At 42.7% G+C, this 139,328-nt stretch overlaps 1 protein-coding gene, 1 long non-coding RNA gene and 2 pseudogenes across 14 annotated transcripts in view; 2 read left to right on the forward strand and 2 right to left on the reverse strand.

Annotated features, from left to right (window-relative positions):
* LOC120098272 (uncharacterized) overlaps nucleotides 1-6,050 on the forward strand; it is a 15,741-nt gene extending 9,691 nt beyond the window's left edge. For 2 of the 4 annotated variants that reach the window (XR_005496424.2, XR_005496425.2), the window contains 2 exons: nucleotides 1,324-1,458; nucleotides 2,569-6,048. This is a non-coding gene — a long non-coding RNA (uncharacterized LOC120098272). Of the gene's footprint in view, nucleotides 1-897; nucleotides 976-1,323; nucleotides 1,459-2,568 lie in introns of all 4 variants that reach the window. The other 2 variants (XR_005496427.2, XR_005496423.2) reach the window with 2 other exon arrangements.
* A 7,274-nt stretch (nucleotides 6,051-13,324) lies between these two features.
* On the reverse strand, nucleotides 13,325-89,864 carry Trappc8 (trafficking protein particle complex subunit 8). Of its 10 annotated transcripts, none has more exons than XM_063277260.1 (30): nucleotides 89,366-89,857; nucleotides 77,098-77,292; nucleotides 68,018-68,107; nucleotides 67,385-67,559; nucleotides 64,631-64,784; nucleotides 62,551-62,587; nucleotides 60,374-60,630; nucleotides 59,474-59,589; nucleotides 57,862-58,012; nucleotides 56,492-56,592; nucleotides 54,190-54,295; nucleotides 49,449-49,580; nucleotides 46,082-46,306; nucleotides 44,200-44,308; nucleotides 41,998-42,030; nucleotides 40,567-40,761; nucleotides 39,937-40,061; nucleotides 39,066-39,140; nucleotides 37,611-37,737; nucleotides 35,290-35,444; nucleotides 30,648-31,090; nucleotides 28,955-29,102; nucleotides 28,066-28,162; nucleotides 26,495-26,563; nucleotides 26,323-26,381; nucleotides 22,845-23,018; nucleotides 19,651-19,752; nucleotides 16,887-17,032; nucleotides 15,263-15,352; nucleotides 13,325-14,393 (listed from the first exon to the last, which is right to left on the reverse strand). In XM_063277260.1, exons 1-30 carry the CDS (start codon nucleotides 89,520-89,522, stop codon nucleotides 14,159-14,161), a joined length of 4,278 nt encoding a protein of 1,425 aa, XP_063133330.1. In that variant the 5' UTR covers nucleotides 89,523-89,857; the 3' UTR covers nucleotides 13,325-14,158. The 10 variants fall into 10 exon arrangements, with proteins under 10 accessions (XP_063133330.1, XP_063133329.1, XP_063133328.1 ...); XM_063277259.1 differs by having other exon boundaries at nucleotides 60,374-60,633; nucleotides 89,366-89,856; XM_063277258.1 differs by having other exon boundaries at nucleotides 62,494-62,587; nucleotides 89,366-89,856.
* Nucleotides 46,332-48,770, reverse strand: LOC134482915 (small ribosomal subunit protein eS26-like; annotated as a pseudogene).
* LOC134483084 (histone-lysine N-methyltransferase EZH2-like) lies at nucleotides 89,521-109,583 on the forward strand (annotated as a pseudogene).
* The last annotated feature ends 29,745 nt before the right edge of the window (nucleotides 109,584-139,328 follow it).

Below are 139,328 nucleotides of genomic sequence, written 5' to 3' on the forward strand. Positions count from 1 at the left end.
CATCTGTACTGTTAAAAGTATAAACAAGGGGATGGAGAGACAGCTCAGGGGTTATGAGCACTGCTCTTCTAGGGCTCCTGAGTTCAAATCCCAGACACCACATGGTGTCTCACAACCATCTGTAATGGGATCGGATTCCCTCTTCTGGTGTGTCTGAAGACAACTACAGTGTGCTCGTATACATTAAATACTATTTTTTAAAAAGTGTAAACAAATGAAAAAGGTCTTCAAATAAACTCCCATCGGGGTGGGGGACAGCTGTCATTCCCCTGGAGTCTTATGCCTCATGACTTGGTTAGTTTTAACCTTTAACTCCTCTTCAGCTTGGCACTTTGAAAGCAAACGATGGGGATGCTTAGTTCCTGAGCTCAGCCATCCCTGGATGTGTCTGTCTGAAGTGAGTGCAGTGAATGGCTCTCGCTACTCTTGTTGAGCAGGGCAGTTGAACAACCTGCCTGCTGTGTTGCTGCTGCCTCCCTCCTCTCTCTCTCCTCTCCCCACTCCAGCGCCTTCCCTTCCTCTCTTCTCACCCTGTCTTCTCTAAAGCACCAGATTCCCCAGACTCTATTTCAGAAGCATTTCTTCTGAGAGTCTTTGCATTTCCATAGTGTGACGTTTTTTCTCTTCCATTCCAAACACCCCTTCTCTCACACGCTCACAGAGCAGAACTGGATAATTATTTTTTTTAATATTTTTCTTTCTTTTTAAATACACACACACACACACACACACACACACACACACACACACATTCTAAACGCTCTCAGTTGAGACCACCCAAAAAGTTTCCAGACATTGTTAAAAGTCCCCTGGTTAAAACCAGAGCTGTGTGTGGGGTAGGGCTACAAACACAGGCAATGCCCTCTGTGAATCCTAACCACATCTCCACCTCTACAGCAATTCTCTGGGCTGCTCCATGTCCGGGCTACATGATGTATCTGTTCCTGTGAAGGCACTGGGATTGATAGGGATAAAGTAAGTTTTGGGTATTTCCACATCTCGAAAGGGTTAATGAGAAGAATTTGAAGGCAGGAAGTATCTGGGAAAAAAAAAACAAAAAACAAACAGGTTCAGAACACGGAGCAAGATTTCTATCAAGCCACATAGAGAAATTTACCTGAGATAAGAAAAAAGAGCATTTCTCCTTCTGGGCTTGGAGGAATAGAAGTTGATCTTATGTTAGAGTTAAGTGGATCAAGAAAACAATGTTTTCCAGTCTTGTCAGGGCTACAAAGTGAGGCCAGGTCTCAATCAATCAATCGATCGACCAACCAACCAATAGGGAGATAACTGTGTTTATGATTTCACTCTTCTTCTAAAAAGGTATGAAGCTTGGTCAAGGCCCCGGTGTTGAGGAAGTGGCCAGATGAGATCACACGGTGTTGAGAGGTCCCACAGACAGGCTGGCTGTGGTGGCTCAAGTTCAGAATCTCAACATTTGGAAGCTGGAGAGTAGAGGTGAGGAGTTCAAAGCCAGCTTTCAGCTCAGCTGTCTAGTGAGTCTGAGCCCACATTGGAGCACCTGGGACTTATTTCTCTCCAAAGAGATATCTACAGAGTGGGTTTGAGGACAGCTTGGTCTACCCGTCTTTGAAAAAGAAAACGAAGAAAGGCCTGAGAGATGGCTTGCTGTAAGAGCACTGCTGCTCCCTCAGAGGACTGGGGCTTGGGTCCATGCATGCACATGGTAGTTCATGACCCTGTAACTCCAGTTCCAGAGGATCTAAGGCCCTCTTCTGGCCTTCATAGGTGCATACATGCATGCAACACACACACATAATTAAAAATAAATCAATCTTTTTAAAACATACCCCATCACGCCACAAGGGCACATGCTTCGCCATGTTCATAGCGGTCTTATGTGTGGTAGCCAGAAGCTGGAACAACCTAGATGTCCCACAGCAGAAGAATGGATACAGGAAATGTGGTTCATTTACACCATGGAATACTATTGGCTATTAAGAATGAGGACATCATGAGTTTTGCAGGCAAATGGATGGAACTAGAAAATATCATCCCGAGTAAGGTGACTCAGACCCAAAAGGGCATCATGATATGTACTCACTAATAAGTGGATATTAGCCAAAAATAAATAAATTAATAAATAAATAAATAAATAAATAAATAAAGCACAGAATACCCAGGAGACAATCCACAGATTAACGAGCCATAGGACTGAAGTGAGGAAACTTCAATTCCACTAGAAAGGGAGAAGAAACCAGAGAGCAGAGGGAGAGAGAGAATTGGGTGGGAGAGGGGAGCAGGAGGAGCAAGGGAAAAAGGGAACAGGATCAGGTATTGGGCAGGGGGCAGGAGTGAAGCCCCATGGGCCAGCAGAATGAATGGAAATACATAACCTCAGGAGGTGGGAGGTGGCGGGGGGGGGGGACCCTGCAGAATGTACCAGAGGTAAAAGAGTATCAGGACTCAAAGGGAGGGACCTGAGACGAAACGCCCAACAGTGGGGAGAGGAAACTTGTCCAGTAGAAAGACAGGGCATCAAGTGGAGGGATGGGGTTGCCATGCCAAAGTCAAAAACTCTGACTAAGAATTGTCTCTGTTTAAAAGAACCACAGGGACAAGAATGAAGAAGAAACTGAGGGAAAGGAGGTCCTGTGACAGGTCCAAATTGGGACCCATCTCATGGGGAGGCTCCAAGGCCTGACACTATTACCGATGCTGTGGTGTTCTTACAGACAGGAGCCTAGCATAGCTGCCCTCTAAGGGGCCCAACAAGCTGAGACAGAAACAGATACTTACACCCAAACAGGGGACAGAAGTCGGGAACCCCTGTGGGTGAATTAGGAAAAAGCTGGAAGAAGCTGAGGAGAAGGGCAGCCCCAGAGGAAGACCAGCAGTCTCAACTGACCTGGACCCCAGAGGTCTCTCAGATACTGAGCCACCAACCAGGAAGCAGACACCAGCTGATATGAGGCCCCCGACACATATACAGCAGAGGACTGCCTGGTCTGGCCTCAATGAGAGAAGATGCACCTAACCCTCGAGGGACTTGAGGCCCCAGGGAGTGGGGAGGCCTGGTGGGGTATGCGGGATGTGGGAGTGTGAGAACATCTTCTTGGAGTCAGGGGAGGAGGAATGGGATGAGGAACTGTGGGAGGGCAGAACGGGAGGGGGATAATGATGGGACTGTAAAAAAAAAGGATTAAAGATAATATTTTAAAAAGTGAAAAGAATTCTTTACAAAAAAAAAGAAGCAAAATGAGGTGATTCTGAAATATCCAGAAAATCTCTTTCCTTCTCTCTTTCTTCATTCTTTCTTTCAAGAAAGACTATGTTGTCCTGGGTGGTCTAGAACTCAAAATGCATGCTGAGCTGTCCTCAAACTCTCAGAGAGACACCTGCTTCTGGTTCTAAGTGCTGGTATTAAATGCTGACACCATTACACTCCTCTCTCTCTCTCTCTCTCTCTCTCTCTCTCTCTCTCTCTCTCTCTTTCTCCCTCTCTCTCTCTCTTTTATCTGTACCTTGAAGCAGATTGAGAAATTGATTGTCAAGCCAAATCTCCCTCTTCTTTATGGGTTTGCTGGCAAAATGAAATTAAAAAAAAAAAAAGTCATGCTTAACTTTTGCGACAATGATGCCGTTCTCCACAACTTGCTACATTGCTGATGATTTTAAGTTTTCGAGTGGTCCATCCCGGCATCACCTCATCCCCTCATCCCCGCATCCCCTCATCCCCGCATCCCCCCAGTCAGCCCAAGCTCTGTCCCTGCTGCCCAGGAGCTGCCCTCAGACTGCTAGCAGGAGTTCATCTGTGGTAATCGGTGAGTCACAAGTGGGAGAAAAATCACTGTTGTTCTGAGAAGTTTCCCTTAAATTAACATTATCATGTTTTGCATTTTATTGTCTAAAATGAACTCCTAGAGGATTTTAAGTTTCTGCAAGCATTTTCTTTCATAAGTGAGATGGACACAAACAAAAACTTTCTAGGAACAAGACTTGATGCATTAGCCTTCTTTGAGAACTTGAAAACTGTTTACCCTGTCCTCTATTTATTCCATAAATGAAAACATGTAGGTCGGCTAGCACAGTTCCTGGTTTATAATTCATCTGGTGGCCATTTCTCCCTCTTCTAACTAGATAATTCTCCCTGGAGGTACAAGTGTCTAAAGTGAGTCCCAAGCTGGGGTAGTGATTTGCCCTTTCTGCTTTATAACCTGCCTAGTAGTGTACCAAATACGTCACCTGGAATCCGACTGGGTTTCTTCTTTAGAGTCCATGTTCCGGGGGCAGGAGAGATGGCTCAGTGGTTAAGAGCACTGGCTGCTGCTCTTCCAGAGATCCTGAGTTCAATTCCCAGCAATCACATGGTGGCTCACAACCATCTGTAATGAGATCCGATGCTCTCTTCTGGTGTGTCTGAAGACAGCTACAGTGCACTCACATACATAAAATAAATAAACAAACAAACATTTAGAGTCCATGTTCCAAACTTGTCGGTGAGTGGTAAATTCTCAAGCGTAAATGGGATTGGGGGTTCAGATTTGTTCAGAAAGTAGAAACCCCAATGGGGGCAGTGCAAGCGTTCTGAAACGTTTATCAGGGACAATGAAAGCTAGTAGGGAAAGCCATTGTGCAGATGCGGGGTCATTAACTGTCTGTAGGTTCACATGGACAGATGCCAGGCCTGCACTGGAAGGAGAGAGGGCCATGGTGTTTTGCTTTGGCACAAGTCACTGATTTTGTCCTGGCTGCATTTCATTAAACCAGGCCAGAACATTGGCTGAGCAGCCGAGACAAGGACGTCCCTTTTCAGGGACATTCAGCTTGTGTTCAGGTCCATTCCTCTGGTTTGTAGTCTTGGGATGTAGTGAGGAACATACTGACTGCCCAGACCTTATAGAGTTACAGACATGCATAGACTACTTTCTAGAGCCTTCTAGGTAGAGTCATGTAGAAATGCTATCATGAAAGATGTTTGGTTACCAAAAGAATGATTTTTATTTTATGAAATCTTGTTTTTTTGTTTTTTTTTTTTTTGTTTTTTTCTAGACAGGGTTTCTCACTGTAACAGCCCTGGCTGTCCTGGAATTCCCTCTAAACCAGGCTGGCCTTGAACTCATAGAGATCCTTCTGTCTGTGCATTCTGAGTGCTGGGACTAAAGGTGTATACTAAGAGTGCCTGCTTGAAAACTTTTTAAACAGATGTAGTTTTACTAGGGGAAAAAAGAGGTTTGGGGATTGAGTAACTAGGTTTTCTCCCTTTCAAACAGAAGAATGAATGAATGCATTCTTCATACAATGCTAAATTCCATCGGACACAAAGGTGCGTGACTATAGCATTACCACATAGTAGACTCCGGCAGGAGGCTTCCTGGAACCCAGAGCTCTGAGGGCGACCTAGGAAATGTACTGAGATTCAGTTTCCTTAAAAAAGAAATAACCCTACAAATTAAAAAAAAAAAATTCAGGTCAGTAGTTCCCACTTACAATCTCAGCATCTATGAGGCTAAGGCAGGAGCTCTCCCGTTCCAGGCAGCAAGGGCTTCGTGTGAGACTCTCTTCTCAAAATTAAAACAAACTCTAACAAGATGGTTCAGTGGGTAAGGTGCTGCCAAGCCGGATGATCAGACATGATCACATGGTGGTGGAAGAGGACTCCTGTGAACTGCCCTCTTAACTCCACAATTGCCTGGGGTATGTGTGCACGTGTGTGCGTACGCAAGCACACATAATAAATACACAAATGTGATTAAACGGACAAATAAAAACCACTGCGGGGGGGGGGGGGGTTGGGTTGGGGATTTAGCTCAGTGGTAGAGCGCTTGCCTAGCAAGCGCAAGGCCCTGGGTTCGGTCCCCACCTCTGGAAAAAAAAAAAACAAAACACCGCAGGGCGGTGCTGGCACACGCCTTTACTCCCAGAACAAGGGAGGCAGAGGCAGGTAGATCTGAATTTGAGGCCAGCCTGGTCTACAGAGTAAGGCCCAGGACAGGCAGGGATACATAGTGAGAACTTGTCTCTAAAACAAACAAACAAACAAACAAACAAACAAACCCAAATCCCGTTTCTTCTAAGAGTCCATTAGGCACTAGACACCACGCAGAGAACCTTGCTTCCCGCCTGGCACACAGGAGCAGCCGCCCGTGGCCTATGCTAGGTACCTCGCAAACTGACCTTTCACAGTGCAGGGATGGGTCTTTCATTCCTCCTCCAAACCCTTCAACAGCCTGTGGGAATCACCAAGCCCCACCCCACCCCAAAAACCACCGTGGAAGTGAGTTATCTTCTCTACCTCCCAAGGATCTCAGTGAATATATGGCGAATACCTCATATTCGATATGTTTTGGAGATGTTTCATGTAGCACAGGTTGGCCTCAAACTGGCTAAGTAACCAAGGCTGACCTTGATCTTCATCCTCTAGCTTCTCAACCTCCCAAATGCTGGGATTACAACATGCTTGCCCAGTTCTATGTGTAAGATTTTTTTAAAAGGCCTGGCTGGTTTTGTTCAGTCTTCCTCTGTCTGTGGGTGTGCCTTACATAGGGCTGACCCTTGTGAGCATACAGTGTAGCTAGCTCTGGACCCAGCAGTGGCAGACAAGCAGCTTCTCCACAGCAAACCACAGACGAGCTTAGTGGCTCATTTGCCCGAGTGTCAAAACGCAACAAATAAGGCAAACGTTCATGCTCTGCAAGTCAACTCCAACATGTAGCTCCTCCCCCCGCCCCCTGCCCATCAAATGCACCATCTGTTTCTGACACGGTGTCTGGGAAGACAAAGCCATGTGGGGCCCAAGGACTGCACCGCCCTCTTAGAGCAGCTGCCAAATAATTCTACCTCATTCCTTGGGTGGCTGACTCTGCAGTCCAAACATAACTGATTAGACCTGAAATGCATGCCTGCCTGGCCCCAACACAGCCATCTAAAGCAGGACTGCAGAGTCACCTAGATGTTTCTTATAAACAAATCCTAGAGGAACCAGCCCAGACCTAATGGCTCAAATTCCTTAAGAAGGCATGGTTCCTACAGTGTATTTTTAATCAAGAGACCTAGCAATGCAATACTCTAAAAATATCTTTTACATTCTAAGAGACTGGAAGTTTTGCCGGACCTCACAGGCAGAGTTAATGATATACCCTGTGGTTATTTAAGATGGTTAGCCTACTGTATGTGTGCTCAAACTGTTTAACCTGCCTCTCAGAGAAGAACATCGAACTACCAACCTCGCACGCCTTGGTTTTCCTACGAGGTCAACTTTATAACCTAAGCTAATGCATAGCTGTAATATTAAGTTATACACTCTTCCATGTCCCTGACCCAGGCAATGTCCATGTGTCATTTGCTGGAAGCAGAAAATACAAAAGTTGGAAGTAACTTCCTAAAATCCACCATGAAAGTTTGAAAACAACCATTTACAGCGATTGGCTAACAGGGATGTCTGTTATCTGGGTCAGTTGGGAACAGTTGGAGCCAGTGACTTAATCCCTTGTAAAACTCTGTTCAAGATTGCTGTGAAGTATCCCACTCCTTCCCCATCTGGTGCTTCTCTGCTGTTTAATAAACAGAGCAAATCCTCTGTTAGGGACAGACACAGACAGACATATACAATCACTCAGAGACACACACAGAGAAACAGCAGACACATGATGGACCCACACAGTCACCCAACGGACACACACAGGGACAGAGAGACACGATGGACCCACACAGTCACCCAACGGACACACACAGGGACAGAGAGACACAATGGACCCACACAGTCACCCAACAGACAGACACAGGGACAGAGAGACACAATGGACCCACACAGTCACCCAACGGACACACACAGGGACAGAGAGACACGATGGACCCACACAGTCACCCAACGGACACACACAGGGACAGAGAGACACAATGGACCCACACAGTCACCCAACAGACAGACACAGGGACAGAGAGACACAGGTTCAGACTCATACAATAGAATATAAGAATATGAAGTAGAGAAGAGACACTCAGGAGGCAGAGGCAAGCAGATCTCGAGTATGAGGTCGGCCTGGTCTACAGAGTGAGTTCTAGGACAGCCTGGGCTACACAGAGAAACCCTGTCTAGAAAGAAAAACAGCAAGCAGACAAACAAAAAGAAACTTCTGCTAGCCATGGTGATACATGCCGGTAATGCCAATACTTAGGAGGCCAAGGGATTGCTATGAGATCCAAGTTAGTCAAGGCTTACAGTGAGACCCTGTATTTAAAAGGGACGGGGGAATAAAACAAATCCTCATTAGAGGATTCCATAATGTGGCAGGAGAACAGGGCATCAAGTCAGAAATCAATGGCAGAGGAAGACCTACCCCTACACTTTGAACTACATGTAATGAAACAGATTGTGTGCAGAAAAAGCCTGAGATTCCCAACAGGAAAACTTGGGTGCTGTGCAAATGACCGACATGGGCTCCCCTTACTGCATGCTGGAGGTCACCACAGCTCCTCCATGTCTCGGCTCTCCAGCCTGCTTCTGTTCTTGGCTTGCCTGAACTATCTCTATTTCTAAAACTACCCACATGGCTCTGGTCCAACTCTTTGTTCTAAGATACAAGAACCTGGATATCTGAGCAGATGCCCTTTGGACTTAGAACCACGCCTTACACATCTATACAATAAACTCATTTCCTCTTTGTTTTTCGATTAAAGAATCTCATTTCTGGGCAAGGCTTTGGAATTGTCTACTATGAGCAGGGAATGTTGGGAGGTAAATACCACATTCTGAAAGCAGAAAGGAGCAGCAAATCTTCTGGCCATGGTCAGCCTTCTCCACCAGCTGGGGCCTAATAAAATGACCCCAGCAACTGATTCTGTGCATTTCGAGTTTAACAAGTGAAAATTTGAATTTAATTTAAATAAAACTGCAGAACTTCATTTGCATAAACCTCCTAACCAGTTCCAAACGAGTTAATTTAGATTGCAGTTTTAATTTTCAAAACAACTATTTCCAATGAAACCCATTTCCTTTGTACATTAGCCAAAATTTTAATTTAGAGTTATTGCTGCAGCTAGAGAGCTGGTTCCGTGATTTAGAACACTTGCTGCTCTTGAAGACAACCTGGTTTAGTTCCCAGCACCCAGATATACATAGCAGCTTTCTATTTGGGAAGCGGACACCTGGTTCACAGATTGTTATTTCCTTCTTTTTATACACCACTTGGCTTCGCGTGCTTTATCAAAACGTTCTATACACAGCGTGGCTCCTCCTTCCCTGTGAGAGACTGGGCGGCATTACTGCAAACTCTTGCCAGATGAACTAGCATTGCCTTTAGCCTCTTATCTATGACAGGAGGGTCACGGCTCTTTCGTAGTTGTTGGGTGTGGCCGGGGTATTGAGGATAAGACCCGAAGTCTTGCACCTGCTCTGCACACACCCTAGCACGGAGCAACACTCCCACAGCTTCTAGTTCACTTGCGTTTATGTGCATGCGGCTTCTCCTGCAAGTCTATCCGTGCACCGCGTGCATTCCTCATACCCAGAGATCAGAAGAGAGTGTCCTGTTATAGACAGCTGTAAGCCACTGAGTGCGTGCTGGCAAATTAAATGCAGATCCCCGGAAAAGCAGCCGGTAGTCTTAACTCCTCAGCCATCTAGACAGTCCATTTCGTAGTATTTTAAACCTTTAAAAAAATGACTTAGAAAGTGCCATGTACATGTGTATATGAGACATCTTTTTTTAAAAAACGATTTACTTATTATACATAAGTACACTGTAGCTGCCTTCAGACACACCAGAGGAGGGCATCAGATCTCAGATATCATTACAGATGGCTGTGAGCCACCATGTGGTTGCTGGGAATTGAACTCAGGACCTCTGGAAGAGCAGTCAGTGCTCTTAACCACTGAGCTATCTCTCCAACCCGAGACATCGTTTATATCTATAAATTTATTCTCTGATCCATAGAAATAACTACTTTTTAAAGATTTAAAAGTATGTTTTTGTGTGTGCCTGTATGAATTCATATGTACTGCAGTGCCTGGAGAGGGCTTCTGATGGCCCTAGACCTGAAGTTACAATGGGTAGGACATCTGGAATTGCTTTGTCACTCACTGAGAACATAGACTGCAGAGCAATCTTCTCTATCTGCAGAGACCTTCTGATGATTGTCAGGTGTGGAGCACCAACAAATCCCACCAGACCTGCTCCAACCTGCTCGTGATGTTACACCAGAGTGGTCCAAGTCTGCCCACCTACCTCAGCACTTGTCAGCAATCCTGACAATTTCTTCACATCTTCACATTTGTCTTCGCTTTCTTCCTTCTTCCTCCTCAACCTTTTTTTCACAGCACTCTGTGCACCTCTGGCTGTCCTGGAACTCACTCTGTAGCCCAGGCTGGCCTCAAACTCAGAGACCTGCCTGCCTTGCCTCCCAAGTGCTGGGATCAAAGGCGAGCGCCACCACTGCTCAGGCTCCATCACTTGTGAGATGTAGGAGTCATTTTCCGGAAGTATGTTCTCAAACCGCTTTTGCTATTCTTGATAGTCCTCAAGACAGTTTTCTAAATGTCCAAGAGTAGGGGAGACGATTCTCCTTGGGTCCCTAGTACTCCTGTTGGCAGAATCACCCATCCTTCAATTTCCAAGAGCCTGCAGGAACAGAGATGCCTCCTGTCTGGTGTCACAAAGCTGGCATACTGATGTGCAGGGAGGCCTGCAGGTCGCTTGCAGCCTTGTATGCTACAAACACTTTGTAATACATAGGTCAAATTGTTGATACTTCGTGTTCAACTGGTGAAAGCCCGTTGGGACAAATAGCTCTACAGAAATGGCTAATTTAAACTTGGAAATGGTATTATTCCAGTTGTTTCATTTCCTTTGGAACAGTCTCACAGCTAGTTTTTCTTAACAAGCTTTCATTTAGTTCTGATTCACTGCCAAAGATTGGCTGTCTGTGGGATCTTAAAGTGAACTGGGTTTGCTAAAGGCTGGTGCAAAGTATCATGGGTAAAGCTGCAGAAGATAAGCCTGTTGCCTGCCCCATGATCACAGGCAGCCTCAGAAGCCAGAAACTGTCGTAAGGACAGCCAGATAGGTAGGATTAGCATCCTTGGATGGAGGAGAAAGGAAGCTGGTTAAAGACTATACACTGTGAAAAAGAAATGAGGGATAGGGCTGGAGAGGAGGCTCGGCAATTAAGGGTGTTTGCTGCCATGTCCAACAACCTAAGTGTGACCCCAGGACCCATATGATGGGAATAGAGCAACATTCACATGTTATACTAACTTCTACACAGTACACACACACACACACACACACACACACACACACACACACACACACACACGGTACACACACACACACACGCACACATACATACACACAGACACACACACATACACACACACAGACACACACACACAGGATTTAGTAAGAATCTTTAAAGAGCAAGAGCTATTCACCTCTCCCCTCAGCCAAGTGTCACTTCTTACAACACCAATTTCAGCTTGAAAGACACCTTCCTGGCAGGCCGATTGAAAGCTGTGCCTCTAGCGCCCTCCTGTGGCCATGGCTTCACAAACCCCTTGCTATGGTGAAACCTTGGAGAGGGACTCCTGGTCCTACAGTCTTCTCTCCCTGGAGTCCCCCAAACGCACCAGCATCACTTCTCCAGTGACTCCAGCTCAGCCTTTGCCTCTCTCCTTTCCAATCTGTCTGCACGCCCGTTGTCTCCACTTCCAGTCTCTACAAGGCTCCAAGTACAAGCTCGCTGGAGTTGTGCGCTGAATTCCCACGAGTGTAAACTTTGGAGCTGGGAGCATCCTCTTCCTAGCTATACTGAAATTAAGAATTAGGTTTGGCCCCACTGCTCTCACTGTGGGATCATACACATATCTGGAGAATGAATGGGAAGATTTGGGCAGCTGCCATTAGCTAACAGCCACCTGAATTGAACGTTCCGGGTTGGTCTGAAGATATTATTCACTCCCTTTCTGCAAGGGTATCTTTTTGCTAAGTTTAAATCTGCGGCTTAGGGGTTGGGGGTGTAGCTCAGTTTTGGCTTCGCATGGTTCCTCATCACGTGCTATATTTAGCCTAACTCTTTCCCTGTGAAAGAGTGGGAGAGCACCGAGAATTTTAAACCCCTGCCTGATAAATCCGCTTTTCTTTTAGCCTCTTATTTATGGCAGGAATGACAGAATCACTGCTCTGGTACCAGCCCCAACACTGCAGATAAATGGCTGTAATATTAGCTAGCACTTGGAAGGAAGAGACGGGATCAAAAATTAAAGGCCACTCAAAACTTAGAGTAATTTCTTTAAATTAAAAATTAAGGTGAAGCACAGTAATGTAGTAAAAATTAAAGTAAGTTCTGTAGTAGTAAAGTTCAGGACCAATCTGAACTTCAGAGTAAAACTACGGCTGCTCTTCTGGCCCTGGGCTGACTTGTCTAAGTGCATGAGATCCCAGCAGGCAGGCCCGGTCTGCGGGCAGGCCCCCCGGTCTGTGGGCAGGCCCCCCGTCTGTGGGCAGCCCCCCCCCGTCTGCGGGCAGCCCCCCGTCTGCGGGCAGCCCCCCCCCGTCTGCGGGCAGCCCCCCCGTCTGCGGGCAGACCCCCCGTCTGCGGGCAGGCGCCCGGTCTTCGGGCAGGCCCCCCGTCTGGGGGCAGGTCCCCCGTCTGGGGGCAGGCCCCCCCCCCCGTCTGCGGGCAGGCCCCCCGTCTGCGGGCAGGCCCTGCAGGGAGGGAACGCAAGTGCTCTGGCCTTCAGGGCTTGCCTTCCTCCACCTTGAGCGGTTTTTCCTGGACACATGCAGACAGAAGTGACATGATGTGACAATCATCTGGACATCTGTGAGGCTCTCTCCTCACTGCCTGTGTTTCTCTTCTTCCCGGACTCCACCATGTCAGCGTTCTCTTACCTCTTCCCACTAGCTCAACCTCCCCCTTCCCCTGCTTCAAGTCACACGTTTCTCCTGACTTACACATCGTCTCCTCCACGCACACAAAGCCTATGCCTGTCTCTGCGTTGCTTCTTGGAAGGGACTAGATCCTGAGAGCAGTCTCCACGATGCCAGCGTCCTGGCTCTGTGCTTTGTTCTAGATTTTTCCCACCGGAAGAGAATGGCTGGCTACTGCTCGAGGAGCTGCTTCCTGTTCAGCTCAGCTGTACCTTCTTCCCACAGGAAGTCTGAGTAACCAGCACCAGCGCCTGGGATGGCAGGTGTGCAAGTGCTGATCCCTTCTCACCAGCGCAAAGCCAGACCGTGCAGACTGAGTGCAGCACCAGACAGGACATGTGCAAATAAAAACTCCATCGCTCTTCAAGAACAAAGGCCATGCCTCATTTCTGAACAACGGCAATGAAGCCTCCACAGAAAACTAGGCCGGGGCCTACTGTACACGTCTGACTTTATTTTAAATAAAGAATATATGAAGTCCTCACAAAGCAGGTTTTAAAAAAGGCATCTAATAAATTTATACAGTGAATAGTATGTCTTTATTCTATTTACAGTAAATTTGTTATAAATATAATACATTTTTGAAAAGCTTATTTTTAACTGGAGTAGATTTATATTTTAAACAGATCAACTTAATTGTTAGTTATAATAAAGAATATGATTTAATGACAAAAATCTTATTGTGAAATAGTGTGACAGTAAGAGATGAGCAAGGGAATAAAGTCAAACTCCTTCCAAAACTATGTTCAAAGCATCAGAAAAGCTTTTTTACAGTTATGTATAAGCCAGAGGACACCACACTGAAGTATGAGTGTCCACAACCGAAGTTCAAAACCCATCTCACAGGACTGTCTGGGGCAAGGCAGGACAATCTGTATTTAACACTCTCTAGAATTTCACAGTAAAGGTAAGTGGTAAATGGCTTAACAGGAGTATTACCAGCAAGGCCTTTCATTCCTCAAAACCACTCCTAAGAGTCACAACCATCCGTTAAGTTGCAACAGACTTGGACGTTTTTTTAAGACTTAAGGCTTAAGGTGTATGGATACATTGAATTCTGTATTATAAGCATGTAAATTATTACCAGGTTTAAAAGGGGAAAAAAAAAGGGGGAGTCTAAGCATTCTCAGCCCAGCATACTGTGTCAGCTAAGTGCCAAGCCCCTGTGTTTTGCAGTGATCAGAGAACTTCCTGAACAAGTTGGGTATTTCAAACGCTGTTGTAAAACCAACTCCACAAAGTCAGACTGAGTCTGTGACTCTCGGCTGTCACGCGTTATTGATGATAATCAAAGCAGGCATGGAGTTCTGCTGACTTGTTTCAAATACTGTCACCTGGTCCGATAACTTGGCGAATACCCTTGGAGTTCCAAGGTTATAAACGCCTGTATGAACAAAGCATGCCTTCAGCTGCAAACTGTGCGTCTCTTGGCTTTTCAGCTGGAGTTTATACTGTGTCTGTCCAAGCCATGTGAATGATCCGTGAGTTTCCAATGCCTCTGGACTAAAGGAGGAAGGAAATGGTAAAAATGTAAACTTTTTCCTTTGAAGTGTTACATCTTTCTTTCATCAAATCCTTTTATGCCTAGGAATTCTTATGAAATTAATAACAATAACATTATCACTGAAATAATCAACCATGTGTTAATGGTTATTGCTGTTCTCTAAGAATAATACTAAGGTAGAGTATTTCATTTAATGCCTATATAATGGTATTTAGTAAACAATGGAGCATGATTTGAAACTGAGCTCTTAACCTCTTGGTGGTACACATATAAAAGCTGTGTGTAAAAGAATGTCCATGATATTAAACTTTATAAAACCACACAGTGAAAACAACGCAGTGCCTAACAACACAGCGTAATCTGGTGTGTGACACACAGACCGTCTACTGTGCTTGGACCTTAAGGATCACTGAGGTATACATGACAACCTACAGAGTATTCTTCAGGTGACTCGGTACCTGCACAGCCAGCAGGTATGATTCCCTGGACCTTGGCTGTAAGTCACCATACAGGGAACCGAACACAGAGCCCTCTACGAGAGCAGCAAGGGCTCTTAACCACTGAGACGTTTTTCCAACCCCAGATTTATTTCTAAAACAAAAATGTCTGAGACAAACCTACTGGCAGCTCTTGCAGTATAATGTAGACTCCCTTGTAAAGTATTATTTTCAAATCAGGGGGAAAAAACTTTCCATATTTAATAGCTCTGTAAACATTTCTTTGATGCCATATAAGCAAATCTCAAGCATGTTTGAGTTAACTTTATCCACATTAGGCAAGGATTTGCATAATTTCAAAACACTGAATTGCTTTAAAGGATACTGAAACTTTGGGCTACAAAATAACCATTCACAAAATAAATTCTTACCTTGTTGTTTTATGCCGGAGATCAACTATTACATCTACCTCAGCCTTAGAACAGTTAGAAAGTAAAAGGGTGACTGGCACTAAGCAAAGGCTGTGGAAGACAACAAACAAGGCCATTAGCCATACACACACTTTCCTGTCAGAAACAGGCTTCTTAAAATAACCCAAGGAGACTTAACAGAACACAGGTCTAAATAAAACTCAAGTAAGGGGGGAAAAAAGCTCAGTCACAAAATCATTCTAGGTAACTTATTTTGTAAATAAAACTCACTAGTAAACTCTCTCCATGATAAGTATCAGAACGTGCACGTCTATAAGCAGTTCTGCTAAGCTGAAGCGCTGTGTCTAGAGACACGCACGGCCCAGGGTGTGCTGGTGCTGTGCGCAGCCTGCATCAGCTCTTCCATTTCCACTACAGATGTGTAGATCACAGGAAAGCAGAAGCCCTGGAACTTACACTATGCCAGTCCAACCTGACCCTCTAATGCTCTAAGACTCAGACATCTGCGAGCCTCCTGCACCAGTGTGCAGCACCCCCTCTCCTCCTGCTGCCGTCCAACCTGCAGACTCTGCTGACATTATGGCCCACCAATATCAGACCTCTCTGGGGCATTTTAGACTGCTAGCCTTTTCTCTCCTAACTGTCCACGCCTGAGACATCACCTTCATCTGGTCTTCCTGCCTGCTTTTCTGCTCTTTTTCAACCTTCCCAGCAGTCCTCTCTTGTGGCTCATCGCTCTCTGCTTCCCTTCTGTCTCATCACATCCCTCCCTCCCCGCTCTACCAAGGACTTCCCCCAAATCCTGAACATCAGTTGTCACACATACACTAGTTCTAAGAAAATCCCACTCTATCTCATACCTGCAAATAAATGGACAACCTTTTCAAGTGTCATCAGATTTAGAACTTTTTATTTTAAACTTTGTTTATACATTAAAGTCGTTTATCAAAATTACAAATAAGTCATTCCTTATCAATATTTAGTTGGGGGTGTTAGTTTGCAAGACGGCTTACTAGGGAAAGGAGATTGCTGCCAAGCCTGACAGCCTGAGTTTGCTCCCTGAACCCCACATAGTAGAAGGGAAAAACTAACTCCTGAAGGCTGTCCTTTGACTTCCACATGAATGTCACGTAATGCATTCATACATACATACATACATACACACACACACGAACAATACACATAGATGAGAAAAGTGTTTAAAGGAATGATACAGTCTATCTGAGCTCTACTGTTAGTCATGCTGTAGGTTTGATCTGTGTCTAAACCAAAATGATACACATTTCTCCCTAGTTTTTGACTTTATGAAACACCTTACAACTCAAAGAGAAAACCTATGATACCTGAGAAGTGGCTGGGACAATGTCCATCCTCAGTAACACTCAAGGTGACAATGGGCGTGAGTGTGTGTGCAACACACCAATTATATAGTAAACACTATATACATGTGTGTGTGTGTGTGTGTGTGTGTATCTCACACATATAAAAGCTAAATCACTTAAGACTATTATTTTACATTTCTTTTGATGTGTGGGTTAATGCTGTTATCAAAACAATATGAATTTTTCAGAACAGGCATCTTGTATATGTACACAGGAACTGTTAACAGAAGTAACCCGCAAACCTTTTCTGATGAAATGGATGATGAAATGACTCCGGGTAGTGGAGACTTGTTTTAATGAGATTAGAAAGCTGCTCTACTGATGGTCTTGCAGAAACTGTAGTGTTTTCTGGCCTAAAAAACTTTAATAGTTCCATTTCTGGTGGCTCCTGAGAATAGACAAAAAGAGGATTAATAATGAAATGGTGTTTCAGTACAGTTACAGCATATGGACTTTTAAAAAAACAATGAAGACTGACAGCCTAATTTTGAAGGTTTCTTCTTTGCTATTATTTAAACGAACACCTGCTGTCCTTTGCAATATAACCTGGAATAAACATTAATTTCCACTTATCTACAATGCTACACATTAGCTCTATGATCTTATATGTAAATTCAGATTCCATAACTGATCATTTCAGTGGTTGCTATGATTCTTACCCAATAAAACTGCATAGTACTTAGGCTGTGGATATTCTATTATATTGCACCAGTTTTAATAGCTGAAGATTAAGAATAGACCCCCCCCCAAAAAAAAATCCCACTTTGAAAATATACCGCTTTATTTCATAGATTTAGTGTTTCAAATATGTTTCAGGATATTTGATCACACGGTGATCCCTAAGATTGTGTTATTTACTGGAAAAACCTGTTTCTAGTTGTAGTGTGTCTCAGTCCTAGCACACACCTTTAATCCAAGAGCTGTCTGTAAACAGGATTTCTGTAATCCAAGAGTTTATTGTAAACAGGATCATATTGTATCATATTGTAAAATTGATCATATTGTAAATAAAGTCAACCATAGGTCAAGGGGCAGAACAAGCAACCAGTTGATAGAAGTGAACAGAGAAAATGCCATACAGAGTAAGAGGGGGTCAGGAGAACAGAGAGAAAGATGCACAGTACAAGGGACTGGAGACGGTGTGGGGAAGGAGAGCTTGCTTTTTCCGGTTGGAATACCAGCGAGGAGGAAGGTCAGCTGTGTGTCCTCTGCCTCTCTGAGCTAGCCAGCCTTCACCCCAGCACTCGGCTCCCCAGTCTTTATTGGTAAATTCAAACGTTTGACATTTTGTTAAAATATATTAATATATAGACATATATAAATAAATATATACACAACTATATTCCTTAAAGGCTACCATGTCCTGGGGAGACAGCTCAGCTGGCACACTGTCTGCCTGGTGTGCACGGGTTCAAGAACCTGCACTCCATAAACCAGGCACAGTGGCACCGTCGTAACCCAGCCCTTGGATGGTGGAGGCAGGAGAATCAGGAACTCAAGGTCAAGCTCAGCTACACAGCAGCAAGTCTGAGGCCAACCTAGGCTGACTGAATATGGGACTGAAGATTTCCTCCCTTCCTCCCTCCCTCCCTCCCTCCCTGGTTTTTGAGACAGGAAACTTTTCTTAAAGGAAGAAACTGAACGACAGCATCAAAATTACCTCACACCGGTCACAACCACAGCTCTACCTACTTCAGAGCACAGCTGATTCTCCCTGAACGGTGCACAGAGTGCATATGAGGGCTAATGGAGAGTAACAGCAACACTGTCGCATACAAGCAACACAAGCCAGCATGCTCTCCTAAGCTGTGGACCTCACACTCGGTCCTGCAAGGCCTTGCAGCTCACCTTGCTTTCCTCCTCCCTCAGTCTTGGAACCAGTCAGTGTTCCAGTACTCACTGTTCTTTTGGTTGGAAAACAACCACAATGAGCTGAAACGGCCATGGACAATTGCAGAGCTGTCTATCATATGGACAGGTCTCACAAACGCAGCCCACCCTGACAGTAAACCCTGCAGGACACCGGCACACACTGGAGCCCGAAGCTCTGCTTTCCACTCCTAAGACTGCAGTTTAAATCAGAAGATGAAGAGCTGAGGAGGACTGGAGGAGCTGCTGTAGAGCAGCTAGGATCTTTTTCTTCACCCCAGGCTTTGGTTACAATGTAAAAAACTGTTTGTGACTACCTTTGATTTTAAAAGTTTAAAAAATGTATTATTAGGATAAAGAGATGCCTCAGGGATTAAGAACACTGCTCTTGGGGCTGGGGATTTAGCTCAGTGGTAGAGTGCTTACCTAGGAAGCACAAGGCCCTGGGTTCAGTCCCCAGCTCCGAAAAAAAAAGAACCAAAAAAAAAAAAAAAAAAAAAAAAGAACACTGCTCTTCTAAAGGACCTGGTTCACAACCATCTATAACTCCACTTCCAGGATTCAATACCCTCTTCCTAAGTCTGTGGGCACTGTGTGCACATGGTGTTCATACATAGTCTATGAACATCAAGCATGCACACAGTACACAATCATACACGCAGGCAAAACATTTACCTTTAAAGTAAAACAGTACATATAACGAAATACTTTTACATGTATTACTAATTCAAGTCATCTGAAACGTATGACTTCTAAATTATACTGACAGCTTAGTGGTAGAGTGCGGACGGATCATGTGTGAGGCTCAGAGTTCAATCTTGAGCATAAAATAAATAAGTAACACTGAATGAATTTCTACATCTCACCCGTTAGGAGAAAAGATGTAGACAGGAGCCACAGAAGGATATCTAGACAAACATCTAAATAAGATGCACGTCTCTCACTCCGCACCAGACACCAGAGCAGAGACTGCACTCTGAGGCCAGCCAGAGCCATGGAACTCTCTCCTGTCTCAGAACATGGACGACAGAGGCAGAGGGGATGAGAGGTGAAGCACAGAGAGATCATGCGCATGAGGGAAGAACAACGATGTGCATACATGAAATCGTCACGACAGCTTCCCACAGCTGTCCTTACCTGTTTCTGAGAGTGTGAACAGGCTTCTTTGCCAACAGTGCGAACGACAACATGATGCTGGCCTTCTAAAATAAGCTGCTTGTTATCTTCCACAACGTATGCCTAGAAACGCAACCAACAGAATGTCACCTTTCAGTCACCCTAGAAACCTCAACCATCTCAATATCTGGAGCAAAGGAAAACGACACCTGGTATCTATCAATTATCAATAACCCCATGTCAGCATTTCAACCTTTATTTATCCACACCATAAAGAACCATCTGCTCCCCCTTCTCAATCTGTTTGGGCTTGTCTATAACTCAAGTGATCCAAGTATTTCAAATAGACAATTCTTGAGTATTTTTTCCTTGTTTTCAATAGACTTTCAAGAAACAACCCCAAAGAAGTGTGCCACAACATAGGCCTCTTTTGTGTGTGAACATGTACATGTGTGTGTGTGTGTGTGTGTGGGTGCCCCTGAGAGCCAGAGCTCCTCAGCCACCTCTGAGCCCAGAGCTGCCTGACAGGCTGCCCTCAGGGAAATGCAGGGACCCACCTCTCTGCCTTGCCCTACTATTGCAGATGCAGGCCAGTGCCAGCTTTTACCTGGGCTCTGGAATCTGAACTCAGGTCCTATGTTGCCCAGCACCTTCACCCTCCTGAGCCATCACCACAGGCCCAGGAAGGCTGCTTTCTAATGGCAGTATCAGTTAAAGACCAAGAAGTGACATATAAGCTTCTTTACTCTACTGCCAAAATGCAGGTGACTATACCTAAATCCTGTGGCCATGCCTTGTCAGACTGTGTAGGCCACGGTGGCCTCAAACCTGTGATTCGGTCTACACTGAGTGCTAGCGTAGGTGTGTGCCAGCATAGGTGTGTGCCAGCATGCCCACTTTAATCCACACACTTTCTTTTGTTTTCAGTCACTTTTTCCAAGATAGGGTCCTACTGCATATTACACAGGGGAGTGGAATCTACTATGTAGCTCAGGCTGGAATCAAACTTAAGCCTTCTGAATGCTAGAGTGACTGGCGCATGGTGCATGGCACCATATCTGGCTACACTACACCTTTTAAAAAAGGCCTTTTTCCTACTGGTAAATAGTAAATTGAATTAATCTACTTTAAAATATCTGCTCCAACTTAAAATTTTTCTGTCTCTTTAATCGACTCTGTTCTAGAGAAATACTTGTCAATAAATGTATCAGAGCCAATCAGTGTATGGCTCTGATTTACCATATTGCCACATTATATAATATACGAGATTTATCTGTATGTCTCTGCACTGTATGCATGACTGGTAACTGAGGAAGCTGGAAGAGAATGTTGGATGCCCTGGGTCTGGAGCTAGTAGGCACCCTGTGGTTTGTGGGAATTAAACCTGGGTCCTCTGCAGAACAGCCCAATACTCTTAACTGCTGAGCCATCTCTCCAGCCCTGACTTACTTATTTTTAATAAGCCCAATTTTCTCTAGACTGCATCAGAATGCTCCAAGAATCTCAATGCTTGAGTAGGCTCCATCTCTGTACTCACTGACCGGTGACAGCTTGTCATGTGGGGGTCACACTGAGTACTCCTATCCTAAGTCAGCTCAGAACTCGGAAGTCAGTCAGCTGAACGGCTGCTGGCTTAACCTTACAGAGTTCACTGACTGAGCCTTGGACAATGTTTGACTTCTTTTACGTAGAGACTTCCAGGCCAATCTGAGTTATACATGGAGTCCCTGTCTCAAAACCAAACCAAACAATTTGAGTTTGGTGCTGAACAGTGTTTGCTTCACAAACCCTCCTGTTCCTAAGCATGGTAAGATTCCCACAATGAAGGTGACCTCACGAGCTCTGGGTAGCTAGGCAGGTGTGATCACACATTCCTGGAATCCCAGAAGGTGGGGGTGTGAAAGGATCAGGAGGGCAAGGGCCAACACTGATTACATAAGATCCTGAGAGAAAAGTAAAAACCAAAAACAGAAGGGGATGAAAAATTTTAAATTCTCTTTACTTTATAAACATTTTCTCAACTCAGTGTAAATGCGGCTCCAGGTACAAACTACCACCAAGCTCTATACACTCAACCTCTACTTTGCAACAGGGATCGCACATCTTCCTTTACATGTGATCAGTGGGCCGTTTTGGGAAAAGTAAAAATCTCTTCTCAACCAAGGTCACTGTGGACTACAGTTGAGTACAGATTATAGCATGTATTACTCAAAATCTTACTTTAAATGCACCAAGGGGCACTCAAGAGCTTATGATTTCAAGCTAATACATAACAACACGCAAGTAGTTGTTTTTAACATAAAACATGTTCTGCATGCAATTAATATATGCAACTTATTTAAGCAATGTCTCATATGAAATGTGTGCAAAGTCAGCATGTTTGCAAAAAGATAAACTATTTCCAAGTACCAATAAGTTAATAAAGAAAAAAAGATGAAAAGGGGGAAAGGCACACAAAAAGATGGGAGCACAGGCAGCAACCAGTGTGTGGCTGCTGGAACCAGGAACCTGAGCGCCCACAGACTCCGAGCAATGCCCTTCACAGTGCCTGGAAATGCTCACGGCAGAGAGACGAGAGGCCCTGCTCTTAGACTGCATGTCCACAGTATTCTTGGTGACACAAAGAAACCACACTGACCGAGAGGAGAGAGCCGTTTGCTCTTACTCAGTTGTTTTCTTTAGACAAACACATTAAAAAGTCATTGTAGAGCTACTAAAAGTTACAAAATAATTTGAATAATGAAAGTGAAAATTTTAATTAAAAAATATGAGTACAGAGTTGCTCTCCAGTTTGAAAATATCTAGACCTGAATGTAGTAATGCAATCTTTAATCCCAGAAAGATCTATTTCTGTAAATTCAAGTCCAGCCTGGTCTATATAACAAGTTCTAGGCTATCGGAGCTACATATTGAATCCCTGTCTCAAAAACAACGGAGGAAGAGAGGGAGGGAGGAAAAGGGAGAAAAGGGAGGAAGGGAGGGAAGGAGGGAGAGAGGGAGGGCGAGGAAGGGAGGGAGGATGGGTGGGTGGGTGACTATCCAGCCTCGGTGTGATGAAATACACCTATATTTCCAGCACTCACTAAGTTAAAACAAGAGTACAGGGTTTGAAGCCCATCTGTGCTAGACAGAAAGCCCTGGTCTCAAAATGTAAAATGGAAATAAAGAAGACGTAAACGTCTTTAAGCTGGCCTACTGCCAACACAGTGTACCACCTTCCACAGGACGACAATGCTCAGGTCCACCTCACTGCACTTCTCAATCAGCCTGACAGCACCCTCTGAGGCATTTTTCTCGGGATAGGCGGGAAGCTGGTCTTGTGTTCTTCTCAACTCTGAGGATAAACTTCGGTAAAAGAAATCTGCACATGGACTTGCTGAACTTATTATCTGTTGAAAGAAAAAAAATCACTTGTCTACATTAATGTTTTAACGAAATGCACTGTCAAAACTTACCGTCACGCATTCATGTACTCTGCCAAAATTTACAATTCTAAAATTCATATATACTCCAAGTTCATTTATTAATTTCTTGTCTGTGCAGCTGAATAGGGAAGGCCATTTAGTGCCAATTACTCAGATGGTAATTGCTTAAAAGGTGTTATACCAAAACCGTCTATGCTCCCTTGATTTTCCAGGTGTCCAGGGAAGATAAAGAAAATTTTACAATTTTACACAACAAAACGTGCTCTTCATTCTATTTAATACCTAGAAACACCAGTCACATTCTTGAATTGCACCAAAACTCATTTTCATTGTTTTTGTTGCTAAATACTTTTGTGCATGAGTACTCTTTGAGGTGTTTGGCTGAATTAAGGAGAAACTTATGAGGATACTCTTTGGGAACATGTAATGAAACAATACAGATAACCATTGGCATCAACTTGCCCTCTGTTTTCACTTGAATGAGATAATGTGAGAAAATATTCTGATCTATATGATTTCTCTTAACAGAACACCCTCTCGTAGTAAAATCTCTACGTTACAGTTTTATGAATTACTATGCATATATCACTTAGATTAAAGTTTCACAATACAAAATAAGTATTAAATGTTAACAAATCCATACTGAGTTGGAGAGATGGCTCAACTGTTAAAGGGTAGGCACACAGCCAAAAATACAAGTCAGTTCCTAGCACCTGCTCCACTTACAAAACCAACCAACCAAACCAACCAAAAAGGCATGAATTTTTTTTTCCCCTTCTGATGAATTTTTTTCTGGTAAAATATCACCATCATAGTTTTCTCCTTAATCTGTAGTACTTGGTGTTATTTAATCAAATACTTCAAAAAAGAGTCTGTTTCTGCTTTCTTCACTGATCATATACAGTATTAGTTAACAACAAATGCAATAAAAGTTGTAACTTTAATGTAATTTAAGGCTCCTACTGATGCTTCTAGAAACTTGAATTCTTTTAAACTAAAGAGTGACCACCCGGTGTGGTGGTCTGGGCCAGTAATCCCAGCACAAGCAACTCAGCGAGACCCTTCTCAAAGAAAGAGTGGGCTGGAGATGTGGCTCAGTGATGGCTTAGTTTAGCATATAGAATGCCCTGGGTTCAACCCCCAGAATCACAAAAAACAAAAACAAATTAAAAAAGAAAAAGAAAAGAGGAAAGCATACAAGTGTAAACCTGAAACAGTGCTAATTCTAACATTTCAAGTCACTCATGATCTTGGGCCTTTGTAGCTTTGAGACACTCCTTAAACAGCTGCTTTCTCAAATACTGTCACAGAAGGTGAGTTACGTGATAACTCTTCATCAGAGAAATGGAATACTTTAGAGGTGTATGGAATTGTTAAAGAGCATCAAGAAGCATTTCATAAACAGCACTGCCATTTATGGTGACAGTGTGGCTCACTAGACATCCACTCCAGATAACAGCAGGGCTGGTTAAAAATGCATAGGACCAGTAGATGGTTCAACAGTAAAAACACTTGTCACACAAGCTAGATGACCTGAAGTGGCTCTCTAGAGCCCATCTTAATCCCAGCATCCTTATGGAAAATAAAGGTCCAGAAAGGAGCTGTCCAAACCCTGTAGGCCCCCTAGTCTAGGAACATACAGAGTGCAGCAGACACAAGGGAGAGCCTGTCTCAACAAAGGGAAAGAGAACTGACTCCTAAAAGTGGTCCAGTCTCTGACCTCCACACATCCACACATGCACACAAGCCTGTGTATGTGATCACACACGAAATTAAAATAAACAAAATGTTAATGCAGTTTGTCCAGGCTAGGGATATAGCTCAGCTGGTAGAGTGAGGACCTAGCACACCCAAAGCTCTGGGTTCAAGCCCCAGCTCCACATGGAAAGTCAGAGAAGATCGCACAGGACTGCAGCCCCACCTGGCACGGTCACATAGTTGTGCTTGTTTGAATATGCATGGCCCAGTGAGTGGCACTATTAGGTGTGGCCTTATTAGAGGAAATGTGTCGCCGTGAGGGTAAACTTTGAGAGACCTTTCTCCTGGAAAGCCAGTCTTCTCCTGTTTGCCTTTGGAACAAGATGTACAAGTCTCAGCTCCTCTAGCACCATGGCTGCCTACATGCTGCCATGCTCCTGCCATGATGACTACGGACTGTATCTTTGAACCTGTAAGCCAGCTCCATTAAATGTTGTCCCTTGGAAGAGTTGCCTTGGTCATGGTGTCTCTTCACAGCAATGAAGCCCTAATTAATAAGCATGGGGCTGCATGGTGACGTCAGCCTGCAATCTCACCAGACATGGTTACATAAACCTGCACGCCCAGCACTCAGGAGTAGAGAGTTGAGGATGAGGTCAAGGCCATCCCTGGCTGTATCAGGAGTGGGAAGCCAGGCTGGACTACAGGACACGGTGTCTTCAAGAAAAATTTTAAAAACTAGTTTCAAACTCTATCGCAGACCATAATCATAAAGGAGCTTCAGAAGTAGAGAAGAACAGTCTTTATCCTAAAAATAATTCTCTATATCTTGATGTTCAAACCTAAGGTCTAAACATGGAGCCACCACAGCTATCACTCAGGAACTGACAACCACATAGAACCTGAGCTTCCACGACAGTCCTGACAGCATAATGGCGTCCCCAGTGCATACTTCTTAACGTTTGAAAAGCACTATTCCAGGTGACCCATACACATTACATGTTCAAGTGTTATGAAAACCTTTCCAACGCCAAGACAGCCTATGCACCCAATGTTTCCAGGTCCTGGAACCATGTGATATGCCCAAAATTGAAGGTGACAGCATGAGAAAAGAATTTTTTTTTTTTTGGTTCTTTTTTTCGGAGCTGGGGACCGAACCCAGGGCCTTGTGCTTCCTAGGTAAGCGCTCTACCACTGAGCTAAATCCCCAGCCCCGAGAAAAGAATTTTAAGTAGATTTAAAAACAAGGGTTCTAGTCAATAAGCTGTACTATGGCCACTTTCCTAAACACAACAGTTTCCTCAAGTAATTACAGCTTTTCTAAAATCTCGATTACTGTGCCTATCTTGTTGGATATTTCCTAAAGAAGTGAACTTATGTAAGTAGAGTGGTGTAGTTCATCCACACAACATGCTTAGATTATCTCATGGATTAAAGGTGGGTGTAAAACTCAATAAAGTTCAGATGCTCACTTTTCAGACACAGTTCTTAGTGATGCTACAGTTTTTTCAAAATAGATACGTGAAAACTAAATTCTTTATATCAACTATTACTGTGCATCATTGCATACCTGTTCATTTCCAAAGATGATATCTGCAAAAGTGTATTTTTCTGAGGACTGTTTATCACCTTAAAAAAAAAACACACACACACACACACACAGAGGAAAGACAATTAATCACATCACTGCGGTAAGATATAAAATGGACATTTAAGAAAGCCTAAGAGTAAAACCACCTCACCTTCCTTTTGTTTACATCTTACTGCCTTGAAGCAAAACTTTCCCTTCTCTCTACTGGCAAGTTTGGCATCTGGGAATAAAAATGTTTCTCGGGTTAAAACACATGCAAAGCCCAATTCATTATTCAGACTTCCTTGGTCAAAACAGAAAGCAAACAATAAATATAAAAACCGTCTCATTTGGCTCAGTGTAGTGATGTATGCCTTTAATCTTACCACCCAAGAAGCAGAAATTTAAAAAGAAAAAAAGAAAAGAATAAGAAATAGTCAGATCTCTGAATTTGAGGCTAACCTAATTTACAGGCTATGTTCCAAGAGAGCCAGGGCAATAAAGAGAAGCTTTGTCTCCAAAAACAAACAAACAAACAAACAAACAAACAAACGGATCATTAACCACTTGGAAAGGTTAAAAGGTTGAAATTTAGAATCTAAGGACACACAGGCATATGTGACTGATTGTCTGTACGTTTGACATTTGACATCCTAAGCAGAAGGTCAAAAGGTTAGAACTTAGGCTCTGGGCCCACGATCTTACCAGTAGACCATATATATCCTTTCAGTATTTTTCAGTCACTTCCTTTTGGTAGTTGTCCACATCTATGACTTATACAAATTATATTCTGTCATGGTTTATTTTCCACCACTGTATCTGTCCTTTAAAAGATGCTCATATAGGGCCAGAGAGATGGGGTTCAATGGGTAAGGTGCTTGCTACCAAGCTGATGACCTGAGTTTAAACTGGCATCCCACATGGCGGAAGAGACTGATTCCCTTCAGTTGTCCTTTGACCTCCATATGTCTGTGTACTGTGGAAAATGCATGTGCACATGAACACAGACATAAACACAAAAATAAGTAAAAAAAAATGCTGATCTATTTTACCATCATGAAAATCTGTACGAGTGGCAGCATAAGTTACACTGAAGCCACAATAATTTTTCTGCAGTAAACATGAATATGTTGTGTACTCAGAATGTACAGATTTTCCCATTTGTTGAGTTAATTCCTACTCTTCAATGTGAAATGTCTCCACGGCTAGTGTGTCTGAACAAGTGGTCCACAGCTAGTGGTGCCTTGCTGGTGGAAGAGGTCACTGAGGGCAAGCTTTGAGAGCTCATGCCTAGCCACATTTCCTATGTGCTCTCTTCACTTCCTGATGAGACAGGCAATGTGACCACTTGTCATGCTCCTGTCACATGCCTTCACTGAAAGGAAGCTGTATCCAAAACAAACCCTTCTTCCCTCAAGTGACTTCTTCACATATCTGATCACAGCAACAAGAAGGCAACTGACACTGACATTTCCCCTAATAAAACTCAGTGTGGGGCTGGAGAGGTGGCTCAGTGGTTATGAGCACTGACTTCTCTTCTGGAGGTCATGGGTTCAAATCCCAGCAACCACATGGTGGCTCACAACCATCTGTAATGAGATCTGATGCCCTCTTCTGGTGGGTCTGAAGACAGCTACACTGTACTCATACATAATAAATAAATAAAATCTTTAAGAAAAAGAATTGCTGGAGGAAATTTAGAAAGAAATAAACACCCTCAAGTGTGAGGCTCGGGGCACAGACCTCTGTTTTCGGAGATGTTCACGGATCTGTGTAGCTGCCAGTGCTTGCTGCTACTTGACACCTGCACCATGTGGAACTCCTTAACTCCCGCTTCACTCTGTCAAAGACACACAGTCACTGAAGGGTAAGAGCACTGAGTTAAAATACTCCACTGAGGACAAAAGCTGATGCTTCTCAAATCGACCAACAGTAACATTAGAGGGCAGTTCCTGTATAAGGCCCCCCAGTACAGGAGGAAAAAAAAAAAAAAAGAGCAAACCCCTTGGATTCAGGGGCTGGAGGGATGGATCGATGGTGAAGAGCTTCCAGAAGACCTGTTTCTAGTAGTACTTAATAATCAAATTATCAGAGCGATAATCTGACATTAGAAATTACCAACATTTTCTTATTCAAATAGTGAACATAATCTCATAAAATCACCAACATTTCAACAAAATAAATCTCAATGTTTCTTAAAATGTGGTTTTACAGATTTATGAAACTAAAAGCCAGCATTACAGAACGTGTAACATTTGATAAGTATCTGAACTGATCGGCTTGAGACGCCGTCAGCTTTATAATCGCATCTTTTTGATATTTAGAGTATACAGACAGAAATGTCTGAAGGGACTGGTGCTGTCAGAACATGTGAGCACAGTATTAGGTAATATGGAAAATGAAATCCACACAGATCCACACACTCCATTACCTCTGTGACTACCTCACAGACCACCACACCTGACATTAATGTATCATACTATTACCATAAAATCCCTTCGCAAAAGCCACTCAAGAATTTTAAGATGTTTTCATATTAGCACATGTGTACAGTTCTAAATTCATACTTATGCCAAACCCCAAACATTTCTAAATAGACTTTAAAACAAAATTCAGGTTTAAAATAACTTACAGTATTGGTATTTTCTACATCCACGAAGACTAGCATATTGCCGCCCCTGCCTTCTTCGTCTTCAAGGGAATTACTTCTACAAACAGTCGCTCGCACGTTCAAAGACCGGCTAGTGCAAATAACTGCAGTGTGTCTTAATATTCTGTGTCTGAAGATTAAAAACACAGCAAACTGCCTCTAAGATTCTCTCCTTATGTTACAAATCTCTAATTTTAAATAAAGACCAGAAACACAATAATTTCCAGGATTGCATATAACCAGAAAAACAAAGAATACAATGAGGTAAAACTATAGTTAGACTTTAGTTTAGTTTAGTTGTTTATTCTCAATTTGGAAGAAACTCACAGTATTTCTGGCTCTAGGCTTTTCTCCGGCTAGTCAAATTCAACCATATCAACAATTACATTTTCTCTCTTAAAAGGGGTCCCAAAGATGTCCCCGAAGATCTCTGAATGTTTGAGGCCAACCTGGTCTACAGTGAGTTCCAGGCTAGCCAAGGCAACACAGTGAGATCCTGTCTCAGAATAAATATATAGGTCTCAAAATTAAAACTACCAAACCGAATCACATTTTTTTAAAAATTTGTGTGTGCATACCACATATGTACATATGAATATCCACAGAGGACAGAAGAAGGCATCAGATCACCTAGAACTTGACTGCACACAGTTGGGATGCACACCCAATTAGATGCTGAGAACAAAATATGAGTCCTCTGGAAGACCATCAAGAGCTCTTAACCACCCAGCCTCAACTCCCCCGGCCTCAAACCTCAAATTTTAACTTGGTACTCAAAGCTGTACATTTCAAATATAATTTTTGTTTTATGCCAAAGTCAGGGAAGCCTACAGTCCTGATCTTGCCTTCACCCTGATTATAGGCACGTGCTACCACACTGAAACTACTTGACTTCTTTCCCACAATTTAGTTCCTGTTCTCTAACTGGTGAGCTGTTGTTCATAGACAAAGCTGATTCCTATCTACTTGGTACCATGCTGTGAAACCTTCCTGCCCTCTGAAGCTCCTGTCACTACCACAGAATTAAAGCTTCTTTGGCCAGAGGACTCGGCCTGTGTCTGTCATCTTAAGGAGTGTTCACATCACTAATGACCTAAAAATGTACCATCACTTCAAGTATTTTCCTGTTTTTGTCCTTATGCTATTACACAACATTTAGATATTCTACAGCATAAAAATGTTAATTTTATAAAGATGGCAGTGGCATTAGAATTCTGCTGTGCAACATGCAGGCCTGATGCACCAATCAGGGAGGCTGCACTCTTGAAGTGATCATTCACTAGACGCCAATGTTCATACATTTCTCATATATGCCAAAATCAAGTTCTTACAAAAGAACAGCCGTATGGGAGGGGGCTTCGTATACAAATGATACAGCACTTAAGTCTATCAAAGAATCAGTAAGCTTATAAACTAAAAATTGTTTTTTCATTTTCTGTATTGAAAAATTTCATGTAGTTATTTTTTTACATTCTTATCTACCTAGAATTAAGTTATAATTATAACAAGTTTAGATATAGACATCATGAATAATTTAGAAGATGATTACTTCTTAGTACCCAATGATATATATATGTACCAAATATGTAATAATTATAACAAGTATCAAATATGTACTCTAATGTATATACTAACTATTAAGGATCTTACACTTTAAAAGTTTTAAATTACCTACCGTTTTTTGGGCTGCTTTTTAACACTTTCATAGTAAAATAAAAAGTTAATTTCATGGACACCTTCTTCGTCTGGCCCACGAAGCCACATTGGCAGCTGGACAGAAGCTCCAGGGAGTAGCACAGAGTCAGGAAGGGGGACAGGAATGGCCTCCAGCTGCTGTCCTGTGCCAGTTCCGAAGTCCACAGATGATGCTGTTGACACAAATGCTGTCCCCAAGGAGGGGGACGCTGTCACAACCGTCTTATAGGCACTGCAGTTCTCAGATGTGGAGGGGCTCAGCGGTGTTAGAGCAGCAGTATTGCCACCAAAAGTGAAGAACTCGGGACGTTTAGATACCACTTTCAATGCAGTCAGAGGACACTGGCTGACATTGACAAACTCTACATATGCTTTTCGGATTTCTCCACAGAGGAGACCTGTAGGAAAATGTATAAAGAACACCTGCATTGGAGGAAAAACATTATTACACTGTTAAAAATTCTGAGCTCCAATGAGCAACGCTGTAAGACACTGCGTTTCATTCTAAAAGAACAAGTCATTTCACAGCTTTCCTTTGGACAAGCATCTAATGTTAGTTTGCTACTTAAATTTTAAATTCTGAATTTTAAATACAAGAATGAGATGATTTTTCAAACTGGCAGAACTATGTATATATGGACAAGTAATAAACTATTTAAAATAGCTGTAAAAACTAGATCAAAATTAGACGTGTAACCTTTACCACTGTCAAGGTAAAAGGGCTAATGCAGCAGTAAAAACCCACGGCTCATAGGGAACCATAGTTCCATAGTAACAACTTTATATCCAAAACACCCCACACAACCCAGGCTTTTAGTAACTCATGGGGCAAGATCAGAGGTAACCAATGGAGGATTTTCAACCTGTGAATAAAAGCTAGGCATATTTCAAACCACTCAACAACTGTCTTTAGATTCATACACTGAACAGAAATGCTAAGAAATTAAAACTAGAAACTTACTGACTTCTCAGTGATTTGGCACACAAAAGACAAAATAAAACTCTCAGAAAACACACCTCAGCACTCACAAAGTCTCTAGCAACGCCAAGTACATATAAATGCTCATTCTTTACAACTTTTTGTTTAGTCAGCCCAAACACTAGGTGTTTCTATGTAGAGCGAGAAGCCACCCCACACCTTGTGCAGATGTAGCTATAACACAAGCAGTGCCAGACACAGAACAGAAAGGAGCCAATGCCAGTGCCTGGCTCAGGTAACGTGTAGTGAGACAGGTACACAGTGCCTGGTCCAGGTAACGTGTAGTGAACCAGGTACACAGTGCCTGGCTCAGGTAACTTGTAGTGAGTCAGGTACACAGTGCCTGGTCCAGGTAACGTGTAGTGAGTCAGGTACACAGTGCCTGATCCAGGTAACGTGTAGTGAGTCAGGTACACAGTGCCTGGTCCAGGTAACATGTAGGTAACGTGTAGGTAACGTGTAGTGAGTCAGGTACATTGTCACGAACACAGTACTTGCTGCAACCTCTACCCCTAAAGCCTAGGAAACATCGAGGAAGAGGGGGTGGAAGACCGTGAGAGTCAGAAGACCAAGGCATCTGCTGTTAGTATTTTCTATATATGACAAGGAAGACACACCCATTGACTTCCAACAATATGGTCTCCAGAACAAAACCAGTATAATGATAGCATCAGCTAATGTGAAATTGCTGATAGGGGAGATTCCACTTGGTCGCACCCCAAATGAAGAGCTACAGGTGCCTATGCCCAATAAGAAACAAGTTCACACACAGACCACACAATCCCCAATAGTCAGCCTGGACATGCACATGTAAGCAAAACTGAATGACTCGGGTTTACACAGACACGCTCATGCACCATAATAATTTAAAAAGAGACTGGGATGGAGGACATAGAAGGAGTTAGAGGAATCGGTGTGATACAGATGTGGGGCTCACATATAAAGTTCTCAAAAAAGGCAAAATTATTAAATTAAAGAAATATAAAAAGTTATACTTTTTTGTGATAGGGTTTCTCTGTGTATAGCCCTAGCTGTCCTGGAACTCGCTCTATAGACCAGGCTGGCCTCAAACTCAGCAATCTCCCTGCCTCTGTCTTCTGAGTGCTGGAATTAAAGGTGCGCACCACTACCACCTGGCTAGTTAAATTTTTAACAGCTTTAATAACTAAAGAGCATTTCAATTATATGGCTTAACAAAAACTGTGTGCTAGAATTGACTATGTTTTGGTGACCTGTACTAATTTATTCTGAAAACTTACTATAGTGATGGGAATGCCTGCTTTTGAAAGTAAGTCCTGATAAATTCTTACCTGTTAATTCTAGACAAAAATCTATGACCTGACTTTAAAATATAAAAGAGAGCAGACCTAACATGACAGTTACACTCTAATCTGTCTCAATTCATTCAGGCACTAATCTTACCTACAGCTACAGAGCATTAATGAATTATCATTGTAAGAACTTGACAAGCTGGAATATGAAGTGAGAGATTAGACCAGGCTTGCCATGCTAAACACAGGACACAGAGAGACCAGGAAATACTACTGAGTCAAACAGACAGTACCCAACGAAACAGCCACACATGGTGGCCCACGTCTTTAATCTCAATGCTCAAATGACAGAAATAGGCTGGTTTCGGGTCATCCTGGTCTACAGATTAAGGTCCTTGGCCATACAGCAGGACCCTATCTCTCAACAACAACAAAAACCAAATAAACAAGAAAAGAATGTTTTCAGAGCATCAGTAAATAGCACAATGACCATCTTACTGAGAGTTCTGGGACTAGAAAAAAACTTTGGCCATACTATCTTGACATTCAGGTGAATACATTCCTTCAATTTATTACACACAAATTGTTGCTTCTTTGTTCTATATTGACTTTTCTAGTAAAAACTTTTCTGTTACATTTTATTGCTTGATCAACTGATTGTGATGCTGCAGTTCAAACCCAGGGCCTCACGTGTGCTCACATGCATTCTGCCACTGAGCACTGACAGGAAGGCCTAAGATACAGGCCCTTGGTAGACAGGTGGGAAGACCAACGGTCCCGGAATCCATGAACAGGTGGGGAGACATCAGGTGATGTGCATCAGCTGGAGTTCTAGTCTCAAACTCACGTGGCAAGAGAGGAACAACTGTTTGTCTTCTGACCTCTCACACACACATATGCTAGTATGTGCACCCATACATACATGCAAAATGTGAAGAAAAACAACAAAAATAAATGGAAAGAATACGTTTTTTAAAGCATACAGACATTAGTAAAGACAACATAGCTGGCTGAATGGCAGAATGCATGTCTAGTACACGTGAGGCCCTGTGTTTGAACCTAGGCATCACAATCAACCAATCAAACTGAACTGAAAAGTTCTGACTAGAAGAATCAGTACAGAACAAGAAACAATGACATCAGCTAGACATGACTTCAGATAGGTAAAAGCTCAACATGGACGAGGATACCAGATAAAGTTAAAACATACACAAAATGGCACTTGGGCCTGTGTCCTTTTTTTCCTTTTCCCCTTTGCTTTTAAATTCATTAGATCTGAGAATACATGCAACTCAACAATGGTCTCCCTTTAATACACACCACTACCACCACCCAATCATGAGACTCAATGCTATTTATAACTAACTACTCATATTATATTTAGGATTACAAGGTCTAAAAGCATAAAGACCATTTTGGATCATATGACAGGCACCTTTTGGAGAAAGGTGGACACACCTACCAAGTTCTCTACTAGGGAGACTGGAAACTAGCACGTGCCGTATGGATCTCCTGTGGCACTTAGAAATAAAGCTTTCCTTGACTCTGCCATCTTTGCCCCCATCCGCTAACACAGCCTACCCTTCTGCGTGTCACAGCCTATTGCTTTCCCTCCTCTCCTGCAGACCCCTCTTCTCCACTCGTCTACCCACACAGATACTGGAGATCACTTGGTCTGAGTTACTTCTCTATATGCACTCATCCCCACATACATGGACACTGCTTAGATTATCTATAAGCATTCACTCACATATTATTTCTATAAATTGCAAAAGGGGCATTGAGTTTAATAACCAAAGTGCTGAGTTACAAATATTTCCCAATGACTTAATAATATTTTGAGGATTATACCTTACAGCATGGCCGTGATGGAATGTCATTTTGCACACAGTCTGACCCCTTGTCAATGAGATCTATTTAGCTAGATTAACAATAGTTTAAAAGTGCAATTCAGAGATAGAGAGATGGTTCGGGGGTTAAAAGCACTGACTGCTTTTCCAGAGCTCCTGAGTTCAATTCCCGCAACCATGTGGTGGCTCACAACCATCTGTAGTAGAATCTGATGCCCTCTTCTAGTGTGTCTTAGGAAAGTGACAATATTCTAACATAATCAATCAATCAATCTTTTTTGAAAACAATGCGATTGAAATCCCAGCAACTGAGGATGCAGAAGCAGGTGGGATCTCTATAAGTTCAAGAACAACCAAGGCTCTACATAGAGTCTCAAAACAAAACAAAAACCACCACTACCACCACCACCTCCAAGACGTTATCACCAGCAAGTGTAGCACCAACAGCCTCAGCCTACAACTACTGTCTGAAGCAGCGTCTGTCTGTAACTGTGAGGCTTTGACGTGGGAGAAGTGTGATACCTCCAGGAGCGGCATCTCTTCCGTGACTATGGGGTCCAAACGTCGGTCAGGGCCATACTTAACAGACGTCTTCTCCTCCTTGGTGTTGTTAAGTCGAGGGCCTTGAATTTCTAAATCCTGTCTCCCTCGGACGGACATACCCAGAGAATGTTTTCCTGCAATTATAAAAATCAATAACTAAAATGATATAATGTGTTTGAAGATTTAACTTTTTTAAGTTTTTTTCATAAATACCAGGTAATTGCTGAGTAACACACATAATCACAACAGTAAATACATTTTAATTCCATGTTTAATATCATCTATGGCATGCTATTCAATTTCTCATTGGATTTAACTAGGGTTACATAAAAGTTACTTATCATTGAACCAAAGTCTTTAAAACCAGTATTTTATAAGCCATAATCCTTATTCACCAAAAAGACCCAAGAACAACATTTTAGGGCCATGAGAAAATATTAATATATAATACCAGTGAGCTTTTTACTTTTATCCATATCGAATATGGCACTAATTTGATGATATATAACTACATCTTCTCAAAAGGCTGAACGATGAAAATTATAATACAGACAGATTTCTTTTAACTTCTTCAATATCTACGTGAGGTTTCACCAAAGGCTTCATAAAGTACTCACACGCATGCAAGGGCTAGGGCAGTGCTCAGCCCCATCGTCCTGAAGGCTACTCAGGGCCTTGGATTGCAAAGGTCCAGATTAGACAGACACATAATGTACTGTCCCTATGAGTTACTGTACTCAGGTCCCTATGAATATTCTGAATGAAAAGAATCAACACTAATATGTCATGAAAACCCTGTTTATATGATGGGACTTAGTTTAATGTTAACTCAAGGTCATAAATTATAACCTCTAATGTATCCATTTTAGCTCTCTAATTCTTAGCTACATTTTATGGACTACCATAATTCTGTGGTATTCAATTAAGAGTTAAGTACCAGTGAGAAAATAAAGTAAAACAATTCTCAATACATATTCACGCTGCTTTAAAAACACAATATAGCAAGACTACTTCCAAATAACCTGTCTAGCAAACTTATCAAAACAGGAAGCAGAAATACAGTACTAAAATGCAGAAGACCATACTCAAATTTTGTGCATTTGTGTTTGTAGTTTTTTTTTTTTTGTTCCTACTGATTTGTCCTTTCTATTTAAGTCTCTCTTACGTCCAAAAGCAATGTTAACTCCAGGTGCAAAGGTCAGTTTGTGTCCAGGACAGTCCCGCTGTTAGCTTTTATGAATGTGAAGGTCACACGCAGCAGTGCCAGTCAATTTCAATTTGCTTTAAGATCTATCTGCTGAAACAAAGCTTTGGAACTACAACATCTTATTCCCTTCTTAGCATCTTTTCAACCTAAACTCAGCCAACTATAAATTAATTTTAAGGTAATATTAGGATCTTGTAGAGTTCTCTATGTTAAAAAATAAAAAGCCCCTGAGCCATGTTAAATAAAGTACATGTACTTTATAGTTTTCTTCAAAGTTTGCAGAGAATACTAGTTAGGGCACCAAGAATAAAGCTTAAAATTAACTGCTCCTTTTGGGGATGGATAACGGTATTTCAACTGATTTCTTTCCCTGCTGTTTTTGGGTTCTGTCTTTACTGGAGACTGAACCTGGGACTTCTTGATAGCCAGGTGCACTATCAATGAGGAGCACCAGCAGGCCTAAGTCTCCTCACTTTAACTCTGCAACAGTTTCCAGCTAAAGTGCTCAGACTACTTGAACTCTCCTGTCTTAGCCTCCCAAGGGGCTGGAATTACAGGCATCTACTGCCACAGGGAGCTCTGACTATTTAATATCCAATGAGAAAACAGTGGCTTTTGTATGTTGTTTTATAGAAAGGAAATGTTAAAAACAAAATATACTAAGGTAGTTTTGTATTGGCTGCAGACATTTCAACAAATTTTTTTTTAATTAGAATTTACTAAATTCAGATCGGTAACAAAAATACTATCAGTAAGGGAATCAAATCTCTTACTTTTGCCAGAAGTTAGAATGATCTAAATTACATATGCTTACTCACACTTAGATGTCATTATATAACAGCCCAACACAAAATCATATGCTTACTTAAAGCATCATGAGACTTTTTTCTTGGTGATAATTTTTTGTAACTTGACTACAGTTCTCAAACTGGAACTCTGTAGAAGACAACATAACATGGGCAATGTCAAAAGGCTGGACATGCTCAACAGGCACATTAGACCTAGTTAGGAAAAGCCTCTGTTCATTCTTGTGTTCTCCACAGGATGGTGTAAGTGTTACTCTTCTAACTGCTTAGCGACGCTATAGCTTTACCTGTGTGACATCCAGGAAGAGCACCAATGCCATCTACTGTCACGGAGCCCTGAATAGTGCCAAGATTATACACAACTCCCAGGATGTGCAGCTCCCCTATGTGATGGGGAAAGAGCTTCAGTCTTGCCTATGGAAACATTGAAGTTATTCTTATTATGTTTTCAGAGGAACTTAATAGCACAGCACCTCAACTTTGGAATGCTGCAAAATTAACTCATGATCTAAACTTTTCAAATACCTTTTTTTTTTTCTTATGGAAAAGTATTTTCTTCCATCCTTCCTTTCTTCCTTCTTTCCTTCCTTCCTTCCTTCCTTCCTTTTTTATTTTATCACAGAATCTGCAGTGGCATTTTCCTCATTTAAGAAAATCACAGGGATCAGCAAATCCCAAGTGTAATGGAAGAGCCTTCCCCTGAGAAGATCACTTTCTTAATCATGGTATATCCCTGTCAGGTTAAGCATGGAAATCCACTTTTCTTAAAAGAAGATCTGTAAATTCAATAATTGTTTTGACTTTTTTCTTTTTCTTTTTCCTTTTTTTTGGGGGGGTGGGGGTGGGGGAGATGTTTTATTATTGACCTAGGGTCTCACTATGTAGCTTTGGCTAGTCTGATACTTGCTGGCCTCAAACTCATATAGACCTATCTGCCTCTGCTTTCTGAGTGCTGGGACAAAAGGTATGCACCACCAAACCATGAAAAAAAAAAAAAAAAAAAACCCAAAACTAAAAATGTTGTCTTGATCCTCAAAAATACTATTTCTTTTTCTCTTGTAACATTGGGACTCAAACATATGGCCTTACACACAATAAATAAATGCCAGTCCTAAAAGAATTCTTTTAATTAAAAACAAAAAGTCTGGGCTGGGTGTGGTGGCACATAGTTTTAATCCCAGCACTAAGAAGAAAGGCAGGCAAGCTCTGTGAGTTCCAGGCCAGGCTGGTCTACAGAGTGAGTTCTAGACCAGCCAAAGATACAGTGAGCCTTCAAAAGAGAAAGAAATCTGCACACCTAAGTGCCTGTACCTTTGCCAAGCTAACACTGAGAAGTGGTGAAAAGTGGTTCCGTCCCTCTCCCTCTCTGCAAACGAAATCAAAGACAAACTACTACATTCCTACGGATTTCTTAGGACCAATTCCAATTTTCTAATCTTACCAATTTTAGACTTAAAAAAGCTAGAATGAGCAGGAATAGTGGCACACACCTTTAATCTCAGCACTCGGGAGGTAGAGGAAGGTGGATCTCTGTGAGTTCCAGGCCAGCCTGCTCTACAGAGTGAGTCCAGGACAGTCAGAGCTACACAGAGAAAGCCTGTCTCAAACAAAACAAAACAAAACAAAACAAACAAAAAGCTAGAATACAGCATGGCTACAGGAATTACGCTGATCTTTTAAAGTTTGTTTTCAGTTTACAAGCTTAGAAAGGCAAAAGACAGAAAAATGATTAAAACAATTACCACTTTAGATTCTTCACTGTTAATTAAAAATTCTGAAATAACTTCAGTTCCAATCATTTCAGGTTCACCTGTAACCTAAGGAACAAATTATGTATGTTTTAAATAAAACATCTAATGAGTAAAATAACAAATTATTAACATTTTATTGGCCAAATTCACAAACACCAACTAAAGTTAGCCCCTCCAGATGCTTTTATAAGTTTTCTACACCCACAGTAGAGCCAACCATGGAAGGTCCCTAATATGCACGTCTCATTTCGTTCAGCCTGTCATCTAAAGCTGGTAAGTCATCTACTCAAGATGCAGTCATCAACAGGACAAGGCCCAAAGAGAAGTTGAAATGCTCACAGCTAATAATGGCCAAAATAATTACTTAAAAGCTACGCACAAAAATATCACAAAATACATGGCATTCTACCCAAATTGACCCAAAATTCTACCACAATTTAAATGTAAAAATTCACCATAGAATTATTGTGATAGTAAACATGGAAACCTTCAAACCAACTAGTAAATGACAGTGAAACAGTCTATGAATAATCCATAAAACATGTTATAAGAAAATAAAGTATTAAATATTTTGATAATAGATACATACTAAGCAACATAAATGAACACAGCAATATGAATGGAAGGAAATCCAAAACATGAGCAAAAACATATAAATGAAAAAAGTCAATGTAAAGATACACAGGCAAACATTATGTGGTTTTCTAAACAGCAGGAAGGGAGTTTTAAGTCTGTGTTTCTCTGTACTCTTACGTTTCAAGAATAAGCTCATGTGGTTATACCTAAGGTGAACTAAGGGAGGGACAGTGATGCAGCACCAGGCACAGCTGCAACGCGCATCATGATACCTGTAGTGACTTACTCGTTCTTTTTCAGTGTCTTTCCCACTGGTGTCTTTAGGCTGAAACTTCCAGAGCAATGACAAATCAGACAGCAAAAGCGGAACTTTTAAAGGGTTTCTAAAAGCCACTTCCACAGTAATTGGCTCTATAAAAGAAAAAGACCACATTTAATAAGTTTCATAAACCCAATACTACCTCTCAACATACCTTTTGTGGTGTTTTTTGTTTGTTTGTTTGTTTGTTTGCCTAGACTGTCTTTTGTCACATTATAGAACTCAGTTTGGAAGGGACTTGATGTCCTAATGTCACTTTCTCGGTACTCTAGCAATTAGAGTACCCACCACTTGTTTATAAATGCAGTTCAGTACACAGGGCCCAGGACCTCCAGTATCTTGAATTTGCTTTAAGTAGAACAAAAAGCCACAAGTATATACTCAAGTACTGGACTGGTGAGATGACTCAATGGTTAAGATCACTTGCTGGTCTCACAGAGAACCCCCAGGGTATCTCCAAACCATCTAAGTCCAATTCCAGGAGATCCACCATCCTCTTCTGCCTTCCAGGGCACTAGGCGTGCATATGGTGCACATACATACATACATGGGGGAAAACATTCATACACATAATTCTTTTAAGTTCAATTGTATCACCTTCTACAACTGCCAGTGGAAATCTGGAGTTATCGGAGTAACTGTTCAAGCAATACTGTGTAGGATAGAAACTGGATGGGATTACTCCTTTATTAGCCACAGCCACAACATGCTCCTCAAGTTCTCGCCACTGCTGGGACGACTCAGCGTCATACTCTTGATCAAGACTCACATGAGTAGCCGCTTGCTTTTCACCTTTACAAACAAGAAAGAACAAATTTTACCTGTAAATACACATGAACTTCTGCATAATATAAAATATATTTCAAAGAAGATCCAGATGTATCCAAATGACATATATACACTTTCAGGACTCCTAATTTTCTTATCTATAGTAAAAAATTAAAAACTCCCGGCCCAGAGCTTCTGCCCCGCCTTGATCATGGAGTTCTCGGATGAAAGACACATTCACAGCCTTTTACAGTTTTAGTAAGTCTTAAGCAGCACAATAGCTGGGCCGCTGCCTGCCCTCCGCGCTGCTAGCATCTACTTTCCTATCGATAACCTCGAGTTATTACTTCCTGTGTTCCATCTGGTCTGCTCCTAGCCCCAACTGGACAGCCTTGTTTTATGGCTTAGCTAACCTATGGAGGCTTCTCCTTTCTTCTCTCCTGCATGTTCTGCCTTTATTTCATGGCGTCATCTTCTTCCTCCTTCCCTCCTTGTGGTCCTCTCTGTCACAAACCCGCAAAACCTCAACCCCACCTATGTCTCTTCTGCCCAACTATTGGCATCTTTACTCACCAATCACAATTAACTGGGGGCAGGGCTGCCCAGTGTCTTGTGTGTAGACTCTGGGATAACCAGTCTTGGGAACCCCAAATTAACATTAAAATACAAGAAACATTAGGCCAACAACGCACTGCACTGATCACAAAATATCTACTTGTTAGTCCTAGCCTAACTGCAACTTTGTTTCTAATACTGATACTTTTTTTCTTCCTGACTCAAATAGTTATTTTGCCCAACTTCCACAATTTTTACATAAAATAGCTCAACATACAGAGATTGCATAAAACATCACTTATAGATGAAAATTCTATTTTTGATTCAGCATCTCATGTAACTCAGACTAGCCTTAAACTAGCTAATTAACATAATTATGACATGAAACTCATTCATCTTCCTGTCTCCACCTCCCAAGTGCTGGGATTAAAGGTATGGACCACCACTCCTAGCTTGTATCTTCATTTCTTATTTATTTTGGGTTTTCAGGAGAGGGTATCTCTGTGTAGCCCCGGGTGTCCTGGAACTTGCTCAGTAGGCTGGCCTCCAAGTCAGAGACGCACCTGCTTTTGCCTCTGCGGCGCTGGGATTAAAGGTGTGCACTACCACTGCCTGCTTTTGTTGTTTAATTTAAATTTATTTATTTATTTAATATGTCTATAGGTACTTTGCCTGCATGTATGTTTGTGTACCATTTACATTTACCTGGTATCCAGGGAGGCAAGAAGGTTTTGGATCCTGGAATTACAGAAGGTTATGAGTACAATTAATTTAACTTGGGTCCTCTCGAAGAGCAGCCTCAAGCTCTTAACCACTGAGCCATCTCTCTACTCCCTTTGCTTATATTATATCTTTATTAAGTTACTTCATTTATTTATTTATTTATCTACTTATCTATTTATTTGTGCTAGGGGGGTGCATGCTTAGACAAACGAAGAGGTCAGAGGACAACTTTTGGGTATCAGTTCTCCCCTCCCACCATGTGGCTTCTTGGGTCTGAACAGAGGTCACCAAGTATGGATTTCACCAAGTATCATTCATAAGTCTTAAGCCATTAAGTCAAATTCATATCTTGAAAAATTTTAAAGTTAGCTTTCATTTCATGATCCTGATTTTTTTTTTTTAACAGAAAGAGCATTATAGCCAGAGTCAAAGCCCTCTTCAAACTCTTCCCAATCCTAACATCCTATCACCTCCATTGTACCACTTCTCCTGGCAAGTAAATCCTAGCATCTCTGGCATATCTGCATACTTCTTGTAAATTTTATCAGAAGTATGCACATAAACAATATATAGAAATGGTTTCTGTATTTCAAATGTAAGTCTAAATGACTGTTTTCACTCAACACTATGTTCTATTATCTAAAGTAAACATGTAAAAACAGTTCATTCAGGCCTTGCAGCATATGTAAATTATGTAAGTATATCAACGTCTTTTTGCTATTAAAAACAATCATGATGTAAAGCTGTGGGGCCAGAAGACTCTGGAAGATGGAGCAAGTCCTGAGCAAGAGTGAGGTCGGGACCACCGGCAGAAGTAGGACTGCTTCCTCCGTGCTCTTGGCCTGCATGTTCTGGAGCAAGTAGCCTTGTGACGACCCCACCTATGCCACCCTGAGGTGGTCACATAGCAAGTGGCCGGGTTACAGGTTAAACTTCTCTCACCTTATAAGGACATGTCTAGTAAGTACCTGGAATGTTTCTTCATGTTAATGAAGCCTTCCCGGAATACCCCAGCTAATGATGTACACTCACCCTAAAAGCTCCCACCTACTCCCCAAGGTCTACATAGCCCTTGTTCTAACTAATAAAGAGAGCCTCTTCTCTGCATATCACTGAAAACCATCTCTGGAGAAGGCTGTTTCATCCTGAACTAACCAAGATCTTGCCTAACACACCTACTCCTACTCCACTTAAGCTTCACTCCCTCCAGTCCAGCCTGGTGTGCAACATGCCCAGGAGAAGAAGCAGACCAGGGGCAGCATAAAGTTAATTTTGATTTGAAGCTGAAATATGAAAACATCTAGGATGAAAAAGTACAGTTCATCACTCATCAAGCACACAAACACATCGAAGAGTGAAGACCTCTTCAGGCCTCACCCCTGAGGAGAGACTGTATTTAAAGGGAGTGGTGATGGGGCTTTGTTGGAGGGTGCTTCCCTAGCACATACAAAGCCCTAAATTCAATACCCAGACTGCACAAATTAAACATGGTGACATATGACCAGTAATCCCAGCACTGGCGGGAAGAGGCCAGAGGACTAGTTTAAGGACATCTTCAGGTACAAAGTTTGTAGTGTGGACAACTTGGAACTCAGTCTACATCTTTTTTACCTTAAAAGTAAAATCTTACAAGTAGGGGAGTAAACCATGTTTGCTGCTTCTATATATATTTTCACAATAAAACGTTAACTGCGGCTGGATGTGGTGCTCGCAACTATAACCCACACTTGAGAGACAGAGGCAAAAAGCTTGCTCCAAGTTCAAGGACGGCATGGTCTACGCAGTGTGCCACCTAGCTTGGAGACCTTATCAGAACAACAACAACAACAACAACAAAAATCAACTAAAAGTTAAGTTGTATACATGTTTATTACAATATGATTTTACAAACTAAACTCAGTAATTGCACAAAGAGAATGAATGCTGTATTTAAAGGTGTTTTATACCCATGCACTGAACGTAGTATACAATACACATTGAAGATGCTTGCCAAGGGGACAAGACCAATGAGCACCTCTTATGTGAGAAAAGCATAGAATGAACCACACAACCTTTGGGTTTTGTTGTTTTTACTTTTTGAACTAGAAAGAAAAGCAATAAAATAGTGACTATAATTTCTAACTAGAGAAAGAACACTTTGAAGAAACAGTCATGAGGTAACTAGGCCAAGGGAAAGTTACTAACCATCTGCTGGTCGTCTGTCATGGCCAAAGAAAACCCGTGTTGCTGAACTGTTAATGTATGGTAAGGGAAGCTGTGGTAAAGGGCCATCTGGTGACAGCTGATTTACATTCTGGGAGAAATACAAAAGAAGGAAAAAATAGTTTTTAGGAAAACTACATTTTTTTCACGTTCCCTAATTTTTAATACACAAGGTATCAAAGCAATACAAGAACATTTAGAAATACGAGTACTAGTTTATATACCAGTCTTAAAACTTACAACTGAAAGCTTTAGACATCATGGACTCTACCTCTAGAGAGCCATGATGGTTCAGACCTGTAACTAAATCCACTACTCAGGAGCCTCAGCAAATCTAAAACCAGCCTGAGCAACTTAGCAAGACCCTACCTCAAAACACAAAGAGGACTGTGGAGACAGCTCAGGGGTGGAGTGCTGTCCAATAGGCAGACGCTGCCTAGAACCTTTCTGAAGAGCACTCAACTGAGTAGGATTTTTGTTTTGTTGCGTTTTAAACTTTCAAATGGTACTTTACTGAATTTTGTTTCTTGTTAACTTACCTTGTTATCTTGTTGGCATCCTATCTGCCAGATTTTAACTGGTCTGATTTTAAATTATGTCTAAATGAAGTTATTTCCCGTGAGGAAGATAAAACATTCAACCTTACAAGTGTTGAGAAGGGGAGGGTTTAAACATCTTAAGTTTCCTATCCAGCAATGGATATCTACCTAGATTACAGTATAACAGTTGCAATAAATCAACACCTCATCTTTTATCAGGAAAGAAAGGAGCACATCCATCTAAGGATGGTAGGAGGAGCCGTTATTTTGTGAAATCAGCTGCAACACAGCACTTGCGAGGTAAGAGGCCGGAGAATCAGGAGACCAAATGCATCCTCAGATAGACAAAGAACTCTAGGCTATCCTGGGCTACAGGACCCTGCCTCCTAAGTAAAAACCTAATCAACAAAACTAGAACTCTTCAAGTATTTCTTGTAAAGATTCCAGAAACAGTTTCAAGTTAAAGGCATGTGTGGCTGTTGTGGCTGTTGTACACCTGTAATACCAGTACTTGGAAACCTAGGGCAGGGGGTGAAGAGTCTGAGGCCAGCCTGGCTACAGACAGACCTATTTCAAAAAGAGAAAAGGGGCTAGAGAGACAGTTCAGAAGCAAAGAGCACTGGCTGCTCTTCCAGAGCCTATGGTTTAACTCCTAGCACCGCTGGCTCACAACCATCTGTATCTTCAGTCCCAGGGGATTCAACAACTTCTTATGGCCTCTGTAGGCATCAGACACAAATGTAATACACAGACACATAAGTAAAACATCCAAATGACTAAATAAATTTAAAAAATTATCAGAGGGCTGGAGAGATGGCTTAGTGGTTAGACGCACTGACTGCTCTTCCAGAGGTCCTGAGTTCAATTCCCAGCAACCACATGGTGACTCACAACCATCTGTAATGGGATCTGATGCCCTGGAGTGTCTAAAGATATTGACTGTGTACTCAAATAAATAAATCTTTAAAAAAAATTATCAAAGAAAAAGAGGCTATAAATTTGAGAGGAGAGGTTATGGGAGGGAATCAAAAGAAAGGGGGAAATTAATACAATTCTATTTTAATTAAAAACCTATTTTTTAAAAAATGAAAAAGAAAAGCTAGAAAATTGTTTACTAAAACATTAAAATTCTCTTTTAAAAACTGTATAAGGGTCATGCAGTACAGATCTATAACCAAGAAACTTTTGATGGACTTTTTTATGACAGGTACATATTCTGCATTAAAGCCATTTTATTATACTGTAAAGGTCCACATATAAGCATGTGCTTTCCTGTAAAGATAGTAATTGACAGTTGAAATGTTCATCCTGGAGAGCAGAGATACCTTATAAACATAGAGATATTCTCTGAGGAAGGCTCCCTGCTGAGCGGCAGACTGCTTGCTTTCATTGATTAAAATATGTCTGAAAGCGGAAACAGCGTTGTCCAGCTGCCTCAGAGTATAGGACTGGCGCCCGATGGTGAAGTTGATATGATCCTCTGCCAGAGACCAGCCTTTTCCTTTGTAAACTTGCATGGCTTGACAATAGCAGCGCAAAGCGTGCTTTTTCTGTAAGAAAATAAGTGAACATGTATTATATTATAGTTAAACCACATGCAGAGACAAACACAAATATAAACAGGAAACTCGCTCAGTCACTGAAAGAGAATGTGCTAAAGAAAATGAACGACTGGGATGATCTCACCATCACACAATTCTATGTAGAACCGTAGGTTAGGTCTCCTCAGCCATCCTCAGTATGAGTGTGCATGTGTTTGTCTGTTCTGACACCTGCCCTGTATTTCTCTGAGATCAGTTTCTAAGGAAAATATTCACTGCTCGATTTGTCTTTATTTTAAATTCTTTCTGGGAACAGATAAGTATAATGGTTGATTGTCAGTGCCAATGTGACTGGATTTAGATTTACAATGAAAACATGTCTCTGAGAGTGTCTATGAGAGTTTCCAGAAATATTTAACTGAGGAGGGAAGACCTATCCTGAATATAGGGGTACCAACCTACAGGGCATGAGCACCTATACTAAATAGACAGAGGGGCCAGTGAGACAGCTCAACGAAGAGACATGTTTGCATGCAGGCTGAAAGGTCTGAATTCAATCCCTGAACCCCACAAAGTGACAGGAGAAAACGGACTTCAGAGTTGTCCTCTGACTTCCACGTACAATACTACAATACCATGTGACCTCATACACACACAAGACTAATAACAGTAAATGAAAAAACCTAAGTAACAGAAAAGCTAGGTAACCAAATTCAAACGTTATGCATCAGGATTTAAGCCTGAATCCATCTCAACCCAAGTCTCATGGTTTCCTCTATTTTATTACCTGAAAGCTAAATATTTCAACTTTCAGGAATAAATCATAAGTTGGCAAGCAGGTGAGAGTGAGTAGAGTTCCCAGAAGGTAACGGCTTGCCAGCCAGCCTGACAACCAGAGTTTGATTACAGAGGAGTCGCACTGTTGAAGGATGACAACCACGCCTGTAAGTTGTCTGACTTCACACAAGGGTATGCACAAACATGAGCACACATCCGCACACTTGCGCACATACACACACACACACACATGCACAGGCACACACACGCATGCACACAGAAACAAACATAAAGTGTGACAAGAAATCCACCACTTGGGAGGCAGAGGCAGGTAGATCTCTGACTTAGAGGCCAGCCTGGTCTACAGAGTGAGTTCCGGGCTAGCCAGGGCTACACAGAGAAATCCTATCTTGAAAAACCAAAAGCAAGGGGGCTGGAGAGACTGCTCCGTGGTTAAGGGCACCAACTGCCATTCCAGATGACCTGGGTTCAATTCCCAGCAACCACACAGCATCTCACAAGTGTCTGTGTAACTGCAGTGTCTAACAGCTTCACAGAGAAACATATGCAAGCAAAGCATCAGTGCAAGTAAAACTTTTTAAAGAATTAAAGAGGAATACTCAATAAATGATGAAAATGAAAACAGAAACAACATTTTAAAAGGATTTGTTTTTACATGTAATTATGCATACACATGTGGGTTTGTGTTCCCAGGCAAGTGCAAGCAGTTGTGAAAAAACTCAACGTGGGTGCTAGGATCCCCAGCTCAGGTTCTCTGGAACAGCTCTTAGCTGAGCATCTTTCCAGATGCTACAACGTTTTATTAACTTTTATTTTCATACTTACATTTCAAATGTTATCCCCTTTCCTGGTTTCCTGGCCATAAGCCCCCTATTCCCATTTCCTCTCCCCCTTCTTCTATGAGGCTGTTCCCCACCCATCCATCCACCCCTTCTTGCCTCACCGCCCTGACATTCCCCCACTAAGGCATCAAGCCTTGGCAGGACCAAGGGCTTCTCCTCCCACTGGTGCCCAACAAGGCCATCCTCTGCTACATATGCAGCTGAAGCCATGGGTGTGTCCATGTGTACTCTTTGGATGGTGGTTTAGTCCCTGGGAGCGCTGGTTGGTTGGTATTGTTGTTCTTTTTTTTTTGCCACATAAAGTATAACTTCAGTTTTATTTTTCCATGGTATTTTTCTTTCTGCCTTCATGAAATCACCTCTTTACATGGGCTTTGGTGGAGGTCGTGGTGCAGCACCAGCAGGTCTGAATCGTGGTGGGGGTGTTCAGTCCTTCTGGGCCTCACGAGATCGATGCCTCACGAGATCGATTCCTGACGACCTCGCTATGAATGGCACAGCTCATGCAGTAGTGCAGCTTGACATAGAGCTTGGGAAGCACATAAGCGTTGAAGACACTTGCTTCAGATATGTCCCTGACTGCAGCGGTTTCTACAATGTTCTGAATGACAAACTTCTTAATGGCCTTATCCTTGGGCACGCACCATGCGCAGTTCGTGCAGCAAATTGGCTGCACATGGCCACGGCCCTTTTTGGTACGACCGTTGTTTCTCCTTTTTTTGGTCATATTGGAGCCAAGACTTGAAAGGGTGGTATTGTTGTTCTTATGGGGTTGCAAATCCCTTCAGCTCCTTCAGTCTTTTCTCTAACTCCTCCATCGGGGGCCCTGTTCTCAGTTCAATGGTTGGCTGCAAGCATTCGCTTCTGTATTTGTCAGGCTCTGTCAGGAGACAGTTATAATCAGGCTCCTGTCAGCATGCACTTCTTGGCATCAGCAATATTGTCTGGGTTTGGTGGCTATATGTATATGGGCTGGATCCCCAGGTGGGGCAGTCTCTGGATGGCCTTTTCTTCAGTCTCTGTTCCAAACTTTGTCTCCACATCTCCTCCTATGAATATTTTTGTTCCCCTTTCTAAGAAGGTCTGAAGCATCCACAATTTAGTTGTCCTCCTTCTTGAGCTTCATGTGGTCTATAAATTATATCTTAGGTATTCTGAGCTTTTGAGCTAATATCCACTTATCAGTGAGTGCAGACCATGGGTGTTTTTTTGTGACTGGATTACCTCACTCAGGATAATATTTTCTAGTTCCATCCATTTGCCTATGAATTTCACAAAGCCATTATTTTTGATAGCTGAGTAGTACTCCACTGTGTACATGTACCACATTTTCTGTATCTATTGCTCTGCTGATTGACATCTGGGTTCTTTCCAGCTTCTGACTATTATAAATAAGGCTGCTATGAACATAGTGGAGCATGTCTTTGTTGTACGTTGGAATATGCCCAGAGTGGTATAGCTGAGTCCTTACGTAGGTCCTAGCAACAACATTTTAAAGACAATGTGCTTACCTGCCCTGCTTTACTAAAACGGTGGCCTGCCAGGATCATGTGAAATGCGTATTTTCTAACCATGGGGTTCTTCATGTTTATGAAACAATGTGCAGCCTGTTCCAAAAGAAGTGCACTTCGGAGATCAGAATCCTGTGAATATGCAAAAGAAAGAACGGTTAGCACCAAAAGTGAAAGCAAAGGAGTCTTTGCTTCCTAGCACATGACACTGTGTCACTCGGCACAGAGGAGGACAGAGTTGTAAGTGCAAACTAATCTCAATTCTTCCTCCAAATAGCACGCTATTTATTTAAAAAGACTTCCAAAAAATGACCTTTTTTGTTTCTTTTAATAAAATCCAAATACCCAATTATGATGTACACTGTGTAGTAAATCTCTGAAAATCCGCAGTCCCTCGGAGCAGTTAAAAGTGGGCAGCAGAGTAAAACTGAGAGTTGAATACAGACACCCTAACAAAAGATGAATGAACTCAAAACACAAAACAGAAAAATAATTCTATCAACTTAGTTTCTCCTGGATATTACCTGGTAACTAATAGCATATTTAATGTACACCTCTCCCCAAAGAGTACAGGCTAGACCATGATGCAAGCTAATTTATGACTTCACCCTTTTAAAAGAATATTTGCTTAAATGAACCTTCATTTTTACTACGATACTGAAGGCTCCTGAGGACCTCTTCACAGGCTCTTCATGAATCAGGACAGGAGGACTGCGAGTAGTTCCTTCCCATTTCCTGACCCTGCCCGCCCAGAAGCTGTAACAACTCATCCTCACTGCTTCCCCTCCTGGTAAGCCATCGCTTCAGAGATTAGGGAGAAAGTGATGAAGTTTGCTGATTAAGAATCAACAACTTTTCCCCAACTTTCTCTAGGTCCTTAGCCTCAAGCTGAACTTACCAGGCCCTTCCATGTGTTCTGCTGCCATTATTTTCCCCAGGGAAAGTTGAAAACAGAAAACATTGACTTTTAAATGCAATTATTTTAACAAATTACTCACATCAAACAGACCACTATTATAAACTATCTTTGTAACAGTTTTAAAGTCTTAGAGCTATGCTTCCTTCTCCTCATAAAAATAAATTCATTTAGTTAGTTAGTTTAAGTAACTACAAAAAAGCAAACCTCTTTGCCAACCCAAGCTATTCATTTGCAGAGGACTGTTTCCAGTTTGGTGCTGCCTTTTCAGTTTCTCTTTTCATATATGAGTGCTTATGTGCCTAACATGCATGTATGAAAGCAAACGTACGTTTTTATATACAAGTGGTAGCATATTCAATATCTTGCTTTTTAATAACCCATTTATATATTTCACTTCTCAATAAAGATTATATTCTAATATGCAAAGACTTCATAAGTTATAGTCACCAATTAATTAATCACACGTTGGTTTCTGCTACTATAAAAAGATTCAGTAAGTGTATTTATTATGCGTGTGAACTGGGAACTGAACCTAGGCAAGTGTCCCGGACTGAGCCACAATCCCTGCTCTTACTTCCTGAGACAAGAGCTCACTATGTAGCTTACGGCTGGTCTAGAGCTCTATATGTCCCTGGCTGCATATGTCAGTCAGCATACTCAGTCATTAAAAAAAAGAAAGAAAACCTCAGTAATTACTCAGATATTTTTATTATACAAATTTCTAAAAGTAAAAACAAGAAACTAAAGAAAATTAAGCCATCTCAAATTCTAATCGCTGCAGACAAATTGCTGCCAAAATTAGACTACAAATAAACCTTCTCGCCAAAGGAGATTAGACGCCTACCAGTGGGGAGCAGTGGGGAGCAGTGGGGAGTACCGATCCTGAAGTGGCCACTTCCTGCAGGCAGGCAGGACTCTCAGTGGAGGGAAGAGGACAGCAAACCACCCATAAACTTCTGACCCAAACGTGCACTGCATACAAGATGTGCAGAGACAAAGACAGAGCAGAGACAGAGGGAACGGCAACCAATGACTGGCTTAAACTGAGACCTGTCCCATAGGCAAGAAGCAGCCTGTGATGCTAACAATGCTCTGCTGTGCTTGAACTTAACAGTTCTCTGAGAGGCTCTGCCCAGTAGCCAATAGAAACAGATGCAGAAACCCACAGCCAAACATTAGATGGAGCTCTTGGGGAGTCTTATGGAAGAGTTGGGGGAAAGACTGAGGAACTCAGAGGTGATAGGTACTCCACATGAAGACCAACAGAGTGAACTAACCTGAAATCTTGGGGAGCTCCTAGAGACTAAACTATCAACCAAAAGGTGAGCATGGGCTCTCTGCTCCAAATGAGCAAGGTGCCCAAAGGGAAGAAGGCCGAGGGGAAGAAGGTGACCCTGGCAAGAAACAGGAGGCCAAAAAGTGGTCAATCCTCTGTTTGAGAAAAGGCCCAAGAACTTCAGCAATGGGCAGGATATCCAGCCCAAAAGAGATCTAACACACTTTGTCAAATGGCCCCCCTACATCAGGCTGCAGCGGCAAAGAGCCATCCTCTATAAGCGGCTCACAGTACCTCCTGCCATTAACCAGTTCACCCAGGCCCTGGACAGGTAAACACCTACTCAGCTGCTTAAACTCACCCACAAGTACAGGCCAGAGACAAAGCAGAAAAAGAAGCAAAGGCTGCTGGCCTGCGCTGAGAAGAAAGCTGCTGAGAAGGGGACATCACCTGTCCTCCAAGCAGGGGTCAATACAGTCACCACCTTGGTGGAGAACAAGAAGGTTCAGCTGGTGGTGATTGCCCATGATGTAGACCCCATTGAGCTGGTGGTTTTCCTGCCTGCCTTGTGTTGAAAGATGGGGGTGCCCTACTGCATCATCAAGGGAAAGGCCAGGCAGGGGCGTCTGGTCCACAGGAAGATGTGCACCACTGTTGTCTTCACACAGGTTAACTCAGAAGACAAGGGTGCTCTGGTTAAGCTGGTGGAAACTATTAGGACTAATTACAATGGCAATAAGACTGTGGGGGCAACATTCTGGGTCCTAAGTCTGTGGCTCACATTGCCAAGCTGGAAAAGGCAAAGGCTACAGAACTCACCACTAAACTGGGTTAAATGTACACTAAGTTTTCTGTACATAAATATAATTACAAAATTAAAAAGAAAAGAGTGAGCATGGGTCAGACCCAGACCTCCATCCCTTTGCATACAAAGCAGAAGTGCAGCTTGGTCTTCATGCAGGTCCCCCAATAGCTGGAGTGGGGACTGTCCCTGAACCTGTTGCCTGCCTATGGATCCGGTACCCTTAAGTAGGCTGTCTTGTCTGGCTTCACTGGGAGAGGATGTCTAGTCCTGCAGTGACCTGATGAGCCAAGTGGAGGGCAGGAATGGGGAAAAGTTCTGAGTGAGGGGTTACTAGAAGGAAAGGGGTAGGTGGTATTGGGACATAAAGTAAATTAATGAGAAAAAAATTCTGGTTTCTGAAGCTAGAGAGATGGTTCGGCAATAGCAGAGGATTGCCTTAGTGGGTATCACTGGGAGGGGAGTCCCTTGGTCCTGTGGAGGCTCGACGACCAGGATAGGGGAATGCCAGGGTGTTGAGGCAGGAGTGGGTGGGCAGATGAGTTAGCACCCTTTATGAGAGGAGGGGGGTTTATGGAGGGGAAATTGGGAAGGGGGATAACATTTGAAATGTAAATAAATAAAATAGCCAATAAAAAAATGAAAGAAAAAAAAAAGACTTCTTACAGAGAACCCTTGCACCTATGTCAGGAAGTTCATAGGCTTCATTGAAGCCTATACCTCAAGCTCCAGGGGAATCCAAAAATTCTGGCCTCTATGAAAACACACACACACACACACACACACACACACACACACACACACACACACACACACATGCACGCACTCAGTTTCATTAAACAGCAAAACTCATATAGGTACTAATCCTGAATATGCTACTTAAAGGATGGTTTCTAAAACTCTGTAATGGTTTTCCAATAACTCAATGTACAGTCCAGTTAAACCCACATAATAAACTCAGCATTCTCAAACTCACCATAGGACTGAGTGATTCAAGAAAGAGCTTATGAATTATATAAGCTAAAACAAAATTAGACAGACTAGTGGTTTCCATTACAGATGATTGTGAGCCACCATGTGGTTGCTGGGAACTGAACTCAGGACCTCTGGAAGAGCAGTCAGTGCTCTTAACCGCTGAGCCATCTCTCCAGCATGACTACTATGACTCAAACATACTATGTATGTATCTCTCAAACATACTATGACTCTCAAATCTTGACTATCAAGTTACTGCAAACAGGCTTGGTGACATCACTTGTAAGATAAAAACACTTATCACAACCATCCACTAACTCCAGTTTCAGGGATCTGACACCTTTTGACCTCTGTGGGCAATAAGCACACATATGAAAGCACAGACATTCATGTTGGCAAAACACTCATAAATACACTTTAAAACATAATCTTCAATAAATAGATTCAAATGATAGAAGAAGATACAGTAGCTGAGTGCAGTATTCATGGCTGAAATCCTCAGTACTCAGACAGCGAGGCCAGAAAACTGGAAGAATTTAAGACCAGCATGAACTACAAAAACTGTCTCAAGCTTCTACCAAAGAAAAAATATAGAGCACCCCCCTCAAAAAAACAAACAAACAAACAAACAAACAAACCCCCAACACTTTAAAATGAAGATAACCAGCAACTAGCAGGGTTTAAAATCCTAAGGAAAGTCCCTCCTTGCTCTAGCCTCATATAGCCCTCGTCACAGACTACTGAAGTCAAACACTGCACCGTTCAGTACCTCGCTTGTCAACCGTATTAGAAGAGCTGCAGCCTCTGCGTACTTGCTTTGACTTTTTAAAATTTCGGCACTAAGCAACACACATCTTTCAGCCAGCACCATATTCCTAAACAAAAACAAACAAGGAAAAGTAATCAGCATCGTGATAATTCTTTAGCACACTGACGTTATAATGCAGAGTCAACTAGCAGATTTTGAGCAAGAAGTATGTCTTGCGGAAGTCTGATATTCACAGCTAAACCTGCTCCCTTTCCCTCTTTCTAGCCCCTTTTTGGATATGCAGCAAAGTCCTCGGCATGCTGGCTCCAACACACAGTGTCTCTTTAAGCATCGACCCTATCCCCACCCAGGACCCATCCGCTGCTGTCACTCTCCACAACTGAACCTGCCTGCTCTTTTGGACCCTAACTCAAAAGGCAAGGCCATCCCTTTTGCGCCTCCTTCTAGGAGCTTCCAATTTGCTCCCTTTCTGTCACTGTTCTCAAATTCCAATAAAATAATCAAGATTTAGGAAAGAGTCTGTCCTTTTCTACCTTTTTAAAAGAGCAGCAATCCTCATATCTATCTTAATTCTCTTTAGAGGTGCTGGGGATCAAACTGAGAGCCTGGCAAATGATCAACTACAGGCCCAGCCAACATGCTTGTCATCAGACAATTCTAAAGAGCGAGCCGTAATGCGAGGGTGCACGTTTGAGAGGTGTGCACCTATCATCCTGGAAGGAAAGAAGCTGGAAGTCAACTGTCCTTGACTTCTGTATGCATATCATGTGGCGTGTCCACACCTACATACTCTGACACACACACACAAATTAAAAATGTGTGGGGGGATATTATTCTCAACAAGTATTGTAGGTTCGACATAATATCACACACCTTTAATCCCAGGATATGGAAGGCAGAGGCAGGTGGATCTTTAAGTAGGAGAGCAGCTTGGTCTACATGGTGAGTTCCAGACTAGCCTGGGCTACATAGTGAGATCCTGTCTTTTTTTAAAAAAAAAAAAAGTAAGCTTACACATGTGGGTCTAGGACTCCAGAAGTGGAAACAGAAGATCAGGAACTTAAGATCACTCTTGGCTACATAGCAAATTCATCCAGCCTGAATTACATTAAGACCCACACCCTCCAAATCAAACAACTGCTTTGATGTCATACTTTCCACAAATTACATTTTCAAACAGGTATTCCTGAATACCTAAATCTGCCTTAGTGATTTAGCTCAAAGATAAAGCTCTAATATTCACCACACGTATACTCATAGAAGTTCTTAAATCCTACAGTGTTAATTTTTAACAAATTATTATTTTTATTTGTGTTATATTTTTATATTTATTTGTGTGTATTCACATGTGGGGGCACAACTGCACTTTCATTACAGCACTCATGTGGAGGTCAGGACAACTTTTAGGAGTCACTGCTCTCCCCTATCACACGGGTCCCAGGGATCAACTCAAGTTGTCAGTCTTGGCAGCAACCACCTTTACCCTCTGGTACCCTGCCAGCCCTATGGGTGCTGTTCCACTGTAAGCACTGCTATTACTATTACCACTGTACGAACAATAGAGGCCGCAGAGTGACTTTCTATCTCTGTCTGCCATGTATCCAGTCCACAACAGAAACATCCGGGAGCTAGGCACGTAACTCAGTCGGCAAAGCTCTGGGTTCAATTTAGCACCATTAAAAAGAAGTCTGATGGACGAATTTACTAAAAAATAAGTACAGCGTGAATAATGATTAAGGTCTACTCGAATGTGCAGCAATTTCATTCACTGCAACCTAGGTCTTAACCCCAGTAGGGAGAATTTCTCCCTACGCCCTTCTAATCTCTGCAACACTCTCAGTCCTTGTGTGCTCCTCCAGTCTGTGCTGGCTGTAGAGCCTGGCACACTGCACGACTTCATCTACCTACTGAATTCACAGCCTACTCCAGGTGCCTCTGGCCCGGCTAGTTCTCCTTATAAGAGTCCAACAGTACTCACTGCTTCTCATTTTCCCTAAGGCGTGATTACTTCACTCTGTGTTTCTGCCTAATTAACAACAAAAAATTCAAAATGGCTAATTTCTGTAGGTAAAAATCAAAAAAGTCACAGAACCAAAATGTTCCCCAATATAATACAGAACCTCCATATATATATATATATATATCCACAAATACAGCCCAGCTAAAAACTGAGAAGTACTATTTTCTCTTCAACTTGTCTCTCAATCAACTTTAAGAACCTAAGGTATGAAAAAGCAAAGTACTACTTATAAATACCAAATCAGTCTCAAAATGGGCAAAGTATAATACTACAGCCACCTACTTGCAGATATCCCTATATGTCTGAATTGCTGTGTCCATGTAATGAGCAGGGTACGGCCTGGGAGCTCCAGGCTGAAGAAAGGCTGACACTGCTGCCATTTCCTAAGGAGGTAAAAATACCATGATTTCAGGAGAAACATTCTCATATTTAACACTCAATAAACAAATACTGGAGGTTTCAGAGCACGTATGTATAAATTTCAGTTTAATGCTTACTTAAAATCATAATTTGTTTTGGCTTCAAACCCTGGTCTTTGCTGAGTGTGGCTGCCACACTTTACTCCCAGCCTTTGGGAGGCAGAGGCAGGAGGATGCCTATACATCTGAGGTCAGCCTGCTCCACAGAGTAAGTTCTAGGCTAGGTAGGCTACACAGAGACCCTGTCTTCCAAAAACAAAGAACACAAAGTCATGTGTGATTTAAAGGCACATCCTGACATATCCACAACAAAGGTAAATCCTAAAAAATTTGTTGTGAGGTGATTTTTGTTGTGCAGACATCAACATATACTTATTTAAATCAAAATGACTGTGACATCAGTAGATGAGAATGTTTTAAGCAATAATTTTGTTTTCTTTTGTTTTTTGAGACAGGGTTTTTCCATGTAGCCCTGGCTATTCTGGAATTTTCTCTATAGACCAGGCTGTCCTTGAACTCAGAGATCTATCTGCCTCTGCTTCCTAAGAAACGGGGTTAAAGATGTGCGCCACCACTACCCAAGCAATAATCTTATTAGAACACCACCATATATTCAGTCTATTGTTACACACAAAAACTATGCTACATGGCTGTACACTTTTTCTATTTTTATCTGTATGTGATAAATACTGCATTTAAGCTATTTAAGCAAAGGTGGCAGCTATATGAAAAAAGAATTTAATATTGAAAAATAAGGTGTATTTATTATAACATTATACTTCCATAACTGAAAATACCTGTAGCTTATAAAAGGTACTGTAAAAGTAATAAACATGAGAGAACAGTTTGGCATAGTCCTCTTGAAACCTACCATTTGCATAATCTAAGCACAAATAAAACCGTGGCTGGTAACTTGGAAGATGACCTACACACCTTGTTGGACAGCTTAGCATAGCTGGCGATGCAATCTAAATACCAAATGCCTCCTCCTGGTGGGGCGGAGACAAAAGCAGCTTCTAACGGAGGATGAAGGAAGTGAAGCCTGCTTTGAGCCTAGAACTGTACAGAGAGGGAGAGAAGGAAGCCTTCTCTGGAGAGGAAGCCCATGTGCACACAAGTGTGGACTGTCAGCTTTCATTTTTAAAAATGCATCAAAAGCTTAGGATACAGCTCAGCAAGCAAGCAGGCCTCAGGCTTGATTCCCAACACCACAAAGAAATAAACAGTACCAACCAAGGCACCTGCTGCATAAAGCATGGCTTGATCATTAAGAAAGTCCTTCTTTGCAGTGTGATAGCAACTGTAGGCCAAATCATAGTGTTGCACCAAAAAGCACAAGTCCGCCATCTTCCTGATCTGAAGCTCAGGTGCTTCTGGTGGATACCTAGAACATAGAGAAACAATTTATGATAGAGCCCATCACACCGTCACATGCAAAATGTAGAGAAAGTTGTTCAACTACCCAGGACATGAATTCTATACATTTTAAAATTCTATCTTCAAAAAAGAATATTAATTTTTAAAACTACTTGAAGTCAAAAGTTTATCTTATAGTACTAGAAACTTCTCAACTGCAGATAAGCATTTGTCCCATGGACAAGTTGTAAAGTAAATAGATGGTTAATACCAGGTAACTTACTTATATCCAACTCAGAAAAAAAAAATTTAAATCCAAAAGACCAGTCATTTTCCATTAAAGCAAGGTTTTGTAAGAAACAAAACGTGCTAACTTTATTCCTTGTTTCAGAATGGCAAGGAGGAGCCCAGCATGGTGACTGATGTACAGTACTTGGGAGCCTGCAGCAGGACAGCTCCAAGCTCAAGAACAAATGGGGCAATTCAGCAAAATGTTGCCTTTAAAAAAATATGTACCACGGGCTGGGGAGATGGCTCAGTGGTTAAGACTGACTGCTCTTCCACAGGTCCTGAGTTCAATTCCCAACAACCCATATGGTGGCTCACAACCATCTATAATGGGAACTGACGCCCTCTTCTGGTGTGTATGAAGACAGCTACACTATACTCATACATAAATATTAAAAAAAAAAGGATGTACCAAAGCACTTCAGACAAAAAAGTACTGAACATCCAATCTAACTAATCTAACTCCATCTTCATAAACAAACAGGTGAGTTATGAGTTTCGTTTGCTTTTGCTTTCACCACTCTAACTATGAACTGTTGACAAATTCACCATATCAGACCTGAATTCACTCCTGGTACAGGTCTCAAATCCAACCTAAAAGCAATTGGTTACCCACCTAACTGTCATGGCTCTACTGTACCAGTACATGTGACCTGGCAGGTGGGTACTCTGACACTCCCAACATCCTCTGCCGAGAAAGATTGCTGATGACTTTTTCCTAGTAATTTATATATCACCTTCTGGTATCATGAAAGCTCAGCACCAGGGAGGAAACTGTCCTAGTCAGTTTACTTCCTCAGTGTTCTGTAATCATACCACGTGGAGTCTTCAGCAAAAGGGTCTTAGTTAGGTGAGCAACTGAGAGCAATGGTGAGAACCTGTGCTACTTTGGCTGAAGAGGTTTTCAAATACCCACTTAGCCAATGGTAGCAGTTCACACCTGTGACACCAGTACATGGGAGCTGAAGTGAGGTCATTACAAGTCCCAAGCTAGCCTGGGCTCCCAGTCAAGACTCCATCTTAAAGAATAAATCCATTTAAAAGTCCAGTAACAGGTTTTTAAACGGAATTTAAACAGTCTCTTTTTAAGTATCTGAGGTTTGACCAGTATGAAAATAAACTAAAAGACAATCGCTGTCTTATACACAAACACTAGACAAAGTCAAACACAGCAGAGTTAAAGACAGTGAGATTTACTCACAACAACCCCGACGTGCTCTTCAGCTCACTGATGCTCTTTTCTGGAACTTTACTGCCACTGAACCACTTCTTAGTGGCAGAAAACAGAGATCGACTCAAACCTTTCCTTGATATTAGCTAGAAAAAAAGTAACATGTTGACAAATATAAAGCTTAAAATAGCTTGAAATATTTTCTACAAACAAAAAATTTTAAGCTATAATTTATAGTGAGTGAACAATTACTTTATTAACGCTAATTTTAGAACCATTTAGGGGCTGCTCATAGAATTTGCTGTCCTTGCAGAGAATCTGGGTTCAGCTCTCAGCATCCATGTAGCTGTCACAATCAACTGTATCTCCAGTTCTGGGGAGGGGGACTAGGCACACATGGGCTACACATACTTATGTGTAGGCAAAACACTGGTACCTATAAAACAAAACTAGAACAGTTCTGTTCTGTTTAATACCCAATATAAATATAGGCTGTGTGGTTAGGAGCCCTTGCTGCTTTTATAGAGGACTAAAGTTCAGTTCCCTGCTCTTACATGGTGGCTAACAACTACCTGTCACTCCAGTTCTAGTACTCCAATGCTCTCTTCTGTCCTCTGTGGTTACCAAATATGAAAAATGGTACACATACACACATTCAGGCAAAACATTCATACACATAAAATGAAATTTGATAAACAAATCTTAAAAAAAAATCCTGTCCAATAAACTAAAGAAATTCCAAATGAAAATGAATATGGTTTATCTACGGTTCAGGAAGACTTCATCACTGATAGTAATTTCAGTTAGTTTTCATAATTTATCACAAAACAAAAATCAAAACAAAACTTTAAATACAAATCAAACCTTTAATAGTCTTAAACACATTGACTTAATCTGAAGATTAATAGCCTAAAAAAACTAAAGTCTTACCTGATCATTTAACTGACGAATTGTTTTCTCTACGTGTGGCAAAAGGCCACGGAATGTAAATTCTTGTATAAACTGTCGAATTCTATCATGATCAGTAAGTGTTAAACAGGCACCACGAATCAGTCCAGTGCTTGCTTTCTTTGTCTCATGTACTGAAGAAGCAGACTTTGCATGATCCGAGCCATCGGTGTTATGAGGAGTGTCACCGCACTGGTCTATTTGAAGTGGATGAACTCTGCAGTTATCTGGAAGGCCATCTACTGAGAAATAAATCTCTCTTACTTTCAGAATGCAACAGAAAACAACAAAACTATCACACTATCAAAGAAAAGACGATCCCTTCTCTCTGTGTATTGAACTGAGATGAAATACCATTAACATTTTCCCATACCAAGTTAAAGGTCTGAACTGCTGAGATGGCTCAGAAAAAGCTGCCTGACAGCTGAGTCTGGCCCTGGAATCCACAGGTGAAGGGAAGAATTGGCCCACTACAAGTTGTTCACTGGCCTCCATGTATATGACACTGAGCCCATATGCACAGGCACACATATATGTGTAATAAAAGTTTTTAATTAAACTAAGATGCTTGAGTGTTTCTGAAGCAGAAAGGATCCTAAATATGGGCTGTCTTATATAATGGATGGTTGCTAAATATCATGTAAGTGAGCTATAAAAAATCACCACAGTGTACATGGCAGTACACGCCAACAATCCCAACACTTGGAAAGCTGAGACAAATGGATCTCAAGGTCAAAGGCAGATAGTGAGTTACACAAAGGCAGGCCACTCTGTGCTACACAATAAGAGCAACAAAACAAAACAGGGCTGGAGATGGCTCAGTGGTTAAGAGCACTGACTGCTCTTCCAGAGGTCCTGAGTTCAATTCCCAGCAATCACATGGTGGCTCACAACCATCTGTAGTGGGATCTGATGTCCTCTTCTGGTGTGTCTGAAGACAGCTACAGAGTACTTATATATAATAAATAAATCTTTAAAAGATTACAAATTTTAGAGCTATCATTATCAAAACTACAGGTTAAAATAGAGGAACATAGTTCTAAAAATCCTATAAACCTGGGAAATTATGCTGTATATCATATTTCCCTGGCTTTCTAAAAGAGAAAGCTGCCTGTTATTCTCTTTCTAACATGGTATCAGCAATTTGATTGAACCAGGAATGACCATTTTTTAAAATTTTTATTTTGTGTTTGTGTGTACATAAAGCCTATGGAGGCTAGAAAAGGGCATTAGGTTCCCTCTGGAGCTGGAGTTAACAAAGTTGTGAGTGGTCTGGCACAGATGCTGAGATCTAACTCAGGGTCCTCGACAAGAGCAGAAACCACTGAGCTCTCTCTCTAGCCCTCAGGACCCACTACTATAACATAATAACAAAGCCCAGAATTCAAAGGACGAATAAAATCAGAAAAACCTCTTTATCTTTTGAGCCAGGTGTGCTGGTACATGGCTATCTTCTAGTACTTGGAAAGTGAAGAAAGAATTTTAAATCCAAAGACAGGTCCTCTGCAAGAGCAGTAGCTACTTGAGAAACTGAGACAAGAAAATCCTAATTTAAATCAGAATCTGATAACTTAGTCAAGATCTTGTCTTAAAATTTAAAAAGAAAGAGTGGGGGTCTGGAGAGATGGCTCGGTAGGTAGGAGCACGCACTGCTCTTGCAGAGGACTTGAGTTCAGTTCCCAGCACCCACATCAGGCAGCTCACAATCACGTAACTCTAGCTCTCAGTGATCTCATACGGATGTCCTCCTCCAGTATCAGCCATTCACAGATTCATAAACACATATAACTTACAATACATTGCTTTTAAGTTTTTAAAAAAAAGGGGCTGGGGATATGCAGGGATGTTTGTTTGTTTGTTTGTTTGTTTGTTTGTTTGTTTGTGACAGGGATTCTCTGGGTAGTCCTAGCTGTCTTGAAACTAGCTCCTTAAACCAGGTTGGCCTGTTTTTACAGAGATCTGCCTACCTCTATTTTTATAGAGATCTGCCTCTGGCTCCTGAGTGCTAGGATTAAAGGCATGTGTCATCACCACCCAACAAGAGTGCTTTAATAACAGTAAATACTTTCAGCCAAGAGGGAACTTAGAAAGCATAACAAGACCTTTGACTTCGTTATCTAGTCCATCCAATGAAAGCAAGTTACTATCAGAATTCTTACTGGAGGTCATAGTACAAGGGCCATCTTCATATGATTCCTAGCAAAACAAAATGCAAAGTGTTAGCAATATAAATAATCATGTTTAGATACTGCTAAATACACTAATACCTATGATCCTCCTGCTGAATGTGGCTTCATGGACTTGATAAAGTAATACTTTTGTCTTCTGGCCCTCTAGTCTGTCATGCTGTATTTTAATTCCTTTCATACTCAGTAAACTTCTGCATTTAAATGACCTCCATTTCAAATGCATCTCAATATTCATGCAGATGTTATATAAGCACATAAATATGCCTATGAATCCTAAAATTGATAATGGCAAAGAAAAGCCTGTCAGAGTCAGGCAGGGGAGAACAATTTCAAAATCTCCCAGGTAATAAACACAACGTGAGCAAGAGTGGATTCTGAACAGACTGAAGGCCTATGAGAAACACCCACACAGTTCTCAGATCTACAGAGGCACTGAACTCTCAGGCCATCTCTGAACCCTACATGAACATGACATGAACATTAAGGGGGAAAAAAAGCTGTTTTGATTTGGGTTCATTTATGTCTAAAGGTTCCCTCCCCCCAGCATAATATGAAAGAAAGCCAGCAGTATTTCAATATTAAAATGAGCAAAATGGGTTGGAGAGATGGCTTAGTGTTTAAGAGCACTTAATGCTCTTGGCTACAGTTCAAGGTTTCTAATGTCTGAAGAAACTCACATTTATAAGTAGAAATCAGTAAATATTTTAAAAAATGAGTAAAACATTAGACACTATGTCTAAATTAAAAATTCTACAAGACAGAAAAATAAGGAAATAAAAAAATTTTAATTAACATTTCTATTAGATCAATAATCATATAAACTTTTAAAATGATTTGTAAATATCACATCAAGAGCAAATAAAGTAGGGTAGCTATACAAAAAATATTTCCCATCATTTGAAAAAAATCTTCCTTTTAAACAAAAAAGTCAAATTTTGTTGTTTCTATTTTCAAGACACGGTTTTCCTCTGTAGATTAGGCTGTCTTGACACTCTCTCTGTGGAGCAGGCTGACCTCAAACTCAGAGATCCACCTGCCTCTGCCTCCTGAGTGGCAGGATTAAAAGTGTGCACCACCACTGCCAAGCTAAAAAAGTCAAATCGCTACTAACCAAATAGATAGAAGGATTGCCATCGACTCTGCCAAGTAGCGCACTGTTACTTAACTTTGTGAGAAAAATAAACTTTACAACTCTCCACTTCAACAATCAAATAACCAGCGGCAAGAGAAAGTAAATGATACATATGTAATTCACTTTTCAAAATGAACCATTTTATGTAAGAGCCCATACTGATGGATCAAAATAAGTCATATTAGTTAACTTGTTAGTCACTAAGCAAGGCAGGTACCTTTAAGGTAAGGCTCTCGTGTGATTGTGCTTTCAAAGCACCCTTCCCTTTATTTCCAGCAAAAACTAAGGTGCAAGCTGGGCATGACCAAGGACACTGTACCCTTCCTTTCACGTGTGCTCCATGACTCTGAACTGAGCATGTCCAACAATACATCCATCTATCGTTTCTTTAAATTATGAACTTAAGCTGAGCATGCTTGTGCAGAAATACAACAGAGAAAGGTTAAGAATGGACCCCAAATGAAATCCTCATGCTTCCTCTAATCAAGGAGGGCACTGCTCTGAAAATGACTTCCCGAATCGCCTTGCCTGTTGCCTGTAAGTCATCTTTCTCCCCTCTTGTCTGTCTTGGCTATGCTTGTTTTCGTGTTGATATCCCACTATGTTCGGACCCATGCTAGTGCATGTCAACACTTGGAAGGCTGAGCAGGATGATTAAGAGCTAGGAATAGACAGTCTGGGCTGCAGAGCAACTTCATGGCCTAGTGGCACACACCTTTGATCCTAGCACTCAACAGGCAGAGACAGATGGATAATTTTGAGTTTGAGGCCACTTTAATCTACATAATGAATTCCAGGTCAGTCAGGTATAAAGACCTTGTCTCCACCTACCCCTCAAAAAAGAAAAATCTATAGTACTATCTTTTTGAAATTAACTTAAATACAATTTTTGTGGTTTGGTTCAGTTTTTAGATGTACCTGGTTTTGAATACTATTTTTCTGGAGATACTGACTCCAAGGATCTGGTATCTGCTCATCTGATGCTCGATTTGGTGCTCGAGAATTAATTTTAAGTAAATAGCAACCCTGAGTTCCATATTTCTGTTTCATTTCTTCATAAATTGATTCAGCTCTAAAGAAACAAGGAAAAAAAACTTTGTAATAACCTTAGACAAACTTCAGACAGAACTTAGCAGACCTTAAATTTTTTACTTGTCTTTATATTACTTTCATATTTTTATTTATGTGGGGAGGTCACGGGCACATAGCACTGCATGTGTGACTGTCAGAGGACAATGCTCACATAGCACTGCATGTGTGACTGTCAGAGGACAATGCTCACATAGCACTGCATGTGTGACTGTTAGAGGACAATGCTCAGGAGTTGGTTTTCTCCTTCTACCACATGGGTTGTGGAGACTGAACTCAGGTCAGCAGCCTTAGCAGCAAGAACCTTTAACCACTGCAACACCCGGTAAGTCCAGACAGTAGATTTTATTTTTAGGTTTCTTAAGCGTGTGTGTGTGTGTGTGTGTGTGTGTGTGTGTGTGTGTGTGTGCGCGCGCGCGCACGCGTGTGCACAGATCTACTATGCACTACCTGCATACAGGAGTCCAAGGAGGCTAGAAGAAGGTATGAGATCTCTGGGGCTGACCTGTTGTCAGTGCGAGTGCCATGTAGGTGAGGTGCTGAGACATGACTCTGAGTCATCTGCAAGGGTGGCAGCGCTCCTAACCCTGAGCATGACTCCAGCTCTCACAACAGATGTTTCAAATAATCCAGGAATACCCCCAAAAAAGGCAAAACAGAAAATTTAGAGAATATAAAAATGTAAACAAAATCTCAGGCTAATTAAACCTACCTTCGAGACAGTCATATCTGTTGCACAGGCAATTCTAATTCTATTAGTTTGGGGGATACAGAAAGCAAATGAGTTCCTTACAGCAGCTCTCCTCATGCTACAGTGGAGCTGCCTGTTTCCAAAGAGCTACTTCAAACATACACATCAGCTGCTTTCTGTCACTGTGGAACTCATCTTCAGAAAGCATAACAAAAATATCTTTTAAAACTATTTATTAATAAACAAAATTGTAACATCAAAAAGTTTTTATAGGACAGGGAAGAGAACTATACCAAAGCAGATAAAGCCCTCCTTACACAGACTCACTTTTATTCTTGAAAAAGTTAGAGTAGCTGAAGCCTTGAGCTACTTTTCAGATTTAAAAAATACTTTTTTCCATTTTTTTGAAACACACACACACACACACACACACACACACACACACATCTTCAGTTACATACCAAGTTTGAACTCAGCTACATAAAATATGAAGAAAGAGAGATGGGGGGCAGCGTGGTAGTGGGGGTAAGGCTCTTGGTGGAAAACAATTGAAATGTGACAGCCTAAGAAGCAAAGAGTAAAACTGAGAAATGAAATTCTCTTGAGTCTAATCTGCTTGTTTATTTGTAATTTTTTAATTCTTTCAAGCCTGGATATTGAACCCGGGGCCTCAAGAAAAGGTTATGACCAACCACTGAGCTACATACATGTCTAGCCCCAAATCTAGTTACATAGCTATTTTCAGTTAATTGGCTATCTTGAAAGGAGAGGGACATCTAGAAAATATGAAGACTTACTCAATGGGCAAATGGTAACATTATACAAATAACCCTAGCAAACAACAAAATCATATAACATCTTATTAAGGCTGTTAATAAAAGTTATAAAACAATATATATAAATAAATGCAGAAATATGTTTATGTATATACACCCTGAAGTCAAATTCCTGCTCACTTTATTAATAACTGCTAAAATCCTAGGACCTAGGCTATTCAGATGGCTTATAGATATGCAGGCTGTGTCAAGCCTGAAGACCTGAGGGTTCTATTCCCTCAGCCCACATGGTAGGAGAACTGGTCCCTTTCAGTGTCGCCTGACCTTACATGCATGATGTGATGTACACACACGCACAGTAAGCAAAATCGTATAAAAATTAAAATTAAGATTCCTTGGCTTAATTCTCTACTGTCAACTGAACATTCTTTTAGGACCATTCAATACAGGAGGATAAACCCTGTTCAACAGAATCAAAGTAATTTTAATAACCAGCTCACATGCATATACTAATGGATTTTAGACATGTCTTTTTAATCCTAAAAATGAATAGTCCACAAGAAATATCTGTTCTGAGTTTATAGAAAATTAATTAGGGACGGAGTTAGTGCTCACAGGCAGACTGCTTAGGATACAGTAGAGACAGGTTCAGTCTCAACTACCTACATCATCTCCAATCTCTCCCAGTGAACACTTAGGTTAAAAAGTAAGAACTCTAAGTTACTAGTCCCAAGTGGTAATCAGATATTAAGGATAGTATGAAACAAGGTTAACTGGACCTGCACCTTGAAACAAATGCCAAAGTAAACTCTAAAGCATAAACATAAGATCATTTTTATGTTGTTATTACAAGAATTCGTTTTAGGGAAGAGCAGACAGCTCAGTAAGTAAAGGCACTCGACACCAACAACCTAAGGTCAACCACCAGGCCCCATGGTGGAAAAGAACCACCTCCTAAAGGACATCCTCTGACCTCCACATGTGTGCCATGACACATACAAATATAAATATGCATGTGAGTGAGCGCGCGTACGCGCGCGCACACACACACACACACACACACACACACACAGATGTGATTCTCTTTAAAAACAAAATTTTAAACGAAACACTTACCTCTGTTCATCTCCTGAAGTCACATCATGCAAAAGCACGTAATATTTAAGTGTATTTGGGATAAACCACTTAGGGTAGGAATAATCACTGTTGTGCTGAATTCGATGCTGTTCCTGTGACAACTTTGAAAACTGTTCCATGGGTTCTGCTTCAGCAGATGATGCCACCAGCATACCTTATAACCACAATGTCAGGGAAATTATCACACCTCTCAATGATAAACACTACTTTATTAATATAAATTTTAGGAGAGATCATCTGGCCAGGCCCCATGGCACAAGCCTGTTAATCCCAGATACTCAGGAGGCTGAGACAAGAGAGTTGTAAGTTCAAGGCTGTGTCTGCACTGTACTGTGAGTTCCAGGCCAGCCTGAACAACATCTAAGGAAGGACCTCTTCCTCTGACCTCCGTGTGCACATGCAAATACATCTGCTTGCCTACATGAGCATACACCACACATACAATGCATTCACATACATACCTCAAGTACCCAGATCAGAAAATCCAAAAAAGTAAATTTTGAACATAATATCATTACCAACAAAAAAAAATTCTCCATTCTTTATAACTTCTCAAGAATTTTGTCTTTGTACGATTAACAACTCCTGGCTTTCAGATGACTTAAAGGATACATGCTAAATAGTGATTCAGAAACTCATGATCTGATGCTGGCATGGACTGCAGAAAGGTCTCTCTGTAAGACTCAAACCATGGAGTAGTAGCTAAAATTAACAACATGCAAAATGGTTAGTCTTCAGCAGAATCAGTTTATAAAAGAAAGATAATAATTTCTAGTAGTAAACAAGTATTGTTACCTGTGCTTCAAGATACATTTGATATCAAGGCAAACAGAAAAATTTCTTATTTGTAGATACAGAATGATATATAAATATATCAAATCATTCACCTATTTATATATATAGCATATTATAACATATGTGTTTTGAGCTATTCATGCAAATATATCTATAAGTGGGACTACTCAGGTTTACAGAGTGAAAGTGTCACTCCTGAGCCTGTGTAGCATCTCAGAGCCACGGACTTAGCAGACCAAAATAACAAGAATAAACCTTAGGTCCCTGAAGCAGTCATCTTATGATCAAACAGACTCTGTTCATAGGAGATCACACTTGATGCTGGCTCTCCAATGAGACTGATTTCACCCCTCAGGAAAAACTGGACAATATTGGAAGATATTTTTGGTTGTCACAACAGAGAAGACATGACTACTGGTGCTAAAAATGGTCAGAAACTCAAAGACATCTTACAGTGCACAGAGCAAAACAGCTCCACACACACAAAAGATCATCTGACTGAAAATGTCAACATGGTAAGAAATTCTATAGCTTGACAACTGAGTATGACTACACCAAGTCTTTCAAAATTTTACATCTTATCAGTACTGTGTGAGTGTGTGAATGAGTGTGTATGTGGTAGGGAGGAGTATGTATGTATATATGTGTATGCACTCATGTGGAGGTCAGAGGACAACTTTCAGGTTGGTTCTCTGCTTATACCATGGGTTCTGGGAACTGAACTCAAGTGGTCAGGTTTGCAGCAACAAGCACCTTTACTCTGAGCCATCTCACTGACCCATTAAAGCCTTTGTAAAGAGACTTTCAAGAATATAATTACTTTATAATCAAGTCAACTCGTTAGCAATTAACTTTACATCTTTTTTTTTTAACATACTTAAACTTAGGCACAGTGGTTCGTGCCTCTAATCACAGCACTCAAAGAGTCTGAAACAGAAGGATAACAAACCTGACATCGGCCTGGGCTATAAAGTGAGATCAGGTCTCAAACAGCTGAGTGAAAGAAATAGAAAGCTAAAGGAAAGGGTACATGGTGAAGCCTCTTAGGCATGCAGAGTGGCACAGACATCCTGTAATCCAAGCACTTGCAAGGTGTGTGCTGAGCACCAGGTATAAAGGCCTAGAAGGTGGAAGAAAAACTATACATGCTGACCGAATACCGTATCTCGTCTGGTACCAAATAAGCTTTTGTTATTTGTTTGGTTTTTCAGATAGCATTTCCCTATGTATCCCTGTCTGACCTTTGATTACCTGTATAGACTACCATTTGTGTCACTACAACCAAAGAAATAAACGTTTTTACTGCAGCCAGGTATTGTGATGCACACCTTTAATGCCAGCCTGAGGAGGCAGAGGCAGACAGATCTCTGAGTTCAGGGTCAGCCTAGTCTACACAGCACAACACAGAGAGACCAGGTCACAAAGGGGGAAGAAATTAACTACGACAGTTTTCTACAAGAAACGCTCTTACATGCAGTTTGGTTAGGAGGATGATGTTATAACATTTCCCAAAAATATTACAATCTTCATGGAAATGGAGAATGAATGACACAACTATATGCATTTGTCACAATATGAAACTAACTTCCCAGCTGGAGAGGTGGCTCAGCAGTTAAGAGCATTGATTCCAAGGGCTCGCCATCATCTGTAATGAGATCTGATGTCCTTCTGATGTGTCTGAAGACAGCTACAGTGCACTCACACATAATAAATAAATCTTAAAAAAAAAAAACTAATTTTCTCACAAACCACAAAAAATTCTTCTTTCCAAATCAAATAATCTCCAACTTAAAAACTCATGTGTTGGGCTGGGAGATGGCTCAATGATTAAGAGCCCTTAACTGCTCTTCCAGAGGTCCTGAGTTCAATTCCCACAACCACATGGTGGCTCACAACCATCTGTAACGGGATCTGATGCCCTCTTCTGGTGTGTCTGAAGACAGCAGCAATGTACTTACACACACATAAAATAAATAAATAAATTTAAAAAAAACAAAAAACTCATGTGTTTTTAATTTATTATCAATACCAAGAAAAGAGTTATCGAAAACTAAGTAACAAAGTATCTCACAAAAATAGTTCATTTCACAAGAAATTTTGCTTATATTTTTAAAGACAATGAAAACATAAACTTAACAGGAGGGCTTTGGATAAAGTTCTGTGGTAAGACATTGCTAGAATGCATGAGGCCCTGGGCTTGATCCCAAGCTCTCCAAGAAAAAAAGCCAAATCAATTACCTCTTGGGAAAGAAAGGAAAGAGGGAGAGGGGTAAAGGAGAGGGGGAGAGGAAGAGGGTGGAGATATATATATATTTATATATTATTGGTCTTGTCTTTTGTTTGTGTCTGAAATAGGGGTTTCAGCTAGTCTAAGCTGACTTGAACTCACTATAAAGCCAAGGTAACCTTAAGTCCTTGCTGTGGTTTGAAAATGTCCCCCCCTAAATGCAAATATTTGAATATTTGGTACCCAGCTGATGGCAGTTTAGAAAGGCTATGGAATCTTTAGGCGGTAGAATCTTGGTGGAGAAAATATATCATTAGGCTTTGGGGTTTTCTAGCCTGGCCACATTTCCTATTCTCATTCTACTTTGAGACTGCCAAAGTAACATGACTAGTTGGCCATGACTGACATTTCTTCCCCAGAGTAAACCCTTTCTCTCCTAAGTTTCTTTTGCCAGGGTGTTTAACCATAGCCAACAGAAATTAAACTAATACATTTCTGACCCATTTGCCTCCACCTCCCAAGTGCTGGGCTGCAGGTATGGCCACTACACACGGTTTATGTGGTACAAATGATCAAGTTCAGAATTTCGTGCACCACAGACAGGTACTCTACTGCTGAGCTACAACACCAACTGTGTTTCATGATTTGACTTTGGAACTTTATAAACACAGGTATTTATAAAACTATATAAACTTTTATTTAAATTGAATAAAAAAGAAAACAGCAAAGTACACACTCTGACATACTTCCTGGCAGAGTGGAAGCAGATGCTGGACATTAAGCACAGGTGTGTAAAGCAAGGCAGAAATGTGTTTTCATCCTTCAGACAGGTTAACAAATTTTTCACTCAAGTTTTTATCAGAATAAAATACAGTTCAAACCAGACTATTCCATGGGAATGTATAAATTTAGGAATATTATAAATCAAAAACACAGAAAATAGATGATGAAAAGGTGAAAGTTTAAAGACACCAGAAGACCACGTTCTCATCAGAGAAATTAGATATACTGACTGGTACAAATATGACAAGTACTGGAAAAGAGAGCACTGGGCCACAGCTAAGGAGTAACATGACAGCAATCTGGAAAAGGAGACCCATCACAAGAAATACCTGTATTTGACGAGGACTCATGGTCATCTTCAGCTACCAAGGGAGTTTGAAAGCAGTATCTCTTTACCCAGCATACTCTGCCTCAGTAAGAAAGGGACAGTATGTTTTTCATGAAGAAAGATGGTTACCTGCCTATAATCTTTATACTCCAGAACCACGCAGGAAATCCAGCCCTGAGTTGGAGGCGATCCAGGGCCAATGAGTTCTAGTGCAGCCTACACTACAGAGAAGAAACCGTCTACACACACACACACACACACACACACACACACACACACACACACACACACTTTGGAAAGTCACTAGACAATATTCTTTTTTTTTTTTTTTTTCGGAGCTGAGGACCGAACCCAGGGCCTTGCACTTGCTAGGCAAGCGCTCTACCACTGAGCTAAATCCCCAACCCCTACCAGACAATATTCTTACACTGTGGCTAACAAATTATAAACCAGAATGTATTATGATTGCTGATTAAGGATGGTCCTTACCTAGATTATAAGCTTATAAGGAGTACCTTATACATCTCTACGTAGCAATGCAAAGTATATACCAGAAAATCAATAAACTTGAAAACCAAACGTTAACCTTATGTCTTAGTCAGGGTTTCTATTCCTGCACAAAACATCATGACCAAAAAGCAAGCTGGGGGAGGAAAAAGTTTATTCAGCTTACACTTCCACTTTGCTGTTCATCACCAGAACTCAAGCAGGTCAGGAACCGGGAGCTGATGCAGAGGCCACAGAGGGATGTTACTTACTGACTTGCTTCCCCTGGCTTGCTCAGCTTGCTTTCTTGTAGAACCCAAGACTACCAGCTCAGGAATGGCACCACTCACAAGGGCCACCCCCACCCTGCCCCACCTTGATCACTAATTAAGAAAATGCCTCACAGCTGGATCTCATGGAGTCATTTCCTCAAGGGAGGCCCCATTCTCTGTGATAAAACTCCAGCTTCTGTCAAGTTGACACACAAAACTAGCCAGTACAATTGACCCCTTGTCAACTTGACACAAAAACATATCACTATTAAGCCTCAACCCTTACTTTCTTTTTTTTTAATACATTTTCTTTTTTTGTCTTCTAAAGATTTATTTATTTAATGTATGTTAGTACACTGTTGCTGTTTTCAGACGCACCAGAAGAGGGCACTGGACCCCATTACAGATGGTTGTGAGCCACCATGTGGCTGCTGGAAATTGAACTCAAGACCTTTGGAAGAACAGTCAGCTCTTAACCACTGAGCCATCTCTCCAGCCCAACCCTTACTTTCTTATTCATCCCCAAGATCTAAATAACTTTAAGAATCCCACAGTCTTTACAAATTCTTACATATTAAAATTTCAATTCCTTTAAAATATCCAATCTCGGGGTTGGGGATTTAGCTCAGCGGTAGAGCGCTTGCCTAGCACACGCAAGGCCCTGGGTTCGGTCCCCAGCTCCGGGAAAAAAAAAATATCCAATCTCTTTTAAAATTCAAAGTGTTTTTATAATTCAAAGGCTCTTAACTGTAGCCTCCACTAAAATACTTTCTTCCCTCAAGAGGGAAAAATATCAGGGCACAGTCACAATCAAAAATGAAATCAAAACTCAAACCATCCAATGTCTGGGATCCACTCACGATCTTCTGGGCTTCTCCAAGGGCTTGGGTCACTTCTCCAGCTCTGCCCTTTGTAGCGCACACCTTGTCTTCTAGGCTCTAGCTGCCTGTACTCCACTGCTGCTGCTGTTCTTGGTGGTCATCTCACAGTACTTGCATCTCCAAAACACTACCATCTTCCACTGCAGCTAGGCTTGACCAATAGCTGCTCACAGGCTCTCTTTATGGTGCCAAGCCTCCGCTCCTTTGCACAACTCCTTCAGTTCTGGAGCATCAACTGCAACTGAGGCTGCACCTTCACCAATGGCCTTCCATGGCCTCTCACAGTGCCCAGCCTCAGCTGCTCTTCATGACCCCTTCATGCCTTCACAACCAGTACCACCTGGGTGACTCTTACACATTACCAAGTCCAGCCACAGCACAAGGTACAACCTTGGCTATCTCTGGAGCACAGCCTCTTTGTGCTCTCACAAAACACTTCCCAGATTTCACCTCAGTGAGGCTGGTCTCTTCTTAGTCACCACTAAATTCTTAGCTCCACCTGACCAGCATCAATAGTCCCAGTAACTCAAAGGTTTGCTTTAGTAGTTCTGGTTTCTTGTTAATCACAGCTGATTCTTCAGCCCCAGCTAACCAAAAACCACAAAATCCTCACAATCAAAACAGTAACATCCCTAATAAGTCTTTAATCTTCCCTCTGAAATCTCACAAGCCAGACCTCCATCTTCTGCACTGTTCTCAACATTATCTTCCGAGCTCCTACAGAACATCCCACAAAACTCTTAACATCCCAATGGCTCTTCTAGCTCAAAGTTCCAAAGTCCTTCCACAGTCCTTCCCCAAACATGGTCAGGTTGTCACAGGAATACTCCACTATGCTGGTACCAATTTGCCTTAGGGTTTCTATTCCTGCATAAAACATCATGACCAAGAGCAAGTTGAGGTGGAAAAGGTTTACTCAGCTTACACTTCCACATTGCTGTGCATCACCAAAAGAAGTCAGGACCAGAACTCATGCAGGTCAGGAAGCGGGAGCTGATGCAGAGGCCATGGAGGGATACTGGTTTCCTTCCCCTGGCTTGTTCAGCTTGCTTTCTTATAGAACCCTATCAGCCCAGGGATGGCACAACCCATAATGGGCCCTCCCGCCCTTAATCACTAATTGAGAAAAATGCCTTACTACTAGATCCCGTGGAGGCATTTCCTCAAGGGAGGCTCCTTTCTCAGTGATAACTCTAGCTTGTGTCAAGTTGGCACACAACCAGCCAGTACACTTTAGCAGTATTGCCCTGTCAAGAGGCAAGAGGACTGACACAAGTTCCAGGCTAGCCAGGGCTACATAGAAAGACATGGTCTCAAGAGAGGAAAGGAGAGAGGGAGGAAGGGAGAGAAAAGGAGAGAGTGAAGGAGAGAAAGGAAGAAACACCATGTTAATATAGATTCACAGAATCTAGAAGTGGTTGTTCTCACCTGAATTTCTAGCACTTGAAAGGCAGAAGCAGGAGGGTCAAGGGAGTTCAAAGGCACCACCGGCTACACAGAAATCTTGAGGCCTTTCCTCAAGAATGGACTGAGTGTGATGGTAATGTGATGGTCTGAATATGCTTGGCCCATGAAATGACACTATTAGGTGTGGCCTTGTTGGAGTAGATGTGACCTTGTTAGAGAAAATGTGTCACTGTGGGGATGGGCTTTGAGGGTTTCCTCCTAGTTGCCTGAGGACAACAGTCTTCTATCTGCCTTCAGAACAAGATGTATAATTCTCAGCTCCTTCCCCAGCACCATGTCTACCTGGAGACTGTCACAGTTCCTGCCATGATGATAATGGACTAAACCTCTAAATCTGTAAGCCAGCCCTGACTAAATGTTGTCCTTTATAAGAGTTGCCTTGGTCATGGTGTCTCTTCATAGCAATGGAAACCCTAGCTAAGACAGGTGCATACCTTTAATTCCGAGGCTCAGGAAGATGAGGCAGGTGAATTGTGTGAGTTATAGGACATTGTGGTGGTTTGAATATGCTTGGCCCATAGGGAGTGGCACTGTTAGGAGGTGTGGCCTTGTTGGAGGAACTGTGTCACTGTGGGGTGGGCTCTGGAGGTCTCCTTCTATGCTCAGGCTTCACTCATTGCAGAAGAGAGCTTCCTTTTAGCTGCCTTCTGATCAAAGCGCAGAACTATCATCTCCTTCCCCAGCACCAGGTCTGCCTAGATGCTACCATGCTTCCTGACATGACATGGACTAAATCTCTAACATTATAATCAAATGTCTGCCTTCATAATCATAAGTTGCCTTGGTCATGGTTTCTCTTCATACCCACCTAGGGCTACACAGTGAGACTGTGTCTCCAAAAAAAAAAAAAAAAACCAAACAAACAAAAAACCCAAACAAAACAACAACAACAACAACAAAAACCAATGGGGGCAGGCAGAGAAGGGGAGATCACATAAGGGGATGGAAGAAAGACGAAGAGAAGGAGAGAGAGGGGGTGAGGAGAGCAGACAGAGAAAGAGCAAACAAGGAAGGGGATAGAGGAAGGAAGAATTAATCTTGTCAAGTTCATGTTTTCGGAGATGAAGCAAAGCTTCATCAACAGTCAGTGGCCTACCTCAATTACCCAATTAACTCAGGTTTATAGTATAAAAGCTTAAGATAGTAGCATCTGACTCTCTGCCTTTCATACAACACTAACAACAACAAAAAGCCCCTCAATTTCTACCATTTCTCAAGTAAATATTCAAATTTTTGCATCTCATTAAAATACATTGTGCCAGAAACTGATTAACCCTGCATCTAAAAATTCAAACTCTTTTGATTGGTGTTTTGACTGGTATAGCTCAGTGGTGGGCTCAATGACTACTAGCATGTTTAAGGCCCTGGGATAAGTCCCAGAACTATAAAATAAAAAAAAGATAAAACAAAATAATCGGACTGATCTATATTGCTGCAATTAAAACTGATGGTAAAGAAAAATACGGCAAACTGAAACACAGTAATTCTACAGACAGTTCTGGGCATAAATACCATGCTGACTTACAACCTATTCTCTGCATACGGCAGCAAGTTCTGAATAGTAATAGTTATATTATTGTATTATTAATAACAATGAAATAATAATAATAATAATAATAATAATAAATAATAAATAATAAATAATAATACATGCGGGGTTGCATGTGTGTCCCAGTGCCTATGACCTAGAGGTCAGAGGACAACTTTGTAAAGGCACTTCTCTTCCATATTCCCACGAGTTAGTTCTGGGGTATACACTCCAGCTATCTGGCTTGCATGGCAAACATGTTACTAGCTGAGCCATCTCATTGGCACAGGAAGATCTACTATATAACTAGTAAGTATAAAAGTGTCAAAATATAAATTATATCAACTTAAAAAAATTAGGCTGCTTTTTAGGCAGTTTTTAAGCTGCTGAGAGATTGTAATTAGATGACATACTTTTTAATATTCCTTTTAAGAATTCTCCTCATGTATTTTTAATAAGTAAAGACTTTTGGACACTGAAAGAGAATCACATCAAAGATTAACTCATTCTATATATTAATATAATATTTTATAAGTCTTATCATGAAAACATTTACTAAATTATCTAAACCAGTGTAAGATATCTAAACTATGTATTTACATCTATTTTATAAACATTTCCACTTAATTCCAAGCAAGATTAAAAGTTTATCATGTTTTTCATTTAATAATCAAGTCATACAAAAATCAAACTCCTGTGATCTGGTATTAGTTTTATCATGGAACATTGATTACCCTAGGCTACTTACACGGGTGCTAGAATAAAACAGAAGTTCCTGGGAGAGTCTTTCAGAACTGCTCTGTAGGCCCAGCTCTAACACTGTGTAAACACTGAAGTACATGGTTGAAAAGTTTCTAAGACAAAGAAATTTATTCTCCTAACAAAAGAAATTTTCACTTAAAAAATAGTAACACTTATTACTTACCACTGATATTAAGGTCATAATCTCCTGCTGTAATCACATTAGCGACTAATCCTTCTGCAGGCTGGCTGCCAGAAACAACATCATTCAAAAGCTTCCCAATGGCTCCCGGCTGAGGTGGCTGGGTGACAATGTTGCTTACTGCTATCTTCAAATTTTTAATTATATGCAGTTGATTATTAGGATCTCTCATGTGAACTTTTTTTTAAAAAAAGAGAGAGAGAGAGAAAGAAAATTTAAATTAACTTGGTAAAATGCATCCTAAACCAAAATTGGTTTAACTGTTTTCAAACACAAAAGAAACTCAAATCAAATAAAAAAAAAAGAAGAAAAAGAATATTCTTCCAAAATATAACTGGTTACATTTTCCCTTACAAACCAAAAGAAATACCTATTAATCATAAACTGCCTTCCTCTTTAGCCAGCCATAGTGGCACATACCTCTAATCCCAGCACTTGAAAGGTAGAAGTAGGAGGACCAGGAGTTCGGGGCCAGCCTGGGCTACATGAGGCTGTCTCAAAGGGGGTGGGGGGGAGGGGGGACTTACCTCTCACACAATACTACTGGTCATGATTTCCCTATAGGTCCTGTTTCCCCTACATTTAGAGTTGTCCAAAATGAGGCAATGTTTCAACAAAAAAATAAAAATAAAAACAATAAAATATCAAAATAGCATATGTTGTGAATATTTTTCTCATTTTGTAATCTGGGCTGGCTTTGAACTTATAGCCAGGCATGCCTCTGGCCTGAGCTGCTTTAGTGCTTGAGTAACAGGTATGAGACACCAGAGACATGGTGGTGGAAACAAGAGAATAAATACTGGGATACTCACAAGCCACCAGCATGGCACATGCAGGGGTGAACAAGGAGAACCTAGTTCACACAAGGTGAAAGACAACGACAGATACCCAGATTTTCCCCTGCCCTGCAAACACAAACACATACACACACACCATGAACACACATATTTGCACACGCAAAGATTTAGAAAGATGACAAGTTTTACATTTTCTAGTTGAATAATGGAAATGTATTTGTTGTATTCCCTGTATTGATCTGATAGTTTCCTCATTTAAATATATAGACCTCCCTCAATAATTAAAACTTCCCAGGGGCTGGAGAAATGGCTCAGTGATTAAGAGCACTGACTGTTCTTCCAGAGGTCCTGAGTTCAAATCCCAGCAACCACATGGTGGCTCACAACCATCTGTAATAGGATCTGATGTCCTCTTCCGGTGTGTGCATTCAATAAACTGTTCTTGTAAAAAAAAAAAACAAACAAACAAACAAAAAAAAAAACAAGGGCTGGGGATTTAGCTCAGTGGTAGAGCGCTTACCTAGGAAGCGCAAGGCCCTGGGTTCGGTCCCCAGCTCCGAAAAAAAAAAAAAACCAAAAAAAAAAAAAAAAAAAAAAAAACCAAAAAAAACTTCCCAACTATATAATTATGACACCAAAAGGGAAAAGGAAGAGGAAAAAGAGAAAGGAAAAGAGAATTGCCAGAGTCCTATAATACACCTTTGATATCTTTAGGAACATATTTTACATGTATTTTCTTTAAGGTTGTTCCATAACTGTCAAATACTACATCAATGTTATAGTAGTTGTCGGTAATTTCAATTTGACAGGCTCTAGAGTCATCAGGAAGCAAACCTGAGTATACCTGACTAGATAGATTCGGGGAAGTAAGGGGACCCTCCCTGAATGTGGACCGACTTACATCACATGGGCTCAAGTCCTAAGCTGAATAAAAAAGACACAGTGAGCTGAACACCCACATTCACTCATCTCTCTGGTGAGTGTGAATGTGAGGTAAGCAGCCAGCCTCCTGTTCTGCTGCAGTGTCCTCCCCTAATAGAGTACACCCTCAGACTGTCAAACTGCCAAAAACACTTGCCCTTTTTAAGATGTTTTAATCAGGTATTTTGTCACAGCAGTGAAGAAAGTAACTAATATGAAACTGACAGCAGAAGTAGAATTTGTGATAAATCTGACCATGATTGTTAGGTCTTTGAGACTCTTCACAAGAAGAATGTCAGAGGGCTTAGAACTCTGGGCTTTAAAGCCTTACAATGTTGTAAAAGGGGTTTAACAGGCCATTCTGGTAGAAATTTGGAAAATCAGATAACCAAGAAAAACATGAGGTTTCACAAGAAAGAAAGACTCCAGGAACTAAGCTAGAAGTCATTCCTGCTATATTCTGACAAAGAAACTGTCTGCATCTTCCTATGGCCTGAGAGCTTCAGTGAGGCCAAATCAAAGGTAATGAATTACTTTGATTGGCTGAGAACATTAAGCCGGACAGTATCCAGACTGTGTCTTGCTAACTACTCACTGCTTACAAGTGATAAAAAATGTGTGCCATTTGTTCAAAAAAGGGATTTAAAGCTGAAGACAAGGGAGGTCAGCAAGATGAGTCAGCAGGTAAAGGCATTTGCTGCCTAGCCTGAGACTAGAGTTTGATCCCTGGATCACACATGTATATTGGAAGAAGAGAAAAATTTCCACAAGTCCCTCAGACCTCCATACAGGAACCTACACCTACACATACACATACACCTATACACACACACACACACACACACCCACACACACACCCACACACACACATCTACACACACATACACCTACACACACACCTACACACACATACACCTACACACACACATACACCTACACACACACATACACACACATACACACACTTACACACAATTTATAGTACAGAAAAGGGAAAAGGGAGAAGGGAGAAAAAAAATAAAGGAAAACAGAACTGCCAGAGTATTGTGGTATATCTCTGCTATCTTTAGGAACAAATTTTGCACATATTTTCCTTAAAGTTGTTCCATAATTATCAAATACTATAAGCAGCTAAATATAGTGGGCCTTATATAGTACCATATTATTCTAATTATATATTATATATCATATATATGCATAAAACATATATATATATATATTGTGTGTGTGTGTGAGTGTGTGTATGTATGTGTATATATATAAAAAGTTGCAGACAAGCCATGCTAGTGAGAAAGGAGATGTGGGGTTGGGGATTTAGCTCAGTGGTAGAGTACTTGCCTAGCAAGCACAAGGCCCTGGGTTCGGTCCTCAGCTTCAAAAAAAAAGGTAAGAGAAAGGAGAAGTAATCATAAAGAAAGAAAGAGGAAGGAAGGAAGGAAGAAAGGAAGGAAGGAAGGAAAGAATGAATGAATGAATTGTTACCACTCTACAGAAACCTATTTGAACAGAAACAATAGGAAAATTACCCAGAGAGCAGCTCCACTCTTTTAGTACTATACCTTGAGAAAATCCAAATTTCCCTAAAGGAGTCTAAACAATGCTACTGAAGGGATGGTCTGCTCAAAAACAACTGGAGGAAAAATTATCTCCCTAGAGTCGTCTAGGAAGGGACAGAGAACAATTCAACTGTGGTCCAGGGGACCCAAGATACGCCTCAAGCTGGCAACACACACACTACTAGTTTTTACAGGCATGGACGTTGCAAGCACCAAAAGGACATGGAAGGTTATGCCAAGGTTCTAAAATGCCCCTGAGGCAGGGCAGTATGTGGCAGGGTTGGATTCCCTGCTAAGAGAGCCTAAAAGAGCACTGTGTAAAACTTGGAAGGGAAAGCCTATGATGTACTGGGAACTCCTCGATGTCACAAAAAGGCCAGGGCAATGGGACATCTGCTAGGGAAAGCTACAGGAACACAGTGAAGCTGGTTTGAGAGACTACATGTGCTGCAGATAGCAGATCAGGAACGGTGGGGGTACACAAAAGACCCGGAGCACAGGCCCAGACACCCAACACAGAGCTTAAGATTTAATGCTTGCCTGCTGGGTTTCTGTCCTGCATTGGTTCAAACCATCCTTGCTATACTCTCATTCCCTGCTCTGGAAATGGGGGTGTTTATTTTGTGTCATCCCATACTGGAAGTATGTAATCTGTTGTTTTTATTTTTATTTTATTGTTTATGTGAATACATCACTAGTGTTTCAGAAGAAACTTTGCACTTAACTTCGGAATATTGTAGTGTTAAAAACTACAAGGGCTTCTGAATTTAGACTGAATGCATTTTACATTATGAAGTACCTATAGGGACAAATGGCAGAAGGCTGTGGCTTCAAAGTGAGACACTGGTGGTTACAGAGACAACTCCATGTTTAGGAGCACTAGTTGTTCTTCTAGAGGACTTGAGTTCAAATCCCAGCATCCATGTGGAAACCCACAACCATCTGTAACTCCAGTCCCAGGGGATCAGACAACTCCATCTGACCTCAGAGGGGCTGCAACACCCATGTGTGGTGCATAGACAAACTTACAGGCAAGCAGTCAAAAACATAAAATAAAAATTAAAATAGTTTAAAGTGATATACTTGGGTATCAAGTTGAGAAGGGACAGATATGCAGTAGTCAATAGTGACAATCAAACTGAAAGGATCTAGACTAATCTAGGAGACAAACCTCTGGCCTGATTGGTGGAATTTAGACTGGATTAATCCATATATATATATAGCACTGTCCCACCCACAGGACAGATTGGTAAGCCTGTATCCTACTACTGCCAATGCCTTCCCCACCAAGCTGAACTATACCCTCAACTGCCGATCAAAACAAACCCTTCTTCCTAGGTTGATTCTGTCACAACAGAATAGCAACAAGAAATGTTGAGATGGAATGCTTTAGGTTTCGGGTACGGGTGCCTCATAAAGGCTTAATCCCTGAATATCAAAGGAAAAGAGGAAAGTTTACAACTAAAAGATATTTAACTTAAATTATTATGACAGTTGTAGCAAAAAAGAAAAGTATGGTGTACACATTTGCAATTCCACTGTGTGGGTAGAGGCAAGATGATCAGGAGTTCAAGGCCAGCCTGACCCATATGAGACCTCATCAGGGAGACCTTATCATGAAGAGGAGGAAGACAGAAGAGGAAAAGAATAAAAGGAAAAAGGAGGGGAAAGGAGGTGGGAAAAGGTAGGAAATGGAGAAAGAAGACAAATTAAAGAAGCTGCCTTTTACTCATTGATAAGTGGATATTAGCCCAAATGCTTTACCTAGATGCTTTTTACCCTAGATGCACAGAACACGTGAAACTCAAGACGGATGATCAAAACACGAATGCTTCACTCCTTCTTTAAAAGGGGAACAAGAATACCCTTGGCAGGGAATAGAGAGGCAAAGATTAAAACAGAGACTGAAGGAACACCCATTCAGAGCCTGCCCCACATGTAGCCCATACACATACAGCCACCCAATTAGACAAGATGGATGAAGCAAAGAAGTGCAGGCCGACAGGAACTGGATGTAGTTCTCTCCTGAGAGACACAGCCAGAATACAGCAAATACATAGGCGAATGCCAGCAGCAAACCACTGAACTGAGATCGGGACTCCCGTTGAAGGAATCAGAGAAAGGCCTGGAAGGGCTTGAAGGGGCTCGAGACCCATATGAACAACAATGCCAACCAACCAGAGTGTCCAGGGACTAAGCCACTACCCAAAGACTATACATGGACTGACCCTGGACTCTAACCTCATAGGTAGCAATGCATAGCCTAGTAAGAGCACCAGTGGAAGGGGAAGCCCTTGGTCCTGTCAAGACTGAATTCCCAGTGAATGTGATTGTTGGGAGGAGGGCAGTAATGGGGGGGGAGGATGGGGAGGGGAACACCCATATAGAAGGGGAGGGGGAGGGGCTAGGGGGATGTTGGCCCAGAAACCGGGAAAGGGAATAACAATCAAAATGTAAATAAGAAATACTCAAGTTAATAAAGAAGAAAAAAAAGGAAAAAAAAAAAAAAAAGAAGCTGCCTTTTAAAGTTATTTCCTAGGCTTATCTGCCAAACTTCCCTATTCATGTAGAAAACTATTCAAGATCTGTAGAATTACATTCTATTATTATCATTTAAATAAATTTAATAATTTAATTGTCATACAAATAAATTTAATCAATTTAAACACACTTCCAAAACTGTGATTTAAAGTTAATGTTTAAAGTGAAATTTTCTTTAAATATGTCTAAAATGATACAAAAAATACATTTAAAATTATTAGAGAACTACCATTAAATAAACAGGAAGGAATGATTAAGTTTGAAATAGATGGTCAATACAAATCCGTGACTAAATGTTAGGGGACTCACTGGCATGTACTTTTTGTGTTGCTTTTCTTTTATGGTGGTGAGGGCAGAATGCAGGCTTTTATGCGTAGTAGACAAGCAGTCTGTAACTGAGTCACATCCCCAGCCCTGGTTTGTTTGTTTGGTTGGTTGGTTGGTTTTGTTTTGTTTTGTTTGGGGTGGGGCGCTTTACTCCTTTATTTTTTTATTGGAAATACATTTCATACAATATATTCTGATTATGGTTTCCTTCCCCCTACTCCTCCCAGCTTCTCCCCTCCCATACAAATCGATACTGTCTCTAGTTAGAAAGCATATAGGCAGCTAAGGAATAATAATAAACTACAATAAGATAATCAAAAAACAAATCTGAATATGACAAAACAACCAAACAGGAAAAAAGACAACAAAGACAAAAGAAAGCTAAAACAAACAACAAAAATAGCACGTGCGCACACACATGCATGCACACACATACACACACACACACACACACACACACACACACACACACGCTCACGCGCGCACACACACACAACACAGAGACATACACATTCTTACACCCAGGAATCCCATGAAATTTTTCAAAAAATTGGAAGCCATAATATATATGCAAAGGACCTGCTAAGTTTTTTGGAGACAAAGAAGCCCTGGCTGATCAGTATGAGACAAAGAACTTCCAAGGATGCTGGAGAGGACAGAGGACAGAGGACAGAGGACAGTTGCTATGCTTTACTGGTATATTAGTGCCAATATAGTGGTATATTGATTCTCTTCAGGGTTTAAAAACATACAAAGAACCTTAAATGGTTCCCTATCATCTAATATATATGCACATGAAGCCTAAACTCTATTTTCAAGGTCCTATACAAAAATAGTGCTCAAATTTCTTCTCGCAACTTTCGTTTCAGTATTATTTTAAACTGTTTTTCTACTGAAACCTAAAGATAAGTCTACTAGAAATACTACTGAGCCAAGTTTGATCTCAGAACCCAGGACAAATCAAATACACCTGCAGGCTACAAATTAAAATCTAGTGTGGTTTGTTTAGATTCCCAGCACGTGTAGGGTGGCTAGCATCTGTGTGTATCTCCGGTTCCAGGGTATCCAAAACCCTCTTCTGCCAGCAACAAATGGGGCACAGAGACCAGGAAGAAATACTCACACTCAAAAAATAAAAACAAAACTTTAAAAAAAATAAACTTTAACTTGATTTACTACTTGGATCCTGAAATTGTACTATCTAAAGTGGTATTCTCATGACTTACTGCCTAAGGAAAAAAACAAGCTTTAAAGATACACACACAGGGCTGGAGAGATGGCTCAGTGGTTAAGAGCATTGACTGCTCTTCCAGAGGTCCTGAGTTCAATTCCCAGCAACCACATGGTGGCTCACAACCATCTGTAATGAGATCTGATGCCCTCTTCTGGTGTGTCTGAAGACAACTTCAGTGTACTTATATATAATAAATAAATAAATCCTTAAAAAAAAATAGACACACACACACACACACACACACGAAAGAAAAATCCAAAGTTTTATTCATCATCAATAAGTTGGTGGGTGTTTCACCAACTTTTAAAATATACTTTCATTAGTTCTGAGAATTTCATACATGCAAACAATATATCTGATCACACCCACACCCGACCTCCCTTACCTCCTCCCAACGCCTTCACAGCTTCATGTTCTACCAATTTTTTTTATGCCGCCACTGTAATCTGTATCTTAATCACCTTTGAACTTTTTTTTCTTTTTTGAGTGATGATTCCCTATGTAATTCAAGCTGGCATCAAGCAAGAAATCCTGATTCATCCTCTAAAACAACAGGATTACAGACATGTGCCAGCTTAAGCTTTTTAAAAATTTATACGAACTCAGTATGAAATTTTATAAACTACAAACTCAATGACCTACCAAAATGGCCTTCTCAAGAATTCATACCTACCACTAGATGAAATCTAAAAGCCCCTTCCTAAATAAAATTCAAGCTTCTCTTCTCCTGGATTCTCCTCTGCATTCTGTACCCCAGAAGACAGTTTTCCTGACATTAACCACTAGACTACAATTTATACCTTCTGACCTAACTAACCACTTGATGCCGTCTTAATTGCAACCACTGAAAACTGGGCATGCCACTACAGGGTTATCCTGATTGTGATGGTTGCTCCATCTTGACTATAAAAGGAACTGTGTCTTGAGGGAAACTGAATTGTATAAAATGGGAACAGATAGCTCTAGTTTGCAACCATCCCTGATCCCTGATCCCTGATTCGTCAGGCTCCTGCTGTCTTTTCTCTCTCCCACAATGGACTATACTTTCGAGTGAGCTGACATAAACCCCTTCTCTCTTAGGCTAATTTTGGTCAGAGTGTCTTATCACAGGAACAACAAAAGACACTAAGACACCAATCTACCCTCGTTCCTTCCAGAGCCCTGAGTAAGCAGTGACTGCTTTTCCTATCAATCAATCATCTCACTGCACTCCTTTCTGGTCTTTCCCATGCTGCAGAGGGAAACGGAAGTGGTCAGACAGTTCACCCCATCACTGCACTGTCCAATGAAGGGAACTGCCACACCACAGAAGACTGAGCCTCTAAAAAATGCACCTACTCACAGGAAAGGATATTGAAGTGAAAACACAAAATTTCAAAAACTTTGCAACAAAAAAAAAATGCAAAACTTCTCATTATAGCTTTTTGGGAGCTATCCCATTATTGGATATCTATTAAAACAAATCTGCCAAAACTTTAGAAATGCATGAGTTAAACAGCTTAGATTACTAGAACTCATCCCACCAGAGTGGGGAATATCACCAAGTGGAAAAAAATGGTTAGTGCAAGAGGTCCCAAGTTCAATATTCAGCATCAAAAGAAAGGACATTTCCATTTGCTATTTTTTCCTTTATATATTTCATCATGCCTACCAAAAATTTTAACTATATTCATGAGCCCTGACATGGTGGCACATGCTTGTAATTCTAATGCTTAGAACATAAGTCAGAAAGATCAAGAGTTCAAGGCCAGCCTGGGTTACAAGAGACCTTGCTCTCTAGTATGAATAAGTAATTTTAAGCACTTTCAGGAGATTAGATGATGATTCAAATCACAATATCTTGAATCACACTGTCTGTTTTTAAATCTTTCCTAGATATAAAACTGCAGATAAGGGGTTGGGGATTTAGCTCTGTGGTAGAGCGCTTGCCTAGGAAGCGCAAGGCCCTGGGTTCGGTCCCCAGCTCCGGAAAAAAAGAAAAAGAAAAAAAAAAAACTGCAGATAAGCTATTATTTCTATACTTCGATGTCCTCAATTTTAAAAGGACAATAACAGCTAAGTAGTGGTGCACACTTGTAGTCCTAGCACGTAGCAAGCTGGGTGGGAGAATCACCATGGGCTAGAGGTCAGCCTCGGCTACATGCTGAGTTTACGCCCAGCCTGAGCAACATAACCAACCCTGCTCCAAAATAACAACAGCGATAACAGATGGTGAAACAATAAAGACTCCGAGACTGAAAGGAAAGCTACAGGACACAACCTAAAGTATTAGCATTACAGCTTTTTCCTAACACAAGAAAGAGCCCACACAAAGTTCAACTGACCTCATTTTAATCATTTAAGACTGTAGAGGGGCCAGGAATGTAGCTCAACAAGACAGCCCTTGCTTAGCATGTGGAGGACCCTGAATCTGACCCTCAGAAGAGGGAACAGGGGAAGATTTAAGACTATAAACTAAAACCAAAACATAGTGATACACACCTGCAGCCCCAATACTCAGGAGGCCGAGGCAAGAGAATCTAACATTGAAGCTACATTGGGCTACAAAGAGAAATAGAAGTCAATCTGAGCTAATACTCAGACCTATGAACTCCATTCCCAAAAGAATAATTACGAATGCATTTGCTGTTCATGGCAACTCTAGGGCAATGGTCTCTACCCCTTTGGGAATCACTTATCAGGCATTGTGTGTGTATCAAATATTCACATTATGATCCTAACAGTAGCCAAATAACAGTTTTGAAGTAGCAATAAATAATTTTAAGGCTGGGGTCACCACAACATGAGGAACTGTATTAACGCTTTGAAACAATAGGAAGATTGGGAACCACTGCTATAAAGCACAGGAGGGGTGTAACAGTGAATAATCTACAGGCTGAAGAGGTGGAGAGAACCCAAGAATTCTCATGTTTGGATTAGCCAGGTGTAGTGCTATATGATTCCGGGGCTCTATCTCATCAGTCCATTTCCCTCCATCCGCAGACAGGTCTATCCGAGTTCAAAGCCACCCTGGTCTATTTAGTAGACCAGGACTACATAGACCTTGTCTCGAACAAACAAACAAGGTCTTTTTGCTTAGTTTTATGAGTGTGTATATCTACACGTATGTAAGTACATCTGTGAACAGGGCTATGCTAGACGACAGTGCTGAATCCCCCAGGACTGGAGTTACAGACACGTATAAGCTGTCAAATGGGTGCTGGGAATGGAACTACAGTCCTCTGCAGGGCAGCCTGTGCTCGAGCCACTGCACCATCTCTCTGCCCTCAGTATGGTTTTCTGGGTAGTTCCTTCCACCCTAACTACAAAGATAACTTGCAAAGCTCCAAAAGACTGTCTGAGGCATGTAAACCTGTGAATCAACAATATAGCACTATTTGACTGTGGATAAGCACTTTAACAAAATAAACACCACAGCCATTTAGCTAACAAGTTTGTCAAGAAAACCAGCCCTTCAGCATTAACAGAACTCAAATTTCAAAGAACTTCACCAGCTCTTTTTAGCTAGGTTTGGTTTGAAAGACAACAGTTAAACCATACTTGGAATATACTTAAGTAAAAAGTTTTTAACTTTTAAAAATTGTCTCTTTCATATCTCTCTCTCTCTCTGTCTCTCTGTCTCTCTGTCTCTCTGTCTCTCTCTCTCTCTCTCTGTGTGTGTGTGTGTGTGTGTGTGTGTGTGTGTGTGTGTATGTTTTAGACTGGTCCCAGAATTAAAAGTTACAGAAAGTTCTGAGCCACTACACATGGATGCTGGAAATCAAAATTTGGTCCTCTGCAAGAGCTCTTAACCACTGGACCATCTCTCTAACCCCTTGAATAAGACTATAAGTATAATTAAGTTCTTTCCTTGATAAAAAAAAAAATCAAGGTCTGGAGAAAGAGCCAAGTGTAATGGCTTATATGCCTGTAATCTCAACACTCGAGAGGTTGAGACAGCAGTATTGCCTGGGGTTCGAGTTCCAGACCAGCCTGGCGTATAGTGAAACCCATCTTAAAAATTAACAAAAACAAATAATAAAGCTGGTTAAGGCAAATAATTATTAAATATAAATACGTTTCTTATGATTAACCATCAATATGGAACAAAATGTTTGCACTGTTCTAGCCGTATGTCTAAATGACTTAAACATCTACATTGTTAACTACAATTTATTCTTTTTTTTAACTTTTAACTTTTTGGCTGGCCTCGAACATGATACAGAGCCCAAGAAAGACTTAAACAACTTCTTGCCTCTCCCTCGGTGCTAGGATCACAGGTGTGCAAAGGTTATGTGGTGCTGAGAACCCAATTGATGGGCAAGCACTCTACCAAGTGAGCTACATCGCTGCTCCCATTCTTTATTATCCGTGCAGGACTTTTTGCTTGCTTTCTTGCGATTGGGCAAACTCCTGCATAGCTATTAACTTGTTTGAATGGTCAAAAGGAAAAAAGTAAATAGCCAAACAGAAGTTCAGAAAGAGGTGAACCTCAAGGCTAGACGAATGTCACGAATGACATAACTGAAAGTCCAATTTAATACTCGATCAGGGGGACATGACAGATCTTCACTCTTATACTCCGTTTCGGAAGCTGCATCTTTCTATTTTGTCTAGTAAGTGCCAAATCCTGTTCGGTGACTGCTAACAACAGTCTCGATTCCCTTGTGTCGGGGCTCAAGTTTATCTTCACGACTTAACGACCCGGTTCGTCCAAGGAAGAAAGCGCCTAGAAAACCCGGAGGTCAGGAGCGCGCTGTCTTGACAGACGCTCGCCGCCCCTCGTCCGGCCGCAGCCCCGGGCCGCCGCCCCTCTGTTCTCTACTTGCTCCCAACTTCCTTCTCTCGGCCACAACTTGGTTTCAGCCTGGTGAACGAGGAAGGACACCACGTACCTTCGGAAGTGAGGCGAGAGAAGGGCTTGAGCAGCTCGGCAAAGCTGAGGTGGTTGAGGCGAGTGAGCCGCTCGGCTTCGTCACTGCACAGCGCGGCGACGCAGGGAACGAAGGAGTCGGGGATGAGCTCCTGCACCGACTGCACGCACTGGGCCATGATCGCGGCCGGGCGCCCGGCCTCCGCCCCGCTTCGGAGCCGAGCTTGCCGCAGCCGCCGCCGCCTGCCCGGCCGGGCGCGGCCCCACTCCGGAGCCTGCAGCCGACTGCGAGTAGCCGCCGCTGCTTCGACTGAGGGCCTGAGCCCGTCCCTGCCTCCGCTCAGCGCTCTCCGAGGCTTTGCATCCCACCCTGGCAGGTGGGGACGCCGACCACCGCCGTTCAGTCCTCCCTACGGCAAAGCCTTGGTCACTGTCCGACAGGAACCGCCATGTTGGGCCGAACCCTGACCCGCCGGCAGTACTATTCCCGGCAGGCCCTGCGAGCACGCCTCACGTGACTGTGTCAAAGAGGCGATAGGGGCGGGGCCGGAGCTGATGACTGGAAAACGGAGAGCGACGGAAGCCGGTTGGGGGATTGGAACCGGAAATACTGTGACGAGTGGATTCCCTGAGCTGGGCTGGGGTCCGCTCGTGGAAGGGTGGGCGTGGCTGAGCGGGGCGGCACTCATCTTTTGGCTAGGTTTTCTGGCAGGTGCCAAGCAACTCTGTCTAGGTGTTGGCAAGCCATTCAGTCGAACCTGACCTTCTCGGTCCTCCCAAAGATCCTACCTGCCTGCAGTAAGCAACTTCGCGCTACTTTCTGACCTGTCGCTCCGCCTTTTCCTTGCTGGATCGCAAATGCTTGATAGAGAAGGGGTGTGGACAGAGAGTGCCTAGGCTTCCCTCCGCAGGTGCCCAGGACTGGCTGTGTATCCTCTGAATACCCTCATGCTTTTAGAAGCAGATTGCCAGTATATGCTCAACCACCGAGCAGGAAAGTGTGCTATTGAGGTTGCTTTAGTTCGTCGGGAGTATTAAAGGGAAACTGCATTTTTCTGGATCTCTGGGAAAAGATGTCCTCAAATGACAGGTTTTGGGGTTTTTTGTTTTTGTTTTTTCTTGTTGTTGTTGTGTTTTTTTGGTCTTTTTTTTTTTTATCTTCTTAAGTCACATGCTAGGATGCCGTGCACTTGTCTCTCATACGTGAAGTTTTGGCTGTCTGGATTTCTTGGAACTCCTTGCTTCGGCCTCCCAGTTGCTGGGTTTACAGGTTTGCACCACCACTCCCAGCTCCACCTCTCCTTTTCTTTTTTAAGAGTATTTACTTCATGGAGGTGGAGAAGCCAGTACTTGTATACTGTGTGGCTGGCTGGCCATTACTGCATATTTCAGACTTGCCAGTCCCCATAATCACATGACCCACACCTACATTGCAAAAAGGGAATTACCAGAGGCTTGCCACGGACAGAATGCAGAACAGAGTTTTACCAGACTAGAGACTAGGCCCAGGAGCCGACCATTAGCTGAGGGATGTAGATCTCTGTGAATATAAAATCACCCTGGTCTATGGATCAAGTTACAAGCCAGTCAGGACTGTATACAGTAAAACCATGTCTCAAGAAAAAAAAGGGGGGGGGGCGGTATTCCTATCCTGCTCGGTTCTTGGCAAAGTACTATTAACCTGTAGAAATCCTTAACAGACTTTTTGAAGTCTGACTGTATTCTTAGCCAGCCTCATACTCAGAGATCTATTTGCTTCCTGAGTGCTGGGACTAAAGGTGTGTGCCATCGTGCCCAGTGGTAGCAGGCTTTATAATCAAGAGTTTTGCAACATCAAAACAAAAATTAATGAGGATGAGGAGATGACACAGTAGTTAAAAGCAATTACTGCTTTTTCAGAGGACCTGAGTTCAGTTCCCAGCACCCACATCTGGTAGTCCACAAATGCCAGTAACTCCAGTTCCAGGGGACCTCACACCCTCTCCTGACTTTTCAGGGCACCTGTACCATATACACATACCCACGCAGATACATATACACACATGTACGTATAAATAAATCTTTTTTTAAGTTAAAATCCGGCACGGTGCATATGCCAGTAATTCCAACCAAGTAATTCCAGGCAGGAACTGCCAGGTGTGGTGGTACTGACCTTTTAGTCCCAGCATTCAAGAGGCAGGTGCAAGAAGCTCTGTGTGAGTTCAAGGCCTGCCTTGTCTACAAATGGAGTTCCACAGCTGTCAAAAAAAAAAAAATCCAGACTGAAGCCAAGATTGTCAGTATGAGATGTAAAGGTAACTTTTACTTGCCTGGTGTAATTCATTTACCTAGTCCTGGAATCTTCTAGCCTCTTTACAATGGCACCGAGGCCCAGAATATTTTCAGCCTCCGAGACTTGCTGCTGAGTAAGATCATCCTTTCTAGCTCTTTCTGAACGGTGGCTCCTGGTCAGCTTGGCTCTTGTTCTAGTTCAAACTCCTCTCCACACTAACTGACTCAATCTGACTTCTCTCTCAGCCTCAGGCTGAATTGGGCACGTTCCAGCCAGAGGGTTGAAAGCTATGTGCTAGGGGCTGACCCCACTGCAACTAAAAAACTGTCTTTTGTTTCACAGTTTCACAGTGTGACCAAATATCCTGCAACACTGAGACACACAATAAGATCCTTGCTGGGGGAAAAAATGTAGACTGGGCGTAGTAGAACGTGCTTGTCATCCTGCCACATGAAAAGTGAAGGCGGATAGATAGATGTTCAAGGTCATCTTCAGTTACATAGCAAGTTTCAGGTTAGTCTAGAACACATGAGATTCCACACTTAACAACATCAAAAACTGTATCCAGGTAGTGGTAACTACATCTATAACCCCCAACAGCTGGGAGGCGGAAGCAGGAGGTTCAAGAAGCACAGGTTCAAGGCCAGCCTAGAGCACGTGTTGGCTGACCCCTGTAATCCCAGCAGTTAAGATTCTGAGATTTCTACTAGGCCACATAAGATCCTATCTTAATAAATAAATATAAAACATGCTGGGAATATAGCTTGGTGGTAGGACACTTGTCTCATATATGAAGTTCTAAGTTTGATTTCCAGTGTTTTAAATGGGGTTGGGCAGAAGTTAAGGTTATAGTAGCTTAAACCACAAATAGGTAAAAGAGAAATGCAGCTCAAGGGAAAGGGGGTTTGCTAAGCATAGCCCCAGGTTTCATCAGCAGGAGTCTTCCCCTGGCTTCTCTGCTTCTGTCTTCACCCCTCTGGAATCCAGTGTAGGGCCTGCTCACACGGCCAGAACCCATACTCTCACTTTAACAAATTTACTCCCAGCATCAGTCTGTCAATCCCAGGAAATGCTTCTAATCGGGTCCACTCACACCCCATGGCTTTCCCTGAGCCAATCAAGTTCTAGGGACATTAGCTAGGTTTGGCCAGTCATGTCATAACTCCGCTCTTCTAGGAAGGAAGGTAGAATTTTGACTATCAAACTAGAGATGGGAATGTTTACCAGCCAAATATAAAAGTCACACATCACATCACAAACTAATCATCAGCTTCTCCATAACCACAGGTGGCCTTCTTCCATAGCTGTGATTGTTAAGAATGCCTCTACTCAATAATTATTTCTTTTACTACTGAAGACAGACTCATCTTTTGCCTAGAGGCAACCATACAGAAATCTCTATAGCTGGGGCTGGAGAGATGGCCAGCGGTTAAAGAGCACTGACTGCTCTTCCAGAGGTCCTTAGTTCAATTCCCAGCAACCACATGGTGGTTCACAACCATGTGAAACAATCTGTCTCTTCTGGTGTGACCAGTGTACTCATATACATAAAATCAATAATTCTTTAAAAAAATCTTTATAGCCACTTCTGACACAGGGATCTCTGGATGAGGGCCTTCAGAGTCTATGACCAATAGCATTCTATTTGTTTCTTAATTTCTGAGACAGACTCAGGCTGTCCTCCACTGTACCGTCAAGGATGACCATGAACCTCAGATCCTCCGGCCTCCACCTTCTCAGTGCTAGAATCCCTCCATTTCATGTGGTGTGAAAGATTTAAAATCAGGTGTTTGCGCGTGCTAGGCAGGCATTCTAACAACTGAAGCACATCCCAGGCCCAAATATTGTTTCAATATTTCATTATAAATGTTTACTTGTGTTTTTGCCCATATACACACATGCAATGATTTGTATGTGGAGGTCAGAGTACAACCTTTTTTTTTCCCCTTCTACATGTGGGTCTTGGGACTAAGAGTGTTGGGTAAATTCTCTAACCCAAGTTGGAGAAAGAAAACACAACTCAATTAATATGAATACAAGCTGCGCGCCTAGATTGACCAGATCTGCCACTGCACTACTCTATTCCTAACTCTGAGATCCCTTATAAACTTGCAGTTTCTCCAGGCCATGTGCTTCAACTCCATCTTCCTTCCTCCTCCTTCTCCACCATCCCCTTCTCTCCTCTTCTCTCTCCCCCCCAACTCTTTAGCTCCACTCTCCCTTCCCCTGCACTGTCACCAGCTCTAGCCTTTATTTTACAAGTTAAAATAGGGAGAAGGTCCCCGTGAAGTCACCTGAGTACTGTTTCACTTCTCATTCTAGGCGGCACCTCTTAGGGAAGCATAATTAGCATCAAAATACAAACAGCACCAGGGCATCCCAGGCCAGGAGGTCAGGCTTGGCAGCCAGCATCCTCCCAGGTATACCTACATACATATGTACATGCGTACATAGAAAATGAGTGAGTTGGTAATAGAGATAGACGTTAAACTCTCGGCCCTTCTGTCTCCACCTGCTGGTTACAGGTATCTAGTACTGGTTGAGAGTGAAGACACGGGTGCTGGTATAGCCCAGGGCAGAACGCTCACTTAGCATCTGCAAAGCCATGGGTTTGGTGTCCAGTGCTACAGAATGAAAGAGGTGGGGATCAAAGCAAGCAGTTGGCTCTTCCGTCACCGCTCCGCCCATTACTTTTTTTTTATAATGTAATAAAAAATGGTCTTGTTAAAAACAAAATCAAATCATAAAAGGGTCATTCAATAATTCCACATTCCACTGTACCCTGCGAGTTCTAGACAATACCTATCTATGTCTGTAATTCTTTGGGGGTTTTCTAGGCCCGTGTTAGCTCCTGAATAGCAGACACAGAGATGGTGTTTTTATCGACAAGCTGTAAGCCTGAGCTGAACAGGTTCAGAGCTGTTCTAACGCTCTGGGCTACTTCCCTCCCAGCAACAGGCCTGTGTTACTTGGAGTTTGAGTCTTGCCCTGGCTTGCTGTGCTCCATGTGTGTCCTCATGGAGAAGCCCTTGGTGACCTGCTCCTTGTGACTCCTCCTGGGCCTTCTGCCTCACAGTCGTTTCTCCTCTTTCTTCCTCATGCCCCCTCCTCCCCCTCCCCACCCTCCTCCTCTTCCTCCTCCTCCTCCTCCTTCTTCTTCTCTCTCTCCCTCTCTCTCTCTCTCTCTCTCTCTCTCTCTCTCCCCCCCCCCCAACCCCAGTGGAATTGGAAGTCCCACACTATTCTCTTCTGCCCAGCTAATTAACAAATTAGCTGTTTATTGACCAATCAGAAGGCGATGTAGAAGAATGTTTATAAAACACTGATACAGGTGATGCTTCATAAAAATAACAATACCAAAGTCCACCTATACTCAAACTCTTTGCCCCTGCAAATGTTAAGGTCCAGGGACCTGTTACTAAGCCAGAAGAATCCATGAGTGAAGAGAATTGCATATGAAGCCATATCTCGGTGTTTCCACACTGCTGGGAATGAGGCTCTGTGCAGGATGGGCTGGCAGGTCCAGCTTATGCTCTCTGTCCCTGTGCCTCTTCTGGATACTGGCTGTGCTTCTATTACTTATAGTTTTGAATAGTTCATCATGTCCTTAGCTTGGTTACCCTCAAGGCCAAGAGGGCAAGGTTGGTAACAAGTAAACACTTGTTGAACAAAACTCAGCAGTAAGATTCCTTCTCAGAACTGGGTCATTAGGCAAGTCCGTTACTGTTGATATCACAGAGTGTACTTACCCAAATACATGTGATATCTTCCTGAGGAGATGTGAAAACATGTCACAGACTGCTGATAGCTGACTGTCTCAGTTAGGGATTCTACTGAAGCGAAGAGACACCAGGACCACAGCAACTCTTAACAGAAATCACTTAATGGAGTCTGGCCTACTGTTCAGAGGTTTACTTTATTGCTGCCAGAGCAAGAAGCATGGTGGCACACAGGTGCCAGAGCAAGAAGCAAGGTGGCACATAGGCAGACATGGGACTGGAAAAGTAGCTGAGAGTTCTGCGTCTGGACCCAAAGGCAGCAGAAAGAAGGAGTGACAGAGTTGGCTTGAGCATCCGAAACCACAAAGCCAGTCCCCAGTGTCATAATTCTTCCAACAAGGCCTAATAGTGCCACCTCCCTGTGGACCTACAGGGACCATTTTCATTCAAACCACCACAACAACTAACGAAACCATTCCATCGGGCTTGCTGAACTGAACACGGGAACATACTTAGGCCTACTTAGAGGGACACAGATGGCACTTGCATCACCAAAATACCTGTACCTGTGTGGATGATGACTCAGAAAAGCTGCATCCTTGAGACTCCCTGTACCACCTTCGGTCACCAATTTTCTGATACAGGAAGTAACCATGAGGCAATTGACTTTCCTGGACAGTCGACATGATGCCAGAAACAGGATTAGTTCTGCTTCACCCCGCAGGGCTCCCCACGAGCATGTTGCCTTCCCACCAAGTTTCCTTGTTCTGAGTGTACATGCAGACATTTTAGCTTGCACTCACATATCGTGTCTGTAGCAGCTAGTTTGATGTCAACTTGACACAGGCTAGAGTTGCCAGAGAGGAGGGAGCCTCGATTGAGAAAACGCCTCCATAAAATGTGGCTATGAGGATTTTTTCTTAATTAGCGATCGATGGGGAATGGCCCTGCCCACTGTAGGCGGTTCTATAAGAAAGCAGACTGAGCAAGCCTTGGAGAGCAAGGCAATGCACTGTTTCATCATGCATCAGCTCCTGCCTACAAGTTCCTGCTCTCATTGCCTTGCATCCGGCACTGTAACAGCGAACACATAAATCCTTCCCACCCCAGGGTGCTCTTGGTCATGCAGTTCCATAGCAGCAATAGTAACCCTAACGAACACAGTGTCACAGCAACGTGTTTGTCACTTTACAAGATTTTCCTCTTTTCTGAGTTGCACATTATTTACTTATGCTTAGAGAGTTGGTGGTAGGGACGAGATCAATGGTTCTCAACCTTCCTAGTGCCACGACTGTTTAAAATACAGTATCTCGTGTTGTAGTGACCCCTCAACCACAAAATTATTTTCATTGCTACTTTATAACTTTAATTCTGCTACTGTTATGAATTGTAATGTAAATATCTGATATGTAAGTTATATGATGCAACCCCCGTGTAAGGGTTGTTGGACCCCCGGACATCACAGTCCACAAGTTGAGAACCAGTAGGCTAGAAAGATACTTAGTAGTTAAGAACACTGCTGTAGGAGGTCTGGAGAGATGGCTCAGTGGTTAAGAGCACTGACTGCTGCTTCCGAGGACCCAGGTTTGATTCCTAACAGCCACATGGCGGCTTACAACAAGTGGTTGGAACTCCAGTCTCACAGCACCTGTACCCTCTTCTAGCTTCTTCACCTTCCTCTGGCACGAGAGAGACTGGTCCATAAACATGCACGCAGGCAAAACAATCTATACACATAAATTGTTTATAATAGAACAATATTGCTCTACCAGAGAACCCAAGTTTCATTCCAAGTATCCATTGTCACAACCACAATATAACTCCAGTTCATAGAGAGCTATCACCCTCTTCTGGCCTCTGTTGCGTAACATAAAAATAAACCCACAACTATTTTTAAAGATTTTATTTGATGGTTTGAGTATCTCTGCTCTCTGCAAGAGCAAGTTCTCTTAGCTCCCGAGCCGTCTCTCCAGCTCCTCGACAATATTTTTAAAAAGAAGGTTGGGACCAGAGGCTAATGAGGATGCTCGCTGCTGAACCTGATGGCCTGATTCGAACCCAAGAGCCACCTAGCAGAAGAAAGGAACCACGGCAACAAAGCTGTGCTTTAACCTCTGCATGTGCACGGTGGCACACGAGTGCCGCGCTTACACTCACATGTCATATACATATAGTCTGAGTTGAGGCTAGATGTTCGTATATTCGTTTAAAAGTGAAGACTAGGTCTACTCTTCAGCCCACGGTAATTACTCGGGTTTGAGTGTGAAGAGCAGAACTGCACTTGCGCTCACCTTTTCTACCAGCAGATGGTGCTGTTGAACATTGTAATTTGTAATGGTAAAAAATGTGTAATTCTCAAATGCATAGTCATCTCATAGAGAATACCTATATACCTCTACATCAAAGCATTGGAAGTTAGGGACCCTGAAAATATTTGTAGATTAGAATTTATTTGGGATGGAGAGGTGACTCAGCTGTTAAGAGCACTGATTGTTAGTCCAGTGGATCCAGGTTTAGGTCCTAGCACCCGTACAGTGACTCAAACATCTACAGCTCCAATTCCAGGGATTCAATTCTCTCTGTGGGCACTGCACACACATGGTGCAGACATACATGCAGGGAAACTGCCTACACACATGAAAGGGGGAATTTTAAGTTAACTACATTCAGAGATGTTAGGATAAGCTACTTGAAAACTGAAACAAAAGAATGTTTAAATATATAATCTATAGGCTGTGAATGAGGCTCAGTGGTAAAGCATTTACCTAAGATATGAAGGCTCCAGGTTTAATCACTAACACCACACACACAGACAGGGGGTTGGGGTGGAGAATTAGTTCTATCAGGGCAGGGACATGTGGCTCAATGGTAGTATATGTATGCAGTGGCATGTACAAGGTTCTGGGTTCAATCTAGTACCCAATACATACATATATGCACAATATGTATGTGTGGTGTGTGTGTGTGTGTGTGTGTGTGTGTGTGTGTAATGCTCACATGTAATAAACCTGTACTCTGCGTGTGGGTTCATACTCTTTAGCAGTTCTAGGGATCAAACAGCTTCATTATTACTTGACAGTACTCTGCTAACCTCGCCTCTGGCCCACACCTTTTTGTCCTTGAAGTCCGAATCCTCTGGCTTCCACTTCCCAAGGATTAGGATTTCATAGAGCAGCTGCAGAGATGTGGTTCCAGGCTCTGCTTCTCTTTCCCAGGGTATCCGGATGCTGCCAGTGCACCAGCTGGGAAAGGACAGGGCAAAGCCTGAAATGGGTGGGGTAGGAAATCTGCTTCTTACTTCTGAGGCCTTAGACACTGCTACTTGCCAGACGGGAAGCAGGAAGCCCCTCCAGGACAATGTTGTGGTTCTGGGAGAGAGAAGGCCTTCTCCGAGAATCTTAGTGTTATAGCTTTTTTAGGTGAAGGCCTTCTCCAATGATCTTTAATGAAGCAACTCTCTGAGACTAGTTTAATTTGTACGTTGAATGTATATACTTTATTCGGGGTGAACCAAGGATTATATAGTTTGAGGGTGAGAATATTCAGGATGGTGAGAAGTCTAGGCTGATTCCATGACAAGCTTCAAATTGGCAGTTAAGAAGACTAGGCCTAAATCTCTGTTTCCGAGAACTGGGCAATTCCAGGCAAGTCCAGACCTCAGAAGCTGCCTGCTGCCTGGCCTGAGGAGCAAGGACAATCAGACAGCAGCAGTTTCCAGACTTCCTCAGCAGCAGTTTCCAGGCCTCTCAAACAAGTTCCCAGCCCCCACAACCAGGTAATGGAATGTCCACAAACGTTGCAGCAAAAATTGAAGTGGATCATCTGCTATCAGTTCCCAAGAGCCGGATCTGGTCTCTCCAGCTGCTACTCTGCCACGCGGTCTGCAGGCTGCACTCTCCCGGCTGTCTCCCTCTCTGCATGGTCCCTAGGCAGAAGTTACCATGCCTGTGCGCGCTTGGGGGGGGGGGGGGGGGACGCGCGCGCGCGCGCACACACACACACGCACACACCTTATTCTGTGGGCCCTGCACGTTCTCAGTCCTCGTGGGCAACAGAACCAGATCCGCATGCTCAAACTATCTCTCAGTCATCTCTTTCACGTACTTCCCTCTTTAGCCCAATTAAAATCGAAGTTCCAGGAACACGAGATAAACCCAACAGATGGACATAGAGGTGACCTACCCCGGAATTCCCTGATGTGCTCTAAATCAGGTCTGCAAGATCAATTGGATGTCTCTCTATATTGGTAATGGGAGACCCCAGCATGCTGGACTTCTGCAGAATAAAACACTCTTTGCATTTACATTGAGTCTGGGGTATCATTCTTCGGTGAATCATGGACCTTTACAGTGAGGAAAGGTCATTGGCTGGAAGCTAAGGTACTGAGATGCCTAATTAGCATAGAGAAGCATTCCAGGTGCAGGGTGGGTGACCGACTCCTTGTGACCACCTGGTTGGGAGTCACCTGGTTACACGCTTCAAGGCAGGCATGGAAATAGGGAGAGAGCTCCTGCCAGTCTCAGGTTTTGAGATTTCCGGGGTTTGAATATGCTCCATCTTGCCAGTTCCTCCAGTTCCTCTTGTGGCATGGTTCACATGCCACACACAGAGATGGCTCGACTGTTAAGAGCACTGTCTGTTCTTCCAGAGAACTCAGGTTCCCTTTCTAGCACCCACACAACAACTCACACCGTCTGCAATCCAGTTCCAGAGGACCCAAGGCCATCTGAACACTACATAGTTGGTGCACAGACTGCATGCAGGCAAAATACTCATACATGGAAAATAAATAGAACTGATTTAAAAACTGTGTTTGTGGGCCTTGGGCTGTGACTCAGCACCTAAGTTAAGAGTGTTTGCTGCTCTTCTAGAGACCCAGAGTTTGATTCCCAGAGCCTAAGTCTGGTGGATGCTCAGACAGCATCTCTAAGGGATCCGAAGCCTCTTCTGGCCTATGCAGGTGTTTACTGACCTATAGGCAATGAGGCCAGGGAGCGTGGAGGTGATATATGAGGCAGACTCAACTCTCATGCAATAGCCAACCGTCAGGGATCACATGACCAAGGTACCTCTTATAAAGGGGCTTGCCTACAGTTGAGAGGTTTAGTACACTATCATCATGGTGGGAGGCATGGCAGCACGGAGACAGACATGGTACCGGAAAGGAGGCGAAAAGTTCTACATCTTGATCTGAAGGCAGCAGAATTGACTGTGTGCCTTAGTGAGCACGGCTTGAGCATGGGAGACCTCAAAGCCACAGTGACACACTTCCTCCAACAAGGCCGCACCTCCTAAGGATGCTGCTTCCCAAGGGCCAAGCATTCAAACATACAGGTCTATGGGGGGCACACATATTCAAACCATGATACAAACTTTACTCAGAGAATCAGGCAGTTTCTACTCTGAGAGGTAAGAAAAGTCACATGAGTAAAGTTTTCATGAGTTCAACCTATATACAATCACATGGACAAGTTGCACACTACAAAAACATGTTTTTTTCCCCATAGAGGCATATAAACAAATAACAATAGTCAGTTGTAATAAATACTCTGAAGTAAACTCACTCCTGTTTGCTATGCCTTGGAGGAGCACAAAAACATCCCCAGAACAATTTGGTGCTTTGGAGAAAGTGTTTTCTTGGAATTTTTTTTCACAAGTATTCAGAATTCTCTTCAAATGACTCCATGTGAGATGACTCAGACAGAAACAGATACAATTAATAAAATAATTTTAAAAATTAAGACTATTTAGGTCAGTGAGATGGTTCAGTAAGGAAAGGCATAGCCATTCAATCAAAATCCAGTGAGACACAGACAGGTATTTGCAGAAACTTCAAATACAGGAGGTACTGTTCCAAACCCTTATTTAAAGGAAGACCAGGGCTGGTTCAGTAATTAAGAATACTTGCTGCCCTTTCAGGGGGTGACAGTTCAGTTCCCAGAATCCTCATCTGGACCACCTACAGTTCCAACAGTTCCAACTCCAAGGAATCAAACACCCTCATCTGGACAAGAACAAATGTGGCGCCCCCTCTCTCTCTCTCTCTCTCTCTCTCTCTCTCTCTCTCTCTCTCTCTCTCTCTCTTCTTCCCACCTCCCCTCCCTCCATCTCTCAAAAAATAAAACAAACAAACAAACAAACAAACAAACCTTAGGACAACGCCAACCACCACCTGTTCAAATTGTGTTTCTCAGGTTGGGAAATGGCTTTGTTGCTCTCCATGGTTCTGAACCAGGCTTACTCATCAAGACTCGAGTCTACATCCTCTGTAAATCTATTCCCTGTGTAAATCCTCCCATGCAGGCAAGCAAAGACAAAAACATCAGTGAAAGAAAAATGGGGGGGGGGGTGACGAGAAGAAAAACAAAGAAGAGATATCAGTACATTGACTAATTAGTCAGGTAGAAAAATAAGGGGAAATTCACTTTCAGGCTATTTTCAAATATTTTTAGCTATCTAGCCTGGCCCAGTGGTGCACTTCTATAATCCCAGAATTTGGGAGGCAGGCAGATCTCTGTGAGTTCAAAGCCAGCCTGTCCTATAAAGTGAGTTCCGGGACAGCCAGAGCTGTTACTTGTGTTGATACACACTTGTAATTCTAATGTTTAAGATGCAGATCAAGAGTTCAAGGTTGGGTTGGAGAGATGGCTCAGCAATTAAGAGCACTGAGTTCAATTCCCAGCAACCACATGGTGGCTCACAACCATCTGTAATGGGATCTGATGCCCTCTTCTGGTGTGTCTGAAGACAGCAACAGTGTACTTATATATAATAAATAAATAAATCTTTAAAAAAAAAGAAATTAAGTCACTGTTTCCAACTGATCCCAACTGACCCAGATAACAAACATCATTGTTTATCAACGGGTATCCACAAGTAGGTGCTTTCCACCTTTATGGTAGATGTTAGGTTGCTTTTAATTTCTGTATCTGCTTTCAACAAATGATACGTGTGCATTATCTGGGCCGGGCATGGAAGACTGCTTAGCTTAATATTAAACCTGTGCATTAGCTATAATTAGGACGGGTTGTAAAAGCTGATTACATGAGAAATCCAAGGCAAGTATTGCTTATTATATCATTCTCTTAAAGGTAAGTTAAACAATTTGAGTGCACAGTAGGCTAGCAGTCTTTTGTCTTAAGTGACTTATTCCTTAAGTGCATTATTCCTTTGTATTTATATATATATTGGTGTTTGTCTGTGTGAGGGTGTCGGGTCACCTGGAAAAGCAGTTACAGTCATAAGCTGTCATGTGGGTGCTGGGAATTGGACATGGGACCTCTATGAGAGCAACCAATGCTCTTAACTACTGAGCTGTCTCTCCGGCCCCTCAAGTGTATTAGTAACACTGGCTAAAAGGTTCAGCAAAAGTTCTAGTGTCTTAAAATATAAGAGATATTCTCAGAATACTTACTTCACCACTACAAACTGTAAAGACTTTGAGGACAGACTTGGCTATTTGAGACCTTAGCTAAAAAACAAAACAACAACAAAAAACAAATTTTAGCTAATGTCAAAGTTACAACTGTTGAGATTTGGTCTATTGCTATGTATCATAACACTAAATTCTATACCCAGAGATCCTGACCTAGGAGTAACTTCTCAGGTTTACAAGCTTTTGTTGTGCAAACCTTATTCCTTGATTTAAAAGTATTGGTTAAATAACGTTGGCTACAGCCAATTACTGGAAGGCTTAGAGTTAGGTGGGTTTAGAGTGAGCTGGTTGGAGGAGAAGAGACCAGACTGGGGAAGAGGAGAGAGAAAGCCATCATGAAGGGAGAGGAACCGTGAGCACATGACCAGGAGAAACAGCAAGTATCTGTGGTACACAGCTGGGGAGGCAGCCAGACCTGCAGTTAAAAGAGTAAATTAGGGGTGACCCCCCAGTAATTATCAAAGCCAAATGAAATAACCCTAGTCTGAGCCTCATTTCTTTGTAAGCTAGTCGGGGATAAGCTTAGATTGTCCTTATTACATACAACAAATTAAGTACTGTACCCCCATTCACACCCATAAAAAAATTACTGGAGAAAAATTTTTTTCTCTTTTAAAAGTTAATTCTTGGTTTACCGGAAGTCCCACACCCGCGGATCCCGGCCCGCAGCAGCTCTCTGCTCCCAAACCCCGTGGGAGAGAGACCTCACCGCCTGATCAGGTGGGCACTCCTGAGGCTGCAGAGCGGAGGAGACCACCAACACTGCCCACCCCTGCCCACATCCCTGGCCCAAGAGGCAACTGTATAAGGCCTCTGGGTTCCCGTAGGGGAGGGCCCAGGAGCGGCAGGATCCCTGCGCCTGAGACACCGCCGGAACCTGAAAGAAACAGACCGGATAAACAGTTCTCTGCACCCAAATCCCGTGGGAGGGAGAGCTAAACCTTCAGAGAGGCGGACACGCCTGGGAAACCAGAAGAGACTGCACTCTGTGCACATCCAGACGCCAGAGGAAAACACCAAACGCCATCTGGAACCCTGGTGCACGGAGGCTCCCGGAAAGAGCGGCGCAGATCTTCCCGGTTGCTGCCGCCGCGGAGAGGACTTAGGCAGTACCCCACGAGCAAACTTGAGCCTTGGAACCACAGGTAGGACCAACTTTTCCCCTGCAAGAAACCTGCCTGGTGAACTCAAGACACAGGCCCACAGGAACAGCTGAAGACCTGTAGAGAGGAAAAACTACACGCCCGAAAGCAGAACACTCTGTCCCCATAACTGGCTGAAAGAAAACAGGAAAACAGGTCTACAGCACTCCTGACACACAGGCTTATAGGACAGTCTAGCCACGGTCAGAAATAGCAGAACAAAGTAACACTAGAGATAATCTGATGGCGAGAGGCAAGCGCAGGAACCCAAGCAACAGAAACCAAGACTACATGGCATCATCGGAGCCCAATTCTCCCACCAAAGCAAACACTGAATATCCAAACACACCAGAAAAGCAAGATCTAGTTTCAAAATCATATTTGATCATGATGCTGGAGGACTTCAAGAAAGACATAAAGAACTCCCTTAGAGAACAAGTAGAAGCCTACAGAGAGGAATCGCAAAAATCCCTGAAAGAATTCCAGGAAAACACAATCAAACAGTTGAAGGAATTAAAAATGGAAATAGAAGCAATCAAGAAAGAACACATGGAAACAACCCTGGACATAGAAAATCAAAAGAAAAGACAAGGAGCTGTAGATACAAGCTTCACCAACAGAATACAAGAGATGTAAGAGAGAATCTCCGGAGCAGAAGATTCCATAGAAATCATTGACTCAACTGTCAAAGATAATGTAAAGCGGAAAAAGCTACTGGTCCAAAACATACAGGAAATCCAGGACTCAATGAGAAAATCAAACCTAAGGATAATAGGTATAGAAGAGAGTGAAGACTCCCAGCTCAAAGGACCAGTAAATATCTTCAACAAAATCATAGAAGAAAACTTCCCTAACCTAAAAAAAGAGATACCCATAGGCATACAAGAAGCCTACAGAACTCCAAATAGATTGGACCAGAAAAGAAACACCTCCCGTCACATAATTGTCAAAACACCAAACGCACAAAATAAAGAAAGAATATTAAAAGCAGTAAGGGAAAAAGGTCAAGTAACATATAAAGGCAGACCTATCAGAATCACACCAGACTTTTCGCCAGAAACTATGAAGGCCAGAAGATCCTGGACAGATGTCATACAGACCCTAAGAGAACACAAATGCCAGCCCAGGTTACTGTATCCTGCAAAACTCTCAATTAACATAGATGGAGAAACCAAGATATTCCATGACAAAACCAAATTTACACAATATCTTTCTACAAATCCAGCACTACAAAGGATAATAAAGGGTAAAGCCCAACATAAGGAGGCAAGCTATACCCTAGAAGAAGCAAGAAACTAATCGTCTTGGCAACAAAACAAGGAGAATGAAAGCACACAAACATAACCTCACATCCAAATATGAATATAACAGGAAGCAATAATCACTATTCCTTAATATCTCTCAATATCAATGGCCTCAACTCCCCAATAAAAAGACATAGATTAACAAACTGGATACGCAATGAGGACCCTGCATTCTGCTGCCTACAGGAAACACACCTCAGAGACAAAGACAGACACTACCTCAGAGTGAAAGGCTGGAAAACAACTTTCCAAGCAAATGGTCAGAAGAAGCAAGCTGGAGTAGCCATTCTAATATCAAATAAAATCAATTTTCAATTAAAAGTCATCAAAAAAGATAAGGAAGGACACTTCATATTCATCAAAGGAAAAATCCACCAAGATGAACTCTCAATCCTCATCTTCGGTTGGTTTATATACAAGTGTGCAATTTCTAGGCTTGAAAGTAAAATGATGCTATCTGGTGCTGGATAGAGGAGCCTTATTTTTTATTATGGCAGCTTGCTATTTTTGTAATATGGTGATTTGGTTGAACACATTAAAGTACAGTAGTAACTGATCTCCCCCTCTTCCTGGATGAGTGAGGAGATGATTAAATGTTGATGTCAGCATCCATGAGCATATTCAGATGAGCTTCTGCTTCTGTTGAAAAGGATGCTGTGTTTGATTGTGGTCCGAAGCTTTGAAGCACTACTTGGCATCTCCTTCCTTGGAGGTCTCACTGTTTAAACATAACAGATTTGATAGCTTGTTGGTAAGGTGAGGTCCAGCTTGTCTCCACTAGGTCATCTTCATGTGAATCCGGTGGTTATACGGTTTTGTTCTAGGGATATTTCATTTTTTTAATAACGGTTTTAGCTGACATTCATGGAGAGAATGAATCCTTAGAAGTGTGCCACTAGTGAAAGGAAATCCTGTCTAGAGTATGTTTCTTTACAAAGCTGTGTCACACCATCCTTTGGGCCCTCTGCTGTAAAAGTAGAATCAAGTCTCAAATAATGCCTTTTAAATTGTATCCTCTAGTATTATAGATGTAGGACAGTACTGTATCATACCTCTGTGGATGTAAAATAGCTTGTACCTGCTTTATGATACATAGTAGTGACCGTGCTTTATCAGAGCTGTTTTTAATGATGTTGCTCAGAATGTTTTCTTTCCAGATGATGATTGAGAAGCTAATTTAAAAAAAAAATGGTGCCAGGTACCACAAGAGTAACAGAACTGTGCTGTTTTCTCGGGTTTTGTTTTTTTACTTTTTTTTTTTTTAATGGAGTGTGCTGGATGTCTCTACAGTTTTGTTCAGATGACTGCAGAACCTGGAAAAGCTGTTGCTGCTGTTGATGCATAACACACTGCTATTATTGGTCTTTTTATATAAATATAAATATATATATACAGATATATAATTTGAATTTTTTGAAACTTTACCTGTGCTGTCAACTTTCGAAAAAAGTATCCCCGTTTACTGTGTTGAGTTGGCACTGTACAGAAATTAACAGCCATATTGGTCTAGAAATGTTGAACTTAAGTTTTTTCCATTTGTACAGGGGTAACACACTGTATTAAATATGTAAGGTCTTATATACATGGGTTTGATTACAAAAACTAATAAAGTATTCTCTAAATAAAAAAAAATTAAAAAAAAAAGTTAATTCTTTAATTTTATGCCTCTGAGTGCCTTGCTGTGTATATGTATGTACACCATGTTTGTGCCTGGTGTCCATGGAGGTCAAGAAAGGTTTTGGATCCTCTGGAACTGGAGTTACAGATGGTCGTAAAACACCATATGGGTACTGGGAATCCAAACCTGTGTTCTCTACAAGAGCAATGAGTGGCCAGGCAGTGGTAGCGCACACCTTTAATCCCAGCATTCAGGAGGTAGAGGCAGGCGAATCACAGAGTTTGAGGCCAGCCTGCTGCCCAGAGTGGATAGCCTGGGCAGAATCGTCTCCAGACCAGAGAGAAATACGATACCCCAAGCAAAGCAGTGAAACACATGTAACTACATGAACATTTAGAGATGTAATGAATGAGATGCCATCATCTGCTGAGTTTTACTGGAGTGGTTGGGGTCTTTAATTGTCCTTCATTTCAATCTTTAAAGTTTTGTGGAAGCCCTATTGTATTTAATAGGGGTTGGAAAGATGGCCCAGTTATTAAGAGGGCTTGCAGAGAACCTGAGTTCAATTCCTAGCACCTGTATCAGCTTATTCACAATTGCCTGTAACTTCCACTCCTCAGGACTCTTCTAGCCTTGATATGCTCTCATGTAGATAGCTCAGGCCAGCCTTTCTCTTGCCTCTGCCTGTACATGAGGAATTACTGAAGTGCACCTACTTTACATAGCTATTTTTGTTATTGTTTTGAGACAGGGTCTCACTGTGTAACCCTGGCTGGCCTTAAACTCACAGAGACCCACCTACCTACCTCTGCCTCCCTGGTGCTGGAATTAAAGGCCTGCAACACTAACTAAACCAGCTTTGACTGGTTTCTCTCCATGCCCTCTCACAAAGACTTTTCAGAACCAAATAATTCCTGGACAAGAAACAAAAGCAAATTTGCCTGTTTCCCAAGGCTTAGAATGAAAAATGCTGACCAAACCAGGCAGAATCCACAGGATACTGTAGGAGGAATCACATGACACATCTGTTTATAATGATTGGTATCAATGATAGCTGTGTCGTCGTTATTCTTCTGGGACAGGGTCTTGTGAAGCCCAGGCTGGCCGTGACCTCCCTATGGAACTGGAAATGATCTTGAACTCCAGATCCTCTTGCCTGTACCTCCCTCGGCTAGCATCACGGAGGCAAACAAAGCCTGCCACTTTCAACAATCACTTTTACCATGTAAAGCTAAAAATGTCTGTTAGCCACACATGTTTATTGGTAACCTGATTTCCCTTTCTCTTTTGTCTGTACCATTGGGTTGGTTTAGCAACGTGTAAAATATTTTTTTTTAAATTCAGGGTTCTGCATTTTGCACTCCACAGGGTCTCAGGGAAAACCCTGTGGGAAATCAAAGGCAGTGGAGTCCTTGCAGAGGTGGCTTCGTGGGGGAGGGGAGACCACGGGCCATACTTGGAAGGGACCGGCTTGCTGGTGGAATCCTGTAAAATCAGAGTATGTGAAACTGAGCAGCTTAAGATGTTCAGAAAAGCTGCAGAAGTGAAGACTGAGGGGTTGGGGATTTAGCTCAGTGGTAGAGCGCTTGCCTAGCAAGCGCAAGGCCCTGGGTTCGGTCCCCAGCTCCGAAAAAAAGAAAAAAGAAAAAAAAGAAAGAAAGAAAAAAAGAAGTGAAGACTGTGTTTACTCCCAATAATCAGGAAACTTTGGAAAGCACAGAAGCCTTAAACTGGAAGCAGCGAAGGGAACACAGACTGTGCACATCGTGACTCCTTTTTCAGCTACCAGTGATTCGGATTTTCCAGCACGAGTCATCCCATTAAAGACCCTGGGTATATCGGTGCATATAACATATTCTTGGTCGTCCTTACAGAAGAATTTCATGGTGGAAGATGAAGCTGTTTTACATGGCATTCCTTGCATGAAGTTCTTGATCAAGATGGCACTTTCACTGAAGAACTAGTAAAAAAAAAATTATGATGGGAACGTAGATAGAAACAGAAAATGTAAATTTACAAATGGTGACGCTTTTGCGAAGTTGATGAATGCTCTTGGTCAATGCATCATTGTTGATGATAATGATGACGGAGATGATCTGGATGAAAGGAAAACAAAAAGATCTACAGGATAGCCAGGCTAACAAAGAAGGTTGGCCATCTTGGAAATTTCCTCAGTGTTTCTAGATAAGGGCATAGCATAAAACCTAAAAGAAAAATGTAGGAAACTCGTGGACAGCAGATACCAGGTGCTCTGCTTCTTGAATGTACCCAGCGCATAGATGCACCACACGCTGTCTGGTCAGAGAGAGCAAAGCTTACATTCACTTTACACACTTTTCCACCAGTGATGTTGTCAGTACCGTGGCTTCCACACCCCCTCCCATGTTATACATGTAATTGGAAGAACACAGAAACAGCCTGGACAACAAGCCTGTGGACCACAGTATTACCAGCTCGTGGAGACAGCTAAGGAGTTTGCTGCCACCTTATTGCTGAGCTGATTGAGACACCACTCAAACACCAAGGGGCTTGTAGAAGAGGGAGACTGCCAGATAACTGTAGCAGACCCAGCATGTCCAGCAACAATGTGTCAAAGGTTACAGACAAGCAAGGATTGCGACTGGGCGAGAGAACAATGCTAAAGAAGAATGAGAGAAAAGAAGATGAAACCTGCATGCCTCTGAAACAAATTCTTATGTCAAACACTAACAAAGATGAAGGCAAACACTGACCCTAAGAATGTGGAGTAGACCACTAGGTTCATAGCAGCCTTATTTCTAATAGCCAGAAGCTGGAAAGAACCCAGAGACCCTTCAACAGAGGAATGGATACAGAAAATGTGGTACATCTACACAATGGAGTATTACTCAGCTATCAAAAACAATGACTTCATGAAATTCATTGGCAAATAGAAAATATCATCCTGAGTGAGGTAACTCAATCACAGAAAAACACCCTTGGTATGCACTCATTGATAGGTGGATATTAGCCAAAAATCTCAAATTACCCAAGATGCAATCCACAGACCACAGGAAGCTCAAGAAGAAGGATGACCAAAATGTGGATGCTCCCACTCCTTCTTTAAAGGGGAAAAAATATCCATAGGAGGGGATATCGAAGCAAAGTTTAGAGCAGCGACTCAAGGAATGGCCATTCAGAGCCTGCCCCACATGTGGCCCATATATATACAGCCACAAAAACTAGATAAGATTGATGAAGCTAAAAAACGCATGCAGAAAGGGACTGGATATAGATCTCTCCTGAGAGACACATCCAGAGCATGTCCAATACAGAGGTCAATGCTAGCAGCAAACCACCGAACTGAGAATAGGACCCCCTTGGGGGGAATCAGAGGAAGTATTTAAAGAGTTGAAGGAGCTTGCAACCCGATAAAAACAACAATGCCAACCAATCAGAGCTCCCAGGGACTAAACCACTACCGAAAGACTATATATGGACTTACCCAGGGCTCAACTGCATATGTAGCAGAGAATAGCCTTGTAGGGGCACCAGTGGAAGGGGAAACCCTTGGTCCTGCCACGGTTGGACCCCCAGTGCAGGGGAATATGGGGGTGGGCAGTAAGGGGAATGTATAGGAGGAATACCCGTATGGGGGAAAGGGAGGGGAGGGAATTGGGGCTTGTGGACAGGAAACCGGGAAGGGGAGTAACATTTGAAATGTAAGTAAAGAAATATATCTAAAAAACAAATTAAGGGGGCTGGAGAGATGGGTCAGTGGTTAAGAGCACCGACTGCTCTTCCTGAGGTCCTGAGTTCAAATCCCAGCAACCACATGGTGGCTCACAACCATCTGTAATGAGATCTGATGCCCTCTTCTGGTGTGTCTGAAGGCAGCTACAGTGTACTCATACAATAAAATAAAATCTTAAAAAAAAACAAATTTAAAAAAAAAGAATGTGGAGTAGAGTAGGGCTGAAGTGTCGGTGTATAGAGTCCTCATCAGTAATTACAATGGTAATCTTTAGGCCACACGTGCAACTGTTAGGCTAACTGGAACCAAACCATGTAGATGGGCATGTGAGTTTAGGGTCAACATCCAGCATCATAGCTCATCCCTTCACTGAGGATGTAGACCCTCCTCTGAGGGCTACACACTGCAGAAACACACAACTGAAGAGAGGTCACAATGGCTTTCCTGGAGGTCTGTGCTAAGCATAGTGAGACACCAAGCTGCGTCTGTGTCACCTGGTTGTCCCAGAGTGTGACTCTGGCCTCCCCTTCACATATCCAGCTAACAGCCATCAGGAGAGCAAAAATGTGTCCTATGGTATTCAGTGGGGCTCTAAAGGCACTTACTGCCGGCACCATCTAATGTGGCATGCTGGGGGAGCTTCATCAAAGGCCCTGTGCAGAAGACAATGAATTTGCCCCAGTATTCTGTGGAGAGATTATTCTCAGGATGAAGCCAACAGAAGACAGGGACCGACAAATACACACGCAACTTCCTGTTCAACCCGAGCAATGAATGCAATCCACAAAGGCAAAACACAATCATTTTGCTAATCATTCAGTATATCCAAATGCCATGCAAGAGCTATGTTGGTTAACCATGATCACCAGATAGGCAACTTTGCTAAGAGAGCCATCCAGAATGGTGAAGAGCCATTTTTTTTATTCCAGATAGAGGCAGGCAGATGCCCTGAAGTGTGTGGGCACTGAAAGAGAAAGAGAAATTCCTTGACATGTCCACCCCTTCCCCCCTTCTCTGAAGCAACCACTTCAGCCTCAGAAACCTTGAGTAATTTTTTTTTTAGAAAAAGAAAACGCAGTTTGAAATTGTGAATTTGCAAAGTCAGCACTATAACAGCACTTCATAGAAATGAGCTTGAAAATCAACTTTCCATGCCTTCTCCCCACTGCAAGGTGTTTTGTGCCAGTGAATGTTTGCAATAATGTATAAAACATAGTATACTTTTCAACTCTGAATAGAGGATGCTTGTACTTATAAAAATCATTTTATGCATTTGTTGGGTTTAATTTATATTTGTTTGTGTGGTGTGTGTATGTGTGAGGGGTGTGTGACATTGAGTGTGTGTGTGCATGTGTCGTGGTGGGATTCTGCGTGGTGTGCATATGTGTGAGGCGGTACACAAGATGGGTGGTGTATGTGGTATTTGTGCTGGGTAGTTTTATATCAACTTGACACGAGCTAAAGTCATCTGAGAGAAGGGGACCTTAATTAAGAAAATGCCTCTATAACAAGAATTAATAAAATGCGTCAGCTGTAAGGCATTTTCTTCAATAGTTATTGGGGTGGTTTGAATAGGAGTGGCCCCCATAGGCTCATCTGCTTGAATGCTTGGTCATTTAAGGAGTGGTGCTACTTGGCAGGGATTAGGAGGTGTGGCTTTGTTTGAAGAAGTATATCAAGTATATCGCTGGGGTGGGCTTTGGGGGTTCAAGTGCTCAAATATGTCTCTTTCTTTCCTCTGCCTGTAGATCCAGATGTAGAATCCTGAGACCCTCCAACACCATGTCTGCCTGTGTGCTGCCATGCTTCCTGACATGCTGCCAAGGGACTGGAGCTCTGAAACTGTAAGCCAGCCCCAATCTAATGCTTTTTATTACGGAGTTGCAATGGTCATGGTGTCTCCTCACAGAAAGGGGATGCTGACTACGACAGGTATTGATATGAGTAGAGCTATCCGTGGGCCTATAAAAAAAAAAAAGTAGGTTGTGGTGTGGCTGTTCCCTGGGAGATCCTGCCAGAACCTGACCAATGCAGATGTGGATGCTTGCAGCCAAACATCGGACTGAGCTTAGGGACCACGGTGGGGGAGCTGACAGAAGGACTGGAGGAGTGGAGGGGGATTGTAACCCCATAGGAAGAAAAATGTCAGCTGGCTAGACCATCCAGTGTTCCGAGGCTAGACCACCAACCAGGGAGTGTACAAGGAGGGATCCTTGGTTCCGGATACATATGTAACAGAGGGTGGCCTTGTCTGACATCAGTGGGAGGGGATGCCTTCGATCCTGTGGAGGTTTGGTGCCCCAGTGTAGGGGGATACTGGAGCAGTGGGGCAGGAGTGGGTGTGTGGGTGGGGGAGCACCCTCATAGAGGGAAAGAGGAGGGAGGAGAAAGTAAATGGAATGGGGGGGTGTGACTGGGTAACCGGGAAGGGGAATATCATTTGAGATATAAACAAATAGAATAACTAATTTTAAAAAAGCAGGTTGAGCAAGTTGTGTTAAGCAAGCCAATGAGCAGCAGCCCTCCATGGCCTCTGATCAGCTCCTGGATCCAGGTCCCTGTCCTGACTTCCTTTGATCATGAACAGTGATGGGGAAGCAAAAACTGAGTAAACCCTCCTCAACTTGCTTTTTGGTCATGGTGTTTTCTCACAGCAATAGAAACCCTAATATACATTCAGACATATATGTGTGTGTGTGTGTGTGTGTGTGTGTGTGTGTGTGTGTGTGTGTGTGTGTATAGAGAGAGAGAGAGAGGACTAAAGAGATAGATGGTTCAGTGGTTAAGAGCACTGACTTCTCTTCTGGAGGTCATGGGTTCAAATCCCAGCAAGCACATGGTAGCTCACAACCATCTGTAATGGGATCTGATGCCCTCTTCTGGTGAGTCTGAAGACAGCTACAGTGTACTTATATATAATAAATAAATAAATCTTTAAAAAAACAATTATGACAGAGAAAGAGAGAAAGAGTGGTGTATATGTATAAAATGGGTGTATGTGTGATGTGTGGTGTGTATGTGTAGTGTGTATGTGGTGTGTATGTAGTGTGTGTGTTGTGTTTGTGTGTGGTGTGGTGTGTGTTTGCTTATGCGTTTGCTTATGTTGTGGGTAGTGCTTGCATGTGTGTGTGTGCGTGTGCGTGTGCGTGTGCGTGTGCGTGTGTGTGTGTGTGTGTGTGTGTGTGTGTTGTTATGTGCCCAAGAGAACAGTACCTCTGGTAACCAGAAGAGGGTGTCAGAATCCCTGGAACCGGCATTTATAGGCTGCTGTGAACTGTCAGATGTGATGGAAATTAAACTCTGGTAGTCTGCAAGAGCATGAAGTGTACATTTTAATCCAAAATGTGTTTATTGGGAAGGTTCCCACTCATCTTGAATCAGGAGCTTTCAGTGCTGCTTCTTCCTTCCTTCCTTCCTTCCTTCCTTCCTTCCTTCCTTCCTTCCTTCCTTCCTACTGACAGAGTACAGTGGAGCAGCCAACACACGAGACTACCGTTTGTGCACAGCTAAAGACCGTGGTGATTTTATAGCATCCTGGGCATTGCACATCCATAAAGTAGGAACTGGGGCTCTGCACGAGGCACTTCCTCCTGTGTTTCCTCTTCTCCTCCTCTGGAGAGGGATGAAGGAGATCCTTTGTGAGAGGCGTGTTCTCATGGGGAGGTCGTCACGCCAGAAAGGCAAAGTGTACATTTTTAAATAGACTTTATAATATTTATACTATCCAAGGTTCTTATTTTAGAACAATACACTATTTCCTGTTATCTACTTTAAAATTATAACTTATAAGGGCTGGGGATTTAGCTCAGTGGTAGAGCGCTTACCTAGGAAGCGCAAGGCCCTGGGTTCGGTCCCCAGCTCTGAAAAAAAGAACCAAAAAAAAAATTATAACTTATAACTTGTTGGATGATTTAATTTTTTCTCCCCGCATCATTTTTTTCTTCCTTTGAGACAGTTTTGTGCATCTTAGGCTGACGTTCTTAATTCACTGTATATCAAGGATTATCTTGTACTTCTGATCCTCAGGTTACTGGCTTCTCGTGTGTGTGTGTGTGTGTGTGTGTGTGTGTGTGTGTGTGTGTGTGTGTGTGTGTGTGTACACGCACGTGTTCATGTGCATGTGTACCTTGCATATCTGCTACTTCTGCTCCAAGACTAGAAAAGGGTGTTGGGTCCCCTATAACTGAAGTTACAAGCATGTAGACTGGGAACCAAACTCAGGTTCTCTGGGAGAGCAGAACTTGCTCCTAACTGGTGAGCCATCTTTTAACCAATAGCCTGGCCCCTTTTAACCAATGATCCTCAGTTTTCAAAATAGAACAAACAAAGTACAATCAAAAAGCAAGCAATGAAGTCATGGTTATTTTGACAGCTCTGGCCTTTTGGTTGACATTTCATGGTTTCTTTTCCCGCTTCAGTCCTTGGACTTGCCCTGTGTATAAATCCTGTTTCAGATGTGATCATAGGTCAGTCTGAGAAGGCAGCTCCCTCACTTTGGACTTTACCTGACCTTGCATATAAAGCTTTGTTTATGAAAACAACAGAGATTACAAAAGCAATAATGATATCTATAATCATCTTTTAATCTTTCCTTGAAGGTTGTGATTCGCACGTTCAAGCAATGAGTTTATCAGACACCTGGAGGAGACACTGATCCAGGCCCCATTCTTCGCTTGTGTAAGTGCTTTAATCCATGTGTTTAAGTTATCTAGGAGTTCTTTTGTTTCTTATTTTGTTTGTTTTGTTGTTATAATGCTGTACTAACTGGTCTATAACTGGAGTTCTAAACTGCCTAATTCCATCTGTTTGTTGGTTTGTTTTAGACAAGATCTCTGCGTGTAGCCTTGGATATCCTGGGACCTTCCAGGTAGACCAGACTGGCCTTGAATCACAGAGATCTGCCTGCCTCTGCTTCTGGGATTAGTGTGTGCCACTACACCAGGCCTACATCTCCTAATTTTAGAGAGATGACATTAGTACAGGCAGTGTCACCCAGTGATGGGGTGTTTCCGTAAGGTACCTGGGCTCAATCCTTAGAACCACTAGAAACTGAATATAAAATATAGTTTGATACCCAGCACCAAATAAAATTATGTGTGGTGGCTTGGGTACTCTTACCACTGGGAGGCAGCTGCAGAAGGATCAGAAGTTCAAGGTCACCTTCTGCTATGGCCAGCCTGTCTCAAATAAGTAAATAGAGAATGTTTACTAAATATAGATCAACTTTTTCTATTAATTTAAAACCCTGAGAACAAGAAGTAATCATCCTACAAAGGTCTAAGGATATTGCTACAAGCAGTGACTGACATCTATAATCCTAGCCCTTAGGCTGAGGCAGGAGGATTACTGTAAATTCCAGGCCAGCTTGTCAAATAAGATCCTATCTTAAAGTAGAATGAAATAGGGTTGGGGATTTAGCTCAGCGGTAGAGCACTTGCCTAGCAAGCGCAAGGCCCTGGGTTCGGTCCCCAGCTCCGAAAAAAAAAAAAAAAAAAAAAGAAAAGAAAAAAAATAGAATGAAATAAAATGTTTAAGGATAGAAATAAAAATCTCCCCTTATTTTTCAAACATATGTTGCATTAGGGAAGTTCCACTGATTTCCTAGGCCTATAAGAAGCCACTCAAGAAAGGACCCAGCCAGTTGTAGTACCCTATGCCTTAATCCCAGCACTTGGGAGGCAGAGGCAGGAGAACCTCTGTGGATTTGTGCCTAGCCTGGTCTACATAATGAGTTCCAGAACAGTCAGACACAGAGAAACCAGAGAGAGAGAGAGAGAGAGAGAGAGAGAGAGAGAGAGAGAGAGAGAAGAAGAAGAAGAAGAAGAAGAAGAAGAAGAAGAAGAAGAAGAAGAAGAAGAAGAAGAAGAAGAAGAAGAAGAAGGAGAAGGAGAAGGAGAAGGAGAAGGAGAAGGAGAAGGAGAAGGAGAAGGAGAAGGAGAAGGAGAAGGAGAAGGAGAAGAAGAATATGAGAGAAGAAACAGAGTGTTTACTACTTGACACATATTTATCATAGGAGAAGCACTGTGCAACACGTGCTCTGCATGTGAGGTCCCTGAGATTTCACAATTGTGCCATAGAAATGCAATGGTTTGAGGTGGGGCATAGTCACTGTTTAATTTGTTTCTGGTTCCGTCTTGTTCCATCTATCCTCTTGAGCTTTCCCAAGCCTTTCTTTCCTGCAGTTACCTTAGTTACCAGACACAACAGGCCCTAGTGACAATCACCTTAAGATAAAGGATTAAAAAAAAATGATTCCCTAAACCCAGAGATAATCCCAGACATGGCTCGAAGGGCTGAGATAATGACCCAAAGTGATGATCAGTCAGATTGCCAACAGGCTCTGGCCTGCTGCTGCAGGAACCCCCACTAGTTGTCTTCATTTCTCCTTACTGTACAACACTAAGGTTGCTGTGAGCATTTGAAACAGAGTTGAGACCATTAGACCTCTGTCCTTCCCGTTGTGGTTGCATTGCAAGGCTCTTCTCTTGTCTCTACCAGCCTTCTCTTTAACTGCATTTCTGTATTTCTGTATACTGGAGCCTTGTCCCTTAGGACTTCCTAGATCCAGGTCTTGCCCTAATGTTGGAATTAATAGCTCCTATTATATTTCTTCTGTTGTCATCATTTGTGCTGTGCTGTGCTGTGCTGTGCTGTGCTGTGCTGTGTGTGTGTGTGTGTGTGTGTGTGTGTGTGTATGTGTGTGTGTGTGTATTTACATGCACATGAGCCAGAGGTTGATGCCACTGTTTTCCCTTGTCCTTCTATATTTAACTGTTTGAACAGGGACTCATTGAAACTGAAATGTACTAAATCAACTAGACCGACCAGCCAGCAAGCTCCTTGGCTCCCGCTATCCCCAGCTTCCCAGTGCTAGAATTATAGATGCATACTGCTGCAGCCGACTCCATGGGGCCAGTGGGAATGAAGTCAGGTCCTAAGGCTTGGGTGGCAGGTACTTTACTAATGAATGATCTCTCTAGCCCAGATGATTTTCCCCTTTGTTTTTATCTTCTATTATTACCACCATCATCATTATCATTATTGTTTCGGTGCTATAGATTAAATAAAGTCTAGGATATTAGCAAGTACTCCACCTCTGAGCCACTCCACCCATCATAAACTGTATTTTTCAGATAGTATCCTTCATAACTATCTGAAAGTCAGGTGTGCTGTAGAGTGCGTCCAAGGTCCTGTACCATTTCAATAGAATTTTATTTTTGGAGACAGGGTATCCTGTAACCCAGGTTAACCTTAAAGTCGCCATGTAGCCCAAAGGTGCTTTGAACCTCTGATCCTCCTCCTCCTACCCTCCAAGTGCTGGAATTTCAGGCATGTGTCACCCTGCCTGGGATTGTGCCATGTTGACACTTGAACTCAGCACTTCCTGATGCTAGTAACAACTTGTGTTTGACATGAGCACAGCCATGTCAAGAACCCCAAGTCCTCAGACACATGAGAGTGGCAGAGCCTTCCTCAGATGAGGCCCAGGGGCTTCCTCTGGTCTGAGTGTGAATGTTGACAGTTGGGGGGAAGTGAGGGGGGAAACCTTACCTCCCTGTTCAACTGTATATACTATAAGCACTGAGCTTCCATTGTTCAACTGTATATACTATAAGCACTGGGCTTACATTGTTCAACTGTATATACTATAAGCACTGAGCTTCCAGGATGCTTTGGTTTCTCTATCCAAGGGCCCCAATCATCAAGTCAAGCTTTTGTGTGTAAGTATGTAATATGTTATCATTTTTTTTATTCTCCTGCCATCCCAGTTAGGTCAACTCCTGGAGTCATACAGAGTCCAGCACTAGGAAAGCATTCTGCCAACCCTGGTGCATTCCCAGGCCCCTCCCCCATTTCAGTATCTTGAGACAGAGTTTTGCTATGTAGTCAAGGTTGGCCTCAAACTTGTGATTCTCCTGTCTCAGCCTCCCAAGCCACCACTATGCTTGACTTTCTGAATGTAGAGTCTCCCTCTCTCTGTCTCTCTGTCTTTCTGTCTCTGTCTCTCTCTGTCTCTCTGTCTTTCTGTCTCTGTCTCTCTCTGTCTCTCTGTCTCTCTGTCTCTCTCTCTGTCTCTCTCTCTCTGTCTGTCTCTCTCTCTCTCTCGTGTGTGTGTGTGTGTGTGTGTGTGTGTGTGTGTGTGTGTGTACATGAAATCGTATGCATATGGAAGATGAAAGCCAGGGGTCAATCTTAGATACTGTTCCTCGAGAGCCATCTATCTTGGTCTGTTTGTTTGTTTGTTTGTTTTGAGACGGTGTCTCTCACTGAGATGGCAAAAAAGAATCAAGTGGTTTTGAAAGATTGAAGCTAGCACTCAGATATAAAGTAGTATCACCATCAGTCAGATCTACAGGCTTCTCCAGTTCCCAACACAAGTGCATTGACATCCGAGTGTCTCTGCTTACATTTCCCTGAGGCTCCTTCTGGGATGGCCATCGTCTCAACCACTGTTCTGTGCTCAGCTCTGTACCCACCGGTCCTGGCTCTCCATCTGCTGAGCTTAGCCCTCCAGGTTCTCTCTTCTCTGCTCAATGCATGCATTTGCTGGCCTTACCTTCGGCCACCCCCTTCCCTACCCCCACTCAGAGCAAGGGTTCCGCTTTGTACTGTGCTCTGCCCACTACAAGACGGACTATACATGGAATATGAGTCTTATATTTTCATCCTAGATTGAATGTCTAAAGCTGACTTGTTTTTTCCTAGAGAATTGTAGGGCAAGTTGAGCTCAGTCTATTTTAGGAACAGACTCTCAGAGTGTCAATTTCCAAATAGCAGAAACTGGCATTTATGGTTCTGCAAGTAAGATATATCTTCAAATTATATCCTTGAGGTCGTGGGACAGTTCATACTGTTTATTCTGAGAGTTGTCCATCAGAACTATGAATGGGGGACTGGAGAGGTGGCTCAGCAGTTAGAAGCACTGACTGCTCTTCCAGAGGTCCTGAGTTCAATTGCCAGCAACCACATGGTGGCTCACAACCATCTGTACTGGGATCTGATGCCCTCTTCTGGTGTGTCTGAAAACAGCTACGTGTACTCATATAAATAAAATAAATAAATCTTTAAAAAAAAAAAGACCTATGAATGGAATCAGACAGAACTTGGCAATTGGTATAGAACTGTAACAGGGCTCCAACCAAGGCATCAATTGGCTTTAGCTAGCCTGGGTGCTGCCCTTTTAATCCTGAAGCATGACTTTGCCATCCCCAAATGTGTCTGTCTGAATTAATAACCATACTGGGCCACACAGTGGACATGTCCAGAAAGTTTTGAAATGTATCGTAGAAGTGCAAGTTTCATTCCTTCCTGGGATTCCAGATGTAATGAAGGTCAACAAGGAACAGGGAAGTCTGGTGTCCGGTGGCATAGCAGGTTCCAGTATTCCAGCCAAGTGGTCTCTAAGCTAACCTTGGTTACTTTTCTGTTGCTGGAATAAAACACCGTGACCAAGGCAACTTATAGAAGGAAGGGTTTATTGGTGCTTACAGTTGTAGAGGGAGAAGAGTCCATCACGAAGAAAAAGCATAACAGACTTCGAAGGCAGGAATCTGAAAGTTCACATCTTCAATGCAAGCATGAAGCAGGGAGAACAAACGAAGGTAGGACAAGCACCTACGTGCTCTCAAAGCCCGGCCCCCAGTGGCACACTTCTTCCGGCTGTGCCACCCTAACCTCCCCCAAACAGCCCCATTAACTAGGAACTAGATATTCAAATACCCAAAGCCATGAGGGCTGTTTCTCATTCACAACTCTAAAATGACCCTTGTTGATCCAGAGGTCACTGAGAAGGAAAACGAACACTTGATCAGCATGGTAGGTTGAGCTAGAACGTGCTTGCTCATGGCTTCTGCCCTGCATGTGGATTTCGCTTTCCAGAGCAGCACAGGGTGAGGGTGCTGCCCCCTTAGAGATATTTGAAGAAAGCAAGTCAACCATTCTGAACCTTCGTTTTTTATTTTTCATTTAACTGCTTATTTACTTTGAGACAGGGTCTCACTGTGTAGCTCTGGGCAGCCTGGAGCTCCCTCTGTATACTAGACTGACCTCAAACTCAGACATCCATCTGTCTCTACCTCTTCGTTAGTATGCTAATGCTACTACCATGCTGAGTTTGTTTGTTTGTTTGTTTGCATTTTTAGACAAGATTCATGCAACATGGGCTGGCCTTGTTCCATTAACCGACACCTCGGTAAGATTGCATAAACTTAAAAACAAACAAAAACCATAAGCTCTTACTGTGTGTGTAGTCTGGACTGGCCTAGAATGCTGGGGTTTGGTTTAAAGTTGTATTATCTGTCTCGCCCTCATTTCTCTGAGAATACTTTCATATGCGTGTGTTCTCATAAAAGCCCAATCAATGTTTTATATTGTGCTCCCTACATGATACAATGACTGCAGAATACAAGGTCACCCTTATCTTCTATCAACTGGAAAGTACACCCCACTGCACCCTCTGTTTACTGGGAGGCCAGAGGTCAGAGTCCATTGTTTTCCCCTACAGCTCAGGGAGGGTCTCTCAATGAACTGGGTATACCAGCTGTCCAGCGAGGTTCAAAGATTCACACCTTTCCACACCCTAAGCACTAGGGTTACAGGCATGTGCTGTAGGTCCAATTTTTTGTGTGGGTGCTGGGGATCTGACCTCAGGTCTTCTTTCTTGAGTAGCAAGCATTGTATTGATTGGTCATTCCCTCTAGTCTATAGGCTTTCCAGTGGCTTCTTAAAATGCGCATTAAGTTTCGTGTATAACAACTATTTCTGCATGTTGATCAATGGAAACAAGAGCAAGCATGGTGGCTCATACTTATAATTCCATCTCTGGACAGACTAAGGCAGGAGGATTGCTTCTAGTTACAGGACCAGCCTGGGCTGCAAGAAGACAATGCCTTAAAAAAAAAAAGAAAGAAAGAAAGAAAGAAAGAAAGAAAGAAAGAAAGAAAGAAAGAGAAACAAAGAAAGAGGAAAAGAAAAAAGAAAAGAAAATGCAAATAGATACTGGGACTGTATCTCAGTTGATAGAACAGTTGTCTAAGTGCAGGCTCATCCTATATTTGACCACATCACTTCATAAACCAGGCACAGTATTGCACGCCCTGTGAGACCAGCCTTCAGAAGGCAGAGCCAGGAGGATAACATTTAAGGTCATCCTGTGTCATAGCCTGAGCTACAGAGACCCCGTCTCAAGTAAACAATTCCTCCCTCAAATAAAGAAAGAAAAATGAAAGATGGCTGTGCTTTGTTCATATGTTTGGTTTGGTTTTGAAAAACTTATAGAGGAGGATGACAAAACAACAACAACAACAACAACCAAACAAACAAACAAACAAAACAAACAAACGACCCTGCAGAATAAAGCTGAGTGTTTGCTCTGTGTGGACCACCTCAGTCCTCTAGGGCTAACACGGACATTGCACTCTTTCTGAGGATCGATCAGTATCAATAGCCACTGTTATTGAACTCTGCTGTAAAGCACATTCCACTCGGGAAGTGATTCCTACCCACACACACTTCCATGCCTCAGGACTCAGAGCCTGAGCAGCACATGAACTTTGGGTAGATATTGATGCATGGCAACCGCATTTAAGGAGGTCGTGCCCTTATTCCAAGGTTGCAAAAGTTTGATAAACAGGAAGCTGGCCTGGTTTGTTTTCTATTGCAAATATGAGGTTTGGTTTTAAATCTTTTTTTTTGTTGTTTATTATGTGTAGAAATGTTCTTTTGGGCATGTATGTCTGTGTATCTCTGTCATGTACTGCCCTTGAACATCAAAGAGGGCCTCAGATCCCCAGAAACTAAACTTTCAAATGGTTGTAAACTACGGTGTAGACGGTGGGTATTGAACTTGGGTCTTCTGGAAGAGCAGTCAGTGCTCTTCATCCACCAAGCCTTTTTTGAGCCCCAAATGTGAGCTATTTCTGTGAGAAGAAGGGGTGTTTCTATAAAGAAATCTTTTCTGGGGGCTGTAAAGATAACTTGGAGGTTAAAAACACTAACTGCTCTTCCAGAGCTCCTGAGTTCAATTCCCAGCAACCACATGGTGGGTCCCAACCATCTGTAATGGGTTCTGATGCCCTCTTCTGGTGTGTCTGAGGACAGTGACAGTGTACTCATACAAATACATCTTTAAAAGAAAGGAAAGAAGGAAGGAAGGAATCTTGTCTGCAACAGCCGAATGGAAGAATGGTTTTGTCTAAATGGAGAGTGGAGATTCATCATTGTGGAAGGTATGGGAGGACACAGACATAGACTGCAATCCCAGAACTTAGGGAGTGGAAGCTGGAGAATCAGAGTTTCAGATCGTCCTTAGTTATGATGCAAGCTCGAGGTCAGCCTGAACTACATCAGATCCTTGCTCGTGATCAAAAGAAGACATGAAACATGAGGCTCTGCAGACAGAAGGTACAGCAGTTAAGAACACTGGCTGTTCTTCCACAGGAGCCAAGTTTAGTTTCCAGCACTCACATGGTTCCTCAAAACCTTCTATAACTCCAGCTCCAGGGCAGTCAATACCCTTTTCTGGCTTTCTTGGGCATAAGGCACACAGATATTGCACAGACAGACAATGTAAGCAAAACACACATTCATAGAATAGCGATAAAAGTATAACATGGTATAGAAACTATGTTACCATATCTGTAATAGTTGATACCATGATTTCAGTAGTAAGATATGGGGCTGGGAAGGTCCTTTCTGGGTAAGAGTGCTTGCTGCTTAAGCACGAAGACTTGAGTTCAAATACACAGCACCCACATAAAAAGCCCAGTGTGGTCATGCACACACCCGTAACCCCAGGACTATGGAGACAGGCATGGGAGGATTTCTGGGCCTTGTGGGCTACCAGATAAACTCCAGGTTCAGCGGGAAACCTGCCTCAAACAGCTGGAGAGTAGCAGAACAAGATGATACTCCATTGTTCTCCGATCCACACACAGGCATATAGATTCATGGGTCTGTGTGTGTGTGTGTGTGTGTGTGTGTGTGTGTGAGAGAGAGAGAGAGAGAGAGAGAGAGAGAGAGAGACAGAGACAGAGACAGAGACAGAGACAGAGACAGACAGACAGAGAGAGAAAGAGAGACAGAGACAGAGAGACAGAGAGATAGAGAGATAGAGACAGAGACAGACAGACAGACAGAGAGATAGAGACAGAGACAGAGACAGACAGAGAGACAGAGAGAGAAAGAGAGAACAGAAACAGATTCTCTCTAGCAAGTTCGATGCCAGTGTAGGTTTCATAAGCTCTTGTCTCAAAAGGGGGGTGGGGGAGCTGGCTGTGACATGTGTCACTCCATTATCAGCAGGTTTATGCCAGCTGATCTGGCTGTGCAGGTGTCCTTTCCTCACCACTCTGTCTTCCTCCCAAAGCTGCATACAATGGTGGAAGAATTCTCTGGTGAAGGTTATCTCCACAACTGTGCTCCTCTCTCGGGGCCTCCAAAAAGCTTTCACACAGGAGACTCTAAAACATCATACAAAGGAAAGAAAGGAAGAAAAGGAGAAGTTACAGAATGCCACATCAAACATTGGCAGAGAAGTTTCAGAATGAGTGTGTGGCCTCCTCACCACATACATGAGGAAGATAAACTGACTCCCCAGGTCGAGGTAGGGCCCAGAGTCATTCCTAGATGTCCTGACTTTGCAGCTGTCATTTCCAGCAGGGTCTCCTTCTACAGCCCAGGGTGCCCTTGAACTCGGATCCTGATACCTCAGGCTTCTGAGCTCTGGGATTATAAGACAATATCAGTTTACAACTTGTGGCTTTTGTTACTGTCATTTTTTGTTTAAGAGAGGTTCCTGTAGCCAAGGCTGGCTTCCAACTTGCTATTTAACCAAGGATAACCTTGAACTCCAAATCCTCCTGCCTCTGCCCCAAGTGCCAGGGGTACAAGTTTGAGTCACCAAACCTTCTAGCTTTCGTTTATTCTTTTGATTCTTAATGCAGTGTTTTTGAAGGGTTAAAATTTCTAAAAGTTAGTCATGAACAAAGTCCAGACATGCCTGAGAGAATCTGAGATAGGGCTCACTGGCCCGACTATCAGCTCCCAAGGACACTGGCCATCTGGAGCCACCCCCTCCCCTTCCTTCACTCCCTGAGGATGGGTCATCCCCCTGCTGCAGTGAGATGAGTTGCCCTGCCCACATTGCTGAGATGCTAGATTACACGTATGCTTTGTTGATGTAACTCCGTGCCAAAAGTAACTGTGCACCCTTTGTATTAGCCAATTATGTGTATTCACACGAAACCCCTGGTTTTCCCTATATAAGCTCCTGCCTAGAGAGGCTCGGGGCTTGACTCAATCTCCTGTATGAGATACGTGTCAGCCCGAGATCTCGTAAATAAAACTGCCTCTTGTTGATTACATCAAGACCGGCTTCTCGTGTTTCCTGGGGGTACCCCAACCCGTGACTGGAGCGAGAGTCTCCCCAAGTCTGGGGGTCTTTCATTTTCAATGTAATGCTTGTGGCTGAGAGACCCTGAAATCGAGCGTTCTGGCTCTAGATCAGTTACTTTAGCGGACAAATTAGAAGGAAAGAGGAAAGGAAGAACGTTTTTATGTCCCACCTCATGAAAATTAAGCTGCCTTCCAATCCACAGAGGATATAGGAACAGGCTGGTCAGGAGAATGCGCCTCTCTACTGTGGGCGAAGAAACCTATGGTTGCAGGCCTATTACTAAGGTGTCTCAGGGAAACCGGCTATCTACTGTCCACCAAACTGATTCCAGACTCTCCTCCCATCATCTGGTGTGAAAAATTGCCTGGGAAAATATCTGAGCATTGTCTCAGAGTTTGGTTTGGTTTGAGCTTTTGTTGTTGTTGTTGTTGTTTTGGGTTTTTGTTTTTGTTTTGGGGGGGAGGTCAGTGGCTACAGTAGCTAATTTTGTGTTGCTACAAAATACTCCTGAGACTGGATATTTTATAACTTAAAGAGGTTTATTTGGCTGAAATATACACAACCTTCCAGGGTACAGCTCCTGGGGCTGTGTAGAAGGTGTGTCAGGCCTATCTGGTTGTTCTGAGGAAACTGGACTAGTACCAGCCATGCTAAATGGGTAACAGGCCAAAAGGCACTCATCTGGCACACTGCTTACTGGAGAATGTGCTTTAAGAATCCACTGTGGGTGGGTGGGAAGACTAGAAAGACAACATTTCTATTTAAATTCGTATATGAATCCGGCATTCAGGTTTATTTTTATTTTTAAAACTGTGTGTGTGTATATGTATCTGTATGTATATATTTAAGCATGACAAAAGGCATCAGATTCCCCAGAGGAGGGTGGCAGGTGGTTGTGTCCATGGCCTTTGTGCCTTCCGACTCATATAACCTCACACCCCACAAAAATAGGTGCACAAAAGAAAATGTAAACATGTATGTAAACACAAAAGATTGGACTAAAAGCAATGTTTGTTTTTTGAGACAAGGCTTCTCTCTCATGTAGCTCTGGCTGTCCTGAAACTCCTATAAATCAGGCTGGCCTTAGACAGACTAACACCTTCCTCGGCCTCCCAGGTTCTGGAGCTAAAGGTAAACACCATGGCCAACAAAAACATTGAGAGAGAGAGAGAGAGAGAGAGAGAGAGAGAGAGAGAGAGAGAGAGAGAGGAGAGATATTCTCTGTGAAGCCCTGGCTGTCCTGGAACTCACTTTGTAGACCACTCTGGCCTCAAGAACTCACAGAGATCCGCCTGCCTTTGCATACTGAGTGCTAGAATTAAAGGCGTGTGCCACCAAAGCTCCGCTAATAAAGAACAACTTTTAAAATGTGAGTCGTGGTTGAGAAATTTGTTCTTAAACACTAGATTAGGGTGAAGCAAATTTGACATCATCTCCTCGCTCTTAGCGGCCAATGCTTCCCACAGGGACAGCTGGGTCTCCTCTTCGTATTAATCTGGTTCAGATTTCAGAAGTAGAAGCTGGATCTAGCAAGCTCAGTGGTGTCCAGCACTTGCTTAGAATGCATGGGGCTTTGGTTCAGTCACCAGCAAAACAGCACCAGGAGCTGAGCATGGGGCCTGAAGTGTTCTGTGGCAGCGCTTGCCTGGAATGGAAGAGGTCCTGGCTCTAACTCCAAGACTGCATAAACCAGCAGTGGAAGCTTTACCTGTAATCCCAGCACGCAGCAGCAAGATCGGAAGTTCAAGGTCATCATGTCAAGGTCATCACTGGCTACCTAATGAATGGGAGCCAAGCCACGATACAGGAAACTATCTAAGAAGAGAAGAGGGGTACGGGGTGGCTTCTATCTAATCCAGTTCTCAGAAGTATTCAGGAAAATTGCCTTAGGTTCTAGCAACCCAGTCCCTGGGCTGTACAGAGAGACCTTGTCTTAAAAGAAAAAAAAGTTTAATTTGATTAGATAAGTTCAGGGGCGTGAACCCAATATGGTTGAATCTTGGTGGTTTTACAAGAGATTGAGCAGACACATGCACGCTCTCTGCCTTCCAGCCTTGTGACACCAACCACCACAACTAGGACTTTGCCATTACAAAGGGCATCACCAGAGGCAGCCCTTGAACTTTGGATCAGAGCCACAGGAGCAAATAAACCTCTTCTCCATAAAGTTACCCAACCACAGCATCACATTGCAATGACACAAACAGACAAATACAAGTGGCCTCCTTTCTTCCCTTCCCATGACTTTGCTTTGGAATATATTTCAGCAATACACACAGACTTATGGACGTGAAGGTGAAGCAGATGTCTGCTAAGGCATTGACAGTTCTGTGTGTGTGTGTGTGTGTGTGTGTGTGTGTGTGTGTGTGTGTGTGTTGCACGTGTCTGCTCTTCCTTTTCTATTATATATTGGATTTTTAAAACTCGTGAAATTGATTTCACAACTGTAGAGGGTCATGAGCTGCGGTTGAAAACATTGTTTTGGCAAACACTGCTATGTGACTCAAGTTTCTCCTCTCTTCCCCATACTGTTTCTTTTACCTGTGAGCTGTGCAATATTTCTTACCCACTAAACATCTGCCCAGTTGGTATCAGAAGTGGGGAAATGAGAGCGACTGAGGACATTTCATTTAAGTCATATTGAGCACAGGACACTTGAGAATCATCCGAATCTCTCAGCATCTCAGACAGACATGAGAAAACAAAGAAGAAAACACCATGTGTAGTGTCAGCCTGAATTCTGGCACCTGGTACCCAGACATCCAATGTCATCCTCAGATACATAGTGAGTTCAGAGCCAACCTGAGTTACAGGAAACCCACCTGACCTCCTTAAAAAGGCAGAGAACATGACTCATGACTATGTCGTATTCTCATTCTGCTAGACATGTTGGGATTTGGGGATCTCCACACAAACCCTACGAACACTGGTCTCAGTTAGGCAAGAATAGTTTATTGAACACACAACCTAATTCTGGTCAGACTAGGGACATAGTTCAGATTGAATCTGAAACTATGACAACGGACATCTTTTAGATAGTGTCACCTCAGACCTGAGACAGAACAGCATGGTGGGGAGGGTATAATAGAACAAAGTTGCTCACCCCAAGGCTACTAGGAAGCAGAGAGAGCAAGGAGTGACCAGGGACCCTCCTAGTCACCCTGCTTCCTGGTTTGCATACGTTCCAATAAGACCAACACATTACAAATGAGACACTATCCAAAAAAGAGAGGGGAAAGTAGGGGCTGGTAGCTCATATCCCATATCCCAGTACTTGAACCACCATAGTAGAATTACAAGTTCAAAGACAGCCTTGGGCTACACAGTAAGATCCAGGCCAGTTTTGACAGTTTAGTGTCTCACGATGAAAAATAAAATGAGCTCGGAAAGCTTGGTCATGAGCACGTGGTGCATCATATTCTCTCTCTCTCTCTCTCTCTCTCTCTCTCTCTCTCTCTCTCTCTTTCACACACACACACACACACACACACACACCACACACACACACACACACACACCCCTATTGTTTCCTACAGTGGAGTGGAAGAGCTGGTGGTGGAAAAGAACAGAGAGAAATGGAGAAAGCAAGTGCTAGTGTGGGCAGCACAGTGAGATCCAGGGCCCATCAGACCAGAAACACTGTGAGACCCTGCACTAGAAAACAAAGAGGGCTTCGGATCCCTTTACAGATGGTTGTGAGCCACCGTGTGGTTGCTGGGAATTGAACTCATTACTTTTGGAAGAACAGTCAGTGCTCTTAACTGATAAGTCACCTCTCCAGCCCCTACTTTTTAAAAAAAAATCATTTTACTTGTGCTTGCCTGTGGGGGTGGACATGTGACAGGACCGTAGTGTCTGTGGAAGCTCGAGTTCTTCGGAGCTGGAGTTAGAAGCCGATGCCAGCCACTGGATGTGGGTGCTGGGGGTGGAACTCGGGTCGCCTGGAAGAGTGGGGTATGCTCTCAGCCACCGCGCCATCTTGCTTTTTTAGTACGGCCCTAAAATAAAACAAATAAACAAAAGTGTTCGCTCTGTTTAAAACGGCTATCTGAAAATGGTCGTCAGCCTGACCCTTCCCCCACCCCACTTAAAGGCCTGTGATCTGTTTTCACGGCTAAGTGGATGAGTACTCAGGCACGCGGCCCAGTTCAGGTTTAAACTTTGGTCTAGATGCTTGAATAACGGCCAGATTCTGTTTCCATGTTTCAAGCCACAGCCTTTGCACCTAAATCGAGCCAGTCACTCAATAGCTGGGACTTTCTGTGTTAATAGGGACTGAAGATCCAGCCTGCATCCTATTAAAATCTCATTAAGAACTTCTAGGCCGGGGTGTCTCTGCGAACCCACGTCTTGTTTTGTCAAGTTTCCCCTGCCCCCGAGAGAAAGGTCAGTTAACAGATATTCCTTCCTACAAATGTGAGAGGACAAGTGCAGGGACCGATAAAAACTTGAGTGTATTCAGACTGGCTCTGCACCTTCAGGGGTCCCCACACTCTCTGAAGACAAGCTAGAGAGAGCTTGCCAATATGTGGATATCCTCATCTTCGCTGGACTCCTCTCCAGAACTTAGCCGGGGCTGAGGATATAAGCTTTATTGATAGAGTGCTCCCTGGTATGTTTGTATCCCTATTACAGAACATTGAGGTCACAGCTGGAGACGTAGATCAACGCTCAGGATGCACAAGCAGACAGGTCTGAAGTTCAAAGTCAGCTACACAGAAAATTAAAGTCCAGTCTAAGCCACACGAGACCCTGCTACACACACACAAAACAAAATGAAAAGTGAGGCCATCCAGCTTATTTAGAGTTGATAACAGGACTGGAAAGATGGCTCAGCAGTTAGGAGCACTGGCTGCTCTTCCAGAGGATCTGGATTTAATTCCCAGCACCCACACGGTGGCTCACGACCGTCCTTCACTTTAGTTCTAAGGGATCCAACACACTCTTTGGCCTCCTCAGGAACCAGGCACGTGGTGCACAGACATACAGGCAAAACACACATACGCACAAAGTAAATAAATTAAAGATAATTAAGGTAATGGGGGTGGGGGGTTAAAGTGCACCTCAGTGGTACTGTGCTTGTATCAGAAGCACAGCTCAGTTTCCTATGGCAAAATTCTAAGCCGAGTTTAACATGTTTCAAGATATCTCCGTTTCAGCTAGAAATGGTGGAACAGCACAGTAATCCCAGCACTCTCGAGGCTGATGCAGGAGGATTGGATGAGCTGCCATGCTCCCTCAGCTCTGCCTTTCAAATCACTGCACGTAAGATAAGATAAGCAATTGCAGCCTGTGAGGCCCAGGCTTCTAACAACGCTGTTTTCAATTTGCTAATTAAAAATGTTTATTACAGTCATCCTTGTTGCACCTGCATCCTTGTATCCGCGTGTGGGAGGGCACACGGACCACAGTGCATGGGTCGAGACCAGAAGACATCCTTCAGATCGGTTCCCTTCCTTCCACCTTGTAGGATGCAGGAATAAAACTAGGAGGGAGTGAGGAAAAGCTGTTTATCAAATAACTCTGCCTTTTGCCGTGACTCCCAGGATCTTCTGACCCAGTGACCTAATTCCTGCTGCAAGTGCTGTCGCTCCCAGCAAAGTGCCTTAGTCCTGTGCGTGCAAAACATGTGCCTGTTCGCTCTTGTTTAAGGATGGTTTATACTTTAACCAGGAACTCAGACTACAGCACATGGCTGTTTTCTGAGAGGGAAACAGGCACCAGTCTTGGGACTTGCCCTGGCCATGCTATCATAACAGGGGAGTTGGAGAGAGTGAGTCAGCTAATAAAAGTCTAGCCAGGAGGTAGAGGTCAGTGTCCTTTAGTAAGTCAACCAGTGTTGGGAAGATCTATCTTGCTTACTGATAGTCTCTACTCACCCAAAGGGCTGTTTGCAGGGACAGGCTCTCAGTTGCCAAGGAGAAGATGGGTCAAAGCCCACCATAGGCCTTGTTCCAAATCTTATAACAACTATGCGCCGTACGCCAGGACAGTTGGGTAGCACCTGCTGTGTCCGTGTAAATAACAGTTCTTTTCGTTGGCGTTATGGTATGGCTGTAATACCTGGGAAGTAGAGGCAGAAGGGTCAGAGTTCAAAGGTCACCTTTTGCTACAGCAGACCCCGATTCACCCTTCCTTGTCCCTCAAACACCAACAATCACATCTTCAACAAGGTCTTGCTTAGGACAATACGTTTTCTGTCACTGTTGGCAAAAGCACTTGGAATGGTGCCAGATAAACAACTATTACAATAGAGAGGATAGCAAAGGCCAGCTTTATAAACTAGGCCAAGGAGGAGTCAAAGTGGAAACTAAAGGACCGTGTTGCTGCGGTACTGGGCCTAAGAAACAGTTTGAGCCATCTGCTGTGACCAGGTCATCCTTGGCTACCTTTTGTGTTCACACCTTGTCCTAAAACAAAACAAACAAACAAAATTTTGCCTAGGAGTCAAGTGTGGTTATACAGAGGCCTGTAATTTTGGCTCTCAAGAGAGATCTTGAGTTCAAGATGGCTACATATACATATCAAGATCTTGTCTCGGGGTTGGGGATTTAGCTCAGTGGTAGAGCGCTTGCCTAGGAAGCGCAAGGACCTGGGTTCGGTCCCCAGCTCCGAAAAAAAGAACCAAAAAAAAAAAAAAAAAAAAAAAGATCTTGTCTCAAAAGATAATCAATTAGTTAATTTAAAAACATGTTGTGATGTAGTAACCTAAAAAAACCCAGCGTCTACTTAACAGCAAACCAACCGTGCTTGGTGTAATTTTTATGAGACTCGGAAGAGAAAGCTTTGATCACTTCAAGCTGAGAAAAATAAAAACAACAACAACAACAAAATCAAATGTGGGCAAGAGGTGGGGGTGTCAGTTCTGATGAACTTCTCTGGGGCAGTGGTGTTCTTAGAGATGGGGTCTCACAAAGCCCAGGGCTGAGTTCAGACTCACTATGGAACTGATGGCGTCGAATCCTGATCTTCTCAATGCTGCCCCCTCTGAGGGGCTGGGATTAGAGGGTGTGTGTCAGCAGCTGGCTCAGGACTTCTTTCCTGGGTGTGTTTTACTTGTCAGTCTCTGAATGAGTTTGTGAGTTCAGTTTTCCTTTTCATGTGGGTACAGAAGGGACGAGAGGTCCTACGTCGCCCAGCCAGTGCTGAGGACTTGGGACTCTGTATATCTTCTCTCAAAGTTTCTCTTTTCCAAATGAGGGGAGGAACACCACAAACGCAATCAGAAGCCGGAGATCTGGGGAAAGTGGGTGTCTAAGTTAGGGTTTCCATTACTGTGAAGAGACATCCTGTCCAAGGCAACACTGATAAAGGACAACATTTAACTGGGCCTGGCTTACAGTTTCAGAGGTTTAGTCCATTATCATCATAATAGGAAGCAGGGCAGCATCTGGACAGACGTGGGGCTGGAGGAACCTCAAGTTCTACATCTTGATCCAAAGGCAGCCAAGAGAAGACTGCCATCCTCACACAGCCAGGAGGAAGCTCTCTTCCACAATGGGTGAGCCTGAGCATAGGAGGAGAGCTCCAAAGCCCACCCCACAGTGACACAGTTCCTTCAACAGGGCTATACCTCCAATCAGTGCCACTCTCTATGGGCCAACCATATTCAAACCACCACAGCGGGAAAAATGACATCCAACTTCAAATGATAAAACTTGCCAACAGCTGTGGCCAAGTCTTATGGCATGGCTCCAGAGCAGAGAGTGAAGCTCCAGGATCTGGGTTCTGCATGCTGAAAGTTGCAATAGCCAGGAAGATAGGTTCATGCACGGTAAGGAGGGGCTGAGTGTGTGACTCAGGGAGTATGTATCTAGCATTCCGGCAGCCTTCAATTCAGTCCCAAGCACCATTAGATTGGACTAGAAGCCAGAAGGTGAAGGCTCACGCCTTTAATTCCGGTGCACTGGAGGCAGAAGCAGGTGGATCTGTGAGTTCAAGGCCAGTCTGGTCTACTGAGTGAATTCCAAGATAGCCAAGGCTACACACAGAAACCCTGTCTCAAAAAACAAACAAAAAAAAAAATTGGGCAAGGTGGCACACAGCTTTAACCACAATGCTTGCAAGGCAGAGGATCTCTGCGACTTGTCAGTCAGCCTGCAATCCATAGCATAGCAAGTCCCAGACTAGCCTGATGAGATTCTATCTTAGAAAGGGGGGGAAGTGTATAGATAGACAGCTCAGTGGTTAGGACACTGGCTGCTCTTGCAGAGGACCTGGGTTTAAATCCAAGTACCCACATGGCCAGTTCACAAATATCTGTAACTCCAGGGATTGGACATCTTCCTCTTACCTCTGTGGGCAGGAGGCATGATATGGTGCACAGACATACATACAGGCAAAATACTTACCCATATAATATAGCTCTTAAATACCTCTGGGCTGGGGAGATGGCTCAGCGGTTAAGAGCACCGACTGCTCTTCCAGAGGTCCTGAGTTCAAATCCCAGCAACCACATGGTGGCTCACAACCATCTGTAACGGGATCTGATGTCCTCTTCTGGTGTGTCTGAAGACAGTGACAGTGTACTCCTATGATAAATAAATAAATCTTTAAAAAAAAAAACTCATAAAACCAAAAGGAGAAGGAACTGAAACAAGAAGGACCAGATGAAGTGCAAACTAGAAATGGCAATGGGAGGTGTGCAAAAAGCAAGCGCCTCCAGCTCGGCTGAATTTAACTACTGGCTGAGCTACTCATCTGCTTGGCCTTCGACTGTTCTGTTATCACCCAGGATTCTCCTTGGGAAATGCACTTCCTCTGTGGTTGAACTTTGTGATGGACTCGCCTCCTCCCGACCCTTTCCACCTCAGCTCATCAGACTAAGCTAATCAGGAGAACCCTGTTCTCTTTGCTGATCAGTGATGGAGGGAAGGCAAATAAAGTACAAAGAAGGATGCTGTGGATTAACCCACGTTCACACGCAACTAATATGTGGCAAAGATACCTGAGTAAGGCCCATGGACCACATGCAAGGCCAGTAGGAATCGCCTCCCTTGTTGTCCTCTTCTTGAAGGACATACCTGTAGGATGATGTCATCACGCAGGCGAAGGCAGGTACAAGATAGAATGAGGCCTGTCATTGGACAAGAAGGCAGGGTGGGTGGGAGGAAAGTTTAAGAGAGAAGAGGAGACTGAAACAGAAATCCACAAAATATGAGATTTAAAGTTATTTATCTTTTGTTGAGACATATCTGCTCCTAACAGTTCCCCTTTGGTGGATTTAACCAAGAAATTGAGCATCTCTACCTCAAGGTGAAGCAATACTTTGTGACTAGGTAGCCACTGGGCAGAAACTTCCTATTTCATTTACAGACTAATATTGTTCAAAAAGGGACACCTTATGCAGAATAGTTGTCGACTGATAACTTTTGCCAAGCCAGAATTATCAGTCCTTCAAGGTGTCTGCATTTCAAGAGTCTGTCAGTTGATTTTGGGCCAGAAGGCTGAAGACTTGCCCTCACATGTTGCTAACAGGGGACTGTGCTAGTGGAGATTTGCCTCTACAACCTCTCAGTTCTGGAAGTCGTGTTAGGCTTCCTATGTTTATAGATATTTGGTCATTCTCAGATTTCTGACGGGGTTGGAGACTGAGTACAGTCTCACAGTCTATCAGGCTGTTTAATTCTGAAAATACGTATTTTATTAGATAGTTATCAGATAGTATACAAGCTAGCCAGAATATAACATAGATCTTAACTTAAGCTGGAATGGACAACTAAATGTTCTGTTTAACTGATTAAATGTTGAACTAGGTGTTAGGGATATTTTATGCTTTTCTTTCCTTCTTTCTTTCTTTCTTTCTTTTAAAGATTTATTTATTATATATGTACAGTGTAGCTGTCTTCAGACACACCAGAAGAGGGCATCAGATCTCATTACAGATGGTTGTGAGCCACCATGTGGTTGCTGGGATTTGAACTCAGGACCTCTGGAAGAGCAGTCGGTGCTCTAAACCACTGAGCCATGTCCCAGCCCTCTTTCTTTCTTTCTTTCTTTCTTTCTTTCTTTCTTTCTTTCTTTCTTTCTTCCTTCCTGTCTTTCTTTCTTTCCTTCTTTCTTCCTTTCTTTCTTTCTTTTTTTGGAGCTTAGGACCGAACCCAGGGCCTTGCACTTGCTAGGCAAGCGCTCTACCACTGAGCTAAATCCTCAACCCCTATTTTATGCTTTTAATTACAAAATGATAATAGTTGTGCTCAGCTTATATTTAAGAGAAAAGGTTTTTTTTTTAATTAGACAAAAAGGGTGAAATGTAGGATGATGTAATCACGCAGGCGAAGGCAGGTACAAGATAGAATGGGGCCTGACATTGGACAAGAAGGCAGGATGGGCGAGAGAAAAGTTTCAGAGAGAGAAGGAGACCGAAGCAAGGGGAAGAAGCAGTTGAGAGAACATGGAGGCTGATGTTAAGATTCCTCTCTGCACATTTACAGGCTGCTATGAATATTCTCAAGGGATGGATGTGTACAAGGCTTTGTATGTCTAGATGGGCAATTATATCTTATCAATTGGATCAGAGGTTATTGTGTTGTGTGTTATTTCATGTGGCCATTTTAAGTTCAAGAGAGTGTGTGGGGGCTGGAGACGCTAGGCCGCCACAGAATTGGGATGTGTATGTCTGGCATGGTGGCAGCCTGCCTTGGGAACTAGATGGGTGGGGAGATTGTTGCCAGACTCAGAGAAAAACCATTGTCAGTGTGAAATGGGATAGAGCAAGATGGGTGAGAGGCTTTGCTGACTGAGATGAAGATATCTACCAGATGTCTTGTGGATCTAGTGCGGGGTAAAAGACCCCAATTTATTTATTATAATTTTCCAGCACCACACACCTGTTCCCATTTTCTACCACCTTTGGTAGAACAGGCACACTAGGGAAACCACACGTCTCCACTGGGCCACAAGCGGGAGCTTACGCTGAAAGATGTCCTTGGCTTGCCAACATTCTCTCCAGATTTGGCTGTCAGAATTGGCTAGTGTAAAGCTCACCCTTCTGCCTCCAAACTAGTTGATCATTGGCAGGAGCAGAGGGCTGTGTTTGGACTGTATGACAACTCGTGATACTCAGAATTTTGAAAGCACCCAGAAGAACTGTAGGCATAAAGTTTCTGCAACTGACTTTTAATAAGGGTTCAACCTCTCCTCTAGCCCACCACCCAGCAGAGGCAGTGGAGGAGAAACGTTACTAAGCTGTGAGGGAAGTGGACCCGGTCAGCAGTAGTTCTTTGATGGGAGTTTGAGCTCCTTGGGCAGCAGTTCAGTCCCATAGCAAACACCAAATATGACTCAGCGGCCACAAACCAGTCCTCTAGGCAGGCAGACACCAGGCAGGAACCAGCAGCTGCAGCCCAGTCCCCGAGGCAAGCAGACACCAGGCAGCTGTAGTTCAATCCTGAAGAAACCACCAGGCTCTCCAGCCAGCCTGAGGAGAGGCCACTGAAGCGGCAAGCTACTGCAGGAACCTCAGGAGTAGTTCTTAGGTGAGCTTCTCTCAGTGGCAGTGTTACCACAAATCGAGCTCAACTACTCTATGTAAATTGAACCAATAAATGTGTGTCTTTAGTGAGAATAGCAAGGCAGAGCAAACCAAGGCGCAGTGCCCATCTCCCGCTGTCTGTGGGGTTATAGTTATACTCCTTCATCAACGTGTCCTTCCATGTGTTTGCTATAGCCAGACATCCTTTCACCTGTGTGCCCCAGGGAGACATCATCTGACATAATTAACTTTCCAAAGAAGTAGAAGTTCCCACTTAAAAGAACTGGTGAGGGTCCCAGTATGGCTCTGAGGCTGGGAAGGGAAAGAACTGTGTGTTGTAGGCATAAGAAGAAAATGCCTGAGAGTAGAACGGGATCCTTCAGTCTTACCGATGCACTGGTTATCTCCACAAACACTCACTGACATGAAAAGTACTGGGAGAGCAAGAAGATGGGACTTTGGAAGAGACACGTTTGCCTCCCCAGAGAAGGGGACTAGACCTATCTCTAAGAGGGTCTCATGCAGTATGGTTTGGTGTAGATGAGGTCATGAAGCTGAGGCCTTCGAGAAGGAATTGGTGCCCCACAAGAGGAAAGTGTGGGATAGAGTCGCTCAGCGGTTAGGAGCGAGTATACAAGTATACCGTTTTTCATCTCACCACTTGGGAGGCAGAGACCGGCAGATCTCTGAGTTTGAGGATAGCCTGCTCTACAGAGAGAGAGTTCAGCCAGGGAAACACAGAGAAATCCTGCCTCAAAAACAAAGAACAAAGAAAAAAACCAGAACACGTATACAAGCTCTTGTCAAGGACCCAAGTTTGTTTCCCAGCACCCACAAGACATAGCTAACTCCAACACCGGGTGGACCACTGCCATCTTCTGGCCTCAGCAGGTACTGCATCCACATATGCACACGTAAGCTTTCCTTTCTTCCTTCTTCCTTCTCCCTTTATCCCTAATCCTCCTCTCTTAAAATTTATATTCTAGTTGACAGAAAGGAGATAAAAAGTCATAGAGCTGGAAAGATTTCAGCAGCAAAAGGCACTTGCCATCTAGCCTGACAACCGGAGTCCAGTTCCCAGAACCCAGAAAATGAAAAGAGGAAAACCAACTAATGGCTTCCTTCTTTGGGGCTCTTCTCCTTCTGTTCTGTCCGAAACTATGTGGTAGTTTTCGTTTTACCTTATTATATTATATCTTAGTGTTATTCCCTAGAAGCCTGTTTTCTAATGAGAAACAGAAGGGTGGTGGATCCAGATGGGAGGCAAGGTGGGAGGAACTGGGAGAAGTAGAAAGAAAAACAATGTAACTAGCCCATATTATGTGAGGGGGAAAAGTATCTATTTTCAATAAACAGGAAAAAAAGTTATCTTCTGATCTTTACCTTTGAACTATGGCACATATAAGTATGTGTGTATGTCTGTATGTGTGCACATGTACTATACGTGCATACACATAAAATAAGTTTAAAAATTTAATTATTAAAGGGCTGGGGATTTAGCTCAGTGGTAGAGCGCTTACCTAGGAAGCGCAAGGCCCTGGGTTCGGTCCCCAGCTCCGAAAAAAAAAAATTTAATTATTAAACACCCACTTTTTGAGAAGTGACATAAATGTTGAACTTTGGTCTCATTCTTTCCCTGTGGTCCTGCTAAGTGAGACAGCTCGTTCCGCCTTAGAAGCATCTTCACGAGTTCTGTGTTCTGTGTTCTCGTTAATGCCTGCCTTCCCATCTCTCTCTGGAATATACTGGGTTTTTATTATAATTAATCAACTGTCTGTCTGTTGTTTTGTGACAGGGTCTCTCTATGCACCTCTCACTGGCCTGAAACTCGCTATGTAGACCAGGCTGGCCTGAAACCCACTGAGGTCCACCTGCCTCTGCTGTGGCGTGCTGGGTGACATGTGCACCATACATTTGCCTGCTGCACTATACGTTCATTACATCTTTTGTTTAGACACTACTATTTTAGCAGGTGAAACGCAGTACAAATCAAAGGTTTGTTTATATCTCATTTAGCTGTACCTCATTTACAGATAAAAGATAACTTAGCTATGTTTAAAGCAAGCAAAGAATAATAATTGAAAACCCTTCCCGAAGCACATTGTTTACTTGACGGTGAGCAAGATTCTAAACAGAAACGGGGTAGCCAGGAAGATGGCTGTGCTGGGCCACTGGGACAGAGCTTCCTGGCATTGTTGGCGTCGGTAATTAAGCCAGTCGTCATGGTGGGATTGTTAAGATTTTCTATTTTTATCAAGCTGTAGCTTTAAATCCTGAAAACTATTCAGGCCTCGGCTGCTTATTACATCATCGCCTTCTTATTAAGAGAATGTAAAATAGATTAAGTTAGCAGTTATGGTCCTAGAGCAAATATGATGCCAGACATCATCCCAAAGATGTCCCTCGTGGCACCACCATGGCAGCAAAGAAGGAAATAACAAACTGTTCTGTAGCAGAGGACAATGTGACTGAGCTGTGTGGTAAACTCTACTGATCTGATATGCCCAGATACATAATGTGAGCTAATAAATACATTTTCTATCGGAATACGGTTCAGTTTACTTCATGTGCAAGACCCTAGGTTCATAAATGGACGTGGTGGCACACACCTACTGTGATCCCAAAACTTCAGAGGGGGAGGCAGGAGGAACAAGAGTTTCAAGACCAGGCTTGGGTTCATAGTAAATTTGTGCCTTCCTTGGATATAGGAGACCCTGTCTCAAAGCAACAAGAAGCTAACTCAGAGGCATTTTAGTTAATTCTAGGTAAAGAGAAGATACTCCATCCTTAGTAGTAGGTAATAGAGTTGTGAGCCTCAGTTGGACACCCCGGCCAAGGAACTTTGGCTGGGGTGTAGCCTGCAAAGATGTGCAGCCATACCCAGCAGCCCGAGGTCACTGGAGCATGATGGGAGT

Source organism: Rattus norvegicus, chromosome 18, assembly GCF_036323735.1.
Source record: "Rattus norvegicus strain BN/NHsdMcwi chromosome 18, GRCr8, whole genome shotgun sequence".
NCBI classification, from domain to species: Eukaryota; Metazoa; Chordata; class Mammalia; order Rodentia; family Muridae; genus Rattus; species Rattus norvegicus.

What these genes read in the sequence shown, in the direction of transcription:
- Trappc8 (XM_063277258.1), bottom strand. Translation starts at nt 89,522, where the DNA reads ATGGCCCAGTGCGTGCAGTCGGTGCAGGAGCTCATCCCCGACTCCTTC. An exon ending in AAAATAGTATTCAAAACCAG is followed by an intron (nt 62,588 to 64,630) that starts GTACATCTAAAA and finishes TTGTTTTGCTAG; the next exon opens with GAATCATATGAAGATGGCCC. An exon ending in TAATACGGTTGACAAGCGAG is followed by an intron (nt 49,581 to 54,189) that starts GTACTGAACGGT and finishes GCATATTCACAG; the next exon opens with GATTCTGATCTCCGAAGTGC.